The sequence below is a fragment of the Scyliorhinus torazame genome, chromosome 20 (genome assembly GCF_047496885.1).
Source record: "Scyliorhinus torazame isolate Kashiwa2021f chromosome 20, sScyTor2.1, whole genome shotgun sequence".
Classification (NCBI taxonomy): Eukaryota; Metazoa; Chordata; class Chondrichthyes; order Carcharhiniformes; family Scyliorhinidae; genus Scyliorhinus; species Scyliorhinus torazame.
The window spans coordinates 28,183,011-28,325,365 of record NC_092726.1 but is presented as its reverse complement, the minus strand read 5'-3'; the positions used below and the strand labels follow the sequence as shown (position 1 = coordinate 28,325,365).

At 49.0% G+C, this 142,355-nt stretch overlaps 2 long non-coding RNA genes across 2 annotated transcripts; one reads left to right on the top strand and one right to left on the bottom strand.

Annotated features, from left to right (window-relative positions):
* Positions 1–19,426: 19,426 nt before the first annotated feature.
* On the bottom strand, positions 19,427–22,015 carry LOC140396750 (uncharacterized). Its single transcript, XR_011936618.1, has 2 exons — positions 21,917–22,015; positions 19,427–20,431 (listed from the first exon to the last, which is right to left on the bottom strand). It is a non-coding gene; the product is annotated as an uncharacterized lncRNA (long non-coding RNA).
* A 2,814-nt stretch (positions 22,016–24,829) lies between these two features.
* On the top strand, positions 24,830–141,209 carry LOC140396749 (uncharacterized). Its single transcript, XR_011936617.1, has 2 exons — positions 24,830–24,948; positions 140,555–141,209. It is a non-coding gene; the product is annotated as an uncharacterized lncRNA (long non-coding RNA).
* The last annotated feature ends 1,146 nt before the right edge of the window (positions 141,210–142,355 follow it).

Here is a 142,355-nt window from a genome sequence, read left to right as displayed (position 1 = left end):
AGTCATGAGGTCATGTTGCAGCTGTACAAAACTCTGGTACGGCCGCATTTGGAGTATTGCGTACAGTTCTGGTCACCGCATTATAGGAAGGACGTGGAGGCTTTGGAGCGGGTGCAGAGGAGATTTACCAGGATGTTGCCTGGTATGGAGGGAAAATCTTATGAGGAAAGGCTGATGGACTTGAGGTTGTTTTCGTTGGAGAGAAGAAGGTTAAGAGGAGACTTAATAGAGGCATACAAAATGATCGGGGGTTAGATAGGGTGGACAGTGAGAGCCTTCTCCCGCGGATGGAAATGGCTGGCACGAGGGGACATAGCTTTAAACTGAGGGGTAATAGATATAGGACAGAGGTCAGAGGTAGGTTCTTTACGCAAAGAGTGGTGAGGCCGTGGAATGCCCTACCTGCAACAGTAGTGAACTCGCCAACATTGAGGGTAATTTAAAAGTTTATTGGATAAGCATATGGATGATAATGGCATAGTGTAGGTTAGATGGCTTTTGTTTTGGTGCAACATCGTGGGCCGAAGGGCCTGTACTGCGCTGTATCGTTCTATGTTCTATGTTCTATCTTAGCACAGGTTAGCTGCACATCTTTGAACTGTGGGAGGAAACCGGAGCACCCGGAGGAATTGCACATAGACACGGGGAGAACGTGCAGACTCCCCACAGTCACCCCGAGGCCGGAATTGAACCCGGGTCCCTGGTGCTATGAGGCAGCAGTGCTAACCACTGCGCCGCACCAAACTCCTGTCTAGCCGTGGCGGGTTTAAGAGGCTTTAGTAGGCCTCAGGCCAGCTGTTCCGAGCGTGCGCTTCTGCCCCTTTACCAGGTGGCCTCCTGTGTGAAATGTGGGCTGAACTGAACCTTCAAGGCCCCTCTTGGCCACCACGGAGGCTCTTTAGTGCCAAAAGGAGCATCCACAGACGTTCTCTGATATTGCTGATCATTTAAGCACCACAGCGCATTTTCAGATTTAAAGTTAAGGCTTTAAGGTGAAACGCGCTACTTGGGGCCCATTGTGATTTCAATATCTTTCTCCCCTTCGAAAGGCGCTCGTCACTTCACAGTAACGTGTAGGTACCTCACTCAAGTTGGTGTGATTCGTCCATGAAGCACAGACAGTGTACATTGGACAGTGGAGAGTAATCTGTGGTACTGGAAACAGGCTAAGACCCACAGGCCCGGGACAGAAACTGCCAAATGAGGCCCTTGGCTGGAATCGATGCTGGACAAGAGCACTTCAAGAGCACTTAAGTCAACACGTAAACTTATTATTTTTATGTGGACTTTGTGGTTACCCGCTCACGTTTACACAAAGGAATGAGACGATGCTATGAATATGTAACTAAGTTCCAGACACAGGTGATCAACTTTGTAACAGGACAAACAAAACGGGCATCAGACTCCATAATGGGCAAAGAGCTGGTCAGACAAGATTGTTTCGAGGACAATGGACCTTGATTGAATCACCCTGGCTGAACAGGAGTGTCCTGTTTATTCCCATTAACGGGTTTAAATTTGGATGGGACAACAGAATTCAGGGCGGATGTGGGCAGGTACTTATAGCTCAGTGATAGCAGAACTATCTTATGAGGAAAGGCTGAGGGACTTGAGACTGTTTTCGTTAGAGAGAAGAAGGTTAAGAGGTGACTTAATTGAGGCATACAAGATGATCAGAGGATTGGACAGGGTGGACAGTGAGAGCCTTTTTCCTCGGATGGTGATGTCTAGCATGAGGGGACATAGCTTTAAATTGAGGGGAGATAGATATAAGACAGATGACAGAGGTAGGGTCTTTACTCAGAGAGTAGTAAGGGTGTGGAATGCCCTGCCTGCAACAGTAGTGGACTCGCCAACACTAAGGGTATTCAAATGGTCATTGGATAGACATATGGACGATAAGGGAATAGTATAGATGGGCTTTAGATTGGTTTCGCATGTCGGTGCAACATCGAGGGCCGAAGGGCCTGTACTGCGCTGTAATGTTCTATGTTCTAGTATACAGGAAGGAACATCGGAACACATCTTCAGCGATAACCTGGGAGTCCTCCAGGCGAAACCATCACAAGAAGAAGGGACCCTGGATTCCGAGCCCAGAGGAGTTATCCACATTGAGTGATTGTCGCCAGTCCCGCCTCCTTCATGAAGCGCGGGTAAAACCTCCGAGAGCTTAGCTATGAGTCTGGATTATAGTTTGCAGGAGTGAGAGAAATGCGAATCAACTTGGGTTACACTGTGAATCTGTGTCTGTCCTTCATCTCGCAAATAAGGGCGTCTGGGTAAAATGTTTTAGTCATAAACGTCGAGGTGTCTGATAATTTACAGACAACAAATCATAACTTACCTTCACCAGGTATTGAGGCACAATAATAACTGAATAACAATTATATAATCTACAGCAAAGAAACAGGTCATTTGACTGCCTCCACCTGACTTAACTTCACCCATCATCATATCCTGTTACCCCTTCCTTCTCCTGTAGTTACCTAGTTTTCCCTTGAATGCACCTATGATATTGGTCTCAACCAGTCCATGTGGCAGTAAGTTCCACGTTCTTGCCACTGGGGCCTTGACAGATATCTTTGCATCATCTTCGACCACAGGCGAGGTTCTAGAGGAGTGGAGAATAGCCAATGTTGTCCCTTTGTTTAAGCAGGGATAATCCAGGTAATTATAGGCCGGTGAGCCTGACGTCTTTGGTGAGGAAGCTCTTGGAGAAGATACTGAGGGACAGGATTTATTCAGATTTGGAAGTGAATGAACTTGATTGTGATAGCAAGATGGTTTTGTGCGGGGAAGATCATGTCTTACCACCTTGATAGAGTTTTTCGAGGCGGTGACGAAATTAATTGAGGAGGGAAATTCTGTGGATGTTGTCTACATGGACTTTAGTAAGGCGCTTGGGGCAGCACGGTGGCGCAGTGGGTTAGCACTGCTGTCTCACGCCGCCGAGGTCCCAGGCTCGATCCCGGCTCTGGGTCACTGTCCGTGTGGAGTTTGCACAAATCCCCCCGTGTCTGCGTGGGTTTCGCCCCCACAGCCTAAAGATGTGTGGATTTGGTGGGTTGGCCACGTTAAATTGCCCCTTAATTGGAAAAAATGAATTGGGCACTCGAAATTTATTTTTTTAAGTAAGGCGTTTGACAAGGCCGCTCATGGCAGACTGGTACAAAAGGTAAAGTCGCACAGGATTCAACGTGTGCCAGCTGGATGGATACAGAACTGGCTTACATCAGGGGACGGAGCGTAACAGTTGAAGGGAGTGTTTAAGAATGGAGTTCTGTAACTGGTGGTTCCACAGGGATCAGTGCTGGGACCACTGTTGTTTGCAATAGATATAAGTGATCTGGAGGGAAATGGAGATGGTCTGATTAGCAAGTCTGCCAATGAAAATAGGTGGAGTTGCAGACGGTGAAGGGGACTGTCAGAGAGTACTGCAGAATATTGATGGATTGGAGAGTTGGGCAGAGAAATGGCAGATGGCGTTCAATCCGGACAAACGCGAGGTGATACATTTTGAAATTATACAGTAAAGGGCACAACCTTAGGAGCATTGACATACAGAGGGACCTGGCGTTCGGGTCCATAGTTCCATGAAGGTGGCAATGCAGGTGGATGAAGTTATCAAGAAGGCATGTAGCATGTCTGCTTTCATCTCCTGGGGCATTGAGTACAAGAGTTGGCAGGGCATGTTACAGTTGTATAAAACTTTAGTTAGGCCACATTTGGAATATTGCGTGCAGTTCTGGTCGCCAAACTACCAGAAGGATGTGGATAATTTGGAGAGAGTGCAAAGAAGATTTACCAGGATGTTGCCTGGGCTGGAGGTTGTTAGCTATGAGGAGAGGTTTACTGTTGTCATTGGAAGGATGGAGGCTGAGGGGAGACCTGATTGTGGTCTTCAAAATTACGGGAGGTATAGACAGGGTAGATAGTTTACCAGGGTGGGAGACTCAATTACAAGGGGGCACAGGTTCAAGGTGAGAGGGGGAAAGTTTAGGGGAGATGTGCGGGGGAAGTGTTTCACGCAGAGGGTGATGGGTGCCTGGAACACGTTGCCAGCGGAGGTGGTGAAGTGGGCACGAAAGCAACGTTTAAGATGTATCTCGATAGACGCTCGAGCGGGCAGGAATGGATGGATATAGATCGTTTGGGCAATAAATAGTAGGTCTAAATAAGGAATCTGAATCGACGCAGGCTTGGTGGACCAAAGGGCCTGTTCATGTGCTATAATGTTCGTTGTTTTTTGTTTGATCACTGGGTAAAGGTTATAGGAACATAGGAGTGGGCCATTCAGCCCCTCGAGCCTGTCCCATCATTCAATTAGATCATGGCTGATCTGTGACCTAACTCCATATTAGACCCTTATCCGATTATTATTATTATTAATATCTTTACTGAACAAAAATCTACCTCAGATTTAAAATGGACAACTGATATTCATAGAATCATAGAATCATAGAAGTTTACAGCATGGAAACAGGCCCTTCGGCCCAACCAGTCCATGCCGCCCAGTTTTTACCATTAAGCTAGTCCCAGTTGCCCGCACTTGGCCCATAACCCTCTATACCCATCTTACCCATGTAACTATCTAAATGCTTTTTAAAAGACACAATTGTACCCGCCTCTACTACTACCTCTGGCAGCACGTTCCAGACACTCACTACCCTCTGAGTGAAGAAATTGCCCCTCTGGGCCCTTCTGAATCTCTCCCCTCTCACCTTAAACCTATGCCCTCTAGTTTTAGACTCCCCTACCTTTGGGAAAAGATGTTGACTATCTACCTTATCTATGCCCCTCATTATTTTATAGACCTCTATAAGATCACCCCTAAGCCTCCTACGCTCCAGGGAAAAAAGTCCCAGTCTATCCAGCCTCTCCTTATAACTCAAACCATCAAGTCCCGGTAACATCCTAGTAAATCTTTTCTGCACTCTTTCTAGTTTAATAATATCCTTTCTATAATAGGGTGACCAGAACTGCACACAGCATTCCAAGTGTGGCCGTACCAATGTCTTGTACAACTTCAACAAGACGTCCCAACTCCTGTATTCAATGTTCTGACCAATGAAACCAAGCATGCCGAATGCCTTCTTCACCACCCTGTCCACCTGCGACTCCACCTTCAAGGAGCTATGAACCTGTACTCCTAGATCTCTTTGTTCTATAACTCTCCCCAACGCCATACCATTAACTGAGTAGGTCCTGGCCTGATTTGATCTGCCAAAATGCATCACCTCACATTTATCTAAATTAAACTCCATCTGCCATTCGTCGGCCCACTGGCCTAATTGATCAAGATCCCGTTGCAATCCTAGATAACCTTCTTCACTATCCACTGTGCCACCAATCTTGGTGTCATCTGCAAACTTACTAACCATGCCTCCTAAATTCTCATCCAAATCATTAATATAAATCACAAATAACAGTGGACCCAGCACCGATCCCTGAGGCACACCACTGGTCACAGGCCTCCAGTTTGAAAAACAACCCTCTACAACCACCCTCTGTCTTCTGTCGTCCAGCCAATTTTGAATCCAATTGGCAACCTCACCCTGGATCCCGTGAGCTTTAACCTTCTGCAAAAACCTACCATGCGGTACCTTGTCAAAGGCTTTGCTAAAGTCCATGTAGACAACGTCTACTGCACTGCCCTCATCTACCTTCTTGGTCACCCCCTCAAAAAACTCAATCAAATTTGTGAGACATGATTTTCCACGCACAAAGCCATGCTGACTGCCCCGAATCAGTCCTTGCCTCTCTAAATGCTTGTAGATCCTGTCTCTCAGAATACCTTCCAGCAACTTACCTACTACAGACGTTAGTCTCACCGGTCTGTAGTTCCCAGGCGTTTCCCTGCTGCCCTTCTTAAACAAGGGCACAACATTCGCCACTCTCCAATCTTCAGGCACCTCACCTGTGGCTGCCGATGATTCAAATATCACTGTTAGGGGACCCGCAATTTCCTCCCTAGCCTCCCACAACATCCTGGGATACATTTCATCAGGTCCCGGGGATTTATCTACCTTGATGCGCTTTAAGACTTCCAGCACCTCCTCCTCTGTAATATGCACACTCCTCAAGACATCACTATTTATTTCCCTTAGTTTCCTAACATCCATGCCTTTCTCCACCGTGAATACCGATGAGAAATATTCATTCAGGACCTCACCCAACTCTTGTGGCTCTGCACATAGATGTCCTTGTTGATCCTTAAGAGGCCCTACTCTGTCCCTAGTTACTCTTTTTCCCTTTATGTATCTGTAGAAGCTCTTTGGATTCTCCTTTGCATTATTTGCCAAAGCAATTTCATGTCCCCTTTTTGCCCTCCTGATTTCCCTCTTAACTCTATTTCGACAATCTCTATACTCTTCAAGGGATCCACTTGATCCCAGTTCTTTATGTACGTCATATGCCTCCTTCTTCTTTTTGACCAGAGTCTCAATATCTCGAGTCATCCAGGGTTCCCTGCTTCTACCAGCCTTGCCCTTCACTCTAAAGGGAATGTGCTTACCCTGAACCCTGGTTAACACATTTTTAAAAGCCTCCCATTTACCAGCCGTCCCTTTGCCTGCCAACAGTCTCCCCCAATCTACCTCTGAAAGTTCCTGTCTGATACCATCAAAATTGGCCTTGCCCCAATTAAGAATTTTAACTCTTGGGCCAGACCTATCATTCTCCATAGCTATCTTAAAACTAATGGAGTTATGGTCACTTGTCCCAAAATGATCCCTCACTAACACTTCTGTCACTTGCCCTTCCTTATTTCCCAAGACGAGGTCAAGTTTTGCCCCCTCTCTAGTCGGTCCATCCACATACTGAATGAGAAATTCCTCCTGAATACACTCAACAAATTTCCCTCCATCCAAGCCCCTAATGCTATGGCTGTCCCAGTCAATGTTGGGAAAGTTAAAGTCCCCTACGATTACCACCCTATTTTTCTTGCAGCTAGCTGTAATCTCCTTACATATTTGCTCCTCAATTTCCCGCTGACTATTTGGGGGCCTGTAGTACAGTCCTATCAAGGTGATCTCTCCCTTCTTATTTTTCAGTTCCACCCATATAGACTCAGTGGGCGAACCCTCGGATATATCCCCTCTAAGTACTGCCGTGATGTTCTCCCTAATCAAAAACGCCACTCCCCCTCCTCTCTTACCTCCTGTTCTATCCTTTCTATAGCATCTGTACCCCAGAACATTGAGCTGCCAGTCCTGCCCCTCCCTTAGCCATGTTTCAGTCATAGCTATAATATCCCAGTCCCATGTGCCCATCCATGCCCTGAGTTCATCCGCTTTGCCCGTCAGGCCCCTTGCATTGAAATAAATGCAGTTTAATGTAGACTTTCCTTGCTCTCTGCCCTGCTTTCTCTGGCCATGCTTTACACACTCTCCCTTCCTGCCTTTTGTTTCCGTCCCCACTGACTTCCTACATCGGTTCCCATCCCCCTGCCACATTAGTTTAAACCCTCCCCAACTGCACTAGCAAACACACCCCCGAGAACATTGGTTCCGGTCCCACCCAGATGCAGACCGTCCGATTTGTACAGGTCCCACCTCCCCCAGAACCGGTCCCAATGTCCCAGGAATTTGAAACCCTCCCTCTTGCACCATCTCTCAGGCCACGTATTCATCCTAGCTATCCTGTCATTCCTACTCTGACTATCACGTGGCACTGGTAGCAATCCTGACATTGCTTCGACTGCTGTATGTGGGAAAGACTTCCAAACCGCTACCACCCTTTGAGCGAAGAAGCTCTTCCTAACATCCCTCCTCAACGGTCCAGCCCTAATTTTTAGACTCTGCCCCCTAGTTTTAGAATCTCCAACCAGTGGAAATAGTTTTATCTTTATCTACCCTGTCATTTCCTGTTGGTATCTTGAATACTTCGATCAGATCACCTCTGAACCTCCTAAATTCTAGCGAAAACAGGTCTAATTTGAGTAGTCACTCCTCGTAACTCAACCCCTGTAATCCATGTATACAGGTTATCCAGGTTACGGGAGAGAAAACTGGCTGATTTTTAATTCAAGAACACTGCAGCTCATTTGAGCCCCATAACTGTGACCGTAGGCAAGATCTGTTAACTTCGCAAGGAGCAGGGATCAAACTGAGATCTCCTGGTTTGTTTGTGGACCAACACGGCACCATCACCCACATCTCCAATTCAAAATCGAAACAGAGGTCAGAGAGCTGTAAAATCAGGCGCAGAAAAATAAAACTTGCGAGCATCAACAAACTTCACCTCAAATTAAATTCTGTTTATTTAAACTTGATGTACCATCAATGACCACGAGCCGAAATGGTGAAACTATTGAGACTTCATTGCACAAGATGTTGAGCTTCCTGCAGCTGGAAACAGAATGGAGGCAGCACAGGACAGTACACACTTTTATACACCGCCTGCTGGGAGGAGCCAGCTGGCTGGGATTTAGAACAAAGAACAAAGAAAAGTACAGCACAGGAACAGGCCCTTCGGCCCTCCAAGCCCGTGCCGGCCATGCTGCCCGTCTAAACTAAACTCTTCTACACTTCCTGGGTCCGTATCCCTCTATTCCCATCCTATTCATGTATTTGTCAAGATGCCCCTTAAATGTCACTATCGTCCCTTCTTCCACCACCTCCTCCGGTAGCGGGTTCCAGGCACCCACTACCCTCTGTGTAAAAGACTTGCCTCGTACATCTACTCTAAACCTTGCCCCTCTCACCTTAAACCTATGCCCCCTAGTAATTGACCCCTCTACCCTGGGGAAAAGCCTCTGACTATCCACTCTGTCTATGCCCCTCATAATTTTGTAGACCTCTATCAGGTCTCCCCTCAACCTCCTTCGTTCCAGTGAGAACAAACCGAGTTTATCCAACCGCTCCTCATAGCTAATGCCCTCCATACCAGGCAACATTCTGGTAAATCTCTTCTGCACCCTCTCTAAAGCCTCCACATCCTTCTGGTAGTGTGGCGACCAGAATTGAACACTATACTCCAAGTGTGGCCGAACTAAGGTTCTATACAGCTGCAACATGACTTGCCAATTCTGTATTAACTGTAGTACACATAGTGTGTGACCAGTGGTGTTTACTACAAAACTTAATGCTCCAACCTTAACTATTTAAAATTATTTTTTAACATGTTTAAATATAAATTTAGAGTACCCAATTCTTTTTTTTTCCAATTAAGGGGCAATTTAGCATGGTCAATCCACAGGCTCGAGGGGCTGAATGGCCCACTCCTGTTCCTATAACCTTTACCCAGAGAACAAACAAAAAACAACGAACATTATAGCCCATGAACAGCCCCACCAAGCCTGCGGCGATTCAGATTCCTTATTCCTATTTTGGGTTATGGGGGTGAGACCCACGCAGACACGGGGAGAATGTGCAAACTCCACACGGACAGTGACCCGGGGCGGGGATCGAACCTGGGACCTCGGCGCCGTGAGGCAGCAGTGCTAACCACTGCGCCACAGTGACAACCCCCCTCCAATCTTCATTTATTTATAGACTTTCATAGAATTTACAGTGCAGAAGGAGGTCATTCGGCCCATCGAGTCTGCACCGGCTCTTGGAAAGAGCAACCTACCCAAGGTCAACACCGCCACCCTATCCCCATAACCCAGTAACCCCACCCAACACTAAGGGCAATTTCGGACAGTAAGGGCAATTTATCATGGCCAATCCACCTAACCCGCACATCTTTGGACTGTGGGAGGAAACCGGAGCACCCGGAGGAAACCCACGCACACACGGGGAGGATGTCCAGACTCCGCACAGACAGTGACCCAAGCCAGAATTGAACCTGGGACCCTGGAGCTGTGAAGCAATTGTGCTATCCACAAGGCTACCGTGCTGCCCCTAAAAATAAAATATGGGTCTCATTTGTTTCTGGGAACTTGGCCACATTACTTCGTTGGTACAATATCGAGAAGCAAAGAAGTAAAAATGACCCACTGCAAGGCAGCACTTAACGAAAACTTTTCAGGAAGAAACTGATGTACCCTGATAAAGAGCAAGAAATTTAGCTGCAACACACGCGGATGTCAGCGGGAAGCTGAGGGGCAAGGGTGGAGGGGAGAAGAGAGGACAGCTAGTGTGTCAGAGACGGCGTAACACAGTGTTTGTCTGTTTCTGGAATCAGCTGACAACCTGAGGAAATTGTGTCAAAATAACATTGTCATTTCATCTTCCGCGATGCCCCGGGGACACCTCACCTCTTGGTGTGTGTGGGTCAGGGCCCATTTGTTTCCTGTCACTTTTGATTGGATGTCTACAAAGACAGAGTGCTGTGTGCAGGGCTCCAAGGAGACTGGCCATCGCAGTGTGGTTTTTTTTTTTGCTCTTTGAAATCTGAGATTTATGCAGGAATCACCAGCGAAAAACAATCTTGCCTTCCCAGCCCAAACGGTGCCACTACAATACTGAAAGAAGGGGATAAACACATGGAAACGTACATTGAGAATCACTGGTGACATTTAATTTCACTGTTCTTTTTACGCGTGTGATATCGCTTGATACAGGCTATATCCACGCAATGCAACCTCGGTAGTTGCCAATTGTTTTCCAATGTTAAAGGCTTACATGTTATTTTACGAGTGCTTTTAAGTGACACGGTGACGAAATAAGCTCATCCATTTTTCGTTTATTTACAGTCACTGCTTGGCTTGCTGAATGTTGCCAATATTTCCTGTTCTTGTTTGAGCACATAACCCCATATGGCATAGGAGCAGAATTAGGCCACTCGTCCCATCGAGTCTGCTCCATTCAATCATGGCTGATATTTTCTCATCCCCATTCTCCTGCCTTCTCCCCATAACCCCTGATCCCCTCATTAATCAAGAACCTATCTATCTCTGTCTTAAAGACACTCAGTGTTTTGGCCTCCACAGCCTTCTGCGGCAAAGAGTTCCACAGATTCACCACCCTCTGGCGGAAGAAATTCCTCCTCATCTCTGTTTTAAAGGATTTTCTCTTTAGTCTGAGATTGAGTCCTTTGGTTCTAGTTTCTCCTACAAGTGGAAACATCCTTTCCACGTCCACTCCATCCAGGCCTCGCAGTATCCTGTAAGTTTCAATAAGATCTCCCCTCATACTTCTAAACTCCATCGAGTACAGACCCAGAGTCCTCAACCGCTCCTCATATGACAAGCTCTTCATTCCAGGGATCATCCGCACTTAATTCCTCATACAGTAACTGCACATCTTTGGTCTTGATTTCAGGGCAAGGGTAGGTGGAGTGGTGCGGGGGGGGGGGGGGGGGGGAGGGCGGGGGAGGAGGTGGGAAGCAATTGAAGGAAATGTTCAATCTTTAGCATTGGTTATGCAAATGTGTCTGGCAATTTGTGGCAGCAATGGTATTAAAAATCCTGGTTTAAAATACATCCAGGCAGTGTGTCTACTAAAACTGTAATTAAGGAGTCATAAAAGGTCAGGTCATCATTCATTCCAACCACTTACCTGGTTACAGATAAAGGGCTAATGGAGTTACGCTTTGATTGCTGGAGATTCCCTGGAGTGTAGATAATATGAGTGATTGTAACTAAGCAGATCATGGAACTTGATTCTGGATTCAGGTGATGTAATTAATGGGAGGAACCAGGTTTCTCTGTAGTTTTGCAGTCTGTTATAAGATTTGAAGTTGAACAGCAATTTGCCATTTGACAAGACAGAAATGTTCTGAATCTGCTCTTGAAAGGGTCTCTCTCTAAAAGTATCTACACAGCTGAGCAAGTAACCTGTTTTGTTAACTTTATTTATAGGTGGCATTTGAACTGTATTGGGTTTCTAAATTGGGATTAGTGGCAGGTATAGATAGTAAGTTCAAGATTTTCCTTTTATTTAAGAGGTGTTCCACTGATAATTGTAAAGCTATTTCTTTGATGTTAAAGTGGTTAATTGGGTGTTTAAATTAAAGTTTAAATTAACATAAAAGGTACTGATTGGTCAGATTCATCATTCCTGGGCTGAAGTCCCCTTTCCTCACTCTTTTACAAATAGAAAAATTGTTTGGGGCTCTTATCTGGGATCCTAACAAATGTTGGGGTCTGGTCCAGTACCCTAACACCGTCATTACAGAAAATGATATTATTTTTAACATAAAACATGTTACGGCTCAGTACGACAGGAAATATTGAAATGTGATCAAATATATTGTTATGGGTCAGGGTTTAGAGAACCCCAAAGTGTATCATGGAGTTCACCTGACCCACAACTCTTGATAGATTGTGGTATGGGGAGCACACGGCCCACTCTACAGGTGTGGGACAGCAGAAATGGAAAAGTATTTTTTAAAACAAAACAATGTTTATTCTATGAACTCAAGTTAATCTTTTTAAAACAAACAGTGAATATCTTAGCAACCATCAATTCAAATACAACCCCTAAAGAATACAACACTAAGTAATCCTTTAAGCTGTCCTTTTAACATCCAAAAGACTTAACAAACCTTTAAACAGGAGCACATTAGGTTCACACCCACTTTTGAGAACATTTGTAATTCTGAATTCACCAAATGATCCAGAGATAGTCTTTGGATGGCAGAGATCACCAGGCCAGCTCTTTGTTTCGCTTTAGCTGCAGCTCACTGGAAAACCCAGACACACCCAAGCTTTTTCTCAAAGTGAAACTAAAAAGCAGAACCAGAGCTAGGCTCCACCCACACTCCAACATCACTGCAGTAACATGAGCAGCTAGCCATTTCTTACAGCGACATTCTCTTGACAATATTCATAAATTTAATTACCTAACCCAGGGAGTGCAGACCTTCAGCTTCAGCTTAATGTATTTTCATAGGATCATAGAATTTACAGTGAAGAAGGAGGCCATTTGGCCCATCGAGAGCACCCTACTTAAGCCCACGCCTCCACCCTCTCCCCAAAACCCCACCTAACTTGTTGGACACTACGGGTCAAGGTAGCACGGCCAATCCACTTAACTTGCACATCTTTGGACTGTGGGAGGAAACCGGAGCATCCGGAGGAAACCCACGCAGACGCGGGGGGAGAACGTGCAGACTCCGCACGGACAGCCACCCGAGGTCGGAATCGAACCCGGGAGCCTGGAGCTGTGAGGCAGCAGTGCTAACCGCTGTGCCACCATGTTTGTTGATTCCCAGGAAGTTAGCATTGTGGTAAGACTACTCAGAAGGGCAGCACAATAGCATTGTGGATTGCTTCACAGCTCCAGGATCCCAGATTCGATTCCGGCTTGGGTCACTGTCTGTGCGGAGTCTGCACATCCTCCCCGTGTGTGCGTGGGTTTCCTCCGGGTGCTCCGGTTTCCTCCCACAGTCCAAAGATGTGCGGGTTAGGTGGATTGGTCATGATAAATTGCCCTTAGTGTCTAAAATTGCCCTTAGTGTTGGGTGGGGTTACTGGGTTCTGGGGATAGGGTGGAGGTGTTGACCTTGGGTGGGGTGTTCTTTCCAAGAGCCGGTGCAGACTCGATGGGCCGAATGGCCTCCTTCTGCACTGTAAATTCTATAAGGTGATGGCGAGCTGCCTTCTGGGGTGCAGCTGAGTGGCACGTTTTGCCTTTTCAAGGTGCAGTTCAGGGTTAACCACAGCGTTAGAATTCCATTCCATTCTAACTGGTCACTTTACTCAGAATATGGGGCATTGAGGGACAGATTATAAACACAACATGTAAAACCTGCACATTGTTTTAAAAAAATTATATTCTTGTTCAAGAGTGCCAGTGAGCTTTTAACAGTGATCATTTTGTCGTCAATTTATCTGAAATGGTTATCTTGAATTTTCACTGTAAGTCCTTTACGCTTAAAATATATTTATCGTCTCTTTCATCGACAGGTCCATATTTTACATAGCTTCGTCTATTTGTTTAACAGGGAACCTGTTTCGTCAAAGACTAAAAAAGTAAAGTTGCCGCACTGCGAAGGGTAAACGGGACCTCCTCATGTGCAAGGATGAGCCTGATACAGTTTAAGGTGCTGCATAGGGTGCATATGACTCGGGCGAGGATGAGTGGGTTCTTTCAGGGGGTAGCAGATGAGTGGGAGAGGTGTGGGCGGGGGCCAGCGAATCATGCGCACACGTTTCGGGGCTGTGAAAAATTGGGAAGATTCTGGGCGGGAGTGTTCACGGTCTTAGCCAGGGTAGAGGAGGAGGGAGTGGAGGCGGACCCTGGCTGTGGGGTCTGGAGTCACATGTAGGCCAGACCGGGAAAGACGGTAGATTTCCTTCCCTAAAGTGGACCAGATGAGTTTTCATGTCAACCCAACAGTTCCTAACTCGTTTCTCTGAATCATTCGCCCAATGAGATAACTGTGAGGCTCCACTGTCCTAGCAATTAACGTTTTAAAAGCCTCGAAGACCACTGGGGGTGGGTAGCTTCTGAAGCTGAAGGTAACCCTTATCAGTGCGAGGTGATTGATTTTGGTAGGAAAAATTTGAATGCGGATTACAGGGTCAACGGCAGGGTTCTGAGGAATGTGGAGGATCAGCGAGATCTTGGGGTCAATGTCCACAGATCTCTGAAGGTTGCCACTCAAGTGGATAGAGCCGTGAAGAAGGCCTCTCGTGTGTTAGCGTTTATTAACAGGGGGCTTGAGTTTAAGAGCCGCGGGGTTATGCTGCAACTGTACATGACCCTGGTGCGCCCACATTTGAAGTATTGTGTGCAGTTCTGGTCACCTCACGAGAGGAAGGATGTGGAAGCATTGGAAAGGGTGCAAAGGAGATTTACCAGGATGCTGCCTGGTTTGCAGGATAGGTCTTATGAGGAAAGGTTGAGGGAGCTAGGGCTTTTCTCTTTGGAGTGGAGGAGGATGAGAGGCGACTTAATAGAAGTTTATAAGATAATGAGGGGGATAGATAGAGTAGACGTTCAGAGATTATTTCCTCGGGTGGATGTAGCTGTTACAAGGGGGCATAACTATAAGGTTCAGGGTGGGAGGTATAGGAGGGATGTCCGAGGTAGGTTCTTTACTCAGAGAGTGGTTAGGGTGTGGAATGGACTGCCTGCTGTGATAGTGGAGTCGGACACTTTAGGAACTTTCAAGCGGTTATTGGATAGGCACATGGAGCACACCAGAATGACAGGGAGTGGGATAGCTTGATCTTGGTTTCGGACAATGCTCGGCACAACATCGAGGGCCGAAGGGCCTGTTCTGTGCTGTACTCTTCTATGTTCTATATGTGCACTTCCATAAAGACTTGTCGTGCATGTATTTGGCCCCTTTTACGATCAAAGGACATTTCAAAGTGTGTCACAGCCATAGTCACTGTTATAATGCAGGAAATGTGCAGCCCCTGTGCACACAGTAAACTCCCACAATGGCTGGATACTCTGCTGATGTTGATGGAAGGACACACACTAGTCAGGACAGCGAGGAGAATTATCCTACTCTTCTTCGTGCCAAGGGATCTTTTACATCACCCGAGCAGGTAGACAGGGCCTTGGTTTGAACTCATCCGGAAGACAGTGGGCGGGATTCTCTATCCTTCGCACCTGGTGCGGGGCACCCCCCGGCCAATAGGGTTTCCCATTGTGGGCACCCCCAATCCGCGTGGATGAGTGCGCTGCCGGCGGAACGGAGGATCTCGCCGATGGAGAGTCCAGCTCAGTACCTCCGACACTGCAGCACTCCTTCAGTATTACGCCCTCAGTACTGGAGTGTCAGCCTCGATTCTTGTGCTCAAGCCCTGGAATGGGGCATGTGCCACGCACCGTGGGCGGGATTGACCGAGCCTCCGCGGCGAAATAGCGGTCGGCGCGGGGATGGAGAATGAGGGTTGACGCCGAAGCGCGACGCCGCTCCCGCGATTCTCTGGACCCCTGAGAATCGCCGCAACTCGCGCATGCGCGGTGCGCGCAGCGTGGATAGGGGGGGGCCATTGACGGAGGCCCCCGCGCGGCGATTCTCCGATGAAAACCAGCCGAGTTCCCGACGGCGTGGGTCTGACCGTGTTTTGCCTGTCAGGAACGGCCAGTGGCGGCTGCGGAGTCAGTCCTTCACAGGGTGGGAGGGGGCCTCAAGGACGGCCAGGCGAGCGATCAGGGGCCACTGATCCGCGGGCGCACGCAATCCCGGGGGGTGTTGGGGGGCCTATATTTACAGGGCCGGTCCGTGGTGTGAGTCCACCATGTCACACGGAGTGGCCTCCGCCCTGCGCGTGCGCAAACTCCCAACTGAAAGTGCAGGGCCCCGTATCAACAGCCAGAGCTGCGAGGAGTACTCCAGGGCCTTGCTAGCCTCCTTCAGGTAGGAGAATCACTCCGGACTTCCTTCAGGAAAGTCCAGAGTGAAATGCCCGCGTTTTGACGCTGGAATGAGGACATAGTCCCATTATTGGAGAATCCCGCCCCTTGTGATTCAGAGCTAATAGCCCTACCAACACAATACTTACACATCTATGTACAAATCAAGTGAGAATATGTCACATGAGTATGCAAAGCAGCTTTAGTGCATTAGATCCAATATGTTGCTCGTCTTAAAACCCCCTTAAATAATAATGAACATTATTTTACAAAATCCTATATAGTTACTTTGTGCAATATGTAACTTATGCATTAAACTCTCAATTTTTTTACAGCCAAAAGAGCATTTGTGTTCACTTCTACTGATAGAAATAACTGGAGTTAACGGGGTTAAAAGCGTGGGCAGCACAGTGCTTAGCACTGTTGCCTACGGTGCCGAGGTCCCAGGTTCGATCCCGGCCCCGTGTGGAGTTTGCACATTCTCACAGCCGCAACCCAATAAGATGTGCAGGATGGGTCGATTGGCCACACTAAATTGCCCCTTGATTGGGAAAAAAAATAATTGGGTTGAAAGATCAGGATAGTTCGCATCGACTAGGGGCGTGATCCAGCGGCCTGATTGTGCCCCACCTGGTGTCGGATCGTTGAATCTCACGAGGCGTCACGATCTGGATCTCGCTCTCGCAGGGTGAGATCGCATGTGTTCGCCAGACACCCCCCCGGTGTCCAGAATTCACAAGCCACACCTGAGAGACCGGCACCGGGGGCTGGCGGGCCCCCCCCTGGCGGGGCGATCTGGCCCCGGGGCGTGCCCCCACGGTGGCCTGGCCCGCGATCGGGGCCCACCGGTCCGCGGGCGGGCCTGTGCCGTGGGGGGCACTCTTTTCCTTCCGCCTTCGCCATGGTCTCCACCATGGCGGAGGCGGAAGAGACTCCCTCCACTGCGCATGCGCGGGGATGCCGTGAGCGGCCGCTGATGCTCCCGCGCATGCGCCGCCCGGCAAAGTCAGTTCCGCGCCAGCTGGCGGGGCACCAAAGGCCTTTCCCGCCAGCTGGCGGGGCGGAAATCAGTCCGGCGCAGGCCTAGCCCCTCAATGTTAGGGCTCGGCCACTCAAGATGCGGAGGATTCCGCACCTTTGGGGCGGCGCGGTGCCCAACTGATTTGTGCCGTTTTTTGCGCCGGTCGGCGGACATCGCGCCGATTGCGGAGAATTCCGCCCGCGATATCCTGAGGGGACTTGACAGGGTGGACACCAGTAAGAAGATTTCCTCGAGGGAGATCGGAACTAGGGGACACAGCTTAAGTAAAAGATGGAGGTGAGGATCATTCTTTTTCCCTCAGTGAGTTGCTCGTTTGTGGCATTTTGTTCTCCAGAGAACTGAATTGAAAGCTGAATTGTTTTTTGAGAGATGAGGGGGTCAAGGGTGATGAGGGACAGACAGAAAAGTGGAGTTGAGAGCACAATCAAATGGGATTGATCTTATCGACTGGCAGAACTGGCCCGATGGGCTGAATGGCTGACGACTGCTCCTAAGTCCTCTGTTTCTTCAGTGCCTCTACCCAGCAGACACTGGGGGAGCTGTTTAAGTATTTAACTGGATAAAATAATTGAGACGCAGAGCTTCCGTCTGTGCTGTAAATTCTTATAGTGCAAAAGCACTTCAATGAACGGATAAAGTAAACCCAAGCAATTCCTGAGTTACTTTACACTCACAGCGTTAGAATTCTATTCCATTCTAACTGGTCGCTTTACTCAGAATATGGGGCATTGAGGGGCAGATTATAAACACAACATGTAAAACCTGCACATTGTTTTTTAAAAATTATATTCTTGTTCATGCGCGCCAGTGAGCTTTTGACATCAAACATTTTGTAGTCAATTTATCTGAAATGGTTATCCTGAATTTTCACTGCAAGTTCTTTACCCTTAAAATATATTTATCGTCTCTTTCATCGACAGCTCCATACTTTACATAGCTTCGTCTATTTATTTAGACTTTATGTTGCCTCGACATAAAAAAGTAATGTCGCTATAGTCCCAGGTGACCTTGGGTGCTTTCCCCGTTGAGGTGGGGTCAGGGGGGGAGCTGACTGGTGGTGATTTAACCTGAGGGTCACCACGCCTCAGGCGAGGGGCGAGGTTGAGAAGCCCGGGCCTTCGTGAATAACCTCAGCTGGTACGGGAATTGAGCAAACATTGTTGGCCTTGCTCCGTATCAATGAACCGGCTGTCCAGCCAGTTGAGCTAAACTAAGGTTTGACTCAGGTTTAGTCAAATTTTAGTCAGATGACAGTGCGATCACCTTGTAGCCAGAGGGCGAGAAGGCACGACCTTTGCTTATCGCTTTTATCAGGACACCTTTGCTAATGAAGAAGAGGGGGCAAGTGGGCCTGACACCTGCCCCAAGCCTTGAGCATTCTTTTCCTTCCAGATATGTCCTCTTTTACCTCTTATCTCTCTGTGTGAGGTGGAATTGAGCTGCACGCACAGCCTTCCGCCAAACAGGGAACGAACATCTGCAATGATTGATTGCTACAGATGTGAGCTCCAAGCGAAACCAGTCTTGCCAGTTGCTATAAAGGGCGGGACTGCATGAGATGAACAAAGAACAAAGAACAAAGAAATGTACAGCACAGGAACAGGCCCTTCGGCCCTCCAAGCCCGTGCCGACCTTGCTGCCCGACTAAACTACAATCTTCTACACTTCCTGGGTCCGTATCCTTCTATTCCCATCCTATTCATATATTTGTCAAGATGCCCCTTGAATGTCCCTATCGTTAAAGGGGGAGAGGGGGGAAGAGATTTGTTTGTAATTATTTACCAGAATAAACCACATACCCTTTCCAAAATTAATACAACAGGCAGCTACAAATTCTCTGCCTGAGACATGGCTTCATTAAAAAACAAGAATTATGTATTAATTTACAGTGTATATTTTTGTCAAAAGCTATTTCCAGCAGTGTGGACGAATATTACCTATCTGCCGGCATAATTGTGCTTATTACAAAGAGGGAGGGCATAGTTGACCAAGGATGTACATCGGTATGTCTTGACCTTTATAACTATGCCGCATGGTGAGGGTCGGCACTCGTGGGAAGAGAGTGGTGTGTGGGGAATCGGTGGACAAGAAATCCAGCTCACCCCCAATGCTCTGGTGACCATGGGTTCAAATCCCTCAACGGCAGCTGAATTTGAATTTAATTCATATAAATCTGGAATTGAGTAATAATAATCTTTATTGTCACAAGTAGGTTTACATTAACGCTGCAATGAAGTTACCCTCGTCGCCACTTTCCGACGCCTGTTCGGGTCACAGAGGGAGAATTCAGAATGTCCAACTCACCCAACAAGCACGTCTTTCGGGACGTGTCGGAGGAAACCGGAGCACCCGGAGGGAAACCCACGCAGGCGCGGGGAGAACGTGCAGACTCCGCACAGACAGTGACCCAAGCCGGGAATCGAACCTGGGACCCTGGCGCTGTGAAGCCATAGTACTAACTACTGAATTAAAAGCTCGTCTCAGTAACGATGACCATCGATTGTCAATAAAAACTTATCTGGTTCACTGATGTTTTTCGGGCAAGAAATCTGCCACCCTTACCCGGTTGGGCCTACACGTGACTCAAGACCCACACCAATATGGCTGACTCTTAACCGCCCTCAATCCAAGGGAAATCAGGATGGGGAAGAAATGTCCACATCCCACAAAGTATAAAGATAAGTAAGCTCATGTGACCATCAAGGACATTCCTTCAAGTCTACTCTGCCTCGAGAGGCCAAACATCATGGGAAGCATATACTAGCCCAGGGGCTTTCAAACTCAGGGCCGCGACCTGCAGATGGGTTGTGGGCATGTTTCGGTAGGGTTGCGGCACTCGGTCACGGCCTTCCCGATCGCGGGAGGAACGGCCGACGGCTGCGGCCGGATTTTTGAAATGCCGGCTGTGACGGACATCTGAGATTTCCGGCCTCCTCGTGCATGTGTGCTGGATCAGGCTTTGCGTAGGCCCAGAGCCCAGCGAGGTGAACCATCTTCGCCTGACGTTAGCGCGCTGTCCAGGGCCAGCTTTCTTCAGCAAACAACCGGAAGCGGCGGCAGAGAGCAGATCATGCACGTCCGCTGACGTCACGTGTTCTGGGCGCGAGAGAGATGCCTCCATTTTGCCAGCAGTGCTGGTGTGAACTCCAGGGCCTCTGGTGAACAACCCATCATGAAGAAGAAGCTGAAAACAGGAACAAAGCAGATGATCACTTGAGGTATGGCTTTGTTAATTGTGCCAATGAAAATCAGGATGCAAAGCCCATGTGTGTTGTATGCAGGGAAGTACTGGCAAATGAAAGTTTAAAACCCTCAAAACTCCAGAGACATTTGAACACTAAACATGGCGAGTTCGAGGACAATTCTATTGATTTTCTTTAACGGACGCAGTGAGATCTGAATCCATCAGCTAAAGTCATTATCAGAAATGTAACATTGAATGACGAAGCGAGTGAGATCGTGAAGACCAAGCAGGCTCAGCTGTCACATTAAAGGTAAGTGAAAATGGTGGGTGGCAAAGATCGGGCGGTGTGGGTCCCGAAAGTCTGGTGTGAGGCCCAAATGACGGCCGGTTGGTAAAAATGGGTCTCGGGCAAAAATGTTTATAAAACACTGTACTAGCCAGCAAAATACTGCAACCCCTTACTAAGATATAGCCATCACACCACCACAAACATGGCCTTGAACAGTCGAAGCACGTGTTGTATCTCCACCTAATGCTGGAGAAATACTGGGCAGGGTGGAACCGCTGCCCAGGGAGATCAGGAACATCCTCATTCCTGTTTTTCGATGCGGTACACCATTTCAAGGGCAAATTTGACACCCTTCCGCTGTAACAGCAGCACAAGACTTACTCCAGAGAAAGAGGGTGTCTGACGGGGCTAACGATTTCCGAGGATGGACATATTATCAGGAAAAGCCTTGATCAAGTCTTTTCACATTGCGTGGATGGTGTTTGCTGTCTGGGATATACAGGATGGTTAGCAATGAGCTACTGGATCGCAAGATAACATACCAAGGAGAAAGGACAATCGGTTCTTTCTCGCTCAACCATGCAAAAAAACCTGCACTCCTTCCCACATCGCACTTAACTGTTTTCAAGAATGGGATGTGCTTAAAGTGGCTTCTGACGATTAGTCAGACAGCAGTTTACAAACCACAATTCCTTTCTGCTTTAAACTCAAAGCACTCCATAATTTTCTGTCACGGCAAAACAAAATTCCAATTAAAAGGCAATTTATCGCGGCCAATCCTCCTACTCTGCACACCTTTGGGATGTGGGGGTGCGACCCACGCAGACACGGGAATGTGGAAACTCCACACGGGGCCGGGATCGAACCCTGGTCCTCAGCGCTGCGAGGCAGCAGTGCTAACCACTGCGCTGCCCCGGGCCGAACATTGCTGATATCTGAAGAAATGGACGTTGTCTCCTTTCTGGAGTCAACAGCCTTCGCTAGGGTGTCGAGGCCTCTGGCAGCAGTCCAACCCATCCTCTGTTGGGGTGGTCGGTTTTTATTCTGTCTTAAATTTGTAGCCTCCGGCGCCCCTCCCCCCACCCCCCAGCTGAGACGCTTCCATCAACACTAACGCGTGCCTCGACTGCAGAATGTCAGTCAAAGACAAACAAACGCATGAAAACTTAAATTAGTCAATTTACTTTTAAACTTACCTGGAGAAATGCATCTCCACAGGCTCGACTTCCCCCCGGTTCTGGAGCTATGTATAACTTGACTGCCACTTTTTTTGGCCGGCAGCACGGGGCCTGTCCCAGCATGCACCGCAGGCTGCCTGCCTGTTCCGGGGCCAGCCAGCATCAAATCGCCTTCAGGGGCTGACCACTGACTGCTGCCAGCCCGCTGAGTGTGTGCGCCTGACGGACGGAAAATTCCGGCCCATATTACAAAAACATCTGCCATGCTTGTCTGAGCTGCTAACCTATTCCAGGAACCTATCAAAGAACAAAGAACAATACAGCACAGGAACAGGCCCTTCGGCCCTCCAAGCCTGCGCCGACCATGGTACCTGCCTATAGTAAGACCGTCTGCACTTACGGAGTCCGTATCCTTCCATTCCCGCCCTATTCATATATTTGTCTAGATGTCCCCTAAATGCCGCTATCGTACCTGCTCCCACCACCTCCCCGGGCAGCGCCTCCCATATATTTACCACCCTCTGTGCAGAAACTTGCCTCGCACATCTGTTCTAAACATTTCCCCACGCTCTTTAAACCTATGTCCCCCAGAACCTGACTCTCCTACCCTAGGAAAGAGCATCTGACTATCCACTCTGTCCATGGCAGTCATAATCTTGTAGACCTCTATCAGGCCGCCTCTCAACCTCCGTCGTTCCAGTGAGAACAGACCGAGTTGATCGAACCTCTCCTCATAGCTAATGCCCTCATTACCAGGCAACTTCCCAGTAAACTCGCCAAAGCATCCACATCCTTCTGGTACTGTGCGACCAGAATTGTGCGCAGTATTCCAAATGAGGCCTAACTCAGGTCCTGTGCAGCTGCAACATGACTTGCCCATTTTTATATTCAATGCCCCGACCGATGAAGGCCAGAATGCCGTCTGCCTTCTTGACCACCTTATCCAGATGTTGCCACTTTCAGTGATCAGTGGACATGCACGCCCAGACAGACCTCGCAAGAGTTCTACCATTTACTGTGTAATTCCGACTGATGTACCATCAATGACGAGAGACGAGAGTCGGAAGAGTAAACTGTGGCTTTAATCAGCTAAAAGACACCTGCTGGCAGCCAGTCCCAGAATGCGGGCAGGGCTGGAGGTTAACCACCTTTATACTTGAGTCCGAGGGGCGGAGCCAGAAGTGACAAACCCAGACATGTAACAAACAGTAAGTACAATATGTAAGAACAGTATGTACAATATAATACAGTGGTTCACCCCACCGTCATGCATTGGGCCTTCCACCTCACACTTGTCCGGATTAAACTCCATCTGCCATTTCTCCGCCCAAGTCTCCAACCAGTTTATATCCTGACAGTCCTCTTCACTATCCGCAACTCCACCAAGTTTTGTGTCACCTGCAAGCGGACCAGCCACATGTATGGTCTCCCAAATCATCTATATACACCATGAACAACAAAGGCTCCAGAAACATTTAACCTACTTCACTGGCTCCCAATAACTTCGATCGGATCCTCTGACCCATCCTGAAGAGTCACTGACAGTAAATTGATAATAATGGCTCATTGTCACAAGTAGGCTTCAATGAAGTTACTGTGAAAAGCCCCTAGTCACCACATTCCGGCGCCTGTTCGGGGAGGCCGGTGCGGGAATTGAACCCGCGCTGCTGGCCTTGTTCTGCATTACAAGACAGCTGTTTAGCCCACTGTGCTAAGCCCCTAACTGTACACTGTTAAACGTTGCAGTAGTGTCCTTTGCTCATTAAGTATTTTGTATCACGGAGGCTCAGCTCGAAGCACTTTTACCCTTGAATCAAATAGCTATGGGTTCAAGTCCCTATGCAGAGCTTGAGCACAACAGTGAGGACTGATATTCCAGCACAGAATTAAGGGAGTGCTGCACTGCCAGATCTTTCGGATTGCAAACTAAGGCCCCATCTGCCTGGAGGTGGACGCAAAAGGTGGCATTATTTTGAAGATCAGGGGAGTTATCCACAGGAGTCCCGGCAATCTTTAATCATCAATCACAAAAAGCAGATTAACCGTTTACTACACACAAATTAGCTGCCACATTTTTAAAATAAATAATCTTTATTGTCACAAGTGGCCTTACGTTAACACAGCAATGAAGTCACTGTGAAAATCCCCTCGTCGCCACATTCCGCCGCCTGTTCGGGTCACAGAGGGAGAATTCAGAATGTCCAATTCACCTGACAAGCACGTCTTTTGGGACTTGTGGGAGGAAACCGGAGCGCCCGGAGGAAACCCACGCAGACAGGGGGAGAACGCGCAGACTCCGCACAGTGACCCAAGCTGGGTATCGAACCTGGGACCCTGGTGCTGTGAAGCGACAGTGCTCACCACTGTGCCGCCGCCGTAGTTCCTACAGTTACTGCAGTTTGTGAAGGAATCTGTATTTTTGGATTTTTAGGCCTCTGTTTGTCAGTTAGCTCCAGTGTGGGGGCTGATGGTTGGTTGACTTGAGGTTGTAAAATTGGAGGCACAGAATGTACTCAGCTTGGGGACACGTAGGTAGGCCCTGTCGGGGAAAGGGGCAGATTCCGGTTGGGAGATGTCAACAGGTCACGGATCAGCTCAAGGGAGAGAATTAGCGTCAGCCCAGGGGGAGGGAGCAGACAAAATGGAGGGCCATCGCCATGCAGCTGAAGTGCCGCCGCTCGCTGTACTGCTGAGGGAGCTGGGGCTGGGAGAGGCCCCAGGGAGGGGAGGGGAGGCAGTGATGTACAATTTGTGTCGTGTTCGACCCACAGTGACGATTCATTACCCATCCCCAATTGCCTTTCAGAAGGGGGGGTGGTGAGCTGCCATCTTGATCCATTGCAGCCCTTAAGATGCAGCTCCACCCACAGTGCAGTTAGGAAGTTGCAGGTTTTTGACGCAGCGTCAGTGAAGCAACAGTGATATCTTTTAGAGTCGGGATGGTGTGTGGCTGGCAGACGAACCTGGAGGTGATTCCCCTGTGTGCGCTGACCTTGTCCTTGTAGGTGGCAAAGGTCATGGATCTGGAAGTAGCTGACAAACAAGCCTTGGTAAGAGCTTCTTGAGTGCTGTTTAAGCTACACTCAGCCAGGCAAATGACGGATATTCCTCTCGTTCCTCACTGCATACCCTACTGAACCACCACCTCTCGTGCAGCCTCTCCTGCTGGTGGACCAGGCCAGATCCAGGAAAGGTGGCGGATGTGTTGACCATGTTGCCAGCGTTGACGCGGCGAGTATGAATATTTTGGGGGCTAGCTCTTCCAATTTGGTCAAAAATTCCGAGGTGTGAATGCCATCTGATGGCGACACGCAGATCGAGGTCGCACGCACGGTAGCTCCCGCTCGAGTCCTTGGGCGGGACCCTCCCAGCTCTGGACCGGGCCGGAGAATTCCCGCAACCGGGCCACGGCGCGCGATTCTCTGCGGCGCGGACGGGACGGGCGGCCGCGCTAAGAAGGCAGAGTGGCGCCGGCGCCGTCCACACCCGGCGGGAACACTGCGCGCAGGGTCGGGGGGGGGGGCGGCCAGTAGAGGGGGGGGGGGAGGGGGGCTCCGACCCCGGGGAGGGGGGCTCCAACCCCGGGGAGGGGGCTCCGATGGGGCCTGGCCCGCGATCGGGGCCCACCGATCGGCGGGCCGGCCTCTCGCTCCCCGGGCCTATTTTCCTCCGCGCCGGCCCCCTGAACGCCCGCGCCATGTTGCGTCGCGTTGAGGGAGGCCACTGCGCATGCCCGGATCCCGCGGCGCGCATTTCGCGCCGGGATGGGAGGCTGGTGCGGCAGGAGCCGATCCAGCGCCGCGCTGTCCCCCTGTAGGGGCCAGATTCGGCCCGCACGACGGCGTTTCCGATGGCGTGGACACTCTGCCGGAGAATCCCAGTTGAGGGCGCAAAAAAGAATATTGGGAAGACAGGTGTGAGCGGTAGTCCTTCTGAGCAACTGCAGATCAAAGATGGCGGCAAGTTCGTTGGAGGGGGCCGCACCTGTTACAGTGGACAACTGACGGAGGTAACGGCTGTTGAACTCGAAAGACGATCCGGCAGGCATTTTGTGAGGCAAGGGAATGGAGACCTTCAAAACGTCGGCGGCTCACTCATTGATCTCGATTAAGGAGGCTTTGGGGAAGACTTCGGAGACGGTGCGGGGGCACGGTGAGGTGTTGAAGGGGGCGGAGGAGGCGCTGTTGTGATATACTGATCGTCTGGCCACGCCGGATGCCAAACTGAAAATCGCTTATTGTCACAAGTAGGCTTCAAATGGAGTTACTGTGAAAAGCCCCTAGTCGCCACCTTCCGGCGCCTGTTTGTGGAGGCCGGTGCGGGAATTGAACCCGCGCTGCTGGTCTTGTTCTGCGTTACAAGCCAGCTGTTTAGCCCACCACTGTGCTAAACCATGAGGTTGATGGGGTCAGGAGGATCAGGTCCCCCTAACCGATTTGGGTCGGGCCCACCAGTGGCTCCAGGTGAAACCACGGGCGAATGAGCCACCATGAGCAGCAATCTGATAAAGACGAGGGTCCTGAAGTGGGCCAAGGAGAATCGGGGGGGGTTTGGTGGGAAGGCAACAGTATTCTAATTTATGCCACGGCAGAACTGGCAAGGTGGCAGGAGGCGTTCAACAAGGTAGGTGGGGCTGGCTGCCATCTTGGGTGGGCTCTACTTTTAGAAATATGGGGAGGGGGGGGGTAGAGAGAACCCCTCGCGGTGGAAGTGGCTGACTCGAAGGGGAGGGAGGAGTGAGAGACCCCCGATTCGAGTGGTAACGTGGAACCTGTGGGGAGGCCCAATGAAGAGAGTGACAGTTGTCTCTCATTTGACGCTTTTGAGAGCCAATGTGCTGCTGTTGCAGGAGACCCACCTGCGGGTGAAGGGTCAAGTGAGGCCTTCGACTCAGGCTTTGATAGCAGGGCACCGGGGGGGGGGGGGGGGGGGGGGGGAGGGTGGACATACTAATTAATAATAGGAATCGGTTTGAGATGGAGGAGGTGGTAGTGGACCGGGATGGTGGGTATGTCATTGTTACGGGGACATTTGAAGGTAAGTCAGTTTTAGCGAGTGTGTACGCTCCGAATTGGGAGCTGGGAGGGGCTGGTTTAGCACAGGGGCTAAATCGCTGGCTTCGAAAGCAGACCAAGGCAGGCCAACAGCACGGTTCAATTCCCGTACCAGCCTCCCCGAACAGGCGCCGGAATATGGCGACTAGGGGCTTTTCACTAACTTCATTTGAAGCCGACTTGTGACAATAAGCCATTTTCATTTCAATTGGGACGTTATAAAGTTCGTGAAGAGGATGCCATACCAGGCGTGGCTACGCATAAGTTGATTTTGGGGGCGGGAAGATTTAAATCGTGTTTTGAACCCGAAGTTGGATCGGTCGAAGCTGAAGTATTTGCCCCTTCGGGGTTAGCGGAGGCACCGGTGGCGTTCTAAAAGAGATGGGTCAGATTTCAGATCACGCGCCGCATCAGGGGGATGTGGTTTTAGAGGTGTGGGCAGCTCAGGCCGGGGTAGAGTTTGGATCTGGGACTGTTAGCGGATTCGGGATTTCGTGCGAAGCTGGCGAGGGTGACGGATGAGAGTGTGGAATTTTAAAAGAATAGGGAGGTGTCACTCTCCCTGCTGTGGGAGGCCCTGACGATTGTGGTGCGCGGAGAGATAATCTCGCGTACAGCGCAGGTGGATAGGGAGGCGAGGGAGGAGCAGTTGGTGGACAAAACCTTGGAGGTGGGCGGAAGGTACTCGAATGGCCGCACTCTCGAGCTTTCGGCTCCCTGCACGGTTGAATGCAACATCGTCACGTGCAAGGTTAGGGTTGATAAAGTTGAAGGTAGTGTGTCGGGCCTACTTGTCCGCAGGAGTGGAGGACGGGTGTGAGCATTGTGGGTGGGCCCAGGCTCATCAGGTGGACATGGTTTGGCCATCGTGAAGTTCTGGGTGTCCTTCCTGAGAACCAGATCGCCGATTCGGCAAGTTGAACTGACATCCTGTCCCTTGGAGGCCGTATTTGGGGTGTTGGGCCTGCCGGAGCTTCTAACTGGGATGGGGGCAGAGGGGGCAGTTGTCCTGATCTTCGCCTCGCTGATTGCTCGAAGGCGGGGGCTGTTGGGGCGGAGGTCAGCTTCTCCACCCAGTCCCTCAGTGTGGCTGGGGGAGTCTTCTGGAGTTCTTACTCTTTTGTTCCGCTCTTGTCGTAGCATAAGCTGCTTTCTTGAGGTGCACTCTGACAAAGGAAGGTTCAGACTTGGGACACGTTTATTGAACTTTTAACAATTCTCCTACTTGGATTCGACGCTACTGTTGATCCTGCTATAGCTACTCAGACTGACGAACCAGTCTGCTACAATCCACGTGGTGGGTGTGATGTTCAATCAACCCTGTGTCTGTACTCACTGAGCGTCTCCACTGGAAAGAGACTGAGCATGTGTGATGTGTCCTTTTATATGGGTTGGTGTAATGCCCTCCTGTGGTAGTGTCACCTCTGTGTATATCGTGAATGCCCATTGGTCGTGTCCTATCTTACTGACCTATTGGTTGACACTCTGTGTGTCATGTCTTTGGTGCTCCCTCTAGTGTATAGCTAGGTGTAGTGTATGCACATTAACCCCTTGTGTACTTACAGTGATAAAAGAACAAAGAACAAAGAAATGTACAGCACAGGAACAGGCCCTTCGGCCCTCCAAGCCCGCGCCGACCATACTGCCCGACTAAACTACAATCTTCTACACTTCCTGGGTCCGTATCCTTCTATTCCCATCCTATTCATATATTTGTCAAGATGCCCCTTAAATGTCCCCATCGTCCCTGCTTCCACTACCTCCTCCGGTAGCGAGTTCCAGGCACCCACTACCCTCTGCGTAAAAAACTTGCCTCGTACATCTACTCTAAACCTTGCCCCTCTCACCTTAAACCTATGCCCCCTAGTAATTGACCCCTCTACCCTGGGGAAAAGCCTCTGACTATCCACTCTGTCTATGCCCCTCATAATTTTGTAGACCTCTATCAGGTCGCCCCTCAACCTCCTTCGTTCCAGAGAGAACAAACCGAGTTTATTCAATCGCTCCTCATAGCTTATGCCCTCCATACCAGGCAACATTCTGGTAAATCTCTTCTGCACCCTCTCTAAAGCCTCCACATCCTTCTGGTAGTGTGGCGACCAGAATTGAACACTATACTCCAAGTGTGGCCTAACTAAGGTTCTATACAGCTGCAACATGACTTGCCAATTCTTATACTCAATGCCCCGTCCAATGAAGGCAAGCATGCCGTATGCCTTCTTGACTACCTTCTCCACCTGTGTTGCCCCTTTCAATGACCTGTGGACCTGTACTCCTAGATCTCTTTGACTTTCAATACTCTTGAGGGTTCTACCATTCACTGTATATTCCCTACCTGCATTAGCCCTTCCAAAATGCATTACCTCACATTTGTCCGGATTAAACTCCATCTGCCATCTCTCCGCCCAAGTCTCCAGACAACCTAAATCCTGCTGTATCCTCAGACAGTCCTCATCGCTATCCGCAATTCCACCAACCTTTGTGTCGTCTGCAAACTTACTAATCAGACCAGTTACATTTTCCTCCAAATCATTTATATATACTACAAACAGCAAAGGTCCCAGCACTGATCCCTGTGGAACACCACTGGTCACAGCCCTCCAATTAGAAAAGCATCCCTCCATTGCTACCCTCTGCCTTCTATGGCCTAGCCAGTTCTGAATCCACCTTGCCAGCTCACCCCTGATCCCGTGTGACTTCACCTTTTGTACTAGTCTACCATGAGGGACCTTGTCAAAGGCCTTACTGAAGTCCATGTAGACAACATCCACTGCCCTACCTGCATCAATCATCTTAGTGACCTCCTCGAAAAACTCTATCAAGTTAGTGAGACACGACCTCCCCTTCACAAAACCGTGCTGCCTCTCACTAATACGTCCATTTGCTTCCAAATGGGAGTAGATCCTGTCTCGAAGAATTCTCTCCAGTAATTTCCCTACCACTGAAGTAAGGCTCACCGGCCTGTAGTTCCCGGGATTATCCTTGCTACCCTTCTTAAACAGAGGAACAACATTGGCTATTCTCCAGTCCTCCGGGACATCCCCTGAAGACAGCGAGGATCCAAAGATTTCTGTCAAGGCCTCAGCAATTTCCTCTCCAGCCTCCTTCAGTATTCTGGGGTAGATCCCATCAGGCCCTGGGGATTTATCTACCTTAATATTTTTTAAGACACCCAACACCTCGTCTTTTTGGATCACAATGTGACCCAGGCTATCTACACCCCCTTCTCCAGACTCAACATCTACCAATTCCTTCTCTTTGGTGAATACTGATGCAAAGTATTCATTTAGTACCTCGCCCATTTCCTCTGGCTCCACACATAGATTCCCTTGCCTATCTTTCAGTGGGCCAACCCTTTCCCTGGCTACCCTCTTGCTTTTTATGTAAGTGTAAAAAGCCTTGGGATTTTCCTTAACCCTATTTGCCAATGACTTTTCATGACCCCTTCTAGCCCTCCTGACTCCTTGCTTAAGTTCCTTCCTACTTTCCTTATATGCCACACATGCTTCGTCTGTTCCCAGCCTTTTAGCCCTGACAAATGCCTCCTTTTTCTTTTTGACGAGGCCTACAATATCACTCGTCATCCAAGGTTCCCGAAAATTGCCGTATTTATCTTTCTTCCTCACAGGAACATGCCTGTCCTGTATTCCCTTCAACTGACACTTGAAAGCCTCCCACATGTCAGATGTTGATTTGCCCTCAAACATCCACCCCCAATCTATGTTCTTCAGTTCCCGCCTAATATTGTCATAATTAGCCTTCCCCCAATTTAGCACATTCATCCTCGGACCACTCTTATCCTTGTCCACCAGTACTTTAAAACTTACTGAATTGTGGTCACTGTTACCGAAATGCTCCCCTACTGAAACATCTACCACCTGGCCGGGCTCATTCCCCAATACCAGGTCCAGTACCGCCCCTTCCCTAGTTGGACTGTTTACATATTGTTTTAAGAAGCCCTCCTGGATGCTCCTTACAAACTCTGCCCCGTCTAAGCCCCTGGCACTAAGTGAGTCCCAGTCAATATTGGGGAAGTTGAAGTCTCCCATCACCACAACCCTGTTGTTTTTACTCTTTTCCAAAATCTGTCTACCCATCTGCTCCTCTATCTCCCGCTGGCTGTTGGGAGGCCTGTAGTATACCCCCAACATTGTGACTGCACCCTTCTTATTCCTGATCTCTACCCATATAGCCTCACTGCCCTCGGAGGTGTCCTCTCGCAGTATAGCTGTGATATTCTCCCGAACAAGTAGCGCAACTCCGCCTCCCCTTTTACATCCCCCTCTATCCCGCCTGAAACATCTAAATCCTGGAACGTTTAGCTGCCAATCCTGCCCTTCCCTCAACCAGGTCTCTGTAATGGCAATAACATCATAGTTCCAAGTAGTAATCCAAGCTCTAAGTTCATCTGCCTTACCCGTAATGCTCCTTGCATTAAAACATATGCACTTCAGGCCACCAGACCCGCTGTGTTCAGCAACTTTTCCCCGTCTGCTCTGCCTCAGAGCCACACTGTCCCTATTCCCTAGTTCTCCCTCAATGCTCTCACCTTCTGACCTATTGCTCCCGTACCCACCCCCCTGCCATACTAGTTTAAACCCTCCCGTGTGACACTAGCAAACCTCGCGGCCAGGATATTTATGCCTCTCCGGTTTAGATGCAACCCGTCCATCTTATACAGGTCACACCTGCCCCGGAAGAGCTCCCAGTGGTCCAGAAAACGGAAACCCTCCCTCCTACACCAGCTGTTTAGCCACGTGTTTGTCTGCTCTATCTTCCTATTTCTAGCCTCACTGGCACGTGGCACAGGGAGTAATCCCGAGATTACAACCCTCGAGGTCCTGTCTTTTAACTTTCTGCCTAGCTCCCTGAACTCCTGCTGCAGGACCTCATGCCCCTTCCTGCCTATGTCGTTAGTACCAATATGTACAACGACCTCTGCCTGTTTGCCCTCCCCCTTCAGAATTCCCTCTACCCGTTCGGAGACATCCTGGACCCTGGCACCAGGGAGGCAACATTCCATCCTGGAGTCTCTTTCACGTCCACAGAAGCGCCTATCTGTGCCCCTGACTATAGAGTCCCCTATTACTATTACTCTTCTGCGCTTTGACCCTCCCTTCTGAACATCAGAGCCAGCCGTGGTGCCACTGCTCTGGCTGCTGCTGTTTTCCCCTGATAGGCTATCCCCCCCGACAGTATCCAAAGGGGTATATCTGTTCGAGAGGGGGACAACCACAGGGGATTCCTGCACTGACTGCCTGCCCTTTCTGGTGGTCACCCATTTCTCTGCCTGCACCTTGGGTGTGACCACATTTACATAACTGCGATCTATGACGCTTTCCGCCACCTGCATGCTCCTAAGTGCATCCAATTGCTGCTCCAACCGAACCATGCGGTCTGTGAGGAGCTCCAGTTGGGTGCACTTTCTGCAGATGAAGCCACCCGGGACGCTGGAAGCCTCCCGGACCTGCCACATCTCACAGTCAGAGCACAGCACCCCTCTAACTGACATTGCGTCAATTAATTAAAATTAAAATTTGTCTCTTTTTTTTTTTTTTAAATACTTTTTTTTTTTAAATTGCAAAGTTACTGTCAACTATCTGTTTCCTAGCACTAAATTTCTAATAGAAATGCGATAGCTAACTATAATACTCTCCGATCTCTGGCTTAGATATCCTCTAAATTATAATTAAGTTATTATGTTTAATTAGTTCCCAAACACTCAAATATTTTTTAAATTTAGGTTAGAATCCCAACCAGCCACTCAGGTCACAGCTTTTCTGTGATGTCGCTTCAGTTTCCACCCGACACACACAATTTGAAAAAAGGTATAAAAGTAAAAATCACTTACTTGCCTTCTGAGTGTCTGAGATGTTCTCAGGTTCTCTCGCTGACAGAGACTGCTCCTCCACCACCGATCCTTGACCTGCACAATGCTAATAATATAATATGGCACTTACCTTACACCAATGGGTCTTATTATTAGGTTAGAGGAGGAGGGCGGGTGGGAGACACTACACGTGTAGTGTCTCGGGTTTCCTCTCCACCAGAATTTATTGGTTGGGGGGGGGGGAAACTTGCCAGAGGTAGAACTTCCGGTTCCCGCCTTATATAAAAACAAATAAAACTGCTGTAACTACTCACCTCCAAGAAGGCCCCTGCGCACCAAAATCCAATGGGCTGCTCCTGTAAAGGTAAGGTTTTTAAACTAACTACTCACCTCCCAGAAGGCCCCTGCGCACCGCTGCCGCTGAAATCCAAAGGGCTGCTCCTGTAAAGGTAAGGTTTTTAAACTAACTACTCACCTCCCAGAAGGCCCCTGCGCACCGCTGCCGCCGAAATCCAATGGGCTGCTCCTGTAAAGGTAAGGTTTTTAAACTAACTACTCACCTCCCAGAAGGCCCCTGCGCACCGCTGCCGCCGAAATCCAATGGGCTGCTCCTGTAAAGGTAAGGTTTTTAAACTAACTACTCACCTCCCAGAAGGCCCCTGCGCACTGCTGCCGCCGAAATCCAAAGGGCTGCTCCTGTAAAGGTAAGGTTTTTAAACTAACTACTCACCTCCCAGAAGGCCCCTGCGCACCGCTGCCGCCGAAATCCAATGGGCTGCTCCTGTAAAGGTAAGGTTTTTAAACTAACTACTCACCTCCCAGAAGGCCCCTGCGCACCGCTGCCGCCGAAATCCAATGGGCTGCTCCTGTAAAGGTAAGGTTTTTAAACTAACTACTCACCTCCCAGAAGGCCCCTGCGCACTGCTGCCGCCGAAATCCAAAGGGCTGCTCCTGTAAAGGTAAGGTTTTTAAACTAACTACTCACCTCCCAGAAGGCCCCTGCGCACCGCTGCCGCCGAAATCCAATGGGCTGCTCCTGTAAAGGTAAGGTTTTTAAACTAACTACTCACCTCCCAGAAGGCCCCTGCGCACCGCTGCCGCCGAAATCCAAAGGGCTGCTCCTGTAAAGGTAAGGTTTTTAAACTAACTACTCACCTCCAAGAAGGCCCCTGCGCACCGCTGCCGCCGAAATCCAATGTATATCACCACACTTACATCTCGGGAAAGTTGAGTATACCGTGAGGGGAGCAAGTGAGGGATTCGACCGGAGATGGCGGCTGTTGATTTAGTAACAAAATTAACAATCTTTATTGTCACAAGTAGGCTTACATTAACACTGCAATGAAGTTACTGTGAAAAGCCCCGAGTCGCCACATTCCAGCGCCTGTTCGGGTACACCGAGGGAGAATTCAGAATGTCCAAACTATCTAACTTTAAAGAGCAGGCCACCGTTAGTTGTTAGGTGGGAGGGAGGGAGAAGGATGTTTGGGGAGTATTCTGCTGGGGTCGTTTTGCACAAGGGGAGGGAGGTGTTCATGGGGTTTTGTTACTGTTTCATTATTTTATTGTATATCATAAAATTGAAAAAGTTTGAATAAATATATATACTTTTGAAATGCCCAAGTGTTCGGAAGGAGGCAGGGTTGACAGGGCTGGGGGTGCCTTTGTTGTAAGCGAGGTCAAGAATGTGGGCCGCGATTCTCCGCTCCGGCTACAGAGTGCGGGCGCCGGAGGGAAAACGGGCGCGTTTTACCTCGCTGCCAACGCCCGTTCCGAGATGGCATTCTCCGGCCGACAGGGCGGGGGGGGGGGGCGTGGCGGGAAGCGCGGGGGCTCCGCCCCGGACATCTGGCACCACGTAAACGCCGCGACGCCGAGGTGTCCGCGCACGCGCAGTTGGGCCAGCACCAACTAGCGCATGTGCACTGGCCGTCATCCTCCGCGCCTGCCCCGACGCCAAATTGCGCAGTGATCCAGGAGCCCGTGCGGAAGAAAAGAAGTCTGCAGCCAGAGAGGCTGGACCGCCCGTGGGATCTGAGTGATTTGGTTCTTTTCCAGCTAACTACATTAGAACAGAGAACATTACAGCGCAGTACAGGCCCTTCGGCCCTCGATGTTGCGCCGACCTGTGAAACCAATCTAAAGCCCATCTACACTATTCCCTTATCGTCCATATGTCTATCCAATGACCATTTGAATGTCCTTAGTGTTGGCGAGTCCACTACTGTTGCAGGCAGGGCATTCCACGCCCTTACTACTCTCTGAGTAAAGAACCTACCTCTGACACCTGTCTTATATCTATCTCCCCTCAATTTAAAGCTATGTCCCCTTGTGCTAGACATCACCATCCGAGGATAAAGGCTCTTACTGTCCACCCTATCCAAACCTCTGATCATCTTGTATGCCTCAATTAAGTCACCTCTTAACCTTCTTCTCTCTAACGAAAACAGCCCCAAGTCCCTCAGCCTTTCCTCATAAGATCTTCCCTCCATACCAGGCAACATTCTGGTAAATCTGCACCCTTTCCAATGCTTCCACATCCTTCCTATAATGCGGCGACCAGAATTGCACGCAATACTCCAAATGCGGCCGCACCAGAGTTTTGTACAGCTGCAACATGACCCCATGGCTCCGAAACACAATCCCTCTCCCAATAAAAGCTAACACACCATACGCCTTCTTAACAACCCTCTCAACCTGGGTGGCAACTTTCAGGGATCTATGTACATGGACACCGAGATCTCTCTGCTCATCCACACTGCCAAGAATCTTACCATTAGCACAGTACTCTGTCTTCCTGTTATTCCTTCCAAAATGAATCACTTCACACTTTTCTGCATTAAACTCCATTTGCACCTCTCACCCCAGCGCTGCAGCTTATCTATGTCGCTCTGTATCTTGTAACATCCTTCCGCACTGTCCACAATTCCACTGACTTTACTGTCATCTGCAAATTTACTCACTCCTCCTTCTACGCCCTCCTCGAGGTCATTTATAAAAATGACAAACAGCAGTGGCCCCAAAACAGATCCCGTCTGAACATTTCCCATCAACCACCACCCTTTAGTCTGGAGTCAGATATGGACCAGACTGGGTATGGATAGCAGATTTCCTTCCCTAATGAACGTCAAGATTCCTTCCCTCATCATTTGTTGATAGTTACCTTCACTGCGAAAAACCTTTGATTTCCAGATTTATAATTGCCATGTGAAAGTACCTTTAAGACATGGATGTTTAAGCAATGCACCTTTAAGAAAACTGTGATGTCAGAGAGTGGGTGGAGCTGGGCTTTAGATCAGCCATTTTTCAATTTAGTTTTGCAGTTTTAAAAACAGCTTGTGTGTGTCTGTGTGTTTCCAGAGAGCTGCAGTTTAGTTTTGCAGTTTGAAAAGAGCTTGGGGAACATCTGTGTTTGCAGCGAGCTGGATCTCTGCCATGAAAGACTATCTCTGGGTCATTTGGGTGATTTAAACTCATAATTGTAAAGCCTTTAACCTGATGTGATTCTGTTTAAAGGTGTTAAGTCTCTTGGAAGTTTGAAGGAACATTTTGAGGAATTATTTACTGTTGCAATATTTTATGAGTTATCTTTGAAGTAAGGGGTGTTAAGAGATCCAATGTTTATTTAAGATGGTAAGTTGAGTTCATGGAATAAACAGTGTTTCGTGTTTAAAAACCCACGTGTCCTTAAATGTAATCCCACACCTAGGGAACAAGCCGTGTGCTCGGAAAAGCAACAAATACATTAAAGGGAGAGATTGGTTGAACTCCATGATATATTTTGGGGTTCTGAAAATGCCTCGCCCATAACATAATGAATTGAATTTAGATTCCACCAGCTTTGAAGGCAATCATGTTAAAACTGTACATTAAAATTCTTCCAACCCCAATTATATTGACTTGTCTTTTCCGTCACTGATTCAGGGTTGGGGAGTATTCAAGCAGGTCATGGTTACTGAACCTCTATCTTTAAACTGTCTTATCAGCCAGAGTGGGAGCTATTTAGCGCAGTTGACTTTAATACTGGGAACTAAGAGAGGGAGGGGAAATCAGATTGAATTTCTCCTCTGATTCAGTATATCCTGTTGGAGAGGGAAAGTCTACGCACAGCAGAAGCCTGGGTCGGGCTCATATTTCATGATCAAATGGTCAGCCAACACTCTCAAGCAGACATAGGAAAATTGGCAACTTGGCTGATGCACTGTGACACTCGTTCATGTTTCTGGTCAAGGGGAATCCCCAGGATGTTGCTAGTGGGGGATTCAGTGATGGCAATGCCATTGAATGTCAAGGGGCGATTGATTAGGGCAGCACGGTAGCATAGTGGTTAGCACAATTGCTTCCCAGCTCCGGAGTCCCAGGTTCGATTCCCGGCTTGGGTCACTGTCTGTGCGGGGTCTGCACATCCTCCCCGTGTCTGCGTGGGTTTCCTCCGGGTCCTCCGGTTTCCTCCCACAGTCCAAAGATGTGCAGGTTAGGTGGATTGGCCGCGATAAATTGCCCTTAGAGTCCAAAATTGCCCTTAGTGTTGGGTGGGGTTACTGGGTTATGGGGATCGGGTGGAGGTGTGGACCTTGGGTAGGGTGCTCTTTCCAAGAGCCAGGGTTTGGGCGGTTCTTCAGTTTGGGCGCCGCTAATTGGGTGATCCCTGATCACTCTGTTCGATTCCTAACCATTAAGTGGGCGGGGATCTGGATGGCTGGGCGTGGCCCAAGCGGTCACTGACCCCGTTGTTGACGCTTCCCCTGAACAGGGAGTGGCGCCAAAATGTCTGGGACTGTACCAGTTGCTCGAGTAACAGTCCTTTGTTTTGGTGAAGATGGGCGATCAAATGTAAATCGGCCCCATCGAAATGCTAATCGGTCGGAGTTTCGATACCGTCTGGACTCCTCGCTTGCAAATATACATAGAACATAGAACATAGAACATAGAACATAGAACATAGAAAATACAGCACAGAACAGGCCCTTCGGCCCACGATCATTTCAGGCTCTGAGCCAGCCTGAGTCTTGCCTTGTCCATTTTACCCATTATGCTTTGCGACTTTCTCTCTTCCTGGTTGTAAGTGGCCATCGCAGATAGCTACACTCCTGCCAGAACCCGCTCAGTCTTGGGCACGGCCAGGACATGTGGGCGTGATTCATAGCCCCAACCTGCGCAACGCCCACACCCCCTCAAAGAACCTGCTGATCCTCGCCACTGTCATGTGGGCCCTGTGAACATGAGGTGGATGAACCCACCCTCCGCAAGGCCTCAGCCCACATCCCGGCCCCCATCTCCCCTTACAGCTCCTCCTCTAATTTGCGTTTAATATCCTCCATCAGAGCACCCTCCCTCTTCCTTCGTTCCTTATGAACATCCCACATCTTCACCTCCTCCTGAAACAGCTTATCCTGCAACACCGGAGGCGGCAACCCCAGGAAGGACTGCACCTCTCTCCTCACGAAATCCCGAAGCTGGAAGTACCTAAAACCACTCCCCCTTGGGCAACTCAAAACAATTCCCCCAACTCCTCCAGCCCCACAAACTCCCCCCCCCCCCTATGAACAAGTCCCTGAAGTACTCAATCCCTACCTGCCGCCAAACACGGAACCTCACATCCGGCCACGATGGCACAACCTACGGCTGTCGCAGATCGGCGCCCGCAACGACATACCCTCCAAAACATCGCCACTACTGACCTTATAATGCGAGGAAGAGTCGGGAGTGCCGATATGCAGACATGCCCATAATGAGATACAGACAGGCAGCTAATGAACACAGACAACAGGACATAACCAATCGGCAGGCAGAACACTTGGGGTGGTTTACCACTATAAAAGGCACGAGGCACTCACACTCCGCCTCCTTCCACTGGGGACATCTACAGAGTGAGTCAGGGTGTATATATCACGTAACACCTCCAGCACGTGGCTAAGAGCTAGTCTGGTTCAGTCAGACAGAGTAACCACACTTAGGTTAGCAGAGTCGAACTCACAGAGAACTGTGCTAACTGTGTGACAGGCTCAGTAAATCAAATTGAACTAACTTCAAGGTCTGGAGTCTATTTCAGTTATAGCTGCATCCAGTTGCGGCCCGTGTTATCTCAGTGTGCTTAACACGACAAGGACGTGGTTGCATAGTTGTATTGTCACTGGGCTAGTAACCCAGAGTAATTCGCTGGGGTCCCAGGTTCAAATCTCGCTTTTGCAGATGTGGAATTTTAATTCAATAAAAATCTGAATTAAAAATCGAATGATGACCATTGTCGATTGTTGTAAAAATCCATCTGGTTCACTAATGTCCTTTAGGGAAGGAAATCTGCCGTCCTTACCCGGCCTGGCCTACATGCGACTCCAGATCCGCAGTAATGTCGTTGACTCTTAACCCACAGACCACAATCAGTAAGAATGAACAACACCTCCTCCACAATAGTCCTCAATACCGGGGCCCGGCAAGGCTGCGTACTTAGCCCCCTACTCTACTCCCTGTACACACACGACTGTGTGGCAAAATTTGGTTCAAACTCCATCTACAAGTTTGCTGATGATACGACCATAGTGGGCCGGATCTCGAATAACGGCGAGTCAGAATACAGGAGGGAGATAGAGAACCTAGTGGAGTGGTGTAGCGACAACAATCTCTCCCTCAATGCCAGCAAAACTAAAGAGCTGGTCATTGACTTCAGGAAGCAAAGTACTGTACACACCCCTGTCAGCATCAACGGGGCCGAGGTGGAGATGGTTAGCAGTTTCAAATTCCTAGGGGTGCACATCTCCAAAAATCTGTCGTGGTCCACCCCACATCGACGCTACCACCAAGAAAGCACAACAGCGCCTATACGTCCTCAGGAAACTAAGGAAATTCGGCATGTCCACATTGACTCTTACCAACTTTTACAGATGCACCACAGAAAGCATCCTATCGGGCTGCATCACAGCCTGGTATGGCAACTGCTTGGCCCAGGACCTCAAGAAACTACAGAGAGTCGTGAACACCGCCCAGTCCATCACACAAACCTGCCTCCCATCCATTGACTCCATCTGCAACTCTCGCTGCCTGGGGGAAGCGGGCAGCATAATCAAAGATCCCTCCCACCTGGCTTACTCACTATTCCAACTTCTTCCATCGAGCAGGAGATACAGATGTCTGAGAACACGCACGAACAGACTCAAAAACAGTTTTTCCCCACTGTCACCAGACTCCCAAATGACCCTCTTGTGGACTGACCTCATTAACACTACACCCTGTATGCTTCATCCGATGCCAGTGCTTATGTAGTTACATTGTATATGTTGTGTTGCCCTATTATGTATTTTCTTTTCTTCCCTTTTCTTCTCATGTACTTAATGATCTGTTGAGCTGCTCGCAGAAAAATACTTTTCACTGGACCTCGGTACACGTGACAATAAACAAATCCAATCCAAGGGCAATGACGGATGGGCAATAAATGCTGGCACAGCCTGGCAATGCCCACAACCCATGAATGAATAAGAAACCTTCTGACCTTGTGATGGAAGGAAGGCCATCGATGAAGCAGCAGAAGGTGGTCGGGATTGACGGTACCCAGTTTGAGAGCCCTGGTCACAGAGGAAAGACCCAACAGTAGGTCTATTCTACTTCCACCTGTAGCTAACTTTACATCCGGCAAAGACTTGCAACATATTGTTGTGGGCCAGGGTTTAGAGAACCCCAAAGTGTATCATCGAGTTCCCCTGACACACAACTTTTCCTAGATTGTGGTATGGGGAGCACACGGCACACTCTACAGGTGTGGGACAGCAAAAATGGGAAAGTATTTTTTAAAGCAAAACAATGTTTATTCTAGGAACTCAAGTTAACCTTTTTAAAACATCTTAGCAACCATTAGTTCAAATACAACCCCCAAAGAATACAACACTAAGTAATCCTTTAAGCTTTCCTTTTAACATCCATAAGACTTAAAACACCTTTTACCAGAAGCACATCAGGTTAAAGTCACTACTGTTATTAGTTTCAAATCACCAGGATCGATTTACAGTCTTTAGATTACAGAGAGAGATTCATACACCTTCTGGCTGTGACTGCAGCTATTCAGCTCTGAAAATGAAACTAAAACCCACCCTGCAGCAAACAGCCTAAAACGAAAGTTAGAAGCTGACAGACTGCCCAGCTCCACCCACTCTCTGACATCACTGCAGTAATACACCCATTTCTTAAGGGTACTCTCACTACAGATATTTAAATACACACCCATTTATAAACACCCAGTTCTTAAAGGTACTCTCACTGCAGATATTTATATACACACCCATTTATAAACACCCATTAATTAAAGGTACTCTCACTGCAGATATTTAAATACACACCCATTTATAAACACCCATTTATTAAAGGTACTCTCACTACAGATATTTAAATACACACCCATTTATAAACACCCATTTCTTAAAGGTACTCTCACTACAGATATTTATATACACACCCATTTGTAAACACCCTTTTCTTAAAGGTACTCCCACTACAGATATTTATATACACACCCATTTATAAACAGCCATTTCTTAAAGGTACTTTCACTACAGATATTTAAATACACACCCATTTATAAACACCATTTCTTAAAGGTACTCTAACTGCACATATTTCTATACACACCCATTTATAAACACCCATTCATTAAAGGTACTCTCACTACAGATATTTATATACACACCCATTAATAAACGCCCATTTCTTAAAGGTACTCTCACTGCAGATATTTATATACACCCCCATTTATAAACATCCATTTCTTAAAGGTACTCTCACTACAGATATTTATACACCCCCCCATTTATAAACACCCATTTCTTTAAGGTACTCCCACTACAGATATTTATATACACCCCCATTTATAAACACCCATTTCTTAAAGGTACTCTCACTGCAGATATTTATATACACCCCCATTTATAAACACCCATTTCTTAAAGGTACTCTCACTGCAGATATTTATATGCACACCCATTTATAAACATCCATTTCTTAAAGGTACTCTCACTACAGATATTTATATACACACCCATTTATAAACGCCAATTTCTTAAAGGTACTCTCACTGCAGATATTTATATACACACCCATTTATAAACACCCATTTCTTAAAGGTACTCTCACTGCAGACATTTAAATACACACCCATTTATAAACACCCATTTATTAAAGGTACTCTCACTACAGATATTTAAATACACACCCATTTATAAACACCCATTTCTTAAAGGTACTCTCACTGCAGATATTTATATACACACCCATTTATAAACACACATTTCTTAAAGGTACTCCCACTACAGATATTTATATACACACCCATTTATAAACAGCCATTTCTTAAAGGTACTTTCACTACAGATATTTAAATACACACCCATTTATAAACACACATTTCTTAAAGGTACTCTCACTGCAGATATTTCTATACACACCCATTTATAAACACCCATTTCTTAAAGGTACTCTCACTACAGATATTTAAATACACACCCATTTATAAACACACATTTCTTAAAGGTACTCTCACTACAGATATTTCTATACACACCCATTTATAAACACCCATTTCTTAAAGGTACTCTCACTGCAGATATTTAAATACACACCCATTTATAAACACCCATTTCCTAAAGGTACTTTCACTACAGATATTTAAATACACACCCATTTATAAACACCCATTTCTTAAAGGTACTCTCACTACAGATATTTCTATACACACCCATTTATAAACACCCATTTCTTAAAGGTACTCTCACTACAGATATTTAAATACACACCCATTTATAAACACACATTTCTTAAAGGTACTCTCACTACAGATACTTATATACACACCCATTTATAAACACCCATTTCTGAAAGGTACTCTCACTACAGATATTTAAATACACACCCATTTATAAACACCCATTTCTTAAAGGTACCCTCACATGACAATATATAAAGTGGGTTTGAAATTATTGAATGAAAATTCCAAAAATTCAATACATGTTCGCCATGGGTACACTTGTTCATACTTTAACAAAAACAAGTGTTGCATGTACCTTGTACATGTTTGAGATAACTCTCCGGATAAGCACCATGGAAAGAAAGATCACTCGAGCTAATCTTCAATACGGTCCTCCATAAATTTATGAATGGACTTTCAATAGATGTGCTTGCCACAACGGCTGTGAATTGAACCACAGGGTGCTTGATAGTATTGTTCACATTTTAAACAGCTCAAAACAGAACAATCAATAACGCAGCAAAGTTTGACTTTGCTTCCTCAGGATGAATAGCAAACTCTGCTTTCCACTTCAACCATTTACAATGTGGACCCCTTTGTAAAACCCCCTTTGAAGCCAAGGCAATAACGATCCCCAAGGGAAGATCAAGTTACCCACAACTCCCTCAGAGACCGTGACGCTGGCTAAATACAGCGGGGCAAGCCCACTTTTAAAATATCTAAAGCCTTCTTCATCCACCCATTTGCCTGCCGCTCATTGCTGACGTGGAGGGTAGGAGTGAGTTTGTTGTCTCTTGTGCTCAAACGTTTGAGTGGCTACCCGCTTTGGGACAACTCCAGCTGCGTGGTGCATTTTGCATTAAACTCCTCAACAACGTCCCCTCCAGAAAACCTCGAAGTCCCCTCAGGCGTCCACTTGAGAACCACTGGCCGACAATCTTCCCACCTGTTTGTTTAAGATGAGACATGTTTTAACAACCAAAAGCGATTGCTTGCTATTTATTTTGTTAGAAGGGGGGTTTGTTAGCCAACCATGGCAAGAGGTTTCTGGGTCATAAACATTTTCAAAATGCAGGATCATAAGGGCTGCACTAATCTTGATCTTAAAATAATCGGTCTGATTTAAAAGCCAAAACCAGATTTTGGGCGGGATTCTCCTGCAATTGGTGGGATGGCCCGATGACGGCGGCAAGAACAGCGCGAAACACTCCGGCGTCGGGCCAACCGGAAGTGGCGGAATCCTCCGGAGGTTTTGGCGCCGCACCAGCCATGGCGGAACCCTACAGAGGCCGGCGCGGAAGGAAGGAGTGCCCCCACGGCACAGGCCCTCCCGCAGATCAGTAGGCCCCGATTGCGGGCCAGGCCACCGTGGGGGCCCCCCTCCCTGGGCCGGATACCTCCTCGCCCCCTCCCCCCGAGGACTCCACCAGCCGGCCTACCAGCCAGGTCCCGCCGTGTGGGACCATGTCCATTTCACGCCGGCGGCACTGGCCAGGAACTGACGGCCGCTCGGCCCATCGGGGCCCGGGGAATTGCCGGGGAGGGGTCGGAGAATCCCGCCCTTTGTCTTTGTTTCGGATTTCAGGTCAGAGGTTAAGGAAGGACGAGTGATACGTTATAGTGAAAGTTTGAAAGCAGGCATTAATTAACCTAATGTTCTTTTTGTTGTCAACTATACGTGTTGCTGACTTTTGTACTCCCCCGTCGAAACAGTTTGATTTTGTTTTAAAATCAAGATTGGGCAGACTTTTCTGGTCCTTGCCAGAAACCCACGCTGCGTGGGGAAACCTGCGAAATCTCACCCACTGTCAAGTGGGCAGCACGGTAGCATGGTGGATAGCACAATTGCTTCACAGCTCCAGGGTCCCAGGTTCGATTCCCGGCTTGGGTCACTGTCTGTGTGGAGTCTGCACGTCCTCCCCGTGTGTGCGTGGGTTTCCTCCGGGTGCTCCGGTTTCCTCCCACAGTCCAAAGATGTGCAGGTTAGGTGGATTGGCCGTGATAAATTGCCCTTAGTGTCCAAAAGTGCCCTTAGTGTTGGGTGGGGTTACTGGGTTCTGGGGATAGGGTGGAGGTGTTGACCTTGGGTAGGGTGCTCTTTCCAAGAGCCGGTGCAGACTCGATGGGCCGAATGGCCGCCTTCTGCACTGTAAATTCTATGATAATGCTATGATAACTGTACTTCGATGTAATGCAGCATGTGCTTGACTGTGGTTTAAGAATATTTAAGCATTTCGTAGAATATAATCATAGCATCTCTGCAGCGTGGAGGGAGGGAATTCGGCACATCGGGTCCGCACCGGCCCTCTGAGGGAGCACTCTACCCAGGTCCACTTCCCCAACCCGACCCCCGTAACCCCAACTAATCTGCGCATCTTTGGATACAAAGGAGCAATTTAGCAGGGCCAATCCACCTAACCTGCACGTCTTTGGACTGTGGGGAAACCGGAGCATCCGGAGGAAACCCACGCACACACAGGGAGGATGTGCAGACTCCGCACAGACCGTGACCCAGCCGGGAATCGAACCTGGGACCCTGGCGCTGTGAGGCAGCAGTGCTAACCACTGTGCTACCGTGCTACCCCTGATAAATTGGCTATGATAAATTGCCCATTAGAGTTCAAAGATGCGCAGGTTGGGGGGTTGGCCATGATAAATTGCCCCTTGGTTTCCAAAGATGTGCTGGTTAGGTGGATTGAAATATCTTTTTATTAAAAGAGCAAAAAATATATATAAGGCCAAACTGTACAAACACATTGGCCATGCTAAATTGTCCCTTGGTGACCAAAGATGTGCAGATTAGGTGGATTGGCCACGCTAAATTGCTCCTTAGTGTCCAAAGATGTGCAGGTTAGGTGGATTGGCCGTGCTAAATTGCCCCTTAGTGTCCAAAGATGTGCAGGTTAGGTGGATTGGACGTGCTAAATTGCCCCTTAGTGTCCAAAGATGTATAGGTTTGGTGGATTGGCCGTGCTAAATTGCCCCTTAGTGTCCAAAGATGTGCAGGTTAGGTGGATTGGCCGTGCTAAATTGCCCCTTAGTGTTCAAAGATGTGCAGGTTAGGTGGATTGGCCATGCTAAATTGTCCCTTAGTGTCCAAAGATGTGCAGGTTAGGTGGATTGGCCATGCTAAATTGCCCCTTAATGTCCAAAGATGTGCAGGTTAGGTGGATTGGCCACGCTAAATTGCCCCTCGTGTCCAAAGATGTGCAGGTTAGGTGGATTGGCCATGCTAAATTGCCCCTTAGTGTCCAAAGATGTTCAGGTTAGGTGGATTGGCCGTGCTAAATTGCCCCTTAGTGTCCAAAGATGTGCAGGTTAGGTGGATTGGCCATGCTAAATTGCCCCTTAGTGTTCAAAGATGTGCAGGTTAGGTGGATTGGCCATGCTAAATTGCCCCTTAGTGTCCAAAGATGTGCAGGTTAGGTGGATTGGCCATGCTAAATTGCCCCTTAGTGTTCAAAGATGTGCAGGTTAGATGGATTGGCCGTGCTAAATTGCCCCTTAATGTCCAAAGATGTGCAGGTTAGGTGGATTGGCCGTGTTAAATTGCCCCTTGGTGTCCAAAGATGTGCAGGTTAGGTGGATTGGCTGTGCTAAATTGTCTCTTAGTGTCCAAAGATGTGCAGGTTAGGTGGATTGGCCACGCTAAATTGCACCTTGGTGTCCAAAGATGTGGTGGGGATTGTTTGTGCTAAATTGTCCCTCGGTGTCCAAAGATGTGGTGGGGATTGGCCACGCTAAATTGACCCTCGTGTCCAAAGATGTGCAGGTTAGGTGGATTGGCCATGCTAAATTGCCCCTTAGTGTCCAAAGATGTTCAGGTTAGGTGGATTGGCCGTGCTAAATTGCCCCTTAGTGTCCAAAGATGTGCAGGTTAGGTGGATTGGCCATGCTAAATTGCCCCTTAGTGTTCAAAGATGTGCAGGTTAGATGGATTGGCCGTGCTAAATTGCCCCTTAGTGTCCAAAGATGTGCAGGTTAGGTAGATTGGCCGTGCTAAATTGCCCCTTGGTGTCCAAAGATGTGCAGGTTAGGTGGATTGGCTGTGCTAAATTGTCTCTTAGTGTCCAAAGATGTGCAGGTTAGGTGGATTGGCCACGCTAAATTGCACCTTGGTGTCCAAAGATGTGGTGGGGATTGTTTGTGCTAAATTGTCCCTCGGTGTCCAAAGATGTGGTGGGGATTGGCCACGCTAAATTGCCCCTCGTGTCCAAAGATGTGCAGGTTAGGTGGATTGGCCATGCTAAATTGCCCCTTAGTGTCCAAAGATGTTCAGGTTAGGTGGATTGGCCGTGCTAAATTGCCCCTTAGTGTCCAAAGATGTGCAGGTTAGGTGGATTGGCCATGCTAAATTGCCCCTTAGTGTTCAAAGATGTGCAGGTTAGATGGATTGGCCGTGCTAAATTGCCCCTTAATGTCCAAAGATGTGCAGGTTAGGTGGATTGGCCGTGCTAAATTGCCCCTTGGTGTCCAAAGATGTGCAGGTTAGGTGGATTGGCTGTGCTAAATTGTCTCTTAGTGTCCAAAGATGTGCAGGTTAGGTGGATTGGCCACGCTAAATTGCACCTTGGTGTCCAAAGATGTGGTGGGGATTGTTTGTGCTAAATTGTCCCTCGGTGTCCAAAGATGTGGTGGGGATTGGCCACGCTAAATTCTCCCTCGGTGTCCAAAAATGTGCAGGTTAGGTGGATTGGCCATGCTAAATTGCTCCTTAGTGTCCAAAGATGTGGTGGGGATTGGCCGTGCTAAATTGCTCCTTAGTGTTCAAAGATGTGGTGGGGATTGGCCACGCTAAATTGTCCCTTGGTGTCCAACGATGGTGGGGTTTGGGGCCATCTTTCCGGAGGGTTGGCGCGGACTCGACGAGCCTCCTTGCACGCTACGGTGATGCTGAGGTGCTCAGAAAGTTCCGGACAGCTTTATAGATATGTTGTGGGTTCTCCAGTCCTCCCCCCACCCTCTCCTCCCCCCGCTTCCCCCCCTCTCCCCACCTTCTCCCCCCGCCGCTCTTCGCCCAGCACCATTGTCCAGTCTAACCCTTTTCTTCCTCACTGACTTAATTGAGCTTTCCTTTGAATGCTCCTTCTTCATGGCAGACATTTGTATGTTCCCATTCGCCCCGGGTATCAAAAAGGTTTCTCTTGGCCGATAGAAGCAAGATCTGAAGTAAAAACAAAAATTTGCTCGACAAACTCAAAAGACTTTGGAGAGCGGAAGAGCGGCAACATTTCACGTTCGTGTGACTCTTCTTCAGAGTCCTCCATGGTGTCTCCATGATGTTCCGACTCAATTTATAGCAAGTCCTCGATTTAAGTCACCCAGAGAGATGGCAGATGGAGTTTAATCTGGACAAATCTGAGGTAATGCATTTTGGAAGGGTTAATGCAGGGAGGGAATATACAGTGAATGGTAGAACCCTCAAGAGTATTGACAGTCAGAGAGATCTAGGTGTACAGGTCCACAAGGGCAACACAGGGGGAGAAGGTAGTCAAGAAGGCATACGGCATGCTTGCCTTCATTGCCCCCAAAGAGTACAACACTGAGTAATCCTTTAAGCTTTCCTTTTAACATCCATTAGACTTCAAACACCTTTTACCAGAAGCACATCAGGTTAAAGTCACTGCTGTTATTAGTTTTAAATCACCAGGATCGATTTACAGTCTTTAGATTACAGAGAGAGATTCATACACCTTCTGGCTGTGACTGCAGCTATCCAGCTCTGAAAACGAAGCTAAAACACACCCTGCAACAAACAGCTTAAAATGAAAGTAAAAAGCTGACAGACAGACCAGCTCCACCCACTCTCTGACATCACTGCAGTAATAAACACCCATTTCTTAAAGGTACTCTCACTGCAGATATTTATATACACACCCATTTATAAACACCCATTTCTTAAAGGTACTCTCACTGCAGATATTTAGATACACACCCATTTATAAACACCCATTTCTTAAAGGTACTCTCACTACAGATATTTATACACCCCCCCATTTATAAACACCCATTTCTTAAAGGTACTCACACTGCAGATATTTATATACACACCCATTTATAAACCCCCATTTCTTAAAGGTACTCTCACTGCAGATATTTATATACTCACCCATTTATAAACCCCCATTTCTTAAAGGTACTCTCACTACAGATATTTATATACACACCCATTTATAAACACCCATTTCTTAAAGGTACTCTCACTACAGATATTTATATACACACCCATTTATAAACACCCATTTCTTAAAGGTACTCTCACTACAGATATTTATATACACACACATTTATAAACACCCATTTCTTAAAGGTACTCTCACTACAGATATTTAAATACACACCCATTTAAGAACACCCGTTTCTTAAAGGTACTCTCACTACAGATATTTATATACACACCCATTTATAAACCTCTATTTCTTAAAGGTACTCTCACTACAGATATTTATATACACGCCCATTTATAAACACCCATTTCTGAAAGGTACTCTCACTACAGATATTTATATACACACCCATTTATAAACACCCATTTCTTAAAGTTACTCTCACTACAGATATTTATATACACACCCATTTATAAACACCCATTTCTTAAAGGTACTCTCACTGCAGATATTTATATCCACACCCATTTATAAACACCCATTTCTTAAAGGTACTCTCACTACAGATATTTATATACACACCCATTTATAAACACCCATATCTTAAAGGTACTCTCACTGCAGATATTTATATACACGCCCATTTATAAACACCCATTTCTTAAAGGTACTCTCACTACAGATATTTATATACACACCCATTTATAAACACCCATTTCTTAAAGGTACTCTCATTGCAGATATTTATATACAAACCCATTTATAAACACCCATTTCTTAAAGGTACTCTCACTGCAGATATTTATATACACATCCATTTATAAACACCCATTTCTTAAAGGTACTCTCACTGCAGATATTTATATACACACCCATTTATAAACACCCATTTCTTAAAGGTACTCTCACTACAGATATTTATATACACATCCATTTATAAACACACATTTCTTAAAGGTACTCTCACTGCAGATATTTATACACACCCCCATTTATAAACACCCATTTCTTATAGGTACTCTCACTACAGGTATTTATATACTCACCCATTTATAAACACCCATTTCTTAAAGGTACTCTCACTGCAGATATTTATATACACACCCATTTATAAACACCCATTTATTAAAAGTACTCTCACTGCAGATATTTATGTACACACCCATTTATAAACACCCATTTCTTAAAGGCACTCTCACTGCAGATATTTATATACACACCCATTTATAAACCCCCATTTCTTAAAGGTACTCTCACTACAGATATTTATACACCCCCCATTTAAAAACACCCATTTCTTAAAGGTACTCACACTGCAGATATTTATATACACACCCATTTATAAACCCCCATTCCTTAAAGGTACTCTCACTGCAGATATTTATATACACACCCATTTATAAACACCCATTTATTAAAGGTACTCTCACTGCAGATATTTATGTACACACCCATTTATAAACACCCATTTCTTAAAGGCACTCTCACTGCAGATATTTATATACACACCCATTTATAAACACCCATTTCTTAAAGGTACTCTCACTACAGATATTTATACACCCCCTATTTATAAACACCCATTTCTTAAAGGTACTCACACTGCAGATATTTATATACAGACCCATTTATAAACCCCCATTTCTTAAAGGTACTCTCACTGCAGATATTTATATACACACCCATTTATAAACACCCATTTCCTAAAGGTACTCTCACTACAGATATTTATATACACACCCATTTATAAACACCCATTTCCTAAAGGTACTCTCACTACAGATATTTATATACACACCCATTTATAAACACCCATTTATTAAAAGTACTCTCACTGCAGATATTTATGTACACACCCATTTATAAACACCCATTTCTTAAAGGCACTCTCACTGCAGATATTTATATACACACCCATTTATAAAACCCCATTTCTTAAAGGTACTCTCACTCCAGATATTTATACACCCCCCATTTAAAAACACCCATTTCTTAAAGGTACTCACACTGCAGATATTTATATACACACCCATTTATAAACCCCCATTCCTTAAAGGTACTCTCACTGCAGATATTTATATACACACCCATTTATAAACACCCATTTATTAAAGGTACTCTCACTGCAGATATTTATGTACACACCGATTTATAAACACCCATTTCTTAAAGGCACTCTCACTGCAGATATTTATATACACACCCATTTATAAACACCCATTTCTTAAAGGTACTCTCACTACAGATATTTATACACCCCCATTTATAAACACCCATTTCTTAAAGGTACTCACACTGCAGATATTTATATACAGACCCATTTATAAACCCCCATTTCTTAAAGGTACTCTCACTGCAGATATTTATATACACACCCATTTATAAACACCCATTTCCTAAAGGTACTCTCACTACAGATATTTATATACACACCCATTTATAAACACCCATTTCTTAAAGGTACTCTCACTGCAGATATTTATATACACACCCATTTATAAACACCCATTTCTTCAAGGTACTCTCACTACAGATATTTATATACATACCCATTTATAAACCCCCATTTCTTAAAGGTACTCTCACTGCAGATATTTATATACACGCCCATTTATAAATACCCATTTCTTAAAGGTACTCTCACTACAGATATTTATATGCACAACCATTTATAAACACCCATTTCTTAAAGGTACTCTCACTGCAGATATTTATATACACACCCATTTATAAACACCCATTTCTTAAAGGTACTCTCACTGCAGATATTTATATACACATCCATTTATAAACACCAATTTCTTAAAGGTACTCTCACTGCAGATATTTATATACACACACATTTATAAACACCCATTTCTTAAAGGTACTCTCACCACAGATATTTATATACACATCCATTTATAAACCCCCATTTCTTAAAGGTACTCTCACTGCAGATATTTATACACACCCCCATCTATAAACACCCATTTCTTAAAGGTACTCTCACTACAGATATTTATATACTCACCCATTTATAAACACCCATTTCTTAAAGGTACTCTCACTACAGATATTTATACACCCCCCCATTTATAAACACCCATTTCCTAAAGGTACTCACACTGCAGATATTTATATACACACCCATTTATAAACCACCATTTCTTAAAGGTACTCTCACTGCAGATATTTATATACACACCCATTTATAAACCCCCATTTCTTAAAGGTACTCTCACTACAGATATTTATATACACACCCATTTATAAACACCCATTTCTTAAAGGTACTCTCACTACAGATATTTATATACACACCCATTTATAAACACCCATTTCTTAAAGGTACTCTCACTACAGATATTTATATACACACACATTTATAAACACCCATTTCTTAAAGGTACTCTCACTACAGATATTTAAATACACACCCATTTAAGAACACCCGTTTCTTAAAGGTACTCTCACTACAGATATTTATATACACACCCATTTATAAACCTCTATTTCTTAAAGGTACTCTCACTACAGATATTTATATACACGCCCATTTATAAACACCCATTTCTGAAAGGTACTCTCACTACAGATATTTATATACACACCCATTTATAAACACCCATTTCTTAAAGTTACTCTCACTACAGATATTTATATACACACCCATTTATAAACACCCATTTCTTAAAGGTACTCTCACTGCAGATATTTATATCCACACCCATTTATAAACACCCATTTCTTAAAGGTACTCTCACTACAGATATTTATATACACACCCATTTATAAACACCCATATCTTAAAGGTACTCTCACTGCAGATATTTATATACACGCCCATTTATAAACACCCATTTCTTAAAGGTACTCTCACTACAGATATTTATATACACACCCATTTATAAACACCCATTTCTTAAAGGTACTCTCATTGCAGATATTTATATACACACCCATTTATAAACACCCATTTCTTAAAGGTACTCTCACTGCAGATATTTATATACACATCCATTTATAAACACCCATTTCTTAAAGGTACTCTCACTGCAGATATTTATATACACACCCATTTATAAACACCCATTTCTTAAAGGTACTCTCACTACAGATATTTATATACACATCCATTTATAAACACCCATTTCTTAAAGGTACTCTCACTGCAGATATTTATACACACCCCCATTTATAAACACCCATTTCTTAAAGGTACTCTCACTACAGGTATTTATATACTCACCCATTTATAAACACCCATTTCTTAAAGGTACTCTCACTGCAGATATTTATATACACACCCATTTATAAACATCCATTTATTAAAAGTACTCTCACTGCAGATATTTATGTACACACCCATTTATAAACACCCATTTCTTAAAGGCACTCTCACTGCAGATATTTATATACACACCCATTTATAAACCCCCATTTCTTAAAGGTACTCTCACTACAGATATTTATACACCCCCCATTTAAAAACACCCATTTCTTAAAGGTACTCACACTGCAGATATTTATATACACACCCATTTATAAACCCCCATTCCTTAAAGGTACTCTCACTGCAGATATTTATATACACACTCATTTATAAACACCCATTTATTAAAGGTACTCTCACTGCAGATATTTATATACACACCCATTTATAAACACCCATTTCCTAAAGGTACTCTCACTACAGATATTTATATACACACCCATTTATAAACACCCATTTCCTAAAGGTACTCTCACTACAGATATTTATATACACACCCATTTATAAACACCCATTTATTAAAAGTACTCTCACTGCAGATATTTATGTACACACCCATTTATAAACACCCATTTCTTAAAGGCACTCTCACTGCAGATATTTATATACACACCCATTTATAAACCCCCATTTCTTAAAGGTACTCTCACTACAGATATTTATACATCCCCCATTTAAAAACACCCATTTCTTAAAGATACTCACACTGCAGATATTTATATACACACCCATTTATAAACCCCCATTCCTTAAAGGTACTCTCACTGCAGATATTTATATACACACCCATTTATAAACACCCATTTATTAAAGGTATTCTCACTGCAGATATTTATGTACACACCCATTTATAAACACCCATTTCTTAAAGGCACTCTCACTGCAGATATTTATATACACACCCATTTATAAACACCCATTTCTTCAAGGTACTCTCACTACAGATATTTATACACCCCCCATTTATAAACACCCATTTCTTAAAGGTACTCACACTGCAGATATTTATATACAGACCCATTTATAAACCCCCATTTCTTAAAGGTACTCTCACTGCAGATATTTATATACACACCCATTTATAAACACCCATTTCCTAAAGGTACTCTCACTACAGATATTTATATACACACCCATTTATAAACACCCATTTCCTAAAGGTACTCTCACTACAGATATTTATATACACACCCATTTATAAACATCCATTTCTTAAAGGTACTCTCACTGCAGATATTTATATACACACCCATTTATAAACACCCATTTCTTCCAGGTACTCTCACTACAGATATTTATATACATACCCATTTATAAACCCCCATTTCTTAAAGGTACTCTCACTGCAGATATTTATATACACGCCCATTTATAAACACCCATTTCTTAAAGGTACTCTCACTACAGATATTTATATGCACAACCATTTATAAACACCCATTTCTTAAAGGTACTCTCACTGCAGATATTTATATACACACCCATTTATAAACACCCATTTCTTAAAGGTACTCTCACTGCAGATATTTATATACACATCCATTTATAAACACCAATTTCTTAAAGGTACTCTCACTGCAGATATTTATATACACACACATTTATAAACACCCATTTCTTAAAGGTACTCTCACGACAGATATTTATATACACATCCATTTATAAACCCCCATTTCTTAAAGGTACTCTCACTGCAGATATTTATACACACCCCCATCTATAAACACCCATTTCTTAAAGGTACTCTCACTACAGATATTTATATACTCACCCATTTATAAACACCCATTGCTTAAAGGTACTCTCACTGCAGATATTTATATACACACCCATTTATAAACACCCATTTCTTAAAGGTACTTTCACTGCAGATATTTATGTACACACCCATTTATAAACACCCATTTCTTAAAGGCACTCTCACTGCAGATATTTATATACACACCCATTTATAAACACCCATTTCTTAAAGGTACTCTCACTACAGATATTTATATACACACCCATTTATAAACACCCATTTCTTAAAGGTACTCTCACTACAGATATTTATATACACACCCATTTATAAACACCCATTTCTTAAAGGTACTCTCACTACAGATATTTATATACACCCATTTATAAACACCCATTTCTTAAAGGAACTCTCACTACAGATATTTATATACACACACATTTATAAACACTCATTTTTTAAAGGTACTCTCACTACAGATATTTAAATACACACCCATTTAACAACACCCATTTCTTAAAGGCACTCTCACTACAGATATTTATATACACACGCATTTATAAACTCTTATTTCTTAAAGGTACTCTCACTACAGATATTTATATACACACACATTTATAAACACCCATTTCTTAAAGGTACTCTCACTACAGATATTTATATACACACCCATTTATAAACCCCTATTTCTTAAAGGTACTCTCACTACAGATATTTATATACACGCCCATTTATAAACACCCATTTCTTAAAGGTACTCTCACTACAGATATTTATATACACACCCATTTATAAACACCCATTTCTTAAAGGTACTCTCACTACAGATATTTATATACACTCCCATTTATAAACACCCATTTCTTAAAGGTACTCTCACTGCAGATATTTATATACACACCCATTTATAAACACCCATTTCTTAAAGGTACTCTCACTACAGATAATTATATACACACCCATTTATAAACACCCATATCTTAAAGGTACTCTCACTGCAGATATTTATATACACGCCGATTTATAAACACCCATTTCTTAAAGGTACTCTCACTACTGATATTTATATACACACCCATTTATAAACACCCATTTCTTAAAGGTACTCTCACTGCAAATATTTATATACACACCCATTTATAAACACCCATTTCTTAAAGGTACTCTCACTGCAGATATTTATATACACACCCATTTATAAACACCCATTTCTTAAAGGTACTCTCACTGCAGATATTTATATGCACATCCATTTATAAACACCCATTTCTTAAAGGTACTCTCACTGTAGATATTTATATACACACCCATTTATAAACACCCATTTCTTAAAGGTACTCTCACTACAGATATTTATATACTCACCCATTTATAAACACCCATTTCTTAAAGGTACTCTCATTGCAGATATTTATATACACACCCATTTATAAACACCCATTTCTTAAAGGTACTCTCACTGCAGATATTTATATACACACCCATTTATAAACACCCATTTCTTAAAGGTACTCTCACTACAGATATTTATATACACACCCATTTATAAACACCCATTTCTTAAAGGTACTCTCACTGCAGATATTTATATACACACCCATTTATAAACACCCATTTCTTAAAGGTACTCTCACTGCAGATATTTATATACACATCCATTTATAAACACCCATTTCTTAAATGTACTCTCACTGCAGATATTTATATACACACACATTTATAAACACCCATTTCTTAAAGGTACTCTCACTACAGATATTTATATACACATCCATTTATAAACCCCCATTTCTTAAAGGTACTCTCACTGCAGATATTTATATACACCCCCATTTATAAACACCCATTTCTTAAAGGTACTCTCACTACAGATATTTATACACACACCCATTTATAAACACCCATTTCTTAAAGGTACTCTCACTACAGATATTTATATACTCACCCATTTATAAACACCCATTTCTTAAAGGTACTCTCACTGCAGATATTTATATACAGACCCATTTATAAACACCCATTTCTTAAAGGTACTCTCACTGCAGATATTTATGTACACACCCATTTATAAACACCCATTTCTTAAAGGCACTCTCACTGCAGATATTTATATACACACCCATTTATAAACCCCCATTTCTTAAAGGTACTCTCACTACAGATATTTATATACACACCCATTTATAAACACCCATTTCTTAAAGGTACTCTCACTACAGATATTTATATACACACCCATTTGTAAACACCCATTTCTTAAAGGTACTCTCACTACAGATATTTATATACACCCATTTATAAACACCCATTTCTAAAAGGTACTCTCACTACAGATATTTACATACACACACATTTATAAACACTCATTTCTTAAAGGTACTTTCACTACAGATATTTAAATACACACCGATTTAACAACACCCATTTCTTAAAGGCACTCTCACTACAGATATTTATATACACACCCATTTATAAGCCCCTATTTCTTAAAGGTACTCTCACTACAGATATTTAAATACACACCCATTTAACAACACCCATTTCTTAAAGGTACTCTCACTACAGATATTTATATACACACCCATTTATAAACCCCTATTTCTTAAAGGTACTCTCACTGCAGATATTTATATACACGCCCATTTATAAACACCCATTTCTTAAAGGTACTCTCACTACAGATATTTATATACACACCCATTTATAAACACCCATTTCTTAAAGGTACTCTCACTACAGATATTTATATACACACCCATTTATAAACACCCATTTCTTAAAGGTACTCTCACTGCAGATATTTATATACACACCCATTTATAAACTCCCATTTCTTAAAGGTACTCTCACTACAGATATTTATATACACACCCATTTATAAACACCCATTTCTTAAAGGTACTCTCACTACAGATATTTATATACTCACCCATTTATAAACACCCATTTCTTAAAGGTACTCTCACTGCAGATATTTATATACACACCCATTTATAAACTCCCATTTCTTAAAGGTACTCTCACTACAGATATTTATATACACACCCATTTATAAACACCCATTTCTTAAAGGTACTCTCACTACAGATATTTATATACTCACCCATTTATAAACACCCATTTCTTAAAGGTACTCTCATTGCAGATATTTATAGACACACCCATTTATAAACACCCATTTCTTAAAGGTACATTCACATGACATCTTAGTATCCAAAAAGGTTAGGTGGGGTTACTGGGATATGGGGATAAGGTGTGGGCTTGGGTGGGCTGCTCTTTCCAGGGGCCAGTGAGGTTCGATGGGCCGAGCGGACTCCTTCTGCACTGTGAATTCCATGATAATAACCAGCAGTGTCTTCCAGTCCAGGCCCCTTCAGTCCCCTCAATGCCCGTCGCCTCCCAAACACCCTGCCCACACCCCCCCACCCCTGCCGCAGCAGGGGGGGCCTGCTCACCGGACCCCAGAGCATGTAGCCCAGACAACCACTGGTTCCCCCCCTCCCCGGTGCGCACACCCAATGTCCTGAAATGTCCCCGGTGCAGGCCCAGCCTCTCGGTCTTTGGATGTTGGCCGTTGCGTCCTAGGCGTTGCCTCCCGCAGTGTTCAGGCATGAAGGTCTGCTTGGGATGCTGGGTAATAACCCCCACACACTAGGTGGCATGCCTACCCATGGGAATCCACTTGGGATGTGCGAAGCGCTCACTTAACTCGGATGGCCAATTCCGTACTCGCAATAGCCTTCAGCTGCGCAACCAAAGGCCTTTGGAGCTTGGTGGGGCAGGCGGTAGGGACTGCAGTTGTCCCTGGAATGGGATATGGGTGTGGTAGTATGCATTAGGGGTCATGTGGGACTGTGAAGCCGTGATGTCATTGGCTGACAGATCCCGGGTCCTGGTTGGCCGTTGACCTCTAGCTCCGCCCTGAAGGCGGAGTATAAGAACCAGGAGTCCTCCCCCGCAGGCCAGTCTACTACTGAACTGCGGGGGAACAGTCACGCTTAATAAAGCCTCATCGACTTCACTCTATTCGTCTCTCGGAGTCTTTGTGCGCTACAATTTATTAAGCGTGACTAAAGGATTATGGAGCTCAGGATCATCCCGGAATGCCTGAGGATCAGCCCCCATGCAGTGAACGCAGCAGCAGCTTTCAAGCACTGGCAGACTTGTTTCGAGGCCTACCTCAGAACGGCCCCCGGCCGGGTCACAGAAGACCAAAAACTACAGGTCCTGCACTCGAGGTTAAGCACCGAGATTTTCTCTCTCATCGAAGACGCGGAGGATTTCCAGACGGCGTTCGCAGCACTAAAAAGTCTCTATGTTCGCCCAGTAAACCAGATCTACGCTCGCTATCAACTCGCAACGAGACGGCAAAGTCCCGGAGAATCGATAGATGAATTCTACGCCGCGCTACTAATTTTGGGACGGGCCTGCAGCTGCCCGCCGGTGAACGCAAATGAACACACGGACATGTTAATGCGCGATGCTTTTGTGGCAGGTATGAACTCCTCCCAAATCCGCCAAAGACTTTTAGAAAAAGAGTCGCTAGGACTCTCAGAGGCACGGGCCCTAGCAGCCTCCCTGGACGTGGCCGCACGAAACGCCCGCGCCTACGGCCCCCGTCGCGACAAACCCACCCCCCCCCCGGACACCCCACAGGCTTGCGCAGTTCAAACGCCAAGTCGCACCGGGGGAGCCGGCTGCTATTTCTGCGGCCAGGCGAAACACCCCCGGCAGCGCTGCCCGGCCCGCGCAGCGATCTGTAAGAGCTGTGGGAAAAAGGGCCATTTCGCGGCTGTGTGCCGGTCCCGGGAGGTCGCCGCTGTCCCAGGAGAACAGGGAGCCCTGCACGCCTTTTACGCTCCCCAACACCCCCCAGCGCCCCATGTACGACCCGCAGGCGCAACCACTTTGGGTCCCGACCACCGCTCTCCCCGGAGAAGAGGGAGTTCTGCGCGTCTCTAACGCTCCCCAACCCCCCTCCCCACGCCCCATGTATGACCCGCCGGCGCTACCACTTTGGGTCCCGGCCACCGCTGTCCCCAGAGAAGAGGGAGTCCTGCGTGTCCCTAACGCTCCCCAACCCCCCCCCCCCAGCGCCCCATGTGCGACCCGCAGGCGCCGCCATTTTGGGTCCCGGCCACCACGAGGGGTGGAGGGGTGCCGCCATCTTGGACCACCCCAGACCTGTGCGACGCATGGGGGAGGCCATTTTGTCCACCCCCGCCGCCATCTTGTGACCCCCCAGCCATGTGCGATGCATGGGGGCAGCCATCTTGTTCACCCCCGACGCCATCTTGGACAGCAACAACGGACCCCAGTGTCGACGGCTCCACGGGGTTCGAAGAAGACGTTGCGACCATTACGACCACGTCTGGCTTCAATGACGCTGGACCAAGCACGGCCCCGGACGCTCCAGACGACGACGACAACGGTGCTGATAAACGGGCACGAGGCACCATGCCTGGTCGACTCCGGGAGCACGGAGAGCTTTATCCACCCCGACACGGTAAGACGCTGTTCTTTGACCATCCGTCCCAGCGCACAAAAGATTTCCCTAGCTGCAGGATCCCACTCCGTACAGATCAAAGGCTTCTGCATAGATACCCTAACGGTGCAAGGGAGGGAGTTCAAAAACTACAGGCTCTACGTCCTTCCCCAACTCTGCGCCCCCACATTACTGGGATTAGACTTCCAGTGCAATCTACAGAGCCTAACCTTCAAATTTGGCGGCCCAATACCCCCACTCACTATCTGCGGCCTCGCAACCCTCAAGGTGCAACCCCCATCCTTGTTTGCAAACCTCACCCCGGATTGCAAACCCGTCGCCACTAGGAGCAGACGGTACAGCGCCCAGGACCGGACCTTCATTCGGTCCGAAGTCCAGCGGCTACTGAAGGAAGGCATAATCCAGGCCAGCAATAGTCCCTGGAGAGCACAGGTGGTAGTAGTGAAGACAGGGGAGAAACAAAGGATGGTCATTGACTATAGCCAGACCATCAACAGGTACACACAACTAGACGCGTACCCTCTCCCCCGCATATCCGACATGGTCAATCGGATTGCCCAATATAAGGTCTTCTCCACCGTGGACCTCAAGTCCGCCTACCATCAGCTCCCCATCCGCCCAAGTGACCGCAAGTACACAGCCTTTGAGGCAGACGGGCGATTATACCACTTCCTAAGGGTCCCATTTGGCGTCACAAACGGGGTCTCGGTCTTCCAACGAGAGTTGGACCGAATGGTTGATCAACACAGGTTGCGGGCCACGTTCCCGTATCTCGACAATGTAACCATCTGCGGCCACGATCAGCAGGACTACGACGCCAACCTCCAAAAATTCCTCCAGACCGCTAAAGCCTTGAACCTAACGTACAACGAGGACAAGTGCGTTTTTAGCACAAACCGGCTAGCCATCCTGGGCTACGTAGTGCGCAATGGGATAATAGGCCCCGACCCCGAACGTATGCGCCCCCTCATGAATTTTCCCCTCCCGCACTGCCCAAAAGCCCTAAAACGCTGCCTGGGGTTCTTTTCATGCTACGCCCAGTGGGTCCCCCAGCATGCAGACAAGGCCCGCCCCCTAATACAGACCACGACCTTCCCTCTGTCGACAGAGGCTTGCCAGGCCTTCAGCCGCATCAAAGCGGATATCGCAAAGGCCACGATGCGCGCCATCGACGAGTCCCTCCCCTTCAAGGTCGAGAGCGACGCCTCCGACGTAGCTCTAGCGGCCACCCTTAACCAAGCGGGCAGACCCGTGGCCTTTTTCTCCCGAACCCTCCACGCTTCAGAAATCCGCCACTCCTCAGTGGAAAAGGAAGCCCAAGCCATAGTGGAAGCGGTGCGACATTGGAGGCATTACCTGGCCGGCAGGAGATTCACTCTCCTCACGGACCAACGGTCGGTAGCCTTCATGTTCGATAATGCACAGCGGGGCAAAATCAAAAACGACAAGATCTTAAGGCGGAGGATCGAGCTCTCCACCTTCAACTACGAGATCTTGTATCGTCCCGGAAAGCTGAACGAGCCGTCCGATGCCCTATCCCGCGGCACATGTGCCAACGCACAAATTAACCGCCTCCAAACCCTCCACGAGGACCTCTGCCACCCGGGGGTCACCCGGTTCTACCACTTTATAAAGTCCCGCAACCTCCCATACTCTTTGGAGGAGGTCCGTACAGTCACAAGGAACTGCCACATCTGCGCAGAGTGCAAACCGCATTTTTTCAGGCCGGATGGTGCGCACCTGATTAAGGCTTCCCGCCCCTTTGAACGCCTTAGTCTGGATTTCAAAGGACTCCTCCCCTCCACCGACCGCAACACATACTTCCTTAATGTGGTGGACGAGTACTCCCGCTTCCCATTCGCCATCCCCTGCCCTGACATGACAGCGGCCACAGTCATTAAAGCCCTGAACACCATCTTCACACTGTTCGGTTGCCCCGCATACGTCCACAGCGACAGGGGGTCCTCCTTCATGAGTGACGAGCTGCGCCAGTTCCTGCTCAGCAGCGGTATAGCCTCGAGCAGGACGACCAGCTACAACCCCCGGGGGAACGGGCAAGTAGAGAGGGAGAACGGCACGGTCTGGAAGACCGTCCTACTGGCCCTACGGTCCAGGGACCTCCCAGTTTCACGGTGGCAGGAGGTCCTCCCGGACGCCCTCCACTCCATCCGGTCACTACTGTGTACTAGCACTAACCAAACGCCTCATGAGCGCCTCCTTGTCTTCCCCAGGAAGTCCTCCTCTGGAACGTCGCTGCCGACCTGGCTGGCGGCCCCAGGACCCATCTTGCTCCGAAAACATGTGCGGGCGCACAAGTCGGACCCGTTGGTCGAAAGGGGGTCACCTCCTTCACGCGAACCCGCAGTACGCTTACGTGGAGTACCCCGACGGCCGACAGGACACGGTCTCCCTGCGGGATCTGGCGCCCGCCGGCAACACACACACCCCCCCGTCACCAATCACCCCCTCCCTGCCACCGCCGCACCCCGCGACCGCCCCCTTCCCAGGAGGATCGGTCCTCCTCCCAGGCCCGACCAGGAGTGAAGCCCAAGCTGAAACCGTAAGGCTCCCGGAGACGACAACACCGGAACAAGCACCGCCACCGGGGCCGAGGCGATCGACACGGACGACCAGACCGCCCGACCGACTCGTGGCGTCGATCTAACACTACGATATGTGGACTTTTAACGAGAACATTTTGTCTTTTTCTCCTGACGATTACTGTAAATAGATCGAAACAAAAAAAAAACCTTGTACATACTGTAATAACATGCGAATGTTTTCCTCCCAGGACCAGCCTTGTAAACCCTTACCACCATGCGAAGCATCACCCCGCCGGGTTCATTTTTAACAAGGGGTGAATGTGGTAGTATGCATTAGGGGTCATGTGGGACTGTGAAGCCGTGATGTCATTGGCTGACAGATCCCGGGTCCTGGTTGGCCGTTGACCTCTAGCTCCGCCCTGAAGGCGGAGTATAAGAACCAGGAGTCCTCCCCCGCAGGCCAGTCTAAAATGAACTGCGGGGGAACAGTCACGCTTAATAAAGCCTCATCGACTTCACTCTATTCGTCTCTCGGAGTCTTTGTGCGCTACAATGGGTTTGCATGGCAGACCCACAGGTTCTGTGACACCCATCACCCCCTCAACCCTGATCTCGCCAACTGGAGCGCCAACAGATTCGCTCCCACCGCGGTGCATGATTTTGGCCTCTCTCACAATCTAACCGCCTCTCTGTGCTCCTGCTTATGTGCAAAGCGACCATTAAATTGGGCCCCAAGTGTTCTTGCAACCTGAGGTCAGAACTGAAAATGAAATGAAAATCGCTCATTGTCACAAGTCGGCTTCAAATGAAGTTACTGTGAAAAGCCCCTAGTCACCACATTCCGGCGCCTGTTCGGGGAGGCCGGTACGGGAATTGAACCGTGCTGCTGGCCTGCCTTGGTCTGCTTTCAAAGCCAGCGATTTAGCCCTGTGCTAAACAGCCCCTGGTGATGTCCGCTGATCATTGCACAGTGTTCAATAGCATTTGCACTTCCCGATCCTGAAGCAGACTGTGCCCGTATGTAGCAAGACCTGGGCATCTTTCAGGCTTCAGGTGGTAAGTAGCAAGGAACATTTGTGCTCCACTAGTGCCAGGCACTGACAGTCTGCTACGAGAGAAACTAGCTACCTCCTGGTGTCACCTTCTCGAATGACCCGATTCATCTCCCCCCGGGCTGCTGCCTCTCCCTCTGAGAGGCAGAGGCCCCAAAAACAGGCCTCGTCAACTGCACCCAATAAAAGCCAACCCTGACGGGAACTGGCGACTTCGGATGGACCGGCTGGGGCTAGTTGTACCCTCCGCCACTGTGCGGCTTTACTTTGTACCAGAAATACAACTTCTTGCACTAATCTTTTCGGGTGTCTATTTTATGCTCATCAAGATCCTGACAGTTAACAGCGACCAGAAATTTAACTTGATTAGCCATATAAGTATTGTAGCTATAAGGTCAGACCAGAGGCTGAAATTCTGTGACGAATAACTCATCTCCTGACTCCCCAGAGCCTGTCCACCATATTTAAGGCACAAATTAAGGAGTGTGACAGAATGCACTCCACAGCCGGACTTCTCCCGGAATTGGCGTAACGGCCCGAATCGGCGCCAAGAGCGGCGTGAACCACTTCGGCACAGGCCCGCCCGCAGATCGGTGGGCCACCCTGGGGATGCCCCCGGGGCCAGATCCCCCCGCGTCCCCGTCCCCCCCTCGAGGACCCCGCTAGACAGCCGACACGCCGGGTCCCGCCGGGTGGGACCATGTCCATTTCACGCCGGCGGGACTGGCCAGGAACTGACGGCCGCTCGGCCCATCGGGGCCCGGGGAATTGCCGGGGGGGTGGGGGTGGGGGGGGGGCTGCGCCCACGCCCGAAAACCGGCGCTGGAGAATTCCATAACCCCCGATCCCCTTATTAATCAGGAAATCCCCATGTTGATAAAGAATATCAGGGGCGGGATTCTTCCAACGGGCGGCTAAGCCAACGCCGGAGTAAAAATCGGTGCCGTTCCGGGACCCCGTTCTGCGGACAGGAGGCTAGGACAGCCTCTGCCTCTCCAGCCGCCAATCCCGGCGCCGCGGGGTCCGGGCATGCGCAGCTGGGCCGGCGGCAACTATCGCAAGCGCTGTGGCCTTCTTCCCCGCGCCGGCCCTGTCGCCAAATGGCACAGGGCTATAGGAGCCGGCGCGGGCCAAAGGAGGCCGGGGTGGTGGGGGGGGGGGCAGAGAGGCCGGCCCGCCGATCGGTGGGCCCCGATCGTGGGCCAGGCCACTACAGGGCACTACACCAGGGGGTTGGAGAATTGCGCCCCAGATGTCTGCTTGAGGTGCTGTTTCCGACAGCACTACAGGGCAAGCGCTGGAAGGTCAGCTTAGACAGAATAGTTCCTTCTTAGAACAATTTAGTAGGCAATTTAGCCTCTCGAGCTTGCTCCATCACAAACATTCACTCCCTGTGCTAATAAAACATGTAACAGCAATGTGTTCCAATGCAAGCAGCACTGCCGTAACATGTCAGGACTCCTCTGCAGGTCCTTCCAAACCTGCAACCACTAGGACAAGGGCAGCTGATGCATGGGAACACCACCATTAGCCAGTTCCTTTGCAAGTGACGCAACATCCTGACTTGGAACTACACTGCTGTACTGTCACCGTTGCGGTGTTAAACCCTGGAGCACCTTTCCGAACAGTACTGTAGGTGTACCTATTATAAGATCCGGAAAGGAGCCCACACCGAGCCCAACAGGTTGAGTCAAAGGAAAAAAAGTTTAATGCAACAGAACAAGAGTACAGATCAGTTACTCTACTACAGGAGCCAGCTGACGATTCATGCCCCCCCGGTTTTATACAAGATGTATAAGGGGGTGCTCTGCCTCTTAGTGTGGGAAGTGTTGGGAATATCAATCCCCCAGTCTCATACAGAGTACTGGGCTAATGGTAAGATTCTTGGCAGTGTGGATGAGCAGAGAGATCTCGGGGTCCATGTACATAGATCCCAGAAAGTTGCCACCCAGGTTGAGAGGGTTGTTCAGAAGGCGTACGGTGTGTTAGCTTTTATTGGTAGAGGGATTGAGTTTCGGAGCCATGAGGTCATGTTGCAGCTGTACAAAACTCTGGTGCGGCCGCATTTGGAGTATTGCGTGCTATTCTGGTCGCCGCATTATAGGAAGGATGTGGAAGCATTGGAAAGGGTGCAGAGGAGATTTACCAGGATGTTGCCTGGTGTGGAGGGAAGATCTTATGAGGAAATAGCTTTAAATTGAGGAGAGATAGATATAGGACAGATGTCAGAGGTAGGTTCTTTACTCAGAGATTAGTAAGGGTGTGGAATGCCCTGCCTGCAACAGTAGTGGACTCACCAACACTAAGGTCATTTAAATGGTCATTGGATAGACATATGGACGATAAGGGAATAGTGTAGATGGGCTTTAGAGTGGTTTCACAGGTCGGCGCAACATCGAGGGCCGAAGGGCCTGTACTGCGCTGTAATGCTCTATGTTCTATCACCTTCTCAAGGACTGATGTGGAGATGCCGGCGTTGGACTGGGGTGAGCACAGTACGAAGTCTTACAACACCAGGTTAAAGTCCAACAGGTTTGTTTCGATGTCACTAGCTTTCGGAGCACTGCTCCTTCCTCAGGTGAATGAAGAGGTCTGTTCCAGAAACACATATATAGACAAATTCATAGATGCCAGACAATGCTAGGAATGCGAGCATTAGCAGGTGATTAAATCTTCACAGATCCAGAGATGGGGTAACCCCAGGTTAAAGAGGTGTGAATTGTGTCAAGCCAGGACAGTTGGTAGGATTTCGCAGGCCAGATGGTGGGGGATGAATGTAATGCGACATGAATCCCAGGTCCCGGTTGAGGCCGCACTCATGTGTGCGGAACTTGGCTATAAGTTTCTGCTCGGCGATTCTGCGTTGTCGCGCGTCCTGAAGGCCGCCTTGGAGAACGCTTACCCGGAGATCAGAGGCTGAATGCCCTTGACTGCTGAAGTGTTCCCCGACTGGAAGGGAACATTCCTGCCTGGTGATTGTCGCGCGATGTCCGTTCATTCGTTGTCGCAGCGTCTGCATGGTCTCGCCAATGTACCACGCTTCGGGACATCCTTTCCTGCAGCGTATGAGGTAGACAACGTTGGCCGAGTCGCACGAGTCTGTTCCGCGTACCTGGTGGGTGGTGTTCTCACGTGTAATGGTGGTATCCATGTCGATGATCTGGCACGTCTTGCAGAGATTGCCAAGGCAGGGTTGTGTGGTGTCGTGGTCACTGTTCTGAAGACTGGGTAGTTTGCTGCAAACAATGGTTCGTTTGAGGTTGCGCGGTTGTTTGAAGGCAAGTAGTGGGGGTGTGGGGATGACCTTGGCAAGATGTTCATCGTCATCAATGACGTGTTGAAGGCTGTGAAGAAGATGTCGTAGTTTCTCCGCTCCGGGGAAGTACTGGACGACGAAGGGTATTCTGTCGGTTGTGTCCCATGTTTGTCTTCTGAGGAGGTCGGTGCGGTTTTTCGCTGTGGCGCGTTGGAACTGTCGATCGATGAATCGAGCGCCATATCCCGTTCGTACGAGGGCATCTTTCAACGTCTGTAGATGTCTGTTACGCTCCTCCTCGTCTGAGCAGATCCTGTGTATACGGAGCGCTTGTCCATAGGGCAACGTTGTCTACCTCATACGCTGCAGGAAAGGATGTCCCGAAGCGTGGTACATTGGCGAGACCATGCAGACGCTGCGACAACGAATGAACGGACATCGCGCAACAATCACCAGGCAGGAATGTTCCCTTCCAGTCGGGGAACACTTCAGCAGTCAATGGCATTCAGCCTCTGATCTCCGGGTAAGCGTTCTCCAAGGCGGCCTTCAGGACGCGCAACAACGCAGAATCGCCGAGCAGAAACTTATAGCCAAGTTCCGCACACATGAGTGCGGCCTCAACCGGGACCTGGGATTCATGTCGCATTACATTCACCCCCCACCATCTGGCCTGCAAAATCCTACCCACTGTCCTGGCTTGGTACAATTCACACCTCTTTAACCTGGGGTTACCCCATCTCGGGATCTGTAAAGATTTAATCACCTGCTAATGCTCGCATTCCAAGCATTGTCGGGCATCTTTGAATCTGTCTATATATGTGTTTCTGGAACATACCTCTTCATTCACCTGAGGAAGGAGCAGCGCTCCGAAAGCTAGTGACATCGAAACAAACCTGTTGGACTTTAACCTGGTGTTGTAAGACTTCGTACTCTTCTCAAGGACAATTAGGCTTGAAATGCCGGCATGAATTCAAAATTATAAACAAAATGAAGAATAGACACTGCTTCGAACTTCAAAATGGAGTTGCGAGGCCAGGGAACCTTTCTCTTTCCTGTCAACATACATGGAACTACAAAAGGCCCTGGAGCTAGATAATGTCTCTCGACAAGACATTGAAATGTAAACTAACTCACAGGATATCTCATTGAGAATCCATTGAAATGCAACATATCTTTCTTGTGGATTAATGCCCTTGGTCAAATAATTACAGAGGCTGATTCAACATTAACTTGCATGCTTTTTGGCTTTGGAGAGGATTGCCAAAGAATGGGTATGAAAGAAAATGAGACAACTACGCTTGCACACCTTATGGGCGGGATTCTCCCAGCCCTGGGCCGGGCCGGAGAATCCCCTGCGACCGCAGAGCAGAGAATTGGCGCCATTGGCGCTGGCGTGGTTGGTGCCGCGCAGGTCGCGGTCCGCTCGATGCGGCTGGCCCGCCCATTCTCCGGCCCGTATGCGCCGAGCGGGCGTAAGAAAAAAAACGAGTCCCGGCGGCGCCGTTCTAACCTGCTCTGGGCCGGCGGGACCGCGGCGTGGGAGGGTCGGGTGGCGGCCTGTGTGGGGGGGACTGCGACCCTGAGGGGGCCTCCGATGTGGCCTGGCCCGCGATCGGGGCCCAGCGATCGGCGGGCCGGCTCTGTGGTTGGGGGCGTCCTGTCCTACACGTCGGCCCCTGTAGCCCTGCGCCATGTTGCATCGGGGCCGGCGCGTTGAAGGAGGCCACTGCGCACGCGCACTTTGGAGCTGGCGCCACTGCGCATGCGCGGATCCTGCCCCGCACAGCTCGCGCTGGGATCGGCGGCTGGAACGGCCCGAACCGCTCCCGTGCCGTGCTGGCCCCCTGTAGGGGCCAGAATTACTCCTGGCAGCGGCCCGTTCACGTAAACCACTTCACGTGGGCACACGCTGCCGCGGGATGGGCGAATCCCGCCCAACGTATAGCGATTGAGTGGCACTTCTTGAAAACGGGCAAATAATTATCCTGCCTCGTTGTCAGCTTGCGGATTGCGTGTAACGTACGACAGGCTTAACAAAATGAGAAAAACCATTTTAAAAATAGGCGTGGGAGTCATACAAAAATTTATACAATCATCAAATGTGTGGTAGTTACCTCGAATGGAAAAAAGGCAGCGAGACATTTACAACGAAGCATTATAATGTCCCAGAAATAGTTATATTGGTCATTATAAGTTTACAAGTGGCAAGGCTCTGTACCAACAATGATATATAGAAACTCATTTGGTAGGTTAACAGGATAGCCATTAGACATGGTAAGTTTCCTCCCAATCCTAATTAGGAGCAGTTTGCAGCCATTCTGCTGATGCTGAGCCAGTGTTTTATGTAAGAGCCATAAACATTTCGACAACCTGGCAATGCCACATTGATTTCTTTGTGCGGCTCCTACACACACCCCCCGTCGATGCTAAACCGTGACAGGTTCTTTTCGCTATCATTCTAATAGTCACCCTTCCTGAGGAGCAGTAAGCCATTTCTTTGACCTATGTGACACTCCGCTGATATTACTGTGCCTGTGCATTAGTTTTGCGGACTAATTAGGTATAAGGAACAATATATTGCGTCGCATGTCATTACAGAAATCAGGATTCAAGTAAAACAAGGCATGGGAGGTCTATCATATTACCCTGCACAGCTTAGCTAATGAAAAGTGACAATGATTTTTTAAACTTAATTAAGCACGAGGAATTGAACAGCCAACAAATGTTGGAGGCAGTCTCGCATTACTTTAGGAAACTAACTGAAGAATAATGGGCGTTGGATGACCTGAAGCCCCAGGGTTCAAGAAGAGCGTTGTCTTCCTGATTTTCCCTGTTTTTACAGATTTTCGTGAATCGCTTCAAGTGAAGTTCCTGTGAAAAGCCCCTCGTCGCCACATTCCGGCGCCTGTTCGGGGAGGCCGCTACGGGAATTGAACCGTGCTGCTGGCCTGCCTTAGTCTGCTTTCAAAGCCAGCGATTTAGCCCAGTGTGCGAATCCAGCCCCGATAGCAATCCAGCACACTCCAACGGGCAGCACCCCCCCCGTTCGCCAGTTACCCAGCAGTGCGGGATATCGCATTGGCCAACAATTGAACGGAGAATTCCGCTGCCAGTGTAGCTCGCTACCGAGGAACACGTGGCTGGGAAGGCTGAGAATTCGCCCCACTGCAGGGGGGTGGGCACGGGAGCAATAGGTCAGAAGGTGAGAGCATTGAGGGAGAACTAGGGAATAGGGACAGTGTGGCTCTGAGGCAGAGCAGACAGGGAGAAGTTGCTGATCACAGCGGGTCTGGTGGCCTGAAGTGCATATTTTTTAATGCAAGAAGTATTACGGGTAAGGCAGATGAACTTAGAGCTTGGATTAGTACTTGGAACTATGATGTTGTTGCCATTACAGAGACCTGGTTGAGGGAAGGGCAGGATTGGCAGCTAAACGTTCCAGGATTTAGATGTTTCAGGCGGGATAGAGGGGGATGTAAAAGGGGAGGCGGAGTTGCGCTACTTGTTTGGGAGAATATCACAGCTGTACTGCGAGAGGACACCTCAGAGGGCAGTGAGGCTATATGGGCAGAGATCAGGAATAAGAAGGGTGCAGTCACAATGTTGGGGGTATACTACAGGCCTCCCAACAGCCAGCGGGAGATAGAGGAGCAGATAGGGAGACAGATTTTGGAAAAGAGTAAAAACAACAGGGTTGTGGTGATGGGAGACTTCAACTTCCCCAATATTGACTGGGACTCACTTAGTGCCAGGGGCTTAGACGGGGCGGAGTTTGTAAGGAGCATCCAGGAGGGCTTCTTAAAACAATATGTAGACAGTCCAACTAGGGAAGGGGCGGTACTGGAGCTGGTACTGGGAAATGAGCCCGGCCAGGTGGTAGATGTTTCAGTAGGGGAGCAATTCGGTAACAGTGACCACAATTCAGTAAGTTTTAAAGTACTGGTGGACAAGGATAAGAGTGGTCCGAGGATGAATGTGCTAAATTGGGGGAAGGCTAATTATAACAATATTAGGCGGGAACTGAAGAACATAGATTGGGGGCGGATGTTTGAGGGCAAATCAACATCTGACATGTGGGAGGCTTTCAAGTTGCAGTTGAAAGGAATACAGGACAGGCATGTTCCTGTGAGGAAGAAAGATAAATACGGCAATTTTCGGGAACCTTGGATGACGAGTGATATTGTAGGCCTCGTCAAAAAGAAAAAGGAGGCATTTGTCAGGGCTAAAAGGCTGGGAACAGACGAAGCCTGCGTGGAATATAAGGAAAGTAGGAAGGAACTTAAGCAAGGAGTCAGGAGGGCTAGAAGGGGTCATGAAAAGTCATTGGCAAATAGGGTTAAGGAAAATCCCAAGCCTTTTTACACGTACATAAAAAGCAAGAGGGTAGCCAGGGAAAGGGTTGGCCCACTGAAGGATAGGCAAGGGAATCTATGTGTGGAGCCAGAGGAAATGGGCGAGGTACTAAATGAATACTTTGCATCAGTATTCACCAAAGAGAAGGAATTGGTAGATGTTGAGTCTGGAGAAGGGGGTGTAGATAGCCTGGGTCACATTGTGATCCAAAAAGACGAGGTGTTGGGTGTCTTAAAAAATATTAAGGTAGATAAGTCCCCAGGGCCTGATGGGATCTACCCCAGAATACTGAAGGAGGCTGGAGAGGAAATTGCTGAGGCCTTGACAGAAATCTTTGGATCCTCGCTGACTTCAGGGGATGTCCCGGAGGACTGGAGAATAGCCAATGTTGTTCCTCTGTTTAAGAAGGGTAGCAAGGATAATCCCTGGAACTACAGGCCGGTGAGCCTTACTTCAGTGGTAGGGAAATTACTGGAGAGAATTCTTCGAGACAGGATCTACTCCCATTTGGAAGCAAATGGACGTATTAGTGAGAGGCAGCACGGTTTTGTGAAGGGGAGGTCGTGTCTCACTAACTTGATAGAGTTTTTTGAGGAGGTCACTAAGATGATTGATGCAGGTAGGGCAGTAGATGTTGTCTATATGAACTTCAGTAAGGCCTTTGACAAGGTCCCTCATGGTAGACTAGTACAAAAGGTGAAGTCACACGGGATCAGGGGTGAGCTGGCAAGGTGGATACAGAACTGGCTAGGCCATAGAAGGCAGAGAGTAGCAATGGAGGGATGCTTTTCTAATTGGAGGGCTGTGACCAGTGGTGTTCCACAGGGATCAGTGCTGGGACCTTTGCTCTTTGTAGTATATATAAATGATTTGGAGGAAAATGTAACTGGTCTGATTAGTAAGTTTGCAGACGACATAAAGGTTGGTGGAATTGCGGATAGCGATGAGGACTGTCGGAGGATACAGCAGGATTTAGATTGTCTGGAGACTTGGGCGGAGAGATGGCAGATGGAGTTTAATCCGGACAAATGTGAGGTAATGCATTTTGGAAGGTCTAATGCAGGTAGGGATTATACAGTGAATGGTAGAACCCTCAAGAGTATTGAAAGTCAAAGAGATCTAGGAGTACAGGTCCACAGGTCATTGAAAGGGGCAACACAGGTGGAGAAGGTAGTCAAGAAGGCATACGGCATGCTTGCCTTCATTGGCCGGGGCATTGAGTATAAGAATTGGCAAGTCATGTTGCAGCTGTATAGAACCTTAGTTAGGCCACACTTGGAGTATAGTGTTCAATTCTGGTCGCCACACTACCAGAAGGATGTGGAGGCTTTAGAGAGGGTGCAGAAGAGATTTACCAGAATGTTGCCTGGTATGGAGGGCATTAGCTATGAGGAGCGGTTGAATAAACTCGGTTTGTTCTCACTGGAACGAAGGAGGTTGAGGGGAGACCTGATAGAGGTATACAAAATTATGAGGGGCATAGACAGAGTGGATAGTCAGAGGCTTTTCCCCAGGGTAGAGGGGTCAATTACTAGGGGGCATAGGTTTAAGGTGCGAGGTGAAAGGTTTAGAGTAGATGTACGAGGCAAGTTTTTTACGCAGAGGGTAGAGGGTGCCTGGAACTCGCTGCCGGAGGAGGTGGTGGAAGCAGGGACGATAGTGACATTTCAGGGGCATCTTGACAAATATATGAATAGGATGGGAATAGAGGGATACGGACCCAGGAAGTGTAGAAGATTGTAGTTTAGTCGGGCAGCCCGGAAGTGTAGAATGTTTTGGGTTAGACAGGCAGCATGGTCGGCACGGGCTTGGAGGGCCGAAGGGCCTGTTCCTGTGCTGTACTTTTCTTTGTTCTTTGTTTGTTCTTTGTTTTTTTGTCTGATCTTTCCTCCAGCTCCAACGTTGGGTGTTTATTATAGGCCCCCAAATGCCAGCGAGAGATAGAGGAGCAGATAGGTAGAGAGATTTTGGATAGGTGGATCAGTAACAGGGTTATTGTGGTAGGGGATTTTAATTTTGCCTCGATTGACTGGGACTCACTTAGTGCTAGGGCCTTGGATGGGGAAGAGTTTGTAAGGAGCATCCAGGAAGCCGTCTTGATGCAATATATAGATAGTCCAACGAGGGAAGGGGCAGTACTGGATCTGGAATTTGGGAATGGGCCTGGGCAGGTGGTTGAGGTTTCAGTAGGGGAACGTTTTGTGACCACAATTCCGTAAGTTTTGGGCTACTTTTGGACAGGGTTGAGGGTAACCCTCGCGTTAAGGTGCTAAACTGGGGAAAGGCAAATTACGATAACATTAGACAGGAATTGAAGAATTTGGATTGGGTGCGGCTGTTGGAGGGTAAATCAACATCGGACATGCGGGAGTCTTTCAAGCGACAGTTGATTAGGATTCAGGAAAGGCACGTTCCTGAGAGAACGGAGGATAAGTATGGGAAGTTTAGGGAGCCTTGGATAACGAGTGATATTGTGAACCTCGTCAAAAAGAAAAAGGAGGCTTTTGTACCGTCTAGAAGGTTGGGAACAATCAAAACCTTGAGGAATATGAAGAAAATAGGAAGATATTGAAGCAGGAAATTAGGAGGTCGAGGAGGGGTCATGAAAAGTCCTTGGCATATGTAAAAAGCAAGAGGGTGGCCAGGGAAAGGATTGGACCACTTAAGGACAGTGGGGGTGAACCTATGTGTTCAGCCAGAGGAAATGGACGAGGTACTAAATGAGTACTTTGCATCAGTGTTCAGCAAAGACAGGGACTTTGTGGAAGATGATTCTTGGGCAGGGTGTGTGGACAGTCCGGATCATGTTAGCATCGAAAAGGAGGCGGCATTGAGACTTTTGAAAGATATGAAGATAGATAAGTCTCCTGGGCCGGATGAGATTTACCCCAGAATACTGAGGGAAGCAAGGGAGGAAATTGCTGGGGCTTTGACTGACATCTTTGTATCCTCATTGGCTACAGATCCCAGAGGACTGGAGAATAGATAATGAGGTACCGCTGTTTAAGAAAGATAGCAGGGATAATCCTGGAAACTAGAGGCTGGTGAGCCTCAAGTCGGTAGTCGGTAAATTATTGCAGAGAATTCTCAGGGACAGGATTTACACCCATTTGGAAACAAACGGTTTCATAAGCGATAGACAGCACGGTTTTGTGAAGGGGAGGTCGTGCCTCACTAACTTGATCAAGTTTTTTGAAGAGGTGACAAAGGTGATTGATGAAGGGAGGGCGGTGGATGTTGTTTACATGGACTTCAGTAAAGCCTTTTGTGTTGTTATGTTACATTGAGTAACATAAGCCGCTACTTGGTGTAGGCGTTGCTGAAGGATACTCCGGACCTTGAGGTTAAGTTGAACGTATTTATTGAGCAATTAACAAAGCTCTTAAATGAGATCTACACTCTACTAATCTGACTCTAGTAACACAGTATACTCTGCTAGCTGTATGAACTTGCTCAGGACCATGTGCTATGGTGTGACGGTGCTGCCAACCACACACGTTCTTGCTCTCTAGGTTTCAGCCGGTGGAAGTGGCAGGGCCTGTGTGCCTTGCCCTTTTTATAGTGGTCGTGTGGTGCCCTCTTGTGGTGATGCCACAGCTGGGTGTTCTGATTACCCATTGGTTGTGTCCTATTCTGATGACCCATTGGTTACGTGCCTGCATATCATCACACGTTTGACAAGGTGCCTCAAGGCAGACTGGTACAAAAGGTGAAGTCCCACAGGATCAGAGGTGAGGTGGCAAGATGGATACAGAACTGGCGAGGTCATAGAGGGTCGCAGTGGAAGGGTGCTTTTCTGAATGGAAGGTTGTGACTAGTGGTGTTCCACAGGGATCTGTGCTGGGGCCCCTGTTGTTTGTGGTGCACATAAACGATTTGGAGGAAAATGGATCCGCTCTGATTAGTAAGTTCGTGGATGACACCAAGGTTGGTGGAGTGGCAGGTAGTGCTGAGGATTGTCAGAGGATACAGCGGGACATAGATAGGTTGGAGACTTGGGCAGAGAAATGGCAAATGCAGTTTAATCCAGACAGTGAGGTAATGCATTTTGGTAGGTCTAAAATAGAGGGAAAAATACCGTAAATGGCAAAACTCTTAGGAATATAGAAAGTCAGAGAGATCTGGGCGTGCAGGTCCACAGATCTTTGAAGGTGGCAACACAAGTGGACAAGGTTGTCAAGAAAGCACACGGAATGCTCGCCTTCATTGGACGGGGCAGCGAGTATAAAAACTGGCAGAGAGTTGGGACAAAAGGTTCTTTTTCGGAATGGCAACCGGTGACGAGTGGTGTCCCGCAGGGTTCAGTGTTGGGGCCACAGCTGTTCTCTTTATATATTAACGATCTAGATGACAGGACTGGGGGCATTCTGGCTAAGTTTGCCGATGATACAAAGATAGGTGGAGGGGCAGGTAGTATTGAGGAGGTGGGGAGGCTGCAGAAAGATTTAGACAGTTTAGGAGAGTGGTCCAAGAAATGGCTGATGAAATTCAACGTGGGCAAGTGCGAGGTCTTGCACTTTGGAAAAAAGAATAGAGGCATGGACTATTTTGTAAACGGTGACAAAATTCATAATGCTGAAGTGCAAAGGGACTTGGGAGTCCTAGTCTAGGATTCTCTAAAGGTAAACTTGCAGGTTGAGTCCGTAATTAAGAAAGCAAATGCAATGTTGTCATTCATCTCAAGAGGCTTGGAATATAAAAGCAGGGATGTACTTCTGAAGCTTTATAAAGCATTAGTTAGGCCCCATTTAGAATACTGTGAGCAATTTTGGGCCCCACACCTCAGGAAGGACATACTGGCACTGGAGCGGGTCCAGCGGAATTTCACACGGATGATCCCAGGAATGGTAGGCCTAACATACGATGAACGTCTGAGGATCCTGGGATTATATTCATTGGAGTTTAGGAGGTTGAGGGGAGATCTAATAGAAACTTACAAGATAATGAATGGCTTAGATAGGGTGGACGTAGGGAAGTTGTTTCCATTAGCAGGGGAGACTAGGACCCGGGGGCACAGCCTTAGAATAAAAGGGAGTCACTTTAGAACAGAGATGAGGAGAAATTTCTTCAGCCAGAGAGTGGTGGGTCTGTGGAATTCATTGCCACAGAGGGCGGTGGAGGCCGGGACGTTGAGTGTCTTTAAGACAGAAGTTGATAAATTCTTGATTTCTCGAGGAATTAAGGGCGATGGAGAGAGAGCGGGTAAATGGAGTTGAAATCAGCCATGATTGAATGGTGGAGTGGACTCGATGGGCCGAATGGCCTTACTTCCGCTCCTATGTCTTATCGTCTGATGGCAAGTCGTGCTGCAGTTGTATAGAACCTTGGTAAGGCCGCACTTGGAATATTGCGCACAATTCTGGTCGCCACACTACCAGGAGGATGTGGAGGCTTTAGAGAGGGTGCAGAGGAGGTTTACCAGGATGTTGCCTGGTCTGGAGGGTGTCAGCTATGCGGAGAGGCTGAATAGACTCGGACTGTTTTCATTTGAAAGACGGAGGCTGAGGGGTGACCCGATAAGAGGTCTACAAGATTATGAGGGGCATGGATAGAGTGGATGGGCAGGCACTCTTTCCCAGGGTGGAGGGGTCACTCACCTGGGGGCATAGGTTTAAGGTCCGTGGGGCAAAGTTTAGAGGAGATGTGCGAGGCAGGTTTTTTACGCAGAGGGTGGTGAGTGCCTGGAACGCGTTGCCAGGGGAGGTTGTGGAAGCAGATACATTAACGGCGTTCAAAAGGCATCTTGACAAACACATGGATAGGACGGGTATAGAGGGAGACGGCACAAGGAAGTGCTGAGGGTTTTGGCCAAGGTTGGTATCATGACCGGTACAGACTTGGAGGGCCGAAGGGCCTGTTCCTGTGCTGCATTGTTCTTTGTCCTCCCTCTCAGGGGTTTAACCGGGAAGATTTCGCTCTTTCCCAGGTCCAGTTTGTAACCTGAGAAGGTGCCGAACACCCTGAGGAGTCCGGTTATTCTCCCCATGCTGTCTCGGGGGGTTCAACGCACGGAGGGTCAGGTCATCCACATAGAGTGAGACTCTGTGCTCTCTGCCCCTTCTTTGAATCCCCGTCCACCCACCTAAGGGCGATGGCCAGCGGCTCAATTGCCAGCGTTAACAGGAGCGGGGATAACAGGCACTCCTGCCTCATTCCCCTGTGCACCCAAAATGATTCAGAGCTGGTGCCATTTGTCCGTACACGTGCCATAGGAGCGCTGAATGGGAGCTTCACCCATGAGGTGAATTCCACCCCCTGAACCCAAGCCGTAGAAACACGTCAATGAGGTACTTCCACTCTACTTGACCGAAGGCTTTCTCAGCGTGTTTGTTCCTTTGTACTTTACGAAATAATCCAACAAACACTGGATCTTGCTGAGTTGAACTATCTAGATTCAACAGGCACTTCTGGTACCATGTTGCATTATGTACTCTGGGATAACACACACTGCAACTCGATGCAGCTTTGACCAAAAGATACTCCAGACTTTGAAGTAAGTTCGATGTGATTTATTGAACCATTAGCACAGTTCTCTATGAGTTTGATTCTCCTGCTAATCTTGCTGTAGTAACTCAGTCAAACTAACCTGTCTGCCCTAAGTCATGTGGTGGGTGTGATGCTTCAGATCTGCCCCTGTCCTACTCTCTAAGTGTCGCCTGTGGAAAGAGACAGAGCATGTGTGCCCTGTCCTTTTATATGGGTTGTGTAATGCCCCCTTGTGGCAGTGTCACCTCTGGGTGTCTTGACTGCCCATTGGTCGTGTCCTATTCTATGTGTTCATTAGCTGTATGTCTGCATGTCATGATGTCTCTGGTGCTCCCTCTAGTGTTTACTTGGTCGTAGTGTATTTACATTAACCCCTTGTGTATTTACAATGATGCATATCACCACACCATCCTGAGTCTGGTGTGGTAAGATAGCAATCTGATATCATGGAGTCTGCTGACTACTCTACTGGAACTTGCAGCCAGCACTGACCATTCACATGTACGTCGTATTGCCCTCTCACTCTTCTTCTGAAGATGGCCGGATGTGTCTCCCTTTATAGTGGAGTCACAGATTCACATGACCTTAGCCTAGAGACAGTGTCTGTACCGCCACCTACTGATTGGAGGTCGTACACCTTCCAACTATGATACAGCCCATAGGCATATCACCACGGTGTTCTCTCCCCAGACGGGGTCATTACGACAGTCAGTAGGCGTTGTTCGCTGTTAATTGCCTTCCCTCAACGGACCCGGTCTGATCTCTGTGACCACGCCTGGCAGGTAGCTCTCCAATCGCCTCGCCAGAGCTTTCGCCAAGGTTTTCACGCCAATGTTTAAGAGAGAGATGGGTCTGTCTGATCCACACCGCTCTGTTGGGTTTTTGTCTTTGTTGGGGATCAATGAGATCGAGGCCTGGGCCAATGTGGGTGCGGGGCCACCTTAGATAGTGAGTCAATTGAACATCTCCCGGAGGAGCGGGGCGGAGTCTGCACGTTCTCCCCGTGTGCGCGCGGGTTTCCTCCGGGTGCTCCGCTTTCCTCCCACAGTCCAAAGATGTGCAGGTTAGGTGGATTGTCCACGCTAAATTGCCCCTTAGTGTCCCAAAGGGTTAGGTGGAGTTACTGGGTTACGGGTAGGTGATGGGCTTAAGTGGGGCGCTCTTTCCAAGGGCCGGTGCAGACTCGATGGGCCGAATGGCCTCCTTCTGCACTGTGAATTCTACGGTTCTGAGATACTTGACTTTTCTTCCCTTTCTGGCAGGGAGAAGTTGGCGAACTTGGTCTTCCTGCTCTAGCTGACCCGCCTGGGCACCCCTTGAACTTGCCTGAGCCACACTCGCTGGCACCCCCAGGTCCTCGGGGCCCCAAACCCCACGGCCAGTTTCTGTTTTATTTTGAAATAAGAAAAGTTTCCCTTTCGATCGAGCAGATGAGCCCAAAGTGCCGGAGCCTGGGCAGGACACGCCCGCGTTGCGGCCGCTACTCCGTCCCACTGCACCGCAAGTCCAGTCAACATAATGTTAACTGCAGTCAAGGATCTGAAGAACTCTGTGGTCTGTATAAGCTTTGCTATCCGCTTACTTGGTGCCTCGACCCCAAGTGTAACACACATGATTTGACCAAGTCCCATTTGCCAAACAACCGGCGGGCAGCATGGCAGCACAGTGGTTAGCACTGTGGCTTCACAGCGCAAGAGTCCCGGGTTCGATTCCCCGCTGGGTCACTGCCTGTGCGGAGTCTGCACGTTCTCCCCGTGTCTGCGTGGGTTTCCTCCGGGTGCCCCGGTTTCCTCCCACAGTCCAAAGACGTGCAGGTTAGGTGGATAAATTGCCCTTAGTGTCCAAAATTGGTTAGGAGGGGTTATTGGGTTATGGGGATAGGGTGGAAGTGAGGTGCAGCCTCGATGGGCCGAATGGCCTCCTTCTGCACTGTATGTTCTACGATCTATGATCTAATGTTTGCTGACCTACACTGATCCCTGGCGTGGCAACACTTTAATTTTAAAATGTGTACGCTTGTTTTCAAATCCCTCCATAGCTTGAGCCTGCGTTACCCATAACCTTCTCTGAAGCGACCTCCTGCCCCACACCCCTCCAAGATCTCTGTGCTCCTCTAACTCTGATTTCACTAATTGCAATCACTCCACCATTGGCATCCGTGCTTTTATCTCCTGGGTTCAAAGCCTTGGATTTCCCTCTCGAAACCTTTCAACCTCTCTACCTCATTCCTCTCCTTTAAGTCGCCCGCACCCATTTCACGCAGTCGTGAAGCGCGATGGTGTTCAAGACAGCGTGGACACTCTTGTCCCGCGATCGGAGAATCATAAGACCATAAGACATAGGAGCGGAAGTAAGGCCATTCGGCCCATCGAGTCCACTCCACCATTCAATCATGGCTGATTTCAACTCCATTTACCCGCTCTCTCTCCATAGCCCTTAATTCCTCGAGAAATCAAGAATTTATCAACTTCTGTCTTAAAGACACTCAACGTCCCGGCCTCCACCGCCCTCTGTGGCAATGAATTCCACAGACCCACCACTCTCTGGCTGAAGAAATTTCTCCTCATCTCTGTTCTAAAGTGACTCCCTTTTATTCTAAGGCTGTGCCCCCGGGTCCTAGTCTCCCCTGCTAATGGAAACAACTTCCCTACGTCCACCCTATCTAAGCCATTCATTATCTTGTAAGTTTCTATTAGATCTCGCCTCAACCTCCTAAACTCCAATGAATATAATCCCAGGATCCTCAGACGTTCATCGTATGTTAGGCCTACCATTCCTGGGATCATCCGTGTGAATCTCCGCTGGACCCGCTCCAGTGCCAGTGTGTCCTTCCTGAGGTGTGGGGCCCAAAATTGCTCACGGTATTAATCGCGCCCCATGTTGTTGAGTTACTCGCAGTCATGTCAGTTTTTAAACCTGTTATCAGCCGACTCATTGGGCTGACTGGCCTCCTTCAGTACTATACGAACTCTCTGACTATCAAGACACTGGAATTATCCAATTTTAATATTTACCTGGTTCAAGGCATCAGGCTACTTCGAACTACCACCTTAGTTGAATCAGCAATTCTATTGATTTACGATTCTTTGCTAAAACTCTCAAGTGAAGCCAGGAAGAAAATAATCTTGCAGAGCACAAGTGGTGCGAATATTCTGTTCCTGGGCTAAAAAAGTTGAAAGCTTTTTAAAATTACTTTGAGTGGGTATTTCAATCAATGATCCCTGACTCAAAATATTTCTAAGTTTATGAATTAGAATAGCTTGCCGATAGATAATATGTTCTGAATGTTGTCATGAGCATTGAGCATGGCATAGCTCGACTGGCCTGTCACAAAAGAGGAAAATAATGTTCGGAATGAATGAGTTCCATTCATTTTCAGCCCATCCCGATTGGTACGGCACAGAATAAAGTGTGCTATAGAAAATGAGAGGAGGAAAATGTACCAGTTTATTTGGATTCTGCTCAAATACTGCATTTTTTTCTGTAATGTAAGAATGCAGAATTGCCTTGAAAATAAGTGGACTGGAAAAAGCATGATGTAGAAGTGAAAAGCAGTGAAGCTCAGTAGCACAGGAGAGCTCTTGATAAATTGCACACTTGGATGGTTGTATGTTTAGTCATTTACTGTCTATGCAAACATAGTTGCTCTCCTCTGAAGTGTCATTGCTAGCCATTACCCCTGTGGAATTCCACGGCTTTTAAGAAATCAAGGTTCCTTACTAGCGGCAGAGATTCAAACAGTGCAATTGATCTCACTGTCCTTTGGCTATTGAAGGGGCATTGGGGGAAGTGTGTGTGTTTGTGTGTACGGGGATGGAATAGGTTTCTATTGGGCAGCGCGGTAGCATTGTGGATAGCACGATTGCTCCAAGGCCCCGGATTCGATTCCCGGCTTGGGTCTAGTCTGTGCGGAGTCTGCACGTTCTCCCCCGTGTGTGCGTGGGTTCCCTCCGGGCGCTCCGGTTTCCTCCCACAGTCCAAAGATGTGCAGGTTAGGTGGATTGGCCGTGATAAATTGCCCTTTGTGTCCAAAATTGCCCTTAGTGTTGGGTGGGGTTACTGGGTTATGGGGATAGGGTGGGTGTGTGGGCTTAAGTAGGGTGCTCTTTCCAAGAGCCAGTGCAGACTCAATGGGCCGAATGGCCGCCTTCTGCACTGTAAATTCTATGATTCTATGATCACTGTCCAGTTACTCCTTGCTGGACAGCACATTTGTGGGTGCTGGTCGAAGGTAGAATTGGTCATGACTGTGAAGCTGACCATGGCTAAAATGAGCCTTTTAGATCATAGAATTTACAGATCATGGAATTTACAGTGCAGAAGGAGGCCATTCGGCCCATCGAGTCTGCACCGTTGAAACTCACTATCCCTGCTCACAGGTGAGGGACACTTTGCAAGATATTGAGGGATTTTATACACTGTAGAACCATTAAGAAGAAAAGAAAAACTTGAATTTACATAGCATAGAATTTGAGGATGGTGAGCCTGAGCTCATCAGTACAGGAAATGAAGGTAGGTGCTGTCGCCACCTGGGATGGCCACTTACGACAAGAAACACGGAAGTTCGCAATGCCCAAAGGAAAATGTGGACAGTGTAATGTGGCAGGCCCAGAGCCTGAGTGTATATTTGTGAGCAAAGAATCCAGACGGTATCGAAACAACCGATTAGCATTTGATGGCCCATCTCCATAAGACAAAGGATTGATACTCGAGTAACCGATACAATCCCAGACATTTCGGCGTCACTCCCTGTACCCAGGAAGCATCAACAACAGGGTCAGTGACCGCTTAGGACACGCCCGGCCATCAAGGCACCCGCCCCCTTTATTGGCTCAAATCGAACACAGTGATCAAGAATTACCCAATTAGTGGGGTCCAAACTGAAGGCCCGCCCAAAAGAGCTCGAAACTCCCCAAGGATAAAGACAGACCGCCGTGCGTTCGGCCTCTCGTGGACCTTGCGCTCCGGCAACGTCCACCTCCAATCGCAGCCCCACCAGAAGCAAGTTCAAGTTCAACGCCCGCTAACCAGACGGATGAGCCCAGCTGAGCAGCAGTTACTTCTCCAGACCCGATAGGCCCAGAATCGGACAGCGGCCACTGTTCCTCTGACCTAAGCCGGGTGCCCGAAGTTAAGTACAGGTTGTCATAGTTGTTAGGTGTAACTAGTAGTGTCTATGCTGCATGATTAATTGTGTGTAAATAAAGTACCCTTGACCTTGAACTAACTAACTGGTTGTTGACTCTTTGATCGATCGCCGGTTGAACCTTCTGGTGGCATCATTTGGCGACTCTGAGCAATAGAATATCGATATCTAAAGAAAGGGCACCCTTATTGATTGCCATATTTATAGCAGGTAAAAAAGGCCTTGGCGGAGAATTCCGCGCCGAAATCCGAAAAAATGAACAGCGCCCTGTTTAATAGTGGGGTCGTTCTTCACTACCTCTGAATGGTTATTTGCATCAGGCTCAGGACAGCCGTTTAGGAATTGTGGCTATATTTTCCCAATTTTCAAATGGAATACACATGGAAGTTAGCTCAAAGGCTAGCCGAACAACATATTCACCTGTCATGTTTAAGAGTGATGTCTGTCAGGACAGGTAAAGTTGCCCTGATCAAGGAAGAATAACAGCTCACCTGGTCAGCGCATCCCATCCCGAGAGAGCGGGAAAACTAGTGCCCTCTGGCTTTATAGTGGTTGTGTCCTGTCTGGTGATTGGCTGCTGTGTTCTGTGTGTTCACTGATCATCCTGTGTGTCAATCACTGCCTGTCTGTGCACCATCATATACCTGTGTGCATATTATGACAGGGGTGTAGATGCACATTTCACAGAAGGGTGGGTGAGTAAATTTGCAGACGATACTAAAGTCGGTGGTGTTGTCGATAGTGTGGAAGGATGTAGCAGATTACAGAGGGATATAGATAAGCTGCAGAGCTGGGCCGAGAGGTGGCAAATGGAGTTTAATGTAGAGAAGTGTGAGGTGATTCACTTTGGAAGGAATAACAGGAATGCGGAATATTTGGCTAATGGTAAAGTTCTTGAAAGTGTGGATGAGCAGAGGGATCTAGGTGTCCATGTACATAGATCCCTGAAAGTTGCCACCCAGGTTGATAGGGTTGTGAAGAAGGCCTATGGAGTGTTGGCCTTTATTGGTAGAGGGATTGAGTTCCGGAGTCGGGAGGTCATGTTGCAGCTGTACAGAACTCTGGTACGGCCGCATTTGGAGTATTGCGTACAGTTCTGGTCACCGCATTATAGGAAGGACGTGGAGGCTTTGGAGCGGGTGCAGAGGAGATTTACCAGGATGTTGCCTGGTATGGAGGGAAAATCTTATGAGGAAAGACTGATGGACTTGAGGTTGTTTTCGTTGGAGAGACGAAGGTTAAGAGGAGACTTAATAGAGGCATACAAAATGATCAGGGGGTTGGATAGGGTGGACAGTGAGAGCCTTCTCCCGCGGATGGATATGGCTGGCACGAGGGGACATAACTTTAAAGTGAGGGGTAATAGATATAGGACAGAGGTCAGAGGTAGGTTCTTTACGCAAAGAGTAGTGAGGCCGTGGAATGCCCTACCTGCTACAGTAGTGAACTCGCCAACATTGAGGGCATTTAAAAGTTTATTGGATAAGCATATGGATGATAATGGCATAGTGTAGGTTGGATGGCTTTTGTTTCGGTGCAACATCGTGGGCCGAAGGGCCTGTACTGCGCTGTATTGTTCTATGTTCTATGAAGGTTGCAAAGCAGGTTGGGAAAGTGGCAAATAAAGCATGAGGCACACACTGGCTTCATAAATAGGATATTGAGTACAAAAGCAAGATACTCCACGATGAACCTTGATATTAAAAAACTGGTTTGGCCTTAACTGGAGTATCGTGAACAGTTTGTGGTCTTACGAACAATGTGAAGGCATTTGAGGGGGTGCAGAAAAGATCAACGAGAGTGGTTCCGTGGATCAGGGACTTTGGAGAAGTTGGGGCTGTTGTCGTCGGAGAAGAGAAGATGGAGAGGAGAAATTTAAACAAAGTGCTGGGAATGTGTGACAGGTTTTAGCGGCATCTGCTGAGAGAAACAATGTTAGGCTTCGATTTGAAATGACGCCTCTTCAGAACACTTTGAAAAGGTTGATGGAAGATTTGATGGAAGTGTTCAAAATTATGACCCGCCGGGACAGCAGAATCGATAAGAAGAAACTGTTCCCATTGGCAGAGGAGTCACAAACCTCTGGGGCGACTTGATAGAGGTTTATAAGATGATCAGGGGAATAGATAGAGTGGACAGTCAGAGACTTTTTCCCCGGGTGGAACAAACCATTACAAGGGGACATAAATTTAAGGTGAATGGTGGAAGATATAGGGGGGATGTCAGAGGTAGGTTCTTTACCCAGAGAGTAGTGGGGGCATGGAATGCACTGCCTGTGGAAGTAGTTGAGTCGGAAACATTAGTGACCTTCAAGCAGCTATTGGATAGGTACATGGATTACGGTAGAATGATATAGTGTAGATTTATTTGTTCTTAAGGACAGCACGGTAGCATTGTGGATAGCACAATTGCTTCACAGCTCCAGGGTCCCAGGTTCGATTCCGGCTTGGGTCACTGTCTGTGCGGAGTCTGCACATCCTCCCCGTGTCTGCGTGGGTTTCCTCCGGGTGCTCCGGTTTCCTCCCACAGTCCAAAGATGTGCAGGTTAGGTGGATTGGCCGTGATAAATTGCCCCTTAGTGTCCAAAATTGCCCTTAGTGTTGGGCGGAGGTGTTGAGTTTGGGTAGGGTGCTCTTTCCAAGAGCCGGTGCAGACTTAATGGGCCGAATGGCCTCCTTCTGCACTGTAAATTCTATGATAATCTATGATTAATCTAGGACAAAGGTTCGGCTCAACATCGTGGGCCGAAGGGCCTGTTCTGTGCTGTGTTTTCTATGTTCTATGAACCAGAAGACATTGGTTCTTGTACCATTCACCGAATATCCGTGTCACCTGGAGGAAAACCTTTTTTTGTGCCTCGAGTAGTTGGGATCTGAAATGAACTGCCTGAAAGTGTGGTTGAGGCAATCATGGGTTTGAAAAGGAAATTGGGTAATGAACTGAATGTCAAATAATTCCAAGGCTTTGGGGAAAGGACAGGGGAGTGGGACTGGCTTGTTGCTCTTGCGATGAGCGGGCTAGGAGGCATTGGGCTGAATGGTCTCTGTGCGGTAGCTATGATTCGATTGCTCCAATATCTCCAAGTGCTCACGTTTCAACTACTTTGAAGTGCCATGACTTGTTATATCAACAGCAGCTTTTAACACTCGAAACAACAATAAGATGAATTTTATTGACCTACTTATAGTGATTATGATTGATGGGGGACAGGAGAGCTGAAAAGGTTGCCTTCTCCGATGAGTGTTATGAATCTGTAACACCTAGGGATGCCAGAGAAATAAAGCCTTGATTTAACAATAAGTCCTGAGGACAGTACCTGAGGCAATGTAACACTCCCACAATACGACATGAATTATGTGCTGAGGTGCTTAAGTGAGACTTGGACGGAAGTCAGTGGACGGGATTCTCCCCTACCCGGCGGGGTGGGCGATACCGGCGCCGAGGCGTGGCGTGAACCACTCCGGCATTGGGCCGCCCCGAGGGGGCGGAATCCCCCGCACGGACGCGGACGGGGCTTGGCTCCACGCCAACCGCCGGCGAAGGGCCTCCGCTGAGTTGGCGCATGCGCGGGAGCGCCAGCGCGTGCTGGCGTCATCCCAGCGCATGCGCGGGGGGGGGTTCACCTCCGCGTCGGCCATCGCGGAGGAATAGAGTGCCCCCCCCGCCCCCCCCCCCCCCACGGCGCAGGCCCGCCCGCGGATCGGTGGGCCCCAATCGTGGGGGCACCTCCCGGGGCCAGACGCCCCCGAGGACCCCGGAGACCCCCCCCCCCCCCCCCCCCCCCCCCGCGGAGCCAGGTCCCGCCGGTAAGTACCTGTTGTAATTTACGCCGGCGGGACTGGCCACTCGGCCCATTGCGGGCCGGAGAATCGCCGGGTGGGGGTGGGGGGGCGCTGCCAATGGCCCCCGACCGGCGCTGTTCCCGCCCCCGCCAGATCCCCCGGCGCCGGAGAATTCGGCAGCCGGCGGGGGCGGGATTCACGCCGCCCCCTCCCCGGCGATTATCCGACCCGGCGGGGGGGTCGGAGAATCCCGCCCATGGTCCCACCCAACGGGACCTCGGCTTTTTGACTGCGGGGGCCGCCCTGGTGGGGGCTGGGGATCCAACAATGAGGGGGAGGGGGGGGCATCCACGGTGGCTACCGATCGGCGGGCGAATTATTCCGCGGGGGGCCTATATTCCTCCACGCTGGGCCCCTGTTGGGCTCCGCCATGTTACCCGGAGGCCGGCGGCGAGGTGAAAGCGCTGATGCGCGCTGGCCGTAGTGCGCATATGCCGGCCGGCTTTCGGCGCCGGAGCAGCGCACACAGCAGTCCTCTGCCGTTCGGGCCCCCGAGGACGGGGAGAATGACTGGGCCTGGAGGCCCGTCGACGCCGGTGTCACTCGCGCCGGTTTTGACAGCGGCGTCCACACTTGGCCGGGATTTCAGAGCATCCGGCCAAGAGCCTTACAAACGGGAGCAGCACGGTAGCACAGTGGTTAGCACTGCTGCTTCACAGCGGCAGGGACTCGGGTTCAATTCCCACCCGGGTCACTGTCTGTGCGGAGTCTGCATGAATAAATGTGAGGTCATGCATTTTTGTTGGGAAAATGCGAAGGCGACGTATTATCCAAATGGGGAGAGACTAAATGAGTTGCAGAGGGATCTGGGTGTCCTAGTGCATGAGTCACAGAAAACTAGCACGCAGGTACAGCAGATAATAGAGAAAGCAAATGGAATTTGGCATTTATAGCTAAAGGAATCGAGTATAAAGGTAAGGAAGAGTTGTTGCAACGATGCAAGGCATTAGTCAGACCGCACCTGGAGTACTGTGCACAGTTTTGATTCCTTTATGAAAATGAAAATGGCTTATTGTCGCAAGTAGGCTTCAAATGAAGTTACTGTGAAAAGCCCCGAGTCGCCACATTCCGGCGCCTGTTCGGGGAGGCCGGTATTGAACCGTGCTGCTGGTCTGCTTTAAAAGCCAGCGATTTAGCCCTGAGCTAAACCAGTCCCTGGTTTATTTGAGGAAAGATGCAGTGACAGTGGAGGCAATTCAGAGGGAGCTCACAGGTTGATTCCAGAGATGAGCGGTTTGTCGCCTGAGGCGAGATTGAGCAGTTTAGGCCGATACTCTCTCGAGTTTAGAAGAGTGAGGGGAGATCTAATTGAGGTTTACAAGGCGATAAAAGGTATGTAGAAAGTAGACGTGGAGCTGATGCTTCCTCTTGTGGGGAATTCGAGAACGAGAGGACACAGTCTTAGCATAAGAGGTGGCAAGTTTAAAACCGAGATAAAGAGAAACGTCTGGAGAATTCCAAGATGGCGTCGGAGCGAGGCGACTTCTTGCAAGCTCTGCCCAGCATAACCTCGAATTCTATTTTTACTCTTGTTCTAGGCTTCTAAAACTTCAATCTAAGTTCACCGGGGGAGGGGGGGGCCTCCGATGGGGTCTGGCCCGCGGTCGGGGCCCACCGATCGGTGGGCCGGCCTCTCTCCCCCCTCCCGGGCCTACTTGTTGGCGCGGCCCAACTGCGCATGCCCGGGTTGGCGTGACGCCCATTTGGCACCGGGAAAGGAGGCTGGCGCGGCGTGATCCGCTCCAGCGCCGTGCTGGCCCCCTATGGGAGCCAGCATTGGTCGTACCCGGGACCTGTTCGCGCCGTCATGAAAAGCGACGGCGCTCACGACGGCGCGAACACTTGGGCCCCGTATTGGAGAATCGCCCCCAACGTCTCCTAAAGGGTTGTGAATCTGTGGAATTCGCTACCCCAGAGTGCTGGGACAGTGAGTCAATTTAAGGAGCTGGGCAGATTTTTAATTAGTAATGGGTTTGAGGGGTTATGTAGAATGGGCAGGGTGGTGGGGTTAAGGCCTAGGTAAGATCGACCTTGATCGAATGGCGGGGCCTATTCGATGGGCCAAATGGCCTGCATCTTATGAACTTATGTATCCACAATTATTAAATGCATGGGAATGCAAATCTGAGGCAAGTTTGTAATGCTGACTTGCACTGGAGATAATGGAATCATTTACATTGTTATGGGCCAGGGTTTAGAGAACCCCAAAGTGTATCATGGAGTTCACCTGACCCACAACTTTTACTAGATTGTGGTATGGGGAGCACACGGCCCACTCTACAGGTGTGGGACATCAGAAATGGAAAAGTATTTTTTAAAGCAAAACAATGTTTATTCTAGGAACTCAAGTTAATCTTTTTAAAACACAGTGAACATCTTAGCAACCACCAATTCGAATACAACCCCCAAAGAATACAACACTAAGTAATCCTGAACAACTTCCCAAACAACATCCAGAAGGCAGAAGAAACACCTTTTAACATTTATAATTCTGAATTCACCACATGATCAAGAGATGGTCTTTTGATGGCAGAGAGATCAACAGTACACCTGCTCTGTCTGGCTTCAGCTCCAACACTGGAAACAAAACTAAAACACACCCTGCAGCAAACAGCCTGAAACGAAAGTAAAAAGCTGACAGACAGCACAGCTCCACCCACTCTCTGACATCACTGCTGTAATAAACACCCATTTCTTAAAGGTACTCTTGCTACAGATATTTATATACACACCCATTTATAAACACCCATTTCGTAAAGGTACTCTCGCTACAGATATTTATATACACACCCATTTATAAACACCCATTTCTTAAAGGTACTCTCACTACAGATATTTATATACACCCCCATTTATAAACACCCATTTCTTAAAGGTACTCTCACTGCAGGCACTTATATACACACCCATTTATAAACACCCATTTCTTAAAGGTACTCTCGGTACAGATATTTATATACATACCCATTTATAAACACCCATTTCTTAAAGGTACTCTCACTGCAGATATTTATATACACACCCATTTATAAACACCCATTTCCTAAAGGTACTCTCACTACAGATATTTATATACACACCCATTTATAAACACCCATTTCTTAAAGGTACTCTGACATGACAATATTAATATAAACAATGCTCATGGAAAGGTCTTTATAGATAGCGGAAAAAAACTGTGATGGGTATCATTTTGGTCAAGAGACCACAATTCTGTAGATGTCGCTTGTTGCAAAAAGCCACGAAGGGTGACGTTTACAATTGTAAAGTTGGAAAATCAAAGAATATACAGAAAGGCAAAAGGAATTGTGAAAGTGTCTACTTTTCAAATGCAATTACAAGAAACATAAATGACACAACTTTTAATGAAGAGCATTAATACAAAAATGCTCTCACCAGACAGCATGGAGCTGAAAGGGTTCAGAAGAGAGGATTATTCCTTGCAAAGTAACTTTTCCCCACAGTTTCTGGATTTGCTTTCTCCGAGTTAACAATGCTTCCCCTCACAAGTTTGCAAAAAGAGGATCCACTGACTCTCAATCTTCTTGTGGTTGACTGCTCAGGGACAAATGACTTGTTTCCTCTGTGCTGAAGCTGCCCACTTGTACTTCCTTGTTATTTTTCTATTGGTCTCTTCACAGCAGGAAGTCTGACGGCTGACAAGAAAACAGGTCATTCTCTTGCAACTTGAAAACATATCCTTCAATTGGTATGTGTGTTGTGAAGGAGAGGGAGGACACACGCACACAAGTCGTGCAAAAATGATAATTTGACTTGCCACCAATTCTACTAATCTTTTACTGCTGAAGACATTAAGTACTTGCTGGGAACTAATTGTTACCGCAGTGTTTTGTCGCACTGCCCATTTGTTACCTGTAAGCAACGATAGACATTGCCGGCAAGATGTATGTCTTTGGGAATCCACCCAGTTCTCCTGTGTGACACCCGTGTGCCTCCACTTTGAGCATGAGCTATTGGATAATGACTCAGATATTGCGATCACAGATCAGACCCCAACGTGGCTAGGACACGGCACAGAAACCCCAATATTTTATTTAAATTTTGGCAGACTGTGAAGAAAGGATACCTCGCTCCAGGAGGGAGTTCACGAAGACATAGGGCTATGGTATATTGTCATGTGAGAGTAGCTTTACGAAATGGGTGTTTACTACTGCAGTGATGTCAGAGAGTGCGTGGAGCTGGGCTGTCTGTCACTTTTCACTTTCGATTTAGGCTATTTGACGCAGGGTGTGTTTTAGTTTTGTTTTCAGTGTTGGAGCTGAAGCCAGACAGAGCAGCTGTACTGCTGATCTCTCTGCCTTGAAAAGACTATCTCTTGACCATTTGGTGAATTCAGAATTATAAATGTTCTCAGTAGTGAATGTAAACCTGATGTGCTTCTATTAAAAGGTGTTTCTTCTGTCTTCTGGATGTTGTTTGGGAAGTTGTTAAGGATTACTTAGTGTTGTATTCTTTGGGGGTTGTATTTGAATTGATGGTTGCTAAGATGTTCACTGCATGCTTTAAAAAAGTTAACTTGAGTTCATAGAATAAACATTGTTTCGCTTCAAAAAATACTTTTCCTTTTCTGCTGTCCCACACCTGTAGAGTGGGCCGTGTGCTCCCCATACCACAATCTAGTAAAAGTTGTGGGTCAGGTGAACTCCATGATGCACTTTGGGGTTCTCTAAACCCTGGCCCACAACAATATTAAAACAAACTTTATTATTAACACGGTATTAAAATATCTTTAACATCGGAACCCCTTAAACAATGCTACTTGATACAATGAATACAACACTCTTAACTGATATCTTTATTCCCACTCAAACAACAAGAATATCGGGTGCGATTTAACGGAAACATTTCGAAGTGTCATTTTGGGTGAGATTGGCAGGTTGTTTCTCGATGTCCGTGGTGGCGAGATCGCGTCCTGTACTTAACGGCTCTTCGTTCCGAATATGGGCCCCCACAAGCATCTCGCCATTACTGGCTGTCTGATTCGCCAGAGCCGCGCCTCAGCACCTCGCCGCTAACCAGGGGGAGGCGCTGTTGAGTCAACACACAAGCATTGGAGGCGCGCAGACCTGCTCCTCGCTTTGGGGATGTCGACCTGGACAGGCCTCCGTTGATGCGGGGGGGGTCGGAGGACCAGCAGCAGGGTCACCAAAGCCGCCTTTGGAGGCAGTGGCAGGGGCTGTCGGTGGGACCAAGAGCCTCCACCGTGCGACAAGAATAAGTTACCACCTCTCTCCTGGCATCAGTTCTGCCTGCCACCCGTCATCGCCAACCCCTCCCCACAAATCACTGGCTGACACCTTGCACCCTCCCTACATCTGATCTTCATGCTTGTTCCTCAGCACACCCTGGCATCCACCAGTGCAACCCCTTCATCTCCAGAGGCCGTGCCCACACCTGTCACCACCCCTGATCCATCAAGCGCGTGGCTCACCAAGCCCTCTCTTTGTCCCTGCAAGAGAAGGTAGCCCATAATAAGTTCGGAGACGGAGGTGGAATGCCAGTGGTCCAAATCTTCACCCCCCCCCCCCCCGCCCCATGAGTAAATCGCCCTGGAAATTGCGGGTTTCCGAGGAGGGAACAGTGAGGTAGGCCTGCGCCACAGACGTGATGATCCACTGCCCCTTCACCCAGGTGACCTGGCTCAAGTGAGTTGTGTAGCCATCTGGGTTTGTCCACTTACAACTAGGAACACAGAAACTCGCAAAGCCTGATCGGCTCAGAGCCTGAAATGTATATTTGCAAGCGAGGAGTCCAGACGGTATCGAAACTCCGACCGATTAGCATTTCGATGGGGCCGATTTACATTTGATCTCCCATCTTCACCAAAACAAAGGACTGGCACTCCAGCGGCCGGGACGGTCCCAGACATTTCGGCGCCACTCCCTGTTCAGGGGAAGAGTCAACAACGGGGTCAGGGACCGCTTGGGCCACGCCCAGCCATCCAGATACCCGCCCACTTATTGGTTAGCAATCAAACACAGTGAGGGATCACCCAATTAGTGGGGCCCAAACTGAAGGATCGCCCAAAAGAGCGCAAACCCCCCCCCCCCAGGATAAAGACAGACCGCCGTGCGTTCGGCCTCTCGTGGACCTGGCTCTCCGGCAACGTCCACCTCCAATCGCAGCCCCACCAGAAGCAAGTTCAAGTTCAACGCCCGCTAACCAGACGGATGAGCCCAGCTGAGCAGCAGTTACTTCTCCAGACCCGATAGGCCCAGAATCGGACAGCGGCCACTGTTCCTCTGACCTAAGCCGGGTGCCTGAAGTTAAGTACAGGTTGACATAGTTGTTAGGTGTAGTTTAACTAGTAGTGTCTATGCTGCATGATTAATTGTGTGTGAATAAAGTCCCCTTGACCTTGAACTAACTACCTGGAGTTTGACTCTTTGATCGATCGCCGGTTGAACCTTGTGGTGGTATAATTTGAGACCTGGCGACTCTGAGCATTAGAACATAGATATCGAAAGAACGGAGGGCAAACTCACTGATTTCCATAATTGGAACAGAAAAGACAGAGGAAAAGAAAAGGCCACAGTTGTTGGCGTCAGACAAAATGATTCTTCCCTCTCGCTGACCACATCTCCTTTCTCTTGAAGGATCGCCACCTCATGGGGTTGGGCCATCTGGAATCGGGTCCCTGCGCCACCCAAGAGGACACCTCGGAGGAGTGCCCCGAGAAGCCTCCACTATCGAGGCGCCACCATCTTCCTCCAGCGCAGGGGCACACACCTCGGTGGGCAACATTAGCGGGCGGGCTCCTGGGGCCCACCAGGCAGTTGCTGATGCACCTCAGGTGGAGGCAGGAGCGTCCACGGGGGTCAGAGGTCGGAGGCCGGCCGGATCCCTGGACTCTGCTGAGTCCCAGTCAGGTGGCGAGCCTCTGGGCAAGGTTATCCCAAAGCTGATGCAGATTGGTAGGACACGGCCTTGAGATTCAGGATGTGCTGCCGGCGACATTTCAGCGAAAGCACAGACGATTAGAGGAGTCCCAAAGGCGACGGGCGGAGGAGATTATGCCGACAATGCATGGCACTGAGGCCAATGCTACTAGGGTGGTGACCACGGAGGAAAGTCTGGAGCACGCGGTCAGCATCTTGAGTGGTGGTGTCGAAGGCATGGCTCAGTCTGGTGACCATGGCCAGGGGACATGCCCCACAGGCAGGTGGGCATTGCCAAGGCATTGCAGAGCATGTCCCAGTTGCTTAGGTGCCAGGACTGGCAGCGGCAGATGACGAGGTGGACTCTGGATCTCACTCCAGCTGCCCTGTGGTCCCACTGAGGTCCCTATGGGCACTTCAGTGTGGAGGAAGCACTGGAGGCCAACTCAGATGTGCATCCTGGGGACACATCTGGACATAGTACTAGACCATGTAAGATCAAGAAGATTGAGGAGCACTGAGTGGGCACTGGGGTGAACTGAAGGGGTGGGGGGGATGTGTAGCTACGGGAAATAAGGCCATAAAATCATAGACCATCAGAAATGCGAGCAGAATCGAGCCAATCGAGTCTTTTCTCATCCCCATTCTCCTGCCTTCTCCCCATAACCCCGGACCCCCTTATTAATCAAGAACCTCTCTATCTCTGTCTTAAAGACGCTCAGTGATTTGGCCTCCACAGCCTTCTGCGGCAAAGAGTTCCACAGATTCTCCACCCTCTGGCTGAAGCAATTCCTCCACATCACGGTTTTCAATGGATTGTCCCTTCAGTCTGAGGCTGTGTCCTCTGGTTCTAGACTTTGCTCCCAGTGGAATAATTCACTCCACATCCACTCTATCCAGGTCCTGTAAGTTTCAATAAGGTCCCCCCTCATCCTTCTAAACTCCAACGAGTACAGACCCAGAGTCTTCAAGCGCTCCTCATACGACAAGTTCTTCATTCCAGGGATCGTTCTTGTGAACCTCCTCTGGACCCTTTCCAAGGCCAGCACATCCTTCCTTAGATACGGGGCCCAAAACTGCTCACAATACTCCAAATGGGGTCTGACCAGAGCCTTATGCAGCCTCAGAAGTACATCCCTGGTGTTGTATTCTAGCCCTCTCGACATGAATGCTAACATTGCATTTGCCTTCCTAACTGCCGACTGAACCTGCACGTTAAAATACGGTAAATGAGTTGATGGCGCAAATCATCGTGAATGACTATGATTTAGTGGCCATTACTGAAACATGGTTAAAGGATGGTCACGACTGGGAGTTAAATATCCGAGGGTATCAAACCTTTCGGAAGGATAGAGTGGACGGTAAGGTGTAGCTCTGTTATTTAAGGATGACACCCGGGCAACAGTAAGGGATGACATCGGTGCTATGGAGGATAAGGTTGAATCCATTTGGGTGGAAATCAGGAATAGTAAGGCGAAAAAGTCACTGATAGGAGTAATCTATGGGCCACCAAATAGTAACATTATGGTGGGGCAGGCAATAAACAAAGAAATAACTGATGCATGTAGAAATGGTACAGCAGTTATCATGGGGGATTTTAATCTACATGTTGATTGGTTTAACCAGGTCGGTCAAGGCAGCCTTGAGGAGGAGTTTATAGAATGTATCCGCGATAGTTTCCTAGAACAGTATGTAATGGAACCTGCGAGGGAACAAGCGGTCCTAGATCTGGTCCTGTGTAATGAGACAGGATTGATTCAGGATCTCATAGTTAGGGATCCTCTCGGAAGGAGCGATCATAATATGGTGGAATTTAAAATACAGAGGGAGGGTGAGAAGGTAAAATCAAGCACTAGTGTTTTGTGCTTAAACAAAGGAGATTACAATGGGATGAGAGAAGAACTAGCTAAGGTAGACTGGGAGCAAAGACATAATGGTGCAACAGTTGAGAAACAGCGGAGAACCTTCCAAGTGATTTTTCACAGTGCTCAGCAAAGGTTTATACCAACAAAAAGGAAGGACGGTAAAAAGAGGGAAAATCGACCGTGGATATCTCAGGAAATAAGGGAGAGTATCAAATTGAAGGAAAAAACATACAAAGTAGCAAAGATCAGTGGGAGACTAGAGGACTGGGAAATCTTTAGGGGGCAACAGAAAGCTACTAAAAAAGCTATAAAGAAGAGTAAGATAGATTATGAGAGTAAACTTGCTCAGAATATAAAAACAGATAGTAAAAATTTCTACAAATGCATAAAACAAAAAATATTGGTCCTTTAGAGGATGAGAAGGGAGATTTAGTAATGGGAGATGAGGAAATGGCTGAGGAACTGAACTGGTTTTTTGGGTCGGTCTTCACAGTGGAAGACACAAATAACATGCCAGTGACTGATGGAAATGAGGCTATGACAGGTGAGGACCTTGAGAGGATTGTTATCACCAAGGAGGTAGTGATGGGCAAGCTAATGGGGCTAAAGGTAGACAAGTCTCCTGGACCTGATGGAATGCATCCCAGAGTGCTAAAAGAGATGGCTAGGGAAATTGCAAATGCACTAGTGATAATTTACCAAAATTCACTAGACTCTGGGGTGGTCCCGGCGGATTGGAAATTAGCAAACGTGACACCACTGTTTAAAAAAGGAGGTAGGCAGAAAGCGGGTAATTATAGGCCAGTGAGCTAAACTTCGGTAGTAGGGAAGATGCTGGAATCTATCATCAAGGAAGAAATAGCGAGGCATCTGGATGGAAATTGTCCCATTGGACAGACGCAGCATGGGTTCATAAAGGGCAGGTCGTGCCTAACTAATTTAGTGGAATTTTTAGAGGTCATTAACAGTGCGGTAGATAACGGGGAGCCAATGGATGTGGTATATCTGGATTTCCAGAAAGCCTTTGACAAGGTGCCACACAAAAGGTTGTTGCATAAGATAAAGATGCATGGCATTAAGGGGAAAGTAGTAGCATGGATAGAGGATTGGTTAATGAATAGAAAGCAAAGAGTGGGGATTAATGGGTGTTTCTTTGGTTGGAAATCAGTAGCTAGTGGTGTCCCTCAGGGATCAGTGTTGGGCCCACAACTGTTCACAATTTACATAGATGATTTGGAGTTGGGGACCAAGGGCAATGTGTCCAAGTTTGCAGATGACACTAAGATAAGTGGTAAAGCAAAAAGTGCAGAGGGTACTGGAAGTCTACAGAGGGATTTGGATAGGCTAAGTGAATGGGCAAGGGTCTGGCAAATGGAATACAATGTTGACAAATGTGAGGTCATCCATTTTGATAGGAATAACAGCAAAAGGGATTATTATTTAAATGATAAAATATTAAAACATGCTGCTGTGCAGAGAGACCTGGGTGTGCTAGTGCATGAGTCGCAAAAAGTTGGTTTTCAGGTGCAACAGGTGATTAAGAAGGCAAATGGAATTTTGTCCTTCATTGCTAGAGGGATGGAGTTTAAGACTAGGGAGGTTATGCTGCAATTGTATAAGGTGTTAGTGAGGCCACACCTGGAATATTGTGTTCAGTTTTGGTCTCCTTACCTGAGAAAGGACGTACTGGCGCTGGAGGGTGTGCAGAGGAGATTCACGAGGTTAATCCCAGAGCTGAAGAGGTTGGATTACGAGGAGAGGTTGAGTAGACTGGGGCTGTACTCGTTGGAATTTAGAAGGATGAAGGGGGATCTTATAGAAACATATAAGATTATGAAGGGAATAGATAGGATAGATGCGGGCAGGTTGTTTCCACTGGCGGGTGAAAGCAGAACTAGGGGGCATCGCCTCAAAATAAGGGGAAGTAGATTTAGTAGTTTAGGAGGAACTTCTTCACCCAAAGGGTTGTGAATCTATGGAATTCCTTGCCCAGTGAAGCAGGAGAGGCTCCTTCATTAAATGTTTTTAAGATAAAGAAAGATAGTTTTTTGAAGATTAAAGGGATTAAGGGTTATGGTGTTCGGGCCGGAAAGTGGAGCTGAGTCCACAAAAGATCAGCCATGATCTCATTGAATGGTGGAGCAGGCTCGAGGGGCCAGATGGCCTACTCCTGCTCCTAGTTCTTATGTTCTTATGTTCTTATGGTAACCGGAAGAAAATGTTGAACTAGGACTTCTAAGTCCCTTTGTGCTTTCACAGCCATTTCCCATTTAGAAAATAGTCTATGCCTCCATTCATAGAATTGACAGTTAGAAAGAGACCATTCGGCCCATCAAGTCTGCACCAGCCCTTGGAAAGAGCACCCCACACCTCCACCCTATCCCAGTAACCCCACCTAACCTTTTTTGGACACAAAGGACAATTTAGCGTGGCCAATCCACCTACCCTGCACATCTTTGGACTGTGGGGGTGAAACCCACGCAGACACGGGGAGAATGTGCAAACTCCACACGGACAGTGACCCAGGGCCGGGATTCGAACCCGGGTCCTCAGTGCTGTACTCCCAGTGCTAACCATGTGCCACCGTGCATACCTTTTTATCATCTGCAAACTTAGCAACAGTGTTCTTCGTTGCTTCTTCTAGAACGTTAATATGTTGCGAAAAGTTGTGGTCCCAGCACAGACCCCTGAGGCACACCACTAGTCACCGGCTGCCATCCTGAAAAAGGCCCCTTTATCCCCACTCTCTGCCTTCTGCCAGTCAGCCAATCCTCTATCCATGCCAGGATCTTACCCTTAACACCATGAGCTCTTAACTTATTTAACAGCCTCCTATATAGCACCTTGTCAAAGGCCTTCTGGAAATCCAAATAGATCGCATCCACTGGTTCTCCTTAGTCCAACTTCCTTGTTACCTCAACGAATTCTAACAGATTTGTCAGACAGGATCTCCCCTTGACGAAGCCGTGCTGACTCAGTCCTATTTTATCATGCGCCCCGCAATCTCGTCTTTTATAATGGACTCTGACATTTTACCAATGACCGAAGTCAGGTTAACCGGCCTATAGGTTACCATCTTCTGCCTCCCTCCCTTCTTCAACAGTGGGGTTACATTAGCCATTTCCAGTCCTCTGGGACCCTCACTGCCTCCCGTGATTCCTGAAAGAGCATCACCGCCTTCACAATCTCCTCAGCTATCTCCTTGAGAAGTCTGGGGTGTAGTCCATCTGGTCCAGGTGACTTATCCACCTTCAGACGTTACACCTGATACATGTGCAGTGGGCCTGCCTCCACTCCCACCCCCCTGTTGCCCTCCGCTACCCCAGCCCCCACCCCGGGCACAGTGGTCCAAGATCAAACGTCTCTGATGCAGACCCCATTCCGAGGATGCGTGTGAGCGCGCTGTCATGAGACAAACAGGAGTCAGACCTCCTCACAGTGAGTGATCGTCACTCTCTTGCCTTGCATATTGACCCACTCACAGTGCCGTCACAGGCCCATCACCTTGAGGTGTTGTTCCACAGACCAGGCCGTGGGAAGGGTGGAGCATGGTAGTTGGGGCTGGAGGGGTCACCACCTGTCCTCCTCTGGCTCCTCCCACGGGTCTTCCTCGGGCTCCTCCTCCATCCCCTCCTGGTCCGCCTCACCTTCAGAGGAGGCTTCATGTACCTCCGCCTCCAGCATGTCACCCCCCCACTGCTGTACCAGGTTACAGCAGACCACCTTCAAGCAGTAGCCCCTCTGCGGTCCAGGCATCGGAAGCGCACTTTGAGCAGTCCAATGCGTCGCCCAGTGACAGCATGGGCCTTGTTATGTTGGGTCTCCAGCTCAGTCTGCAACCTGTGCACTGGCATCATCCGCCAGGACCTCAAGTGGGCGCCCCTTATCCCCCAGGAGCCGATCCGTCACCCTGCGGTGGTCCTCGAAGACACCAGGGATATCCGAGTGTCCCAGGGTGTAGCATAGGCAGCACGGTAGCACAGTGGTTAGCGCAGTTGCTTCACAGCTCCAGGGTCCCGGGTTCGATTCCCCGCTTGGGTCACTGTCTGTGCGGAGTCTGCACGTCCTCCCCGTGTGTGCATGGGTTTCCTCCGGGTGCTCCGGTTTCCTCCCACAGTCCAAAGATGTGCGGGTTAGGTGGATTGGCCGTGCTAAATTGACCCTTAGTGTCCCAAAAAATGTTAAGTTGGTTACAGGGATAGGGTAGATATGTGGGCTTCGGTAGGGTGCTCTTTGTAAGGGCCGGTGCAGACTCGATGGGCCGAATGGCCTCCTTCTGCACTGTAAATTCAATCTCTATGTCTACTTTCACAGCTTCAGGGTCCCAGGTTCGATTCCGGCTTGGGTCACTGTCTATGCGGAGTCTGCACATCCTCCCCGTGTGTGCGTGGGTTTCCTCCGGGTGCTGCGGTTTCCTCCCACAGTCCAAAGATGTGCAGGTTAGGTGGATTGGCCGTGATAAATTGCCCTTAGTGTCCAAAATTGCCCTTACTGTTGGGTGGCGTTACTGGGTTATGGGGATAGGATGGAGGTGTTGACCTTGGGAAGGGGGCTCTTTCCAAGAGCCGGTGCAGACCCGATGGGCCGAATGGCCTCCTTCGGCATTGTAAATTCTATGAAACCTCCTAACATGCACACTCCCTGGGAGGCAAGCATACATGAGCATGGACCAGAGGTGGTGGTCGCACACGTGTTGAACATCCCTAGGAGTGGAACCCCTTCCTGTTAATGAAGGGCACTCCCTGATGCACTGGTGCGTGCAAGGCAACATGTGTGCTACGAATGACCCCCTGGACCTGGGACAACCTGGCAGAGAATCCTGCAGTCTGGTCACCTTGGTAGGCTTGGCCCAGCACAGAGTTGGTAAAGTCTGACGCCCAGGCATACAGGGCACCCGAGAGCTCATGGTGGCACGTGTGGGGTGCAGCTTGTGAAATGCCGCACAAATTTCCGCTCGGGCCCTGAAACGAACCGGTGGCATTGAAGGGATAGGAGGAACTTCTTCGCCCAAAGGGTTGTGAATCTATGGAATTCCTTGCCCGGTGAAGCAGTTGAGGCTCCTTCATTAGATGTTTTTAAGATAAAGATAGATAGTTTTTTTAAAGGGATTAAGGGTTATGGCGTTCGGGCCGGAAAGTGGAGCTGAGTCCACAAAATCAGCCATGATCTCATTGAATGATGGAGCAGGCTCGAGGGGCCAGATGGCTGACTCCTGCTCCCAGTTCTTATGAAAGCTTAATGCTGTCCACCTTGGGCTGTCACTGGCCTCCCTCTTGTTGTTCCTCCTCAGCCTGATGGGCGGCTGGGTCCTCAGGGTGTGTGGCAGCCCACGGCACGCGTGGCGCAACCTCCAGCTTCTGTTGACGCTGCTGCCCTCTCCGGCGTCTGGCCACTTGGGCTGCAGCCAGCACACCGAGGGTGCCTTCTGTGGGACCAACACCACCATCCATGTTGGTATATGTAAGGAATTGGAGGAGAGACCGACAATCAGTTCGGGACCCTCGAATCCACCGCCCTCGCGTGTCCTGCCTTCTCTCAGAGTGCCATCCAGCGGACCAGTTGTCCGGGAAACTTTGCCCTGCACACGCGCCCGTGACTACATCAGGAGGCCCCTAGACCTCAGACATAGAACATTCCATAGTAGCCGAGATTTCAGCTGTGAAGCTAGAGGCTGGTCACACTCAAAGGGAGCTAAAGTGACCGCCAGCATATAATTAGGAAGCGGGTTTTCTCCTGGAAGTGTTTGGTCACACAGATGGGCAGCAGCTATAGTTGCCCTGTTCTGGGCATATGTATGATGGCGTGAAGGCCTCATCGATGAAAAGCCCACCCCCAAGGGCAGCACGGTGGCGCAGTGGGTTAGCCCTGCTGCCTCACGGCGCCAAGGCCCCAGGTTCGATCCCGGCTCTGGGTCACTATCCGTGTGGAGTTTGCACATTCTCCCCGTGTTTGCGTGGGTCGCACCCCCACAACCCAGGGTAGGTGGATTGGCCGCGCAAAATTGCCACTTAATTGGAAAAAATGAATTGGGTACTCTAAATTTATAGATTAAAAAAGAAACGCCCACTCCCTCCCCTTCGACCCTATGAGGACCCCCCCCCGACCTGAAACGCTTCAGCCCCTCCCCGACCAAGCCCAAACCCACTGCGGGGTCCCCCCGCCGCTGCCGCCCCCGCAACCCCCCCCCCGATCGATGGGCAGCAGCGAAATGGAAGTGGCCGCTCACCTCCTCAGTTCCTCTCAGCCGCCATTGCGGCAGCTTCGCGTTTTTAAAAAGGAGTCTTAATTGACGCCCGCGAGACTTCTCGTTGGGGAGCCGGTGAATGACCGGGAGACCATTAAATTCGACTTCAATCCCGCTCATGAGTTGGAGGTTGATGCAAATTGGGCTCAATGATAAACGCGCCATATTTGGGCAAGGCATGGAACTCACCGTCGGGAGTGGGCCAGTCAAATAGCAAAATTGATTTACGCTTGGCGCGAATCGCGCTTTTGGCCTTTATCGCGATTTAACCGGCAGGCACAAAGCAGTGGTTAATTCGCACCCACCATCTCAGCTCTCAATCCACTTTAATTACCATTAACTACCATTTAACTACCCGAAAAGTTGCCGGAATGTGGCGACGAGGGGCTTTTCACAGCAACTTCATTTGAAGCCTACTTGTGGCAGCACGGTAGCATTGTGGGTAGCACAATTGCTTCACAGCTCCAGGGTCTCGGGCTCGATTCCCGGCTTGGGTCACTGTCTGTGCGGAGTCTGCACGTCCTCCCCGTGTCTGCGTGGGTTCCCTCCGGGTGCTCCGGTTTCCTCCCACAGTCCAAAGATGTGCAGGTTAGGTGGGTTGGCCGTGATAAATTGCCCTTAGTGTCCAAAATTGCCCTTAGTGTTGGGTGGGGTTACTGGGTTATGGGGATAGGGCGGAGGTGTTGACCTTGGGTAGGGTGCTCTTTCCAAGAGCCGGTGCTGACTCGATGGGCCGAATGGCCTCCTTCTGCACTGTAAATTCTAAGATAATGTATGATAATAAGCGATTTTCATTTCATTTCATTTCATTAGTACAGAGGAATATTTGCCTTTCAAACTAGGATTTGTTTGAAAACGTGACAGCAGCAGCCATACACACACTTATCCAGGCTTTGAACCCTCACTGCACCAAATGCCTATAATGCAATAGACCTGCAATTGCTCCATTCAACACAGAGAGCTACCTGGCAGTTCCCTTTCTCTCTACTCTGGGTAAAAGAGTGCTGAGTTAATTTCTGCTTTCCATCTGGGCACTGCGGCAGCACAGTGATTAGCACTGCTGCTTCACAGCGGCAGGGTCCCAAGTTCGATTCCCCGCTGGGTCACTGGCTGTGCGGAGTCTGCACGTCCTCCCCGTGTCTGCGCGGGTTTCCTCCGGGTGCTCCGGTTTCCTCCCACAAGTCCCGAAAGACGTGCTTGTTGGGTGAATTGGACATTCTGAATTCTCCCTCGGTGTACCCGAACAGGCGCCGGAATGTGGCGACGAGGGTATTTTCACAGTAACTTCATTGCAATGTTAATGTAAGCCTACTTGTGACACTAATAGAGATTATTAATATTATCTCAAATAAGGTCATCTAACTCAGGACAAGTAATGGGACCTTCCGAACTTATTCAGCTTATTGAGCAACAAAACGTATTCTTCTTGTAGAACCAGTGATTATTAAATTAGCGTTCTAATTTGTTTAATATCATTCATCGTTCATACTTGGACTTTGGGGTTATTAAGTTGTCGTCAGTACCACATTCCTGAAACTGGCCTTAATTAACAGCGACATGCCAGGACTGAGAAATGCATCACAGCAAGACTCCCAAAGCCAGCTACATTAATAATATTAATAACGCTATAGTGTACCCATTCTGTGATGATACGAGGAATAGTGTGCACAGGTTTAAGATCCTGGATAGAAATCATAGAATTTACAGTGCAGAAGGAGGCCATTCGGCCCATCGAGTCTGCACCGGCTCTTGGAAAGAGCACCCTACCAAAGGTCAACACCTCCACCCTATCCCCATAACCCTACCCAACACTAAGGGCAATTTTTGGACACTAAGGGCAATTTAGCGCGGCCTATCCACCTAACCTGCACATCTTTGGACTGTGGGAGGAAACCGGAGCACCCGGAGGAAACCCACGCACACACACGGGGGGAGAACGTGCAGACTCCGCACAGTCAGTGACCCAAGCCGGGAATCGAACCTGGGACCCTGGAGCTGCGAAGCAATTGTGCTAACCACTATGCCACCGTGCTGCCCTTAGATGTGGGGAAGTGGCTGATTGGATGGCTGAACAAACAGGTATGGACTCGATAGGCCGAATGACTTCCTTCTGTTCTGTAATGACTCTACAGCTCGCAATTGAACTACAATTGACACTCGAAACAGTAATCCAAATCTCAACTTTCAATATATTTCAGGTAAGAGGTGTGTCTCCACCACATCAGCTCTCTCCTGTTCGTCTTTAGACATAAATAATAGCAGCATTTGCTGAGCATTGAGAGTATTGAGGTAAACGTTTTGCCCTGTAACAGCATTACGGGTACTCAACAACAATCTGTAACCTCATGGCCCAGCATATCCCGCCTCTATCATTACCAGCCTGCCTCGGGATCAATCCTGGTTCAATGAAGTGTGCAGGGATACAGTGAGCAATATCAGGCATACCTAAAAATAAAGTGTCAACCTGGAGAAGCTACATGATCAGATTACCTTCATGCCAAACAGTAGCAAGTAATAGACAGAGTTAAATACACACAACCAACAGATCAGGTCTAAGCTCTGCAGTCCTGTCTCATTCAGTCACGAATGGTAGTGGGCAATTAACCAAGTCACTGAAGGAGGAGGTTTCAAAAATATCCCCATCATTTATTTAAGGCCAGCATTTAATGTCCCTGAGAAGGTGAGCCGCCTTCTTGAGCCGCTGTAGACCCTGTGGTGTAGGTACACCCACAGTGCTGTTAGGGAGCTTCAGTATTTTGACCCAGCGACAGTGAAGGAACGGCCGATATATTTCCAAGTCGGGGTGGTGTATGGATTGGAGGGGGGCCTGCATGGCGGGGTTCCCATGAACTGCTGCCCTTGTCCGTCTAGATGGTTTGGAAGGTGCTGTCTAAGGAGCCTTGGTGAGTTGCTGCAGTGCATCTTGTAGATGGTACACACGGCTGCCACTGGGCGTCGGCGGTGGAGGGAGGGAATGTTTGGGGATGGGGTGCCGATCAAGCGGGGCTGCTTTGTCCTGGATGGTGTCGAGCTTCTTGAGTGTTGTTGGGAGCTGCACTCATCCAGGCAAGTGGAGAGTATTCCACCACACTCCTGACTTGTGCCTTGTAGATGGTGGACAGGCTTTGGGGGCGGGGGGTGCAGAAGGTCACTGCAGGACCCCTGCTCTTATAATCACAGTCGTTGTATGGCTGGGCCTGTCATAATATACACCAGTATATCATGGTGCAGACACACACGCTGGTGGACACACAGCGGGACCAATCAACACACACAACACCGCAGCCAATCACCAGTTAGAGCGCACGCACTATAAAGACAGGGGGCATCAGAGTTCCCGCTCATTCGAGCTGCAGCCTCCCAGTAGGACAGAGCTCACAGCCTGCAGCACAGATCTTCACCATGTGCTGAGTGCATCGACTGGTTAGGACAAGGCAAAGGTCTTTAGTCTAATCTAACATCGTGTTAACCCACAGTGAAAGTATGTTCAACAGTTTCTGACTTAATAAAATAGAATTGCACTATTCTAAGTGTTGGTGGCCTGAATGCGTTCCACGGATCCAGAGCACCCAACACATCAGGGCCCAGTTCAGTTTCTGGTCAATGGTAACCCCCAGATGTTGAAAGTGAGGGATTCAGTGATGGTAATGCTGTTGAATGTCAAGAGGCAATGGTTAGATTTTCTCTTATTGGGGATGACCATTGCCTGGCACTTGTGTGGCACCAATGTAACTTGCCACTTGTCTGCCCAAGCCTGGATATTGTCCAGATTATGCTTCATTTGGGCATTTGATTGCTTCAATATGTGAGGCATTGCAAATTGTGGTGAACATTGTGCAGTGATCAGCGAACATCCCACCTCTGACCTTATGATGGAGGGAAGGTCATTGATGAAGCAGCTGAAGATGGTTGGGCCGAGGACACTATCCTGAGGAACTCCTGCAGTGATGTCCTGGAGCTGAGATGATTGACCTCCAACCACCACAACCATCTTCCTTTGTGCCGGGTAGTGACTCCAACCAGCGGAGAGTTTTCCCTCTGATTCCCACTGACTCCAGTTTAGCTCGGGATCCTTGATGCCACACTCGGTCAAAAGCTGCCTTGATGTCCAGGGCAGTCACTCTCACCTCACCTCTGGAGTTCAGCTCTTTTGTCCATGTTTGAACCAAGGCTGTAATGAGGTCAGGAGCTGAGTGACCCTGGCGGAACCCAAACTGAGCGTCCGTGAGCAGGTTATTGCCGAGGAAGTGCCGCTCGATAGCACTGTTGATGACTCCTTCCATCACGTTACTGATGATGGAGAGGAGACTGATGGGACGGTAATTGGCTGGGTTGGATTTGTCCGGTTTCTTGTGTACAGGACACACCTGGGCAATCTTCCACATTGCCCGGGTAGATGCCAGTGCTGTAGCTGTACTGGAATAGCTTGGCTAAGGGTGTGACAAGTTCTGGAGCACAAGTCTTCAGTATTAATGCTGTCAAAGCAGTATTATTGTTGTCAGAGCCTACAACCTTTGCAGTGTCCAGTACCTTTAACCGTTTCTCGATACCACATTGAGTGAACTGAATTGGCTGAAGGTTGACATCTGTGATGTTGGGGACCTCCGGAGCTGGCTGAGATAGATCATCTACTCGGCCCTTCTGGCTGACAATTGGTGCAAATGTGTCAGCTTTTTCTTTTGAACTGATGTGCTGGGCTCCTCCGTCATTGGGGATGGGGACATTTGTGGAGCCTCCTCCTTCAATGAGTTGTTTACTGTTGTGTTCTGCTTCTTCGTGTAGCATAACCTGCTTCCTTGATGTATGCTCTGACAAAGGCAGCACGGTAGCATGGTGGATAGCACAATTGCTTCACAGCTCCAGGGTCGAGGGTTCGATTCCCGGCTTGGGTCACTGTCTGTGCGGAGTCTGCACTTCCTCCCCGTGTGCGCGTGGGTTGCCTCCGGGTGCTCCGGTTTCCTCCCACAGTCCAAAGAGGAGCAGGTTAGGTGGATTGGCCATGAGAAATTGCCCTTCGTGTCCAAAATTGCCCTTAGTGCTGGGTGGGGTTACTGGGTTATGGGGATAGGGTGGAGGTGTTGACCTTGGGTAGGGTGCTCTTTCCAAGAGCAGGTGCAGACTCGATGGGCCGAATGGCCTCCTTCGGCACTGTAAATCCTGTGAAAGGAAGGTTCAGACTTGGAGATAGTTTTAACACATTTATTGAACAGCTAACAATTCTCCTACTTGAGTTCGATTCCCCTGCTAATCTTGGTGTACTAACTCAGTCTAACTAACCAGTCTGCTCTAAGCCACGTGGCAGCCCAGCTCCGCCCACTCTCTGACATCACTGCAATAGTAAACACCAATTTTTTAAAGGTACTCTCACTGCAGATATTTATATACACACCCATTTATAAACACCCATTTCTTAAAGGTACTCTCACTACAGATATTTATATACACACCCATTTATAAACACCCATTTCTTAAAGGTACTCTCACTGCAGATATTTACATACACACCCATTTATAAACACCCATTTCTTAAAGGTACTCTCACTGCAGATATTTACATACACACCCATTTATAAACACCCATTTCTTAAAGGTACTCCCACTACAGATATTTATATACACACCCATTTATAAACACCCATTTCTTAAAGGTACTCCCACTACAGATATTTATATACACACCCATTTATAAACACCCATTTCTTAAAGGTACTCCCACTACAGATATTTATATACACACCCATTTATAAACACCCATTTCTTAAAGGTACACTCACTACAGATATTTATATACACATCCATTTATAAACACCCATTTCTTAAAGGTACTCTCACTGCAGATATTTATATACACACCCATTTATAAACACCCATTTCTTAAAGGTACTCCCACTACAGATATTTATATACACACCCATTTATAAACACCCATTTCTTAAAGGTACACTCACTACAGATATTTATATACACACCCATTTATAAACACCCATTTCTTAAAGGTACTCTCACTGCAGATATTTACATACACACCCATTTATAAACACCCATTTCTTAAAGGTACTCCCACTACAGATATTTATATACACACCCATTTATAAACACCCATTTCTTAAAGGTACTCCCACTACAGATATTTATATACACACCCATTTATAAACACCCATTTCTTAAAGGTAATCTCACTGCAGATATTTACATACACACCCATTTATAAACACCCATTTCTTAAAGGTACTCTCACTGCAGATATTTATATACACACCCATTTATAAACACCCATTTCTAAAAGGTACTCTCACTGCAGATATTTATATACACACCCATTTATAAACCCCCATTTCTTAAAGGTACACTCACTACAGATATTTATATACACATCCATTTATAAACACCCATTTCTTAAAGGTACTCTCACTGCAGATATTTACATACACACCCATTTATAAACACCCATTTCTTAAAGGTACCCCCACTACAGATATTTATATACACACCCATTTATAAACACCCATTTCTTAAAGGTACTCCCACTACAGATATTTATATATACACCCATTTATAAACACCCATTTCTTAAAGGTACTCTCACTGCAGATATTTACATACACACCCATTTATAAACACCCATTTCTTAAAGGTACTCTCACTACAGATATTTATATACACACCCATTTATAAACACCCATTTCTTAAAGGTACACTCACATGACAATAGTGTGTTCACTGTATTGAGTAGTATTTTTTAAGGGGTAATTCTAAGTTACTTTTTGATGTGATTTTAAAGATTTCAATACTGTGTTAGTAATCAATTTTGTGTAATCTCTCCTGGAGTGAGGTATCTTTTTGTCACAGTCTTGCAAAACTAAAATAAAATATTTTGATTTCTAGCCACTGTTGAGCTCTGGTCTGGGATTGTAATACTGCTAGGGAACTTAATTAAAAGTGAGATGGCTTTTTAATGAGCGTGTGTGACATGCAGACGAGCTTGCCACTATTGTTCGTCAGGAAGCTCAACCTACCTGTAACTCGCCTTTTGAAGTCGAGTGAAGAGAATTCCTGGAGTTCGTCCCAATGTCGGGAAACTGTTTTTTGGCCTCACGCCAAGTTAGGTTGCCTTTCCAGCTGCCCACTGAAATTCGGTCTGCGGCAACATCGCAAAGTTGATTAATACAAGTCAACAAGGAGGGCTGTTGTCGGCTGCAAAGAGACATAGATAGGATGCAGAGCTGGGCTAAGAAGTGGCAGATGGAGTTTAACCCTGAAAAGTGTGAGGTTGTCCATTTTGGAAGGACAAATATGAATGTGTGGTCAGCCGAGCTGGGATCCCGGGAGTCCATCCAAGATGGCGGCTCCCATTGGTCGCACATGGCTGGAGGAGCACAAAATGGCGGCACCCATCCATCGAACGTGGCGCCCGCGGGACAAGATGGCGGCGCCCGGGGCTGCACGTGACCCTGGAGTAGGAAGACGGTGGTGCCCGCTGGCCGCACGGGGACCGTGGGTTAACGGTAGAATTCTTGGCAATGTGGAGGAGCAGAGAGATCTTGGGGTCTATGTTCATACATCTTTGAAAGTTGCCACTCAAGTGGATAGAGCTGTGAAGAAGGCCTATGGTGTGCTCGCGTTCATTAGCAGAGGGATTGAATTTAAGAGCCGTGAGGTGCTGATGCAGCTGTACAAAACCTTAGTAAGGCCACATTTGGAGTACTGTGTGCAGTTCTGGTCGCCTCATTTTAGGAAGGTTGTGGAAGCTTTGGAAAAGGTGCAAAGGAGATTTACCAGGATGTTGCCTCGAGGGTGAGCCCGGATATTTACACCCTCATCGAAGAAACGGAAGACTTTGATGCAGCAATAGAGCTGCTAAAAGGACATTATATTCGCCCGGCAAACCAGGTCTACGCCCGACATCTGCTAGCAACGAGGCGACAAATACCTGGGGAATCGCTAGAAAAATTCTACCGTGCACTCCTGGTGTTGGGGAGAAACTGCAGCTGCCCGCAAGTTTCGACGAGCGACCACACAGAACTCTTGATCTGGGACGCTTTCGTGGCAGGTATGCTGTCCTCCCAAATCCGCCAGCGATTGCTGGAAAAAGACACTCTAGGCCTCAAGGAGGCACGGGCCCTTGCAGGCTCCCTGGATGTGGCCTCCAGAAATGCCCGCGCTTATGTTCCCGACCGCGCGGCAGCCCCCTGGGCAGCGTGGAACCCCTCCGCAGCCGACCCCGAAACATCCCCCATCCCCCCACAAGCTTGTGCTGCAAGGCGGCCCTGCTGCTACTTTTGCGGGCAGGCCAAGCACCCCCGGCAGCGCCGCCCGACCCGCGCATCCACCTGCAAGGGATGCGGTAAAAAGGGCCATTTTGTGGTGGTATGCCAGGCCCGTGTGGTCGCCGCGGTCTCCGGCGGCGAATGAGGACCGCCACCACAAACCTCTCCACGGTCCCCGTGCGGCCAGCGGGCACCACCGTCTTCCTACTCCAGGGTCACGTGCGGCCCCTGGGCGCCGCCATCTTGTCCCACGGGCGCCACGTTCAATGGATGGGTGCCGCCATTTTGTGCTCCTGCAGCCATGTGCGACCAATGGGAGCCGCCATCTTGGATGGACTCCCAGGACCCCAGCTCGGCTGACCACACACCGCCCGAAGAGAACACTCAACTGCTGGGATTAGCCTCGGTGACCCTGGATCAGTCCCGGCCTCGAACACTCTCAACTGCTGCAACAACAGTACTCATCAACGGGCACGAGACGTCCTGCTTAATCGACTCTGGGAGCACGGAGAGCTTCATACACCCCGATACGGTAAGGCGCTGTTCTCTCCTCGTCCACCTCGTGAATCAAAAAATCTCCCTGGCCTCCGGTTCCCACTCAGTGGAGATGAAGGGGTTTTGTGTAGCAAACCTCACAGTCCAGGGAAGGGAGTTTAAAAATTACCGGCTCTACGTCCTTCCCCACCTCTGCGCGGCCACACTCCTAGGTTTAGACTTCCGGTGTAATCTCCAAAGTCTAACTTTCAAATTCGGCGGCTCTATTCCCCCCACTCACTGTCTGCGGCCCCGCGACCCTCAAGGTCGATCCGCCTTCCCTGTTTGCGAACCTCACCCCGGATTGCAAACCCGTCGCCACCAGGAGCAGACGGTACAGTGCCCAGGATCGGATCTTTATTAGGTCAGTGGTCCAATGGTTACTGAGGGAAGGTGTCATTGAGGCTAGCAACAGTCCCTGGAGAGCTCAGGTAATGGTGGTAAAGACCGGGGAGAAGCATAGGATGGTCACTGACTACAGTCAGACCATCAACAGGTTTACGCAGCTGGATGCGTACCCTCTCCCCCGCATATCCGACCTGGTAAACAGGATCGCGCATTACAAGGTCTTCTCCACGGTGGATCTCAAGTCCGCCTACCACCAGCTCCCCATCCGCACTAGTGACCGCAAATACACTGCCTTCGAGGCAGATGGGCGGCTCTACCACTTCTTCAGGGTTCCCTTCGGTGTCACCAACGGGGTCTCGGTTTTCCAGCGCGAGATGGACCGAATGGTTGACCGGTACGGTTTACGGGCAACGTTCCCGTATCTCGATAATGTCACCATCTGCGGTCACGACCTGCAGGACCACGACACCAACCTCCGAAAATTCCTCCAGACTGCAAAGATCCTTAACCTTACATACAACAAGGATAAATGCGTGTTTAGCACCGACCGCCTAGCCATCCTCGGCTACGTAGTGCGAAATGGAGTTATAGGCCCCGACCCCGAATGCATGCGCCCCCTTATGGAGTTCTCCCTCCCCCACTGCTCCAAGGCCCTGAAGCGCTGCCTAGGGTTTTTCTCTTACTATGCCCAGTGGGTCCCCAACTATCCGGACAAGGCCCGTCCCCTGATCCAATCCACAGCTTTTCCCCTGTCGATAGAGGCCCGCCAGGCCTTCAGCCGCATCAAAGCAGACATTGCAAAGGCCACTTTGCACGCCATCAACAAGTCCCTCCCCTTCCAGGTCGAGAGCGACGTGTCTGACGTAGCTCTGGCGGCCACCCTCAACCAAGCGGGCAGGCCCGTGGCCTTCTTCTCACGTACCCTCCATGCTTCCGAAATCCGCCACTCCTCAGTCGAAAAGGAGGCCCAGGCCATAGTAGAAGCTGTGTGACATTGGAGGCATTACCTGGTCGGCAGGAGATTCACTCTCCTCACTGACCAATGGTCGGTTGCTTTCATGTTCGATAATGCGCAGCGGGGCAAGATAAAGAACGATAAGATCTTGCGGTGGAGGATCGAACTCTCCACCTACAACTACGAGATCTTGTATTGTATTGTCCCGGGAAGCTAAACGAGCCTCCTGATGCCCTGTCCCGCGGCACATGTGCCAACGCACAAGTGGACCGCCTCCGAGCCCTCCACGAGGACCTCTGCCACCCGGGGGTCACTCGCTTTTTCCACTTTATCAAGACCCGCAACCTGCCCCTCGCCATCGAGGAGGTCAGGACAGCCACCAGGGACTGCCAAATCTGCGCGGAGTGCAAACCGCACTTCTACCGAACAGAGAAAGCACATCTGATAAAGGCTTCCCGTCCCTTTGAACGCCTCAGCATGGACTTCAAAGGACCCCTCCCCTCCACCGACCGCAACACGTATTTCCTGAACGTGATTGACGAGTACTCCCGGTTCCCATTCACCAGCCCCTGCCCCGACATGACCACAACCACCGTCATTAAGGCCCTCCAGGGTATCTTTACACCGTTCGGTTTCCCCGCGTACATACACAGTGACAGGGGGTCCTCCTTTATGAGCGACGAACTGCGTCAATTCTTGCTCAGCAAGGGCATCGCCTCGAGCAGGACAACCAGTTACACCCGCCGGAGCCCCACACACACACCAGCCACCAGTCCCACCCTCCCTCCCACCTGTGCACCTTACAGGAAGGTCGGTCCTTCCACCGGCCCCGTCTAGGCCCCCCGCAGGCGCTCCCTTCCCAGGTCACCCGTTTTCACCACCAGCGCCGTCTAGGGGTGTCGGAGCTGCCACAGAGATCGAGGCTACGCTCCCGGAGTCACAGACGCCCGAGTCTCCACCGGAGTCACCACCGAAGCTTCGACGATCACAGAGGACGACCAGGGCCCCTGATCAACTGATCATTTTAAAGTGTATACTTAATTATGAATCATAAATTGTAAATAGTAAATAGAATTGTAAATAGTTACAAAACGCTGTACGGAGGTAGTACGGTACCTCCAAAACTATAATTTCTACCACGTTACCATGCTGTAATGTCAGGCCACCACCCTTGCCGGGCTCTTTTTTAACAGGGGGTGAATGTGGTAGTCTGTGTAGAGGTATTACGGTACCTGGTAATGCTGGAACACCATTGGTAGATATTGTATGTTTCCTATTGGTCAAGCTGTATGGTAGCTCCGCTCTGCTAGGCGGGGTATAAGACCCCACGCCGCCCCAGCAGCCTTCATTCTGTACCTGAGCTGCTGGGGGAAACATCGAGCTTATTAAAGCCTTCAGTTGGACTACAACCTCGCTTTAGTGGTCATTGATCGTGCATCACTAGGAAAACAAATTTCTCTCTCTTTCGGCACACGCCCGCTGCTGAAAACCTCCGAAGGACTTCCTCCAGGTTTTGCAGATGTTCTGCGTTTGTTTTCCCTGTAATGAGGACGTCATCCAGGTAAATGGCGACTTGTGGTAGCCCTTGCAATATATTCTCCATTGTCCTCTGGAATATCGCACACCCGGATACCCGGAAGGGCAATCTTGTGCACTGAAAAATGCCCTTCAGGGTGGGTATCGTTGAGAAGCTTTGGGACTCTTCGTCCAGCTTCAGCTGTAGATATGCGTGGCTCATATCCAGCGTTGAGAATAGGAGTCCCCCAGCCAGCTTTCCATACAAATCATCAATCCGGGGAATTGGGTATTTGTCCAGTTGTGAGTAGCGATTAATCGTTTGTTTGAAATCTCCACAAAGGCGGACCGAGCCATCCGGCTTAAGGATAGGCACCGCGGGTGTCGCCCACTCTGCAAACTGGACCGGTTTTATTGTTCCCTCACGCTCTAATCGTTTAATTTCCAAATCGACTTTCTGCCTTAATGCAAAGGGTACTGGTCGGGCCTTGTAGAATTTTGTGACTCCCTCTGGGTCTACATGCAATGTCGCCTTTGCTCCCTTTAATGTTCCGAGCCCTTCTCGGAAAACCTCTGGGTATTTGCACAGGAGTTCGCTCAGGCGGCCATTTTCCAGCTGGAAAATGTTTACCAATCCAGCTGGATCTCTTTTAGCCAGTTTTGTCCCAATAAGCTTAGCCCCACGTCTTGCACTACCATTAAAGGCAGCCTAACTAGTTGCTCTCCATAAGCCACAGTTACATGCGTTGTGCCCAACACTCTCAGTGGTTCCCCTGTGTATGTCCTCAGTGTTGCCGAGGTCCTGGTTAGGAATAAGGGTTGGATGCAGTGGGAATTTTATGGAATACTGTTTCCCCTATCACTGATCGGCTGCTCCAGTGTCGACTTCCATCAGTGTGGGACATCCATTCAACCTTATGGATAATTTAATGGCTTTTGGTTTCACCATCGTTACACAATTTAGTTGTTCTTCGTCGGAGGTAGGTGGGGCTTCTAGGTATGCATTCTCCTGTACCCCGGCCTACGTCACCTTCTCCAAGATGATGGTTTTGGGCTTCTATTCTGGCTCCGATCTCTGGAAACAACGACAATATTTTGCCGGGCGAAAGGCTGCAGGGGCTGCTGTCTGTCAGGACCTAATTTCCCCTTGCTTGGGAGGGCTTCTGCGAGTGGGCCTGGTTAACTTAGAATCCGCGTCATTCCTGAGGGTGGCTATGCAGTTGCCTGTCCCCCAGCGGTAGTCCGTCAACTTAGTTTCATTGGTATGGGCGTGTACCTCCATCGGAGTACCCTGTAACTCATGCGCTCCGCTTGCCGCTTTTTCTAAGGACAAAGCCAGCTGCAATGCTTGTTTGCAATCCAGCTTGGCCTCTGCTAAGAGACGTTTCTGTATTGCTAAATTATTTATCCCACAGACCAAGCGGTCTCGGAGCATCTCATTTAGCGTCAGGCCAAATTCGCAAGCCTCTGCTAATCGTCTGAACCTTGTTAAAAAGTTTGTAACCGACTCCCCAGTGTCTCGGAATGCTGAGTAAAAGCGGTACCTTCGCAGGATCAGAGGTGGCTTAGGGTCATAGTACTCTTTTACTAAGTCCGTCAATTCCTGGAAGGTTTTCGTGTCCGGTGCCTCCGGAAAAGTGAGACTGCGCATAATGGCAAAGGCTGCTGGCCCGCACGCGGTCAGCAGAATGGCCCGTTACTTTTCATCCAGAATTATATTGTTTGCTCTAAAGAACTACTTCACCCCCTCGACATATTGGGCCCAGTCTTCCACTGCAGGGTCAAAAGAATCCAACTTCCCAAATAAAGGCATTTTGCCTGTCAGTCTCAATGTGCGGCAGCTGCTGACGAGCAGGTTCCTCCGGGTCATTCCGTTTTCCTCGTCGCCAATGTAATAAGTCCAGGGAGGCAGGAGTCCTGTCGCCAGAATTTTTTTTATTTACAAACCCAACAGCTGAACAACCATGACCATTCAGTCGGCTGCCTACACCGGGAGTGCAGAGGATCTGACACTCCCTGTTGTATACACTAATCAGGGAACTCGTATTCTAATTGGCCAATCTCAAATGCCTGGCCTAAGTCTTTACAGATAAGATCTGATTTAGCTCTGATGTCTCTCTGGTTGAGTTGCCGGTCTGCTCTCACTGTCAAATCTTATGAGGAATGGCCACTTAGGTAAGGTTCTTGATTGATCAGAGCACTGTATGGGCAGCACGGTAGCATTGTGGATAGCACAATTGCTTCACAGCTCCAGGGTCCCAGGTTCGATTCCGGCTTGGGTCACTGTCTGTGCGGAGTCTGCACATCCTCCCCGTGTGTGTGTGGGTTTCCTCCGGGTGCTCCGGTTTCCTCCCACAGTCCAAAGACGTGCAGGTTAGGTGGATTGGCCATGATAAATTGCCCTTAGTGTCCAAAAATTGCCCTTAGTGTTGGGTGGGGTTACTGGGTTATGGGGATAGGGTGGAGGTGTTGACCTTGGGTAGGGTGCTCTTTCCAAGAGCCGGTGCAGACTCGATGGGCCGAATGGCCTCCTTCTGCACTGCAAATTCTATGATAATCTATGATAAACAGCAAGATTCAACATCTTCCAAAGGGGAAATAAGTATGAAGGTTGGTGCAAAGAGAAAGATATGGCTGTATTCTCGTCTCTGTGAAATCTATCTACCCTCTTTTGATTTAATAATCATTGCTAGTGTTATGCTCTTGTCGTAGCATAAGCTGCTTCCTTGATGTGCACTCTGACAAAGGAAGGTTCAGACTTGGAGATAACTTTAACACGTTTATTGAACTATTAACAATTCTCCTACTTGGATTCGACGCTACTGTTGATCCTGCTATAGCTACTCAGACTGATGAACCAGTCTGCTACAATCCACGTGGTGGGTGTGATGTTCAATCAACCCTGTGTCTGTACTCACTGAGTGTCTCCACTGGAAAGAGACTGAGCATGTGCGATGTGTCCTTTTATATGGGTTGGTGTAATGCCCTCCTGTGGTAGTGTCACCTCTATGTATATCGTGAATGCCCATTGGTCGTGTCCTATCTTACTGACCTATTGGTTGACTATCTGTATGTCATGTCTCTGGAGCTCCCTCTAGTGTCTAGCTAGGTGTAGTGTATGTACATTAACCCTTTGTGTACTTACAGTGATGTATATCACCACAATATTTACTTGCTTTAAATATGGCAGTCAATAAGGTTGCCCTTCTTTTGTCTAGATATCGATATTATATTGGTTTCAGAGTCGCCAGACATCAAATGATACCACCACAAGGTTCAACCGGCTATCGATCAAAGAGCCAACAACCAGTTAGTTAGTTCAAGTTCAATAATACTTTATTTACACACAATTAATCATGCAGCATAGACATTACTAGTTAAACTGCACCTAACAACTATGTCAACCTGTACTTAACTTCAGGCACCCGGCTTAGGTCAGAGGAACAGTGGCCGCAATCCGATTCTGGGCCTATCGGGTCTGGAGAAGTAACTGCTGCTCAGCTGGGCTCATCCGTCTGGTTAGCGGGCGTTGAACTTGAACTTGCTTCTGGTGGGGCTGCGATTGGAGGTGGACGTTGCCGGAGCACCAGGTCCAAGAGAGGCCGAACGCACGGCGGTCTCTCTTTATCCTTGGGGAGCTTCGCGCTCTTTTGGGCGGGCCTTCAGTTTGGACCCCACTAATTGGGTAATTCTCGATCACTGCCTTCGATTTGAGCCAATAAAGGGGGCGGGTGCCTTGATGGCCGGGCGTGTCCTAAGCGGTCACTGACCCTGTTGTTGATGCTTCCTGAGTGCAGGGAGTGGCGCCGAAATGTCTGGACTTGTATCGGTTACTCGAGTATCAATCCTTTGTCTTACGGAGATGGGCCATCAAAATGCTAATCGGTTGGGGATTTCGATACCGTCTGGATTCCTCACTCACAAATATACATTCAGGCTCTGGGCCTGCCTGAACCTTACATTGTCCACATTTCCCTTTAGGCTTTGCGAACGTCCGTGTTTCTTGTTGTAAATGGCCATCCCAGATGGCTACACTAGTTGTAACTTATTGATCATTTTGATCGAGCAGTGCTCGCATCAGAGAGAAGACTGTCACCGATGTAGAAATTACCACTTTCCTTCAAATCCAGCCCATGGCTTTTGGGCCCGCAACTCTAGTTCTTCCAGTTGAGTTGGCTTTGGGTGCGATTCACCTGAAGAGTTTCCAGGCCCAGTTTCAGGCGCATTTGGCACGGTGTTTCTTGGCGACTGCAGTGCCAAGATTGACACCACTATTCAACGGTAGTCAGCTGGTTCTTTGGGCCTTGTGGAGCGACACCCTCGCCGCCCCCAACCTTTCTTTAGCCCCCTCCCACTTCATGGGCACCCCCCACCCCCTCACCAGGCCCCGACTCCTGGCAGTGGCAACCTGGCATTCGGACACCTTTGCACTGCCAGCCTGGCTCCCTGGCAGTGACCCGGAACCTTGGCAGTGCCAACCGGGCACCCTGACAGTGCGAGACTGGCACTTCCAGGGTGCCAGGTTGACACTGTCGGGTGCCAGTGGTACTACCTTGCCCTATCCCCAACCACCAGGGGGCTGCAAATGGCTAATTTAAGTGTAATTATCTGGATCACCGCCAGCGAGGGTGTCTTCTAGATTGTGCCGGGTATCACGGGTTGAGTGATTCGTGTGAGATTTTGCGCCCTACCGCGGAGCCCAATTTGGGGCTCTCCCGTCGTGAAGGCACAAGATGGCACCGGAGCGAGGCGGCTCTCTGCGAGCTCTAACAGATCCACTTTTTACTGATCTTACAATTGTCCTAATCGTTCCCTATTACGTATTTTCCTTTATTTCCCTTTTCTTTTCATGTACTTAATGATCTGTTGAGCTGCTCGCCGAAAAATACTTTTCGCTGTACCTTCGGTACACGTGACAAGAAACGAAATCAAAATCCAAATTCACCCCGGGCGTGACGCGGTGCAAAAACTGCGCCCTTCATCTCTGACATCATTTAAAAATAGAGATGGGGAGCTGGTTTAGTAATTATACAATTGCAAGCTCAGCTCATCTTCCTTTACCTACTCTCTGGTCACTAGCTGCACCCATCAAAGGGCAAATGATCTTATCTGATCGTCAATCCTTGTCTATAAAAGGCTTTGATTTGATAGGAGGCATTTTAGCAAAAGAGACGTCCCTTTGGAATGACTGTCGTGTACCATTCTTCTCTCACCTCCAAATAGAATGTTAAACGTTCTCGCCCAATTTCAAATCCATTCTCCCCTCATTGTTTGGAGGGTTTCCTCGATGTGCCATGGGAGATACTGAGAGGATAGGTTGGTGAGTTACTCCTGATGCTTCCATTAATCTCCTGGACTTGATAGCGAGCGGGGCTGCGGTATTTCGTACCTTGATTTGGAATCAATCTGTATTCCTTAGAATTAATACAATTCCTTTGTTTTCATTCTTTGTCAGGCAACATGGCTACGCTTTCAATTTGATTGCCTGATGGAATTTCACACAGCGTCTGACCCAATGCCCGACAAAGGCAATCTAAGCTTTCCGTTTTCCCTCGCTTGCCGCTTTCAGTCGCGATATCAGTTTGGACTTGTCTGTGATTTTCATTTGATTTGTTTTGTCTTAAATAGTAAGTCTGTTGTTGATTCCTTGTGGGGGACAAAGATAAGTTTGCGTGTTACATGAAATTAAAATAAAATGAATACATTTTCAAATATACCGTGTTTAACGTCCACAGCAAGCACTCTATAATCAGTGTATTAGTGGTTATTGCTGCTCTGAAGTGGTACAGCTTTAAGTTAATGTGAATGAACAGGAGGCTTGTCTTAAAATACAGTGATTTGGAAAAGGACAAAATCAATGATCCTTAAAACATGCACATCTGTTTAATCTCCTTTTTATTTTCTGCATCATGAAGTTTTATTTCCAATTATTCCTTCGTCTCCGCCTCCACTCAGGGCTCTAGTTATTACAGAATAAAATAGTTTCCACTCTGCAGAACTCCATTGCACCTGCCAACAGCAAGGTGATAAATTATCCTCTCTACAACTGACACTTTTTTAAATGAAAGCATATAAATTGTGGTTTTATTTTTTTAAAAACCGGTATTTCCTCACAAATATTTTTTCAGATCGGCATTAATAGGTTACTGAGAAAATCGGTGCTTGAGGACCAAAGGTTAAAAAAGAACAAGTAGAAAGAGTCCTGGGTGCAATCAAGGCTTCAGAATTCTGCGTGAGTCAGTGTTATTTTTGTAACGCCAAACATTTTGATCTGAAGGAGCGTGAAATTCAACTACCAAGGCACAAAAAAAGTTTCTATGCAGCCAGTTTTTGTTGTATTGCTATTTATTTTGTTCCTGTACCGTTTGAGATTATACAGGGTTCCTGTATCATTTTTAATAATCTTTATTGTCACAAGTAGGCTTGCATTAACACTGCAGTGAGGTTACTGTGAAAAGCCCCTAGTCGCCACACTCCGGCACCTGTTGGGGTACACTGAGGGAGAATTCAGAATGTCCAAATTACCTAACAGATAATGTTCTATTGTAATGGTCTATGTTCTCTGTCATTGGATAGACATATGGACAATAAGGGAATAGTGTAGATGGGCTTTAGAGTGGTTTCACAGGTCGGCGCAACATCGAGGGCCGAAGGGCCTGTACTGCGCTGTAATGTTCTATGTTCTATGTTCTAGATGTCTTTCGGGACTTGTGGGAGGAAACTGGAGCACCCGGAGGAATCCCAAGCAGACACGGGAGAATGTGTAGACTGCGCACAGACAGTGATCCAAGCCGGGAATCGAACCTGGGACCCTGGAGCTGTGAGGCAACAGTACGACCCACCGTGCTGCCCCATAGATAGAATGCATGTGAACAGGATAAGTAACTAACAGTGAACCAAACAAATAGAACATAGAACAAATGAGTGTGGTAGAGATCTAATTAAAAATTGTAGCTCAGCAATAGAAAGAAGGCTCGATGTTCCAGCCTCTTTGTCCTTGGTTAGTTGATTTTCGGGAAGCACAATGGGCTTCGAGTGACGTTAATGCCACTGCGTTAGGATCGGGAAAAGAGCCTCAGATCGAGCTGCGATGCACCCTTCCAGGAATAGGTCTTCTGACTGTCTTCGTTGTATGGTCACCTTCCTCAAAAGGATTGTCACTTGCCGAGGCACGATAAGTGAATGATACCCATGGATTTTAGCATTCAGGCAACGTGAGAAGGAGGGAGAATAAAAAAGTCTTCATGCAATTAAAATGCTGAGAAATATGAGTTACATTGCATCACCGTTGACATCAATTGTCGAGGTTCTGCTTTAACTCATTATCTTCCAGGACCTCAATTTGTAAAAGCTTCTCACTTCCTCAGTCTTTCAGAGTTTTAAAACACATTTGCGGTCATCTAAATTGCCATTTCCTGTCTGAACAAACATTTTTCAATGTCGGTGCCTGTCATAGAATTTAAAGAAATTTAGAGAAATTTCCCTAAACCGAGCCATTGCTCTTAGAACATACAGTGCAGAAGGAGGCCATTCGGCCCATCGAGTCTGCACCAACCCACTTAAGCCCTCACGTCCACCCTATCCCCGTAACCCCATCTAACCTTTTGGGTCACGAAGGGCAATTGGTCATGGCCAATCCACCTCACCTGCACGTCTTTGGACTGTGGGAGGAAACCGGAGCACCCGGAGGAAATCCGCGCAGACACGGGGGAGAACGTGCAGACACGGGGAAGATGTGCAACGTTCGGTCGATTGGGCCATAGTCAATTGCCCCTCAGTGTCCAAAAAGGTAAGGGGTTACGGGGATAGGGTGGAGGTGTGGGCTGAAGTTGGGTGCCCTTTCCAAGGGTCGGAGCAGATTCGATGGGCCGAATGGCCTCCTTCTGCACTGTAAACTCTACGAAACAAGAAAATGAAGCACAGCCTAAAATGGAGGCAGAGGTTATGATCCAGAAGACTACATATAAAGTGCTGAGTCAAAAGATGATGGGCGGGCTTCTGTCATAACCGGCGGGGCGGGCAATTCCAGCAGGAAGGGGTGGCATAAACCGCTGTGGCGTTGGGCCGCCCCAAAGGTGCGGAATCCTCCGAACCTTCAGGGGCTAGGCCGGCGCCGGAGGATCCCCCCCCCCCCGCGATTCTCCGAGTCGGCGGGGGTCAAGTTCAAGTAATGATCAATAACTCAACACACCAATTAGTAAGATTCAAATCAAAACACATTTATTATACACAGTAATCGCTACTCATGCATAAATTCTACGTCTAAGCTACTTCTACAACTAACAGGCCTATACTTAGCTTCGGACTGGCCCACCAGGTCAGGGGAACAAATGGCCTTTCGTTGAGGTCCTGAGTCTGCAGGATTCAAAAGCTGGAATGGACTGGTAGCTAGGAGCGCGATCTCGTAGCGAGCGTTGGCTTGAGACTTACTTGGTTGGCGGCAGCGAGGCAGGTCACTGTCAAGGGTTGGTTCGAGCTGCTGAGTGACCCTGCCAAAGAAGGACGATTTGAACTTGGGGGCTTTACTTTATAGTCCCCAGGGGCTTCCCGCCCTTTGGGACGGACCCCGTACCTGGCTCCAAGTGATTTGACTGCGTTCCGATCACTTGGATCGATTTCTCCAATACTGGAGCGGTTCCCTGATCGTTGGGCGGTCCTGAAATGTCCGTTGGCCTTCCTTTGTCTTGGCTCCTGCTGGCGCCGAGGAGTCTGGCTTGGCTTTATTCACCTTAACTGTTGCTATTGTGCCTGGGGATCGCTCAGTACTATGCAGATGGCTGCTGGTTTCAGTGCTGTCTGGTTGTTTTGCAGGTTCCTATACACATGATTTCTGTATTTGCTAGTCTTTGCCTGTGTTGGCTGAATTTCCCTTCAGCCTTTGCGGTTCTCCATTTTAAGTCGGGAAGTGGCCAACCCAGGTGGCTACAGTAGACAGAAGGATCAGCTTGGCAGCAAGGTGCCAGGAAAAGTCGTCATTAAAACAGCTGCCCGCCTGTGGCCCATCAGGCCTTTCAATCTTGAGTCATGCAAGCAAGAAATCCCATCGGTGTTGAACCTGATTGATAAATAGTGGCATGCATAAGGCAGTCCTCAGTTCGCCACACACTTTGAGGTGAGTGGAACAAAGTTATCCTGCCATAACGTTGCACTGCTCACCACTTTGCGAGGGCAGATCAGTTCCTGCCCTCCATCTCCATGCCAAGCTGGCCTTCATGGACAGCGCGGGGCTACTGGACTCATGGACTCTCCTGTGTCACCGTCTGCATCTGGGTTTGGGGAGTACGGGGGTCTCCTTCACCCTGGTGCCACACACACACCAGTGTCTACCTCTGTGCTGTGGGACCCATGCAGTTACCGCAACAAAGGCCGACCTGGAAGGGGGGGGGGGGTGTGTGGAGCTTGAGGTGAAGAGGGGCGGTTCAATTCCCGTACCAGCCTCCCCGGACAGGTGCCGGAATATGGCGACTAGTGGCTTTTCACAGAAACTTCATTCGGTGTTTGATCTTCCCAATCTCGAGGAGATTGCAATGGGACTTCCCATTGAAACCCCCCTACCTTGCCGCCAAAACCGCGAGCGGAGGTGCGCTGCCGGCGGGACAAGCGAATCCCAACGTTTGGCGAATTCCAGCCAGTGTACTAAATTGAAAGATGTGCAAGAAAAGTGCAGTTTCACTTGGGAAGGTTTGAGGCCCAGACAGTGAGAAGGAGAAGGATGAAAGGGCCAGGTGCTGCATTTTCCACACCTGCACAGAAAGATGCCGTAGGGAAAGCAGAGGGTGTCAATGGTGACCGAGGCGAGGACTGGCGTGCCGATGAAAGGGGAGGTCAGCGGAAGGTGCGTTTGGTGGTTCTACGAGGCTGGAGCTAGCAGAAATGGTGGAGGGTGATCCGTTGAATACAGAGGCTTGTGCTTCGGAAGGTGAGGACAAAGGGACCCCTGTCACGATTGTAGCCATCTGGGATGGCCACTTACACAGGAACAGGGAAGGTCGCAAAGCACAGTGGGAAAAATGGACAATGCGAGGTTCAGACAGGCCCAGAGCCTGAATGTATATTTGTGAGTGAGGAATCCAGACGGTATCGAAACCCCCAACCGATTAGCATTTGATGGCCCATCTCCGTAAGACAAAGGATTGATACTCGAGTAACCGATACAATCCCAGACATTTCGGTGTCACTCCCTGTACTCAGGAAGCATCAACAACAGGGTCAGTGACCGCTTAGGACACGCCCGGCCATCAAGGCACCCGCCCCCTTTATTGGCTCAAATCGAACACAGTGATCGAGAATTACCCAATTAATGGGGTCCAAACTGAAGGCCCGCCCAGAAGAGCGCAAAACTCCCCAAGGATAAAGACAGACCGCCATGCATTCGATCCCTCTTGGACCTGGCTCTCCGGCAACGTCCACCTCCAATCGCAGCCCCACCAGAAGCAAGTTCAAGTTCAACGCCCGCTAACCAGACGGATGAGCCCAGCTGAGCAGCAGTTACTTCTCCAGACCCGATAGGCCCAGAATCGGACAGCGGCCACTGTTCCTCTGACCTAAGCCGGGTGCCTGAAGTTAAGTACAGGTTGTCATAGTTGTTAGGTGTAGTTTAACTAGTAGTGTCTATGCTGCATGATTAATTGTGTGTAAATAAAGTCCCCTTGACCTTGAACTAACTAACTGGTTGTTGACTCTTTGATCGATCGCCGGTTGAACCTTGTGGTGGTATCATAGAATTTGTCATAGAATTTACAGTGCAGAAGGAGGCCATTCAGCCCATCGAGTCTGCACCGGCTCTTGGAAAGAGCACCCTACCCAAGGTCAACACCTCCACCCTATCCCCATAACCCAGTAACCCCACCCAACACTAAGGGCAATTTTGGACACTAAGGGCAATTTATCATGGCCAATCCACCTAACCTGCACATCTTTGGACTGTGGGAGGAAACCGGAGCACCCGGAGGAAACCCACGCACACACGGGGAGGATGTGCAGACTCCGCACAGACAGTGACCCAAGCCGGAATCGAACCTGGGACCCTGGAGCTGTGAAGCAATTGTGCTATCCACAATGCTACCGTGCTGCCTCATTTGATACCTGGCGACTGTGAGCATTAGAATATTGATATCTTAAGGAAGGGGGGCAAATTCACTGACTGCCATATTTATAGTAGGTAATGAAGCCACCTGGGTTGGCCACTTCCCAACTTAAAATGGAGATCCGCAAAGGCTGCAGGGAAATTCAGCCAAGCCAGGAAAAACTAGCAAGTGCAGAAATCCTGTGTATTAGAACTTGCAGAAGCCCAGACAGCACTGAAACTCACAGCCATCTGCATACTGATGAGCGATCCCGGGTACAATGGAAACATTTAAGGTGAATAAGGTCAAGCCAGACTCCTCGGCGCCAGCAGGAGCCAAGACAAAGGAAGGCCAACGGACACTTAGGGACCGCCCAGCGATCAGGGAACCGCTCCAGTATTGGAGAAATCGATCCAAGTGATCGGAACGCAGTCCAATCACTTGGAACCAGGTACGGGGTCCGCCCCAAAGGGCGGGAAGCCCCTGGGGACTATAAGGTAGAGTCTCCAAGTTCAAATCGGTCTTCTTGGCAGGGGACCAGCTTTGAATCCTGCAGACTCAGGATCGAACGAAAGGCCATTTGGTCCCCTGACCTGGTGGGCCAGTCCGAAGCTAAGTACAGGCCTTTTAGTGATAGAGAATAGTCTAGAAAGTAGAGTTTATGCATGAGTAGTGATTTATTGTGTATAATAAATGTGTTTTGATTTGAAACTTACTAACTGGTGTGTTGAGTTATTGATCATTACTTGAACTTGAACCTCGTGGAGGTATCATAAAGATACCTGGCGACTCGAGAGCAAAGGTTATACAAACAGAGCAAATTAAGTAAAGACACAATGGGCAACAAATTAAGAGCCAACCAAAGTTAGCAACAGTTAAAAAGGCAACATGATTCACCTGAGGAAGGAGCTGCGCTCCGAAAACTCGTGATTCCAAACAAACCTGTTGGACTTTAACCTGGTGTTGTAAGACTTCTTACTGTGCTCACCCCAGTCCAACGCCGGCATCTCCACATCATGGCTCTGGAAGGAAGGGGAATGAGTGAGAACAGCGTGAAATAGATTGGACACGTTGGAGTGTCCTGTCACCCACACTGCGTGGGAATGCTCAGTTGGGGAAAAAGGAAATGTGTGGATGGTTGCATCGTCAGAACAGAGATGGAGGAACTGGGGGAGTAGCACAAATATGGGGTGGAGTTTTACATCCCTTGCTGCTGCTGGGATTGTCGGGCCCTGGTGGAGTCCATAGAATTTTGTCCGGCTCCCAGCATTCCATGCTCTCGCCATCGCCATGAAAGCTGAACGCGGAATGCACGAGGGCACTCACCAAGTCCTAGGTTGTCTCTGACCACAATGAAAAGCTGATACCCAGTATTTTTAAACAAGATAAAAAGTATAGCATGAAAATAACATGTTACTTTGTGATATAATATTCATCTGAACATATTGGGCGCGATTCTCCGAAATGGAGACTAAGTGTTCGTGCCGTCGTGAACGCCGTCGTGTTTCACGACGGTGCGAAACGGGCGTGGGGACGACTGATTCTGGCCCTCACAGGGGGCTAGAACAGCTCCGCGCGCCGCGTCAGCCTCCTTTCTCGGTGCCGAACTGCGCATGCGCAGCTGGGCCGTGCCAACCCGCGCATGCGCGGGGGGACTTCTTCAGCGCGCCGGCCCCGACGCAACACGGCGCGGGGGTTCAGGGGGCCGGCCGCGCAACAAAGTAGGCCCGGGGAGGGGAGAGGCCGGCCCGCCGGTCGGTGGGCCCCGATCGCTGGCCAGACCCCATCGGAGGCCCTTGCCCCCCCGCGGTGAAGGAGCGCTTTCCCCCGCCCCACAGACCGACCCGTCGCGCAGAGTTCCCGCCGGCAGCGAGCAGGGGTGAACGGCGCCGGCGGGACTCTGTCGTATCCGCGTGGCCGCTCGGCCCATCCGACCCGGCGCGGGGCTCGGAGAATCGCACCCATTGTACCTAAATAACAATGCAACACGTAGCCTCCACTCCATTGTACTTTGAAGGGCGATGCTGATAAGTTTATTGTTGAATCTTGTGAAATTCATTTCATTTGGACTTTAACCCCATCCACTAGAAAACGATAAAACACTGAGAATCATTTAACATACCCTAATCAAAATTCCACATGCGTGTTGCATGAGTGATCCTGCATTTGAATGGAACTAGCACACCTGCACCCTGCCATAGGTTTACACCTGATCAGTTTGACTTGGCTTGGCACAACTTTATTCTTCTGAGTCTGCATTTCAAATTCAAATCCTGTACTGTATTGCTTTGACTCCAAAGCAGGCTAACTTGGGCCTAATTTATAACACGTTGGTTAGTTCAGTTCGTTTGGGGTAACGATTGGGAATACAGCCACAATGAACACACAGGTCACTGATCAAGGTACCACCGCGCCCTCCCCCACCCCTCCCCCAAAACCCCCCCCCGATGAAGTCAATTTGAAAAAGCGTTTTTAAAAGCTGAAGTAAATAAGGAAACATTTACATTTGTGAAAATTGTAAGAAATGCTTCTCTATAAGGCACAAATTCGGTTAATTGTCATCAAATGTCAACATCATGGGATCCCTGCAATGCAGGAGGTCATCCAGCCTCGACCCGACAAATGATGCCCACCGATGCCCTCTCACCCCTATCCCCGCACATCCATAACCTAACCTAACCTCCCTGGGCACTAAGGGGCAATTTGCCATGGCCAGACCATCCAACCTATCCATCTTTGGACTGTGGGAGGAAACTGGAGCACTTGGGAACCCACGCAGACACGGGGAGGACGTGCAGACTTCACACAGTCAGTTACCCAAGGTCAGAATTGAACCCGGGTCCCTGGCACTGCGAGATGGCAGTGCCTACCAATGTGCCGCTGTACCGTACAATTCAAGTACAGCATATGGAATCTTTATTGGGTGGTCTTTGTGTAATTAATAGTTAGAGATTTCAATAATTTAAATTTAACGTAAGTATCAATTCTTGTTTTCTCTTTATGTTTACTGTACTAACGGAAAAATCCTGCTACTTGTCAATATGATTTAAAAGCAAATCAGTGATTTTTTTACTTGCAAGAGTGGAGATTGATTGCTGTTTTATAAAACATGCCCTGAAAAATCAGTTTCCTTGTGGCTGAGGTAGCACTGGGTCTACTGGTCTAAGCCACTAACCTTGTCGAACAACAGTGGAAGGGGCAAGCGCACGATGTTCTGCAAATAAGAATGGTTTCGACATGCACCAGCTCCAGCCAGGAAGCATTTTTCCCAAAATATTTCTTACTATGAGGCTGCTGCAGTCGACGGCCAATCCAGGGGCGTCATTCTCCGACCCCCCGCCGGGTCGGAGAATGGCCGTTGGCCGCCGTGAATCCCGCCCCCGCCCCCGCCGAAGTCTCCGCTCCCGGAGATTGGGCGGGGGCGGGAATCCAGCCGCGCCGGTTGGCGGGACCCCCCGCTGGATTCTCCGGCCCGGATGGGCCGAAGTCCCGCCCAGGAATTGCCTGTCCCGCCGACGTAAATCAAACCTGGTATTTACCGGCGGGACCAGGCAGCGTGGGCGGGCTCCGGGGTCCTGGGGGGGGGGGGGGGGCGCGGGGCGATCTGACCCCGGGGGGTGCCCCCACGGTGGCCTGGCCCGCGATCGGGGCCCACCGATCCGCGGGCGGGCCTGTGCCGTGGGGGCACTCTTTCCCTTCCGCCTCCGCTACGGCCTCCACCATGGCGGAGGCGGAAGAGACTCTCCCCACTGCGCATGCGCGGGAAACTTTCAGCGGCCGCTGACGCTCCCGCGCATGCGCGGGGAAACTGACAGCGGCCGCTGACGCTCCCGCGCATGCGCCGCATTTCCGCGCCAGCTGGCGGGGCAACAAACGCCATTTCCGCCAGCTGGCGGGGCGGAAATCCCTCCGGCGTCGGCCTAGCCCCTCAATGTTGGGGCTAGGCCGCCAAAGATGCGGAGCATTCCGCACCTTTTTGCCGGCGCGATGCCAGTCTGATTTGCGCCGGCTTTGGCGCCAGTCGGCGGGCATCCCGCCGTTGGGGGAGAATTTCGCCCCAGATCTTTACCTGTGCTGTTTCTAAATGAGTTACGTTTTGAGAATATCTTGCTCTTTCTACTTTCTCTCCTTATCCTCTTCCTTGGGGTTTCCTCCATTCTATACTGTTGCATATAGTGGAATGAGTGAAGGAGCAATCTGTTCCCAAGGACTCCAGCAGTGCTTTTGAGACTTGTGTGTACAAGTGCTCTCGAGGACCTTCCCTCTCTGTCGGGAAGAGCCTGCCCTCTTTGCTGCTCGAAGGACAAGAAGACTTACTTATCAGCAGATTATTTTCGACTACATTCCAATGAGGAGGCATTGCCACAGCTTAGATACACTCGATTCTTTTAAGTGAGAGTCCTTTTGTCACAGCCTTTGATTCATTGATCAAGGGTACTTGTGAGGGACATGTGGCCTCATTGATATTTGATTTACAGGCCGAGTGGCCCTCTTAAAGCACAACTGAGGTTGCCTTTTTGAATGATGACGGGTGCGAATCGCTGCAAACTACTTCACGGTATATGGTGCTGCACTAATTTCACCATTTCATAATATGTTTGAGTTTTAAAAATTCGATCCACATACATATTGGGCGAAATTCTCCCGAAACGGCGAGATGTCCGCCGACTGGCGCCCAAAACGGCGACAATCAAACGGGCATCGCGCCGCCCCAAAGGTGCGGAATGCTCCGCATTTTTGGGGGCCGAGCCCCAACATTGAGGGGCTAGGCCGACGCCGGAGGAATTTCCGCCCCGCCAGCTGGCGGAAACGGCCTTTGTTGCCCCGCCAGCTGGCGCAGAAATGACATCTCCGGGCGGCGCATGCGCAGGAGCATCAGCGGCCGCCGACAGTTTCCCACGCATGCGCAGTGGAGGGAGTCTCTTCCGCCTCCGCCATGGTGGAGACCGTGGCGGAGGCGGAAGGGAAAGAGTGCCCCCACGGCACAGGCCCGCCCGCGGATCGGTGGGCCCCGATCGCGGGCCAGGCCACCGTGGGGGCACCCCCCGGGGTCAGATCGCCCCGCGCCCCCCCCCCCCCAGGACCCCGGAGCCCGCCCACGCCGCCTTGTCCCGCCGTTCAAAAGGTGGTTTGATCCACGCCGGCGGGACAGGCAATTTATCGGCGGGACTTCGGCCCATCCGGGCCGGAGAATCCAGCGGGGGGGCCCGCCAACCGGCGCAGCCCGATTCCCGCCCCCGCCGAATATCCGGTGCCGGAGACTTCGGCAACCGGCGGGGGCGGGATTCACGCCAGCCCCCGGCGATTCTCCGAGCCCATTTTAGTGATGTTATTGAGTAACTTGGAGTCATCACTCATGCCATTTAACTTGAACATATCTCCCTTAATCAACTATTGAAGAAGACTCTGCTAATAATGATACATTTTTAGTCCTTATTGTCCTGAAGTTGATGTCCTCAATTTTCCAGGACTGATGTGCCGTTCCCGCCAATTGGAACCTCAGTTGAATAAATATTTTTAGGGTGGCAAGGGCAGACAACTTGTCCAGTGAACAGGAGTGTACATTTAGCTGTTGCCAAAGACCATACAAATCACTAGAAATCAATGGAAGGGCATGATGGTAGGGGGAGGAAGTGTTTTCTTTCAGTGTTCAGTGAGGATACGACATTCCTGAAGATCGTGAAGAATGCCTGGACAAGGAGGGTCTCAAAAGACTCTACGAGGGTCCTGACCCACCAGGAGTTCAAAGAAAGCTGACTGTTATGACCCGCACAAGACCTACATGATAGAAGCAATTAGCTTCCACGCTGAGGGACGGGGAGCCTACAGGAATTTAATAACCCGTAACAGAAAGGTCAGCCCAATTTGGAACTGACAACACAGCATTCCCTCAGTACTGCACTGTAGTACCAGTCTAGATTTTAGTATTCCAAATGCTGACACCTCAGACCCGGCTGGGATCTGAAGAGTATTCTACATACGATTCGTAGTAAAACTTTTACAGGTGCACCATAGAAAGCATCCTATCAGGCTGCATCACAGCCTGGTATGGCAACTGCTCGGCCCAGGACCGCAAGAAACTTCAGGGAGTCGTGAACACAGCCCAGTCCATCACACAAACCTGCCTCCCATCCATTGACTCCATCTACACCTCCCGCTGCCTGGGGAAAGCGGGCAGCATAATCAAAGATCCCTCCCACCCGGCTTACTCACTCTTCCAACTTCTTCCATCGGGCAGGAGATACAGAAGTCTGAGAACACGCACGAACAGACTCAAAAACAGCTTCTTCCCCACTGTTACCAGACTCCTAAATGACCCTCTTGTGGACTGACCTCATTAACACTACACCCCTGTGTGCTTCATCCTATGCCAGTGCTTATGTAGTTACATTGTATATGTTGTGTTGCCCTATTATGTATTTTCTTTTATTCCCTTTTCTTCTCATGCACTTAATGATCTGTTGAGCTGCTCGCAGAAAAATACTTTTCACTGGACCTCGGTACACGTGACAATAAACAAATCCAATCCAATTCAATCTAGTTCCTCTTATCCACTCGCCTTGGACTCATCTGTGGTCACTAAACTGACGTTTCCAAATACACCCAAGCTTAATACTAAATACCTGCACCCGAGCAACAGACCATGGGTGGTATTCTGCGGGAATCTGCGGGGCGGGCAACTCCAGCGCCGAGGGGTGGCGTGAACCACTCCAGCGTCGGGCCGCCCCGAAGGTGCACAATCCCCCGCCGGCCTGCGGGGAAGGGGCGTGGAGCCACGCCAACTGGCGACGAAGGGCCACCGCCGGCCATCGCGAGTTGGCGCATGCGCGGGAGTGCCAGCCTGTGCTGGCATCATCCCAGCACATGCGCAGGGGGGGGGGGGGTTCATCTCCGTGCCGGCCACGGCGGAGGACCACAGCGGCCGACGCGGAAGAACAGAGTGCCCCGATCGCGGGCCGGGCTACCGCGGGGGCGCCTCCCGGGGCCAGATCCCCCCCCCGCGCCCCCCCCCGAGGACCCCGGAGGCGGCCCACAGAGGCACGCTGGTAAGTACCTACTCTAATTTACGCCGGCGGGACCAGCCGAAAACGGGCGGCCGCTCGACCCATCGCGGGCCGGAGAATCGCCGGGGGGGGGGGGCGCTGCTGGCGGCTGCCGACCGGCGCAGCGCGATTCCCAGCCCTGCCAAAACCCCGGCGCCGGAGAATTCGGAGCCGGTGGTGCAGGATTCACCCCCCCCCCGGCTATTCTCCGACCCGGCAGGGGGTCGGAGAATTCCGCCCCATATGGGAATCTAGTTGTGTGGAGGTTAAATGTGTATTGGAATGTATTTTTTCAGATGTGACTCAGTTAGTTGCACTGTCAACTCTAAATCGGAAGGTTCAGGGTTCAAATCCCACTCCAGCACTTGCAACACAAAAATCTAGACTGATACAACAGTGCGGCACTGAGGGAATGCTGTGCTGTCTTTGGACAAGGGGCGGGATTCTCCACTCCCGCGCCGAAGTGCCCACGCCGTCATGAACACCGTCGAGGTTCACGATGGCGCGAAACGGCCCCTATCCCGACCGATTCAGGGCCCGATAATGGGCTAGGAGCGGCGCCGCGTCATTTATGCGCGCCAGGACTTGACGCCGGGTAAAGGCGGCGCCGCATAGCTGACGTCACCCGCGCATGAGTGGTTGCCGTCCTCTCCGAGGCCGCCCCGCAAGAAGATGTCTGACGGATCTTGCGGGGCTGCAGAAGGAAGGAGGTCCTCCTTCAGAGAGGACGGCCCGACGATCGGTGGGCACCGATCGCGGGCCACACCCCATTTCAGGCCCCCCACCCCCCCCCGGTGCAGGACCCCCCCCCCCCCCACAGGCCGCCCCCCCCCCCCCCCCCAGCGATCCCGCGCTGTTCCCGCCGGCAGCGACCAGGTGTGGACGGCGCCGGGGGGAACCCGCCGTTTTGGGCAGGCCGCTCGGCCCATCCGGGCCTGAGGATAGCAGGGGTGTCGGAGAATCGCCATTTTGGGTGTCTCGGGCGATTCCCCGGCCTGCGGCCAGTGGAACTCGACGGGGCCGTTCCCGCCGCTTGGGAGAAACGCGTCGGGAGGGCGTCAGACCGGCGTTGCGGGAAATTTTGGCGGCCCAGGCGATTCTCTCAACCGGTGTGGGAGTGGAGAATGCCGCCCAAGGGGCGGGATTCTCCGCAATCGGCGCGATGTCCGCCGACCGGCGCCAAAAACGGCGCGAATCAGTCCGGCATCGCGCTGCCCCAAAGGTGCGGAATTCTCCGCATCTTGAGGGGCCGAGCCCTCACCTTGAGGGGCTAGGCCCGCGCCGGACTGATTTCTGCCCCGTCAGCCGGCGGGAAATGACTTTGCCGTGCGGCGCATGCGCAGGAGCGTCAGCGACCGCTCACGGCATCCCCGCGCATGCGCAGGGGAGGGGGTCTCTTCCGCCTCCGCCATAGTGGAGACCGCGGCGAAGGCGGAAGGAAAAGAGTGCCCCCACGGCACAGGCCCGCCCGCCGATCGGTGGGCCCCGATCGCGGACCTGGCCACCGTGGGGGCACCCCCCGGGGCCAGATCGGCCCGCACCCCCCCCAGGACCCCGGAGCCCGCCCGCGCCGCCTTGCCCAGCCGTTCAAAAGGTGGTTCAATCCACGCCGGCGGGACAGGCATTCCAGCAGCGGGACTCCGACCTGGCGGGGGGTCAGAGAATCCCGCCCAAGATGTTGAACCAATGCCCCATCTGCCTACTCAAGTAAAACATCCCATGACACTATTTCAGCTATCCCTGGTGTCTAAGTCTATATTTATTCTTCCGTCAACAGCACAAAAAACAGATGATTATTGCATTGCTGTTGTGGGAGTTTATTGAGCACAAATTAGCTACAAGATTTCTTACATTATAACAGTGACTGCACTTCAAAAAGTAGCTCATTGGTTGTAAAGCACTTTGAGACATCTGGTGGTCATGCAAAGCAAAATATAAATACAAGTTTTTCTTTAAATGTATATTGCAGTGCCATTAACATCATCAGGTGGCAACTTTTAGATCTTAAGGCCCCTGTCTCATTTTAATGGGATTCCCGTCCAGGGAATTAATCCCTCTGTTAATATGGCCGCTGGAAAACTGGTGGATTGGGGGTGGGATCTTGTTTCTCGTGACTTTAACCCGTTGCCTAACAATTTACCTTTGAGCAAGGGTGGAGAATTAGAATTGTCGCCCAGAGCAGAGTTTTTCGAACTTTTTTGCCCGGGACCCATTTCTACCAACCGGCCATCCTTCAGGACCCATGCGGGCCGATGTTTGATACCCACGCCTGGCGACTTTCGCGATCCACGCCGGCTGACCTTCACGACTCACGCTATCCGAACTTTATGACCCACAAGTTTCGCTTACCTTTAATGTGACAGGTGAGCCTACCTGATCCTCACAATCTCACTCGCTTTGTTCTTCAATGTTACATTTCTGATAGTGACTTCAACTGATGATTTAAGATCTCACTGCGTCCGTTGAACAAAATATAGAGGTTTGTTCTTGAACCAGCCATGTTTAGTCTTTAAATGTCTCTGCAGTTTTGAGGGTTTTAAACTTTCATTTGCCAGTACTTCCCTGCTTACAACACACATGAGCTTTGCATCCTGATTTGCATTGGCACAATTAACAAAACCATACCGCAAGTAATCATCTTTATCCTGCTTTGTTCCTGTTTTCAGCTTCTTCTTCATGGGTTGTTCATCAGAGGCTCTGGAATTCACACCAGCACTGCTGGCAGCTACAAAATGGAGGAATCCCTCTTGCACACAGGACAGCTGACTCCAATGTAACCTGGGGCGACATTCTCCGACCCCCCCGCCGGGTCGGAGAATCGCCGGGGGCTGGTGTGAATCCCGCCCCCGCCGGTTGCCGAAGTCTCCGGCACCGGAGATTCGGCGGGGGCGGGAATCGCGCCGCGCCGGTTGGCGGCCCCCGCCGCTCGATTCTCCGGCCCGGATGGGCCGAAGTCCCGCCGATAAATTGCCTGTCCCGCCGGCGTAAATTGAATCACCTACCTTACCGGCGGGACAAGGCGGCGCGGGCGGGCTCCGGGGTCCTGGGGGGGGCGCGGGGCGATCTGACCCCGGGGGGTGTCCCCCACGGTGGCCTGGCCCGCGATCGGGGCCCACCGATCCGCGGGCGGGCCTGTGCTGTGGGGGCACTCTTTCCCTTCCGCCTCCGCCACGGTCTCCACCATGGCGGAGGCGGAAGAGACTCCCTCCACTGCGCATGCGCCGGGAAACTGTCAGCGGCCGCTGACGCTCCCGCGCATGCGCCGCCCGGAGATGTCATTTCCGCGCCAGCTGGCGGGGCACCAAAGGCCTTTTCCGCCAGCTGGCGGGGCGGAAATTCCTCCGGCGCCGACCTAGCCCCTCAATGTTGGGGCTCGGCCCCCAAAGATGCGGAGCATTCCGCACCTTTGGGGCGGCGCGATGCCCGTCTGATTGGTGCCGTTTTGGGCGCCAGTCGGCGGACATCGCGCCGTTTCTGGAGGATTTCGCCCCTGCTCTCTGCCGCCGCTCCAGGAAGGAAGACTCCAGCGATTGAAAGAAAATCTGCTCCTGGGCCTGCACGCTGTTGTCAGGAGAGGGCGTTCTCCTCCACCAGGCTCCGGGCCTGCGCACTGCTGAGGGGGCAAGCATGCGCGGAACGGCCAGAATTCTGAAGGCCGGTTGCGGCTGGCATTTCTAAAAGCCGATTGTGCCGTTGGGCACCTCTCCCCGCGATCGGGAATGCCGCGGCGCATGGCCCCGACCCTCCCAACGCCCGCACGTGACCCAGCTGCGGGCCACGACCCTGGGTTTGAACATGACTGGTCTGGAGGTTTGCTGATGCGCAAGGGGGTGGCACAGTAGTTCGTACTGATGCCCCACAGCGCCCAGGGACCTGGGTTCGATTGCGACCGTCTTTGTACATTCTTCCCGTGTCCGCTTTCCTCCGGGTGCTCCGATTTCTTCCCACAGTCCAAAGATATGCAGGTTAGGTGGATTGGCGATGTTAAATTGCCCCTCGGTGGAATTGCGTGGATAGGGCGGGAGAGTGCGTATGTGTGGGGGGCACTTTCGGAGGGTCGGTGCAGACTCTATGGGCTGAATGACCTCCTTCTGCACTATAGGGATTCGATGATTCGAAGACCATAAGATATAGGAGCAAAATGCGGCCATTCAGCCCATCGAGTTTGCTCTGACGTTCGATCATGGCTGACATGTTCTTCATTCCCATTCTCCTGCCTTTCCCCTCACAACCCCTGAATAATGAGCAAGTCCAAGGCAATCCTGATTTGATCTATTGTCATATGTACCAAAGTACAGGCAAAAGTATTTGTCTGCGGCCAAGGGAACAGACGCAGGAACAGGGGACGTACACAGTACGTACATGAACTGAGTGTGTTTGACTCGGCGGAACAGACATTCCTACTCTTCTTAACGCCCAATGTCCCCACATACTCCAGCATCAACAAATAATAATATAAGCAGGAAGACGTGCTGATTTCCCCTGCTTTAGCTTTTATGTAAATGTTTTAGCTGATGGCACAATGTCCACCCTTAAGGAATTGGGCTAATTGATCATTGTGGGTTTACGGAGGGTACAGAGAATGAAACCGCTGGCTTTCTGGAAACATCAAACACCCCTTCTGACTACGTCGATCAACAAATTAGAGATTGCGGTGGATAAATGCCTGACTCGACAACAGTAAACTGTACCTAAGCAGCAACCAAGCCTGCCCCTTGGAATGTGGTCGAAATTAAACCTGGTTCGTAAGTAAGGTATTTTGGCCTGTTTGTGTCAGGTTTCTCCAATCAACATTGTACACAGTCATGCCAATTTATTTATTGGATTAAAGAATTAAATCTTATCAGCAAGTGCGGCTATCGCTAGGGTTAACCTGTCCCCAGGGAGCCCAAGCCTATTCTAATATGCAAATAAAAGCCTGTCATATGTTAATGGATGGTTCAAGCAGGTTGACTTCAGAGTGCATTTCTTTCCATTCGAGTTTTGTTTCACAATTGATTTACGTCTAATGAAAGCGCGTCACTTCAGTGATCACAGGGCCATTATGGGATTAAATTTGCCGTATATGGGCAAGCCCTTTAAGAAGAAAGCGAAAAGGATGGTCATTTAAGGGGAGCTAATGGTAAATGCTAATGTCTTTAATTTTAACTATAATGCATCCCCTTTTGAGCTCTAAATTTGTATTCCTTAACAAGGCTGCGGAAAAGCAAAGACTAAATGCTCAGCCCCTTTCTCTTTGTTGCGGGATAAGGATATTTTACTGCACAAAATAAAAATTGTGTTTCTATTTATCTTATTCCAGATCTCGGTGATTGTTTAATGGAACATTTATGCAGATTTCCTCCTCATTTTAGCTTTACCCAAATCAGACCTCCTTTCGAAAATGAAATGAAATGAAAATCGCTTATTGTCACAAGTAGGCTTCGCATGTGAAAAGCCCCTAGTCGCCACATTCCGGCGCCTGTTCGGGGAGGCTGGTACGGGAATCGAACCGTGCTGCTGGCCTGCTTTAAAAGCCAGCTATTTGGCCCAGTGTGCTAAACCAGCCCCTCAACCTCATGTGCTCCAACCTACAGAACATGGGCGGAATTCCCCCCCCCCCCCCCCCCCACACACACACCGGGTGGGAGAATCGCCGGGGTGCCGCGCGGGTCCCGCCACGCCGCCCCGACGCCCGCGCGGGATTCTCCCACCCCCTCCAAAGCGGCGCGGCGAGAATCACGGCTGGCCGCTTGGGAGAATCGCCGTTTGCAACGGGCGAGCGGCGATTCTCTGGCCCGGATGGGCCGAGCGGCCTGCCCAAAACGGCGGGTCCCCCCCCCCCCCCCCCGGCGCCGTCCACGCCTGGTCGCTGCCGGCGGGAACAGCGCAGGAACGCTGGGGGGGGGGGCGGCCTGTGGGAGGGAGGGGGGTTCCTGCACAGGGAGGGGGGGGCCTCAAATGGGGTCTGGCCCGCGATCGGTGCCCAGCGATCGGCGGGCTGGCCTCTCTGAAGGAGGACATCCTTTCCTCCGCCGCCTCGCGAGACCCATCCGACAACTTCTTGCGGGGTGGCTTCGTGGAGGGCGCAACTGCGCATGCGCGGTGATGTCATTTACGCAGCGCGCATAAATGACGCAACGCCGCTCCTAGCCCCCCGGGGGCGGGGGAATAGGGGGCTGGAAGCGGGCGACGCCGGAGTGAAACACTCCGGTTTTCACTCCCGCGTCGGCACCTAGACTCCCGCTGGGAGAATTGCGCCCCACATATTCCACTCTAATTGTCGGTAAGTCTTTCACGTGACTCCATTATTGCTATTCTGGAGAAATACATACGATAGTTGAGACATATTGACATTTTATACTTCACTAATGTTGGGTGCGATTTACCGAGAAAAAAAAAGTCCCATTTTGGGTGTATTTAGCGAGGTATCTCTCAGCACCTGTCGTGCCGAGATCGACCCCGCTATTAAAGAAGATTCGTTTTATCTTGGGTCCTTACAGGAAGAGATTATAAAATGCCGCCACATTATTAAGGGGCTGGTTTAGCATAGGGCTAAATAGCTGGCTTTGAAAGCAGACCAAGGCAGGCCAGCAGCACGGTTCAATTCCCGTACCGGCCTCCCCGAACAGGCGCCGGAATGTGGCGACTAGGGGCTTTTCACAGTAACTTCATTTCTAGCCTACTCGTGACAATGAGCGATTTTCATTTGATTTTTCATTATTTAAGTGAGCTTAAGTGCTGACTTAAAGATGCCAATCTAGATCCCGCCCATTGAGGGCGAGATCAGATTGCGACGTCACATCAGCTGATGACTCTGTCACTCCTCCATGTTGAACCCCACTTGGAGGAAGCACTGCGGGTGGTAAGGACGCAGAATATTCTCTGGGTGGAGGACTTCAATGTCCAACACCAAGAGTGTCTCGGTAGTACCACCACAGCGGCCGGGTCCTAAAGGACATAGCTGCTCGACTGGGACTGCAGCAGGTAGTGAGGGAACCAACAAGAGGGAAAAATAGCCCTCAGCCTCATTAATATGCCTGCTGCAGATGCATCTGTCCATGACGGTATCGGTGGAAGTGGCCACCGCACAGTCCTTGTGGAGACAAAGTCCCATCTCCACATTGAGGATACTCTCCATCGTGTTGTGTGACTACCACCGTGTAAATGGGATAGACTTCGAACAGATCTCGCAACTCAAGACTGGGCCTCTATGAGGCGCTGTGGGCCATCAGCAGCAGCAGAATTGTGTTCAACCACAATCCACAGTCTGCAGCCTCATGGCCCGGCCTATCCCCCACTCTACCATTACCACCAAGCCCGGGATCAACCCTGAAGAGTGGAGGAGAGTTGGCCAGGAGCAACACCATTCATACCAAACAATGAGATATCAACCTGGTGAAGATACAACACATGGACTACTTGTGAGCCAAACAGCACACGCGGCAAGTGATGGACAGCAAACGCATTGGATCTAAGCTCTGCAGGCCGACCGCATCCGGCCGTGAATGGTGGTGGACAGCTCACTAAAGGAGGAGGCTCCACAAATATCCCCGTCCTCAATGATGGGCAAAAGACAAGGCTGCGAAATTTGACGGCGGCACAGTGGTTAGCACCGCTGCCTCACAACTCCAGGATCCCAGGTTCCATTGCGGCCTTGGGTTACCGTCTGTGCACGTGCTCCCCCGCGTGTGCGTGAGTTCCCTCCGGGCGCTCCGGTTTCCTCCCACGGTCCAAAGATGTGCCGGTTAGGCGGATTGGCCGCGCTAAATTGCCTTTAGTGTCCAAAAAGGTTCGGTGGGGTTACTGGGTTACGGGTACAGTGTGGAGGTGTGGGCTTAAGTGGGGTGGTCTTTGCAAGGGCCGGTGCCAACTCGATGGGCCAAATGGCCTCCTTCCGCACTGTAAATTCTATGATTCTATGGAAAATGCCAAGTGCATCATCCATCTCGGTCTCCAGCATCACAGGTGTCAGTCTATACTTCCTACGGACATAGAACATAGAACATAGAACATTACAGCGCAGTACAGGCCCTTCAGCCCTCGATGTTGCGCCGACCTGTGAAACCACTCTAAAGCCCATCTACACTATTCCCTTCCCGTCCATATGTCTATCCAATGACCATTTGAATGCCCTTAGTGTTGGCGAGTCCACTACTGTTGCAGGCAGGGCATTCCACGCCCTTACTACTCTCTGAGTAACGAACCTACCTCTGACATCTGTCCTATATCTATCTCCCCTCAATTTAAAGCTATGTCCCCTCGTGCTAGACATCACCATCCGAGGAAGAAGGCTCTCACTGTCCACCCTATCCAATCCTCTGATCATCTTGTATGCCTCAATTAAGTCACCTCTTAACCTTCTTCTCTCTAATGAAAACAGCCTCAAGTCCCTCAGCCTTTCCTCATAAGATCTTCCCCCCATACCAGGCAACATTCTGGTAAATCTCCTCTGCACCCTTTCCAATGCTTCCACATCCTTCATATAATGCGGCGACCAGAATTGCGCGCAATACTCCAAATGCGGCCGCACCAGAGTTTTGTACAGCTGCAACATGACCTCATGGCTCCGAAACTCAATCCCTCTACCAATAAAAGCTAACACACCGTACGCCTTCTTAACAACCCTCTCAACCTGAGTGGCAACTTTCAGGGATCTATGTACATGGACACCGAGATCTCTCTGCTCATCCACACTGCCAAGAAACTTACCATTAGTCTAGTACTCTGTCTTCCTGTTATTCCTTCCAAAATGAATCACCTCACACTTTTCTGCATTGAACTCCATTTGCCACCTCTCACCCCAGTGCTGCAGCTTATCTATGTCCCTCTGTAACTTGTAACATCCTTCCGCACTGTCCACAACTCCACCGACTTTAGTGTCATCTGCAAATTTACTCACCCATCCTTCTACGCCCTCCTCCAGGTCATTTCTAAAAATGACAAACAGCAGTGGCCCCCAAAACAGATCCTTGTGGTACACCACTAGTAACTGGACTCCAGTCTGAACACTTCCCATCAACCACCACCTTTTGTCTTCTTCCAGCTCGCCAATTTCTGATCCAAACTACGGAAGCTAAAAGAAATTCGGCATGTCTGCATCGACGCTCACAAACTTCGACAGATGTGCCACAGAGGGCATCCTATCCGGCTGCATCACAGCCTGGTATAGCAAAGCTGCCATCGGCTGCATCAACGCCTCTTTTCCATCCGGCATTGGCCTCTCCTTTGCAGATATTCGGGAAAACCCCGTCCCAAACAAAAAGACCATCATCTTTTCCTGGAGATTATCAACGTCCATTTTCTGAGCAGGGATACCAAATGCACGGACCGCAGTCTTGACAAAGGGAAGAGGCAGGAACACCAACACCAATCGTCTAGTTACCAACTTGAAAAGCATTGGAAGCGATCGGCACAGCTCTGCTGGCTATCTTTGCGGTTGGCAAATAGGATAGAGGTGACCCCAAGTAATCACAGCATCGGGGTCGGTTTTACCATGGAGTTGCCACAAATGTTAGCGAACCAAATTTTTGAATGGATTTGGAAGCTAACTCGTACTCCCGATAGATCTCACGTCAGCTCATGGTTTTGTTACTTGCGTGACACTAATTGGTCCCAGGCTGGCTCCTCATGACAGCTGACTTTTAATCAGCTGCCATGTCAAATTCAATAAAATGCAGAGACAAACTCTGATGGCACCATTCCGCGACTGCAGATTTTTATTTATCAGCACTGGGTGCATGCTCCATGACCTCGTGTATGAAATTCAAAATCTATACCCAACGTTCAATTAAATTTTGGAATCAGTCCACCGAGAAAGGCAGTAGATTCTGTCAAACATACTCCATGAGTTCGATCATATTCAGTCAAAGAAAATGTTTAGATAGCTTTAGGAATATCATTCACTGGGCAGCACGGCGGCGCAGTGGGTTAGCACTGCTGCCTCACGGCGCCGAGGTCCCAGGTTCGATCCCGGCCCTGGGTCACTGTCCGTGTGGAGTTTGCACATTCTCCCCGTGTCTGCGTGGGTTTCGCCCCCACAACCCAACGATCTGAATTGGCCACCCGAAATTGCCCCTTAATTGGAAAAAAAATGAATTGAGTACTCTAAATTTATATTTTTTAAAAAAAGGACTATCATTTACTCTTGGGAATCAAAGCAATTACAATTTAAAGGCACATATTCTGAATGGGTATGAGGGACCATCATAACTTCATTGATCAGAGATCCCGTGAGTTACAAACAGAAGTTTAATGTCAGTTGATGAATGGGATTCAAACCATAGACATTGGACTTAAGTGAATGAGATCATTGATCAGGGGCGGGATTCTCCGACCCCCCGCCGAGTCGGAGAATCGCCGGGGGCTGGCGTGAATCTCGCCCCCGCTGGTTGCCGAATTCTCATGCACCGGAGATTCGGCGGGGGGGGGGGGAGAATCGTGCCGGTTGGCGGGCCCCCCCCCCCGTGATTCTCCGGCCCGCGATGGGCCGACGTCCCGCTGCTGGAATGCCTGTCCCGCGGGCGAGAATCAAACCACCTCTCTTACCGGCAGGACAAGGCGGCGCGGGCGGGCTCCGGGGTCCTGGGGCGATCTGGCCCCAGGGGGTGCCCCACGGTGGCCTGGCCCGCGATCGGGGCCCACCGATCGGCGGGCGGGCCTGTGCCGTGGGGGCACTCCTTTCCTTCCGCCTTCGCCATGGTCTCCACTATGGCGGAGGCGGAAGAGACCCCCTCCACTGCGCATGCGCGGGGATGCCGTGAGCGGCCGCTGACGCTCCCGCGCATGCGCCGCACGGCAAAGTCATTTCTGCGCCAGCTGGCGGGGCACCAAAGGCCTTTCCCGCC